The following is a 124,457-nucleotide window of genomic DNA, read 5'->3' on the forward strand; positions in this document are numbered from 1 at the left end:
CTACATTGTGTTAGCTAATGGTGTTGATGATCAGACAACCCTTGTGCAATTATGTTAGCACATGAATAAAAGTGTGAGTTTTCATGGAAAACATGAAATTGCCTGGGTGACCCCAAACTTTAGAACGGTAGCGTATGTGCTGCCCAAGTCAGTTGTATGGGAATATTTTGACTAAAGAAAGAATGATCTTGACCAGAAACAGGTACTTTGTCTTGCGATTACTGCCACCACACAAGGCAACATGACAAGTTAGTTTACCATTTGCACAAGTGCAAAGTCAAATCTGAATATTATCCAGTCAGCTTTGTACCATGTGAGAGAGAAGTCAGTGTTTTCATTTTTAAAATCACATTTCTCAGCTTTTAGCTTTACTTCCTTTCCTATGCAGATGTATTCCCTTACAAATTTACCCTGTCATTCTAAAAATAATTTACTGCTTCTATCTTCTATCTGCTTCTATCTTCATATCACCTGGTGAAAATCTGTAGTTTTTTCTCATAATACATATGACAGACAAACTATGCAGCATCTTTGTGAGTTTTTTCCATTTGTCCTATCTGGGTTAATCTGGTCTGTCTACATGGTGCCTCTCCTGTCTTATTTGCACTGAGGATCCTGAGTCAAACATTAACTCTGGGCTAAATCAAACACGCAGCCTACTTTCTCTGAAAGCTAGCAGCACGACCACACATCAGCTCTTCATTAGTTTATTAAACCGTTGCCAAACAATTCAAAGACAAAGTGGCTGAGTGGCATCTCCAGCGGATCTGGTTCGTGTCACTGAGGACTCTGTGTGAGCTTTACGGGAGAGAAAACAGGCATTTGGATGGACACAGAATGATTTTGGACCATCTATGAATTGAGCTCTTTTCTATGAAGTTACATGGAAGAAGAATGCAGGCTGAGAGACCACAGCTGAGCGACACCATGCAGCCAGGAGCGGGTTATGGCTTATAGCAGTAAGTTAACCACCTGGACATGTGCCCTGTTTTACAACTCTTATTTACTCAGTTGGAGAGCTGGTGTCACTGTGGTTTATACATACTTAGTGTGGTGTGTAAACATGGAATTTTTATGTCACCATGGACACTTATTGGCACTACTGCTTTGATTTATTGCGTCACTCCACTAGAGGTTCCATGCTCTTCCTTTTAACTTGTGACTCACTTCTTACATCCCATTCTCAAGAAAAGACAACATAATGATAACTGACCCTTTTCTCTAAATCTCCTTTCATTCATTTCCAACTTTCACTCTTTAAGAATGTATTTGTGGGTGGTCCAAGAGTAGCTCTAAATGAACAACTTGTCAGGGCAAAGCTTGTGGGTGTGATTTTGATGTGTGGGTGACATGGAAGTGGATATAGTCCATGCTGTTAACTTCATTGAAGAGGAGTTGAACAGACAACAATAAAAGACAGACGACGACTTAGAAAAACAAAGCCAGACAGGTTCAATTCTACCTGCTGCCCCACAAAGGAGCTGAATGGCAATTCGTCAGTCATTTCCACTGTGTGCTCCTGCAGGACTTCTGCTGCTGCTGATAGGAGTGATTTCCACGCACCTACCTGAAGTCCACGCGAGACCCATTGACTTTTGGTGCAAAAATGATTCAAGGAAAAAGATGATGGAAATGATTGCAGACTGGGTGAGTAAATAATTCAAGCATTATATCATATTCTAATTGTCTTTACTGTGCAGTAGCCCTTTATGCAGCCAATCTATCCTCCTGTATTGTGGCAAAAAATATCTTTAGCCTTTGATTTAAATCCTAAAAATACAAATTTTCCATGAAAATAATCCCTTCCTGGGTTGAAATGTCTTAGATGTGAATCTGCAATGTCGCTTTGTCTGAACTGTTCACAGCCTCTTTTTAAATGTCTTTCGTAACGTGAAGCCATGCATTTATGACCACTGACAGATGAGTCATTTTCTATCTTCATATTGCAAGCGCTCTTAAATAAATGTTCATTTCTTTATGAAGCAAAAATACCGTTTAAAAATCTGTATTGCGTCGGCTTCAGTCTCTTTGTTGATTTAAAAATGAGTCAAATGTGTACGTGTGTAACAAAACTTTCATGTTCAGGCTGACGGCGTCACCTCCGACACACTGCCCTCTCCTGTGCAGATACCATGTGTTGGGTTACGCATGGCAGAATGGACAAATAAAACTGTAAGTACTATCTGCTGTCATCTGAGGGACATTCACACACTTCCTGTTTGTCTGTTGATAATCAATTTGACAGTAGGCTGCAAAAACTGGCAAGTTTTTTTTGTCATTTCTATTCCTTTTTTAATTTGTTTATCAATGACAACAACGGACTACAAAGACAAGTGTTGCCTTTTGATTTTCATGAATTTATGTTACGGTGTAGTGAGACGTTCACTGGCATTTTACATAGAAGAACCTGAATTTCTCATCATCTGACTCATCAAACTTCATTCAGCGCAATCAGTGCAGTTTTGCAGAATAAGTTAAAGTCATGCTTTTCTCCCATGTAAGAGAATTTTAATCTTGTTAATTCTAACTGATGGAACATACGGCTTAAATATGACATGATGAATGAGATTCGTTGGCCATATAACACTTCCAGGGAAGTTACATAAGGTTTACTCTCCTCACTTGCCAAAATGTGCTGCTGTTCTGGTCTGACAACTGAAATGATGCCATGAACGAATTAATAAATGAAGCTCTTGTTCTCAAGGTAACAATCTTACTCACAACAGTGGTTGCCATTACTTCTGCTGATACTATTCAAAGGCTTTCTTGGACCGATATCCAGAGAGATGGTTCGCATGAGCAGCATCATGAACAACCGTTCAGACTAGGTATCTACAGCTAATATTTTGGATCATAAAAACTGAATTACAGATATTTCTAACTGTCGCATTAACTTGTCTCAATGACTTGAAAATAATTCTGACCAGTAACAGTGTCTTTCCAACTAGTCAGAATGGTCGTCATTGTAATTGAAGATAGTCAAGCTCAGAATGTAAATGTTTGTCTGATAATTGATGATAACACAACATGAAAAGTCAAAAATCTATCAAATATATATCTAGACATTTCACTCAGAAAAACAAACTTGTGTCATGGTAGCTTTAGGGTTGAGATCAAAGGATCAGCAAATTCAGTTGGATTCATCTTTTGGGGAACATGAATGTCTGTACAAAGTTTCTTCTTTGGTAATTATTAGTCATATTTGTAGCCACAGTAGTTGTACTGATAGTGTCATGGTGTTGTTACTCAATCTGTCTCTTGTCTAGTGGTATGTAAGTATGAACCAACAGATATATGATCTAAAACATCATGAGCCCTGCAGGTGGGTCAGCATGGCTGGCCGAGTGAATAGTGCTACATGAAAAGTCAGGGGGTCATCACATTATTTATGACTCATCTGAAGGGGACCCATTCACTAATTGTGGCTTTTGAGGTAAAGTTAGAGGACCCCCAAAAATCGGTATCTTTTGGCGAACACGAATGTCTGTACAAAGTTTCTTCTGTGGTAATTATTAGTCATATTTGTATCTACAGTAGTTGTACTGGTAGTGTCTACTCAATCTGTCTTTTGTCTAGTGGTTTATAAGAATGAACCAGCAGATATGATATGATCTAAAACATCATGAGCCCTACATGTGGGCTAGTGTGGTTGGACTCTACATGGGGCCTAGTGAATAGTGCTATGTGAAAAGTCAGGGGGTCATCACAGTTATTACTAAACACCACCACTGCTAATTATTTAATGAATTGTACACTAGAACAAGAAATTAAGCACGTTTCCCGTATTTCAGTCAGTAGGGTGCTCAAGACCAGCAGCCTTGTGTAAACAGAAACCCACCAGAGTTTCATATTTAGCTTTTATGCAAGCTTCCCTGGCTGAATACAAATATCATCAAACAGCCAAAACTCATGTTAACATTGGCGTCACACCTTGTGCTTCAATGAAATGTAAACAGATGGAAGGAAGGAACGTAAAAAGTATTTCAACACGCTCAATTTGCCAGTATGGGTTTTCTCTTGTTGATGTTGCCGTTACATGGCTTATGAACATGAGCTATTATATTTAGACAATGCTGCGCAAAGTCATCTGGAGCAGGGAGCATTTGTTTTACAGGGGAATAAGAAGTGGCAGGTTGAATGGAATTCTGGAGAATCTAAACTGATTAGAGTTTCAGTCAAAGTTCATGAGAGTGGAACCTAAGCTGGCAGATGGTGCTGTGGAAGCTGCTGTCAACCATGGCAACACGGTCAATTTGAGAATCAGAATGTTCCTTTCCCCCTTTATCCAAATTTGATACTACAACATCGTGACTCAGGCAGCAAAGGTTTTTTGGATTTGCTGCAACTTGTAGCTTGAAATATATGGTTTAGGTAGTGAGTTGTGTTGGGGTGACTTTAAGGATGGCATTTTTGTCCAAAACTAAAGACATTTCCATGAAGCTCAAGCTGTATTAGTGTGTTTTGTGCCAATTAGCAGGAGTATGCTAACCTGCAAGTCTGGCACAGTGAACATGATACACATAACACCTGCTAAACATGTTAGCATTTAGCCTCATAAAGCCATGAATGGCTTTAGACTCTTAGTCTTATTAACTGCCACATCAAATATAATTTATTTGAGTAAGATCAAAATTACCAAAATTACTCATTGTACTCCTTTAACCAGCCAGTTTCATTTTATTGCAACCTTGTGAAGGATTGTGTGTATATATATATTTTTTTGTTTAGCTCCAGCAGAAGCGTGCAGAGGTGTTGGGAGCCCTACAAGTGTTTGAAGGCGGAGTGCAGAGTGTGAAGAGTCAAGTCACACTGCCATGTCAAACCTCATTGTTGGAGAAACTGGGGAATAGCACAAGAAATTATCTGGCTATTATCAACATGCTTCCTATACAGGTAACATTTAATGAACACTGTGCAATTTCATAAATTTATAGTTTGGTTTAAGGCAAAGGTTTAAGGCATTCAAAGGGTAGTCAGGTTTCCCACCAAAAAAAAGCCAGGACTAGTTTTACTGTAAGGTAACCATAAGTATTAGATGCTGTCCTAATTTTCATAATTCTGCCTCTGCAAATCCCCAAAATGTAGTTGAAATAAAGCAATCAAGACATGACTGAACTGTAGACTTTCAGCTGAATTCAAGGGGTTGAATAAAAAAATATTCCATTGAGTATTTGGGAATCGCATGGTTTTTTTTTTTCCCACATAATCCCTCCATTCTCATAGACTGAAACTCTAGGAGTGGCAAAATCAACAATGTTTTGACAGAATGAATGCAGGTCCAGGCCCGCAACACAAAAGATCCAAAGACCAAAATGGATGAGATTGCAGAATTCTTACCTTGATAAGGAAAAACCCCCGGCAACATCTAGATAAGTCAAAAACAGTCTTGAGGAGGTGAGCGTATGATCAAAGTCTGCAATCAAGAAATGACTTCATGAAATACAGGGGCTTTACCTCAAGATGCAAACTCCTGGTAGTAAACAAACCAGGGAAGCCAGATTGGACTTTGTCAGGAAGCATCTTTAAGAAAAACACAGCTGCAAAATTAAACAAAGATGAACTTGTACCATAATATGGGGAAGAGAAGATTCTGAAGAAGGAAAAGAAAGGCTCATGGTGGAGGCAATGTTATAGGAAGAGCATGTATGACTGCCAATGGAGCTGTATCACTGGTGTTTATTGATATGATGATATGAGTTGAATAGAACTGAATACAGCTACATGTTCTGCTCAGATTCAGTTAAATGCTGCAAAATTGATACTTTAGTGCTTCACAGAACAGATGGATAGTGGCCATAAGATAACACAAAAGTAACCTTAGAGCTTCTTAAAGCAAAGAAATAGAATGGCTGAGTCAGCTAACAGATTTCAACCTAATTGTGCAAACCTTTCACAACAAAACCGAGGGCAGAAAGACCTATAAGAAAGCAAAAATATGATATCCAACAGTGGCAAACTGTTACTGTTGAAAAAACTCATATTAAATCTGGACTAAAGTTTGCTGGAAGGCATATGAGGGACAACACACAAATACACCAGTGTCACTGTGAAGCACGGTGGTGGCAGCATTATGATGTGGGGATGCTTCTCAGCAGTAGCCACTGGAAGACTTATAGAGGTAGAAGGTAAAATAAATGCAGCAAAGTATAGCGAAATCCTGGAGGACAACCTGATGCAGTCTGAAGAGAAGTGTGACTTGGAGAAGATTTCGGAATGACACGCTTGTCAAACATTGCTTTCCGATTTGTATTTATTAATTGTGTACTTTATTCTGCTTTCTTACAGAGTGATGACTTGACACCTTCTCATTCTGCAGTAAAGAACTGTCCCCAAACCAGTCTGAAAAAAGTGTTGGGACAGTACAGAAAGCTACTCACTGGGAAAGTGGAGCACCTTTTTGTGGACCTCCAAGACATGTGCTCAGTAGAACACGGGACAATCAATAATCAAGGATCTTAAGACTAATTTAAGAAATGAAAAGGATCTTGTTTGGGCTGCTAAGGTACCAGAGCCAAGATACAGAACTCTATGGACTGAGTGAGTCTGTCATGTTTACAAAGACATAAGAAGAAAGATGGTGGTGGACATAGCTGTGGTTTTGCCATTTAAACATAGATGAAAGCATCAAGGGAGAAGGGATTGAAGGCCAAAGGAGGAAGCAATACTTTCGACTTGAAACCTTGCAAGGAGTAATCATCTGTACAGAACTTTCAGTGTGGAATCGCGTATTAGAAGGTCTCACTGGCAGAAGCATTGGTGCAAAGGTACTAGAGCATTTTTGCTTCATGCCATAGCATGCTAGTGTGACCCGAGGTACGTAAGAATAAACTGGTGAAAAGTATTTTAAAAACCCATAGAAGAACCACCAGCTTAAAATAAGACACACAGGTAAGTATTGTAAAAACAAGGCAGAGACAAGGCTTAAAAATGTGTAATAAAATTTATTTAAAATATTAAAATGGAGCAGCAATCAAAATATAATGTTAAAATTAATTTATTAGCTAAATAAGATTTATTCCAGGTAATTATAAAAATGGCCAAATACAGAATAAAATACAATTACAACCTGGTAGACCCTGGGCGTAAACAGAACCTAAAAAAAGGATATTAACATTAACGAAAAACCAACAAGGATGGTTGAGAAGGAATCGCCCCACTGCAAACAAAACAGAAAGTGCTACCAACACACACACGCCAAACAACAAAGACCCCAAGTGAATAAACAAAAATACGGGCTACTTCCCTCCCAAGCCACCCCGGGGAACTAAACTCACTAAACCAAAAGCTAAACACCCGGGGACATCAATAAAATAAAACACAGTGCAGAGAAATTAGAGTTAGAACAAACCAAATTAAAGTAACCGAGTTGAATTAATCAAAAGCCAATTGAAATTCTAAAACCCTAAAACACTTTAACGCACTCTAAAACAGTAGCAGGCTAAAATCTGTGGGTTAAAAGAGACAGATGTCAAAACCGATTGTAAATAGTACTAAAAAAACAAACAATTAAAACTTCCATCTCACCGTGTAGATTAAAACCACAGATCCAGGGGATAAAAGCTGCCACCGGAGTATCTCTGCACTAAAACCGTTAAAACGCCAGTTAAAACCAGACTTAAAAAAGCATAAAATGAGGGAGAACTAAAAACACCTACCTGCCTCCAGCCAGCCCGAGTTGAGACCGACTGAAGGCAGCGGGAGCTATTTAAAGGCCACTTCCGGAAACAAGAGGGAAGTAATGCTACCCTATGTCTTGAGTGAGTGGGGACCCCTACTGGCCGCTACACTAGCATTTGCTAATAGCACTAAATACAAAACACACTGAGACTGTCATCACTTACAGCTGTATTCGGCTCTCAAAGAAGGTTTTGGACAATTGGAAATATGGGAATCATGAAGGTGAGAGATGAAGCTGAGAGATCACCAAAGTCAAACATCACACATCGCCAATGTTGTGTTGAGAAACTGGACTGAACTAATGTAGAGGATGGAACAGATCAACAGACCAGCATTACCAAACTGCTTGCATGACTAAATCAAGGACACAACTTGAACCACCAAACCTGAGATTTTTGGTCGTCAAGTGAAGGATTTTCTATTCACAGTGGTGTGCTTTCATCTGCAGACTCAGTATTTGTCTTTGCAAAGATATACTGAGCAAACAGCTGCCAGTGCCAGGAAAATTTCACAAAAGGCTTTCAGGGTCTTTTAAGTGAAACTAGCTGACTGGAGTGCTGTTTCTTTATTTTGGCTTAATGTCAGACCTCCACATATTAATTATTTCCTTGTAACTGTGGGATGACCACATACCCAACAGCAAAACCAGCAGAGGAAGCCTGTGCATGTTGTTTCCTGAACTTCTTCTTGCAATGTGAACTCTAAGCCGTGACTGTAGCACCCTCTGTGGGTGCTGGATGAGAGGTGCTCTCAGAGGTCAGTGTGTTTTTACACCCCGGTCTGCAGTAAAGACCTGTGAAGATTTTAATAATCAGTCTTTATGAAAGAGAGGGAAAAAAGAAGGAATAATGAAATAGATGCAGTTTAAGCTAAAGTGAGTGACTTTTCCCTCCCCTTTCACTGCGATGTGGTGAAAATCTGTTTTGAACTACAAAGATCTGCAACACAGGGGAACTTTTGCATACCACATTAAAATCACTCATACGTAAGATTTTCACATTTTAATTTATATCATTGCAATGTGGAAAATCCAAAGATGTAAATATGTGCATAGACAGAACTTGTGTGTGTACTTTACTTTTATAAAATTTATAAATACTGTATGTATGCATTTTGTTATATATGTATTAGGTGTAATATAAGTAAAAATGGTGCAGCATTATATATAGTTTTTGAAATAATGATTGGACCACTGTGACCCATGTTCTCTGACTCCTCTTGTAGTTCTTGGTGGAGTCGCATTGTATTTAATCAGTAATGAGCAGCTGTTTTGCTGATTCCCATGTGGCATTTGTTCTCATCACCTCAGCTCTCTGGAATAATAATTCAGTTTGAATTATCTGTTGACTTTGCATGTACAGACTGCAGTCAAAATACTGGTAACTCAAACATATTACTATGATAAAATTCAAATAGAATGATCAATGTTGAAGGCCTGTTTGAGACTTTGTAAAGAATGGGTGGTCTAATAATTATTTTCATTTCCACTTGTTTATATACACACCTTCTCATTCAATGGTTTTTATTTCATTATTTTATACATTGTAGATTCACTCTGAAGACATCAAAACTATAAAAAAAATGCATATGGAATTATGTTGTAAACAAAAAAGTGTTAATCTTCAGTATTGATCTACTATGTCAACCATTGCAGTGTCTAGGAAAGACTTTCACAATGCTATTCAGACTGTTTTGTGTATTAATGTGTTATTTATTTACTACAGAAGACTTTGGACTGTTTGAAGTAGGACTGTTGTACTACTCTGCATTATGTGGATCACTTTTCTCATTGATGAATGAGTCACAACTAAGAATACACAAATGAAAGACTAGAGGGAGCGTTCTTCGTTTCATCTTATAAATCCCTTTCAAACTGCACCATGTTCTCATAGCACATATTGGTCCGTGGAAAACAGCACTGGACAGACTTTATGTTTGGTTTTGCAGATATTTTGATAAATCAGTCAGTCAGAACCATTTGGGAATCACTGTACTTCAGGTAGAATGTTTTGCACTGATTTTGTAGCAATTCAAAGACTGCATATTGTTATCAATGTACAGACAGTATATAAATATATCATTTAAAAAATGTAAATAAAGAATGTGTTTGTACATCTTTTAAGAGCTGAAGTGTGTATGACTTAGGTTCAGCTGAGGATTTAGCTGAAGCTCTTGTATAGCCTGTAGTGATGAAACCTACTTTGAAGAACTCTGGAAACAAACTGCTGAGCAATGTAAGACTGACGGAGAGCGTGAAGTCAAATAAAAGAAACTAAAGGCTGGATAGACAGTGTGATGCCAGAACAAGGAACAAGCACACTTTTGACAGAAGTAACTTATGTGCACTCACAGACATGAACAAAAACCAACTAATTGACTTGAACAAGCTAAGAAAGTCAATTGGAGCCATTTCAAGGTAGCTACAGATCCCAAAAACCATCTGTGCGATGTGAAATAGAATATATAGAATATGAAAACTTTATTGATCCCAAAGCTGAAATTCTGAAACCATTCATTATGAGTATAAAGTGAATGGTATAGTTGTGTCAATGTCACAATCAGGAAGAAAGTGTACTACCTGCTGCTGAGAGGCGATTGGTCAGGATAGTCAAGAGTCAACCATAAATCACCAAAAAGCAGCTCTGCAATGAGTTAGATGCTGCTAGAACACAGGTGTTTTACATAATATGTGCTGAGAGGCTGCCATGCTAGAAGGAAGCTCTTTTTCCAGAAATGGGACCTAATGGCTCGACTGAGGTTTGCTGCTGATCACATGGAGAAAAAAAAGGCCTTCTGGAGGAAAGTTCTGTGGTCAGATGAAACAAAAAATGAGCTGTTTAGTCAAAATGACCAGAAATATATTTGGAGAAGAGAAGGTGAGGCCTTTGACCACAAGAACACCTCAAATACTGCCAAGCATGGTGGTGGCAGTATTATGCTCTCGTGCTGTTTTCCTGCCAGTGGAACTGGATGATGAAAAAGGAGGACTATCTCTACATTATTCAAGAAAACCCACAGTCACCAGTCACAAGGTTGGATCTTGGGCACAGTTGAGTGTTCCAACAAGACAGTGACCACAAACACACATCAGAAGGGGTAAAGAAATTCCTAAATCAAACTAGAATTAAGGGTGTAGACTGATCTTCACAAAGTTAAGACTTAGACTGAGAACCTGTGGACTGTAATGAAGAAAGAAGCCTGTGCCAATAAATGTAGTTTAACTGTACCAAATCTGTCAAGAGGAGTGCTCAAAGATACAACCAGAACCTTGAAGATGTCTACCAAAAGCTATCCATCCACTCTCTATCCATTATCATGCACATTACCTATACACCGCTTAATCCTTATTGGGGTTGCCGGGGGGCTGGAGTCTATCCCAGCTGACTTTGGGTGAAGGCAGGGGACACTCTGGACAGATCACCAGTCTATCACAGGGCTACATATAAAGACAAACAGTCACACTCACATTCACACCTATGCACAATTTAGAATCATCAATTAACCTCAGCATGTTTTTGGACTGTGGGAGGAAGCTGGAGATCCTGGAGTACCCCAGAAAATCCCAGGCCTAGGTAAGGACAAGAAACCAGGGATCTTCTAGCTATGAGGTGACAGTGCTAACCACCAAGCCCCAAAGATGTCTAGTGGGTCAATACACAATTGAGGGACTTTTGAAGTCCATGGGATATATCTTGCATACATTTTTATTAAAAGTAAAAAAAAAAAAATTAATGCTTTCATATTCATTATGATCATGTCTTTATAAATTCTACAATTATTTATTATGGAAACAATCATTTATTAATTAAAAATGACTGGATATCAATAAAACATCAACAAAATTACAGTCTGAATTTAAGATCAACCACCTTCTAATTAGCTAAACAATAATAAAATGAGCTTGTTCAAAAATAGTTTTGATTGTGTTCTTTTTATTAAGTTGAGATAATCATGACAGATGTTTCTTTTTTGGCATAAAATCAAATTTTACATGGAAAATAACAGATTGTATCTGTGTCTGAGAAATCACAGAGAAATCATTAACTGAGTTACCCATGACAAAAACACCTCTCAAAGAAGTGTGTTAATTCCAGATAACATGACCTGCTCCACATGATGTCATTTCCTCCTGAAGAAAAGACTGGCCAGACTCCAAGACTTTCTGAGTTATTTAATATAAAGTAGTGTGTGAGTCAAGTGTGGATTTATGGCATGTCAACAAGTTTACTACAATATCTTCATAAATAACTTTCAGTTTCAATTTTACTCAATTGTATATATAATATTTAGAAGAATCTTTCACTAAAAATGCCACGTGGTGTTTGGTTATAGGTGGCCATGTTGACTTTAGGCCTGAAAACAGCAAAAATGTCAACTATGATACCTGTCAACTATGTTACAAAAGTCCTGCAATTATATATTGACCCTAGTAGAGGTAAAAATGGTCAAGGGACGTTTAACCAAATATTAGCATTGATATATGTATATTTTTGACCCAGCAGATTTGCCATATTTCCAGAAAACCTAGTATAGTATTTGTATAGCATTTCGTGTTTTTGTTGTTCCAATTTGTTCAAGATGATAGTTGTTCAAAAGCAAATCAAACCTTTCCGTTAAGGTAAAATGCGTAAGTTCCATACAGGATGTTATGGTGCCTACCTTGATGCAGCTCATGACAGCAGGTGGCCTGAAGAATACGGCGTTCTGATTGGTTCAGCCAGTTTAGTCATATGACCGACATAAGCAACAGGCTGGAAACACAGGAGAACCTAGACCCTAGTAAGACCGTCAAGTTATACATGGTCAGATAGGACCAAACCGGATATTGAACGCATTTTCTCCAAAATAGACGTTTGCGTTTTTGTCATGTTTCAGCTTTCTGGTCAATTCTGACTGACTAGACTCCAAGCAGAGAGTCTTAGACATTTTTGGTAGATATTTTTTATCTGTATTTTATACTGATGCCCCCCTCTAACTTATACTAGTACAAGAACGTGTGAAATATGAGAATTTTTTTTAGACATGTAAGAATCTATACAAAATTTATGTTTTTGCACACATAGAGCAACCACATGTGGGGCAGTGGTGGTGTAACAGTTAAATCTCTGGACTACTGATCAAGAGGTCAGTGGTTCAAACCCCAGTGTGGCCACTGTTGGGCCCTTGAGCAAGGTCCTTAACCCTTCCTGCTCCGGGGGCGCTGTACTGCGGCTGACCCTGCGCTCTGACCCCCCCAATTGGGCGGATATGCCAAAATCTGAATTTCCCCTTGTGGGATTAATAAGGGATACAAAAAATTTGTATTTTCCACATTCAGGGAAATCTGATGGGGAAGAATCCATACAATATTAACAGTTTATTTCTTGCTAATTTATTATCTACTGATGTCCCTACCATTTGCTGCTACAACACTGCAAAACTCCCTGCTGGTATATCAGTAAAGAATTATCTTATCTTGCCTACAACCTACTGTCTGATTTTGTCTTGTTTTTAGTATTTCATGCAATTTTATTTTTTTTTACTATTTGATTTGACTTGACAAGTCTCCTCTTTTGCTTTTTGCACATCTTTTTTGCTGCCTGTTTGACAACACATACAGCACTATGGTTTACTTAAACTGTTGTGAACATGCTATACAAATAAACTTGATTCCATTTGATTTCAACAATCTATGAGACGCTTTTATTCTGAAAGCTGTGAACAGCAGCTCTCCGTGTGATTGACGTACATTTACGTGTGTACGTCACATGACGTTCAGTTCAGCAGTTGTATTAAGCGGTGATCCAGAGCAGGGATGTGGGTAGCTTGTTTAGCTTTTAACTCATATTTTAATGTTAAATGAAGGAACCACTCGTGTTAACATGTAGGTTGTCCATGCTGGTTGTATTTGAAGTTAATTTTTAATCATACTGAAACCACTTGTTGGCTGTTTTGCTATGTAGCGAGCTGAAGTTGAGTTTTAGCGGTCGGGAATCAGGACGTCTCACTGCTTCTCTTTCTAACTTCGGAAACCGCCGTAAACATTAATTGACGTGTTCGGAAATATTCGGAGAAACTCGCTGTGAGTTTATTTTGTTCACTTTATGAAGTTGTGAAGCTCGTCTGGCGGCTGGTTTCACTATGACAGAGCGGACTCCTCTCCTCCACTACCGCCTCTCCACCAGCGTCAATGAGTCCGAGCTGCGGCCCCCTCCGGCCGGGCAGGCCCCGGAGCAGCACCCGGGCAGCCCCAGGCAGAGGTCCAACCAGCAGCGGCAACCCAAGAAACTGTCCATCTTCTTCGGTGTGGTGATCCCCACCCTGCTGTCAATGTTCAGCGTTGTGGTGTTTCTCCGGATAGGTGAGTGTTCATGATGACATGACCGCTTAAATCACAGCAGACCGTTTTGTCGTTTATTTCTAACAGATGTGCACCAAAGTCTATTCAAAATTCACAGGTTTTAATGCTGCTTTTCCTGCCAGGAAAAGTTGAGGTTGTGTGACCTGACTGACCTATTTGAGAGTCACGTTTCCTTGTTGAAATTAGAATCACCCACCGAATAGTGCTTGCTTCTGTATACATCTCAAGTTGTCTGTGTTCTTTAAATGGTAACTAAAGCACTAGTCAGCAACTAACATGAGTATATTTTATTTAAACTATGGAAGTTGTCCTGTGATGAAGCCCTTAAAAGTGTCAGCTTACCTACAGTGATACACAGAGACCAACTAATAAGTATTTCAAGGGGGATACTGATTATTAGTAACTAAGGAGATGATACCTGATATTTGGAACTGATGCACACTACCAGTCAAAAGTTTGGACACACCATCTCATTCAATGCTTTTTATTTATTTGTATTATTTTCTACACTATAGATTAATACTGAAGATTAACACTTTTTTGTTTAATACACTCTTCCATATGTATTATTTTATAGTTGTGATGTATTCAGTGTTGATATACAATGTAGAAAATAATGAAATAAAAACCATCGAATGAGAAGGTGTGTCCAAACTTCTGACTGGTAGTGTACATTTGCACTAAAAATTTAAATCATGGTGTCAAAATTTAGAAAAACACATTAAACTTGGTGGAAATGCCTATGTTTAAATGAAACTTGTCAAAATGTGTCCTTCAGTGTTGGTAGGCTTTTTGTTGTCACATGTAACCGGTCAGATGTTGGCGTGGGCAGGACGAAAGCTAACAATTCTTTTCTTTATGATGACTTTGATTAATTTTTCTTGATCATTCAATTAGTTGTCTGGTATGTAAAAAGTTAGAAAATGGTGAAAAGTGTCAATTAATGTTATTGATAACTTGGGATGACATCCTCAAATATCTTGTATTGTCCACAACTGAGAACTGTTGAGTTTACTGTCGCAGAGGAGGAGAGAAACCAGAGAATATTCACATTAACTGAAATCAGAGAATGTAGGCTTTTTTTCTGAAGAAAAAAAAGCCTCTGATAAATTGATTATCAAAACTGTTAATTCAGTTGTTGACAAATAAATGATGTGGCAGGACATTGATTGAGACCGCAGAATTTTAAATGCAAATAGAGGCAGGCAGCTGCATCAGAGCAAAAGTTTTGCATATTTTTATATAACTATTTTATCAGGAATTTCTTTAAAAAATAAGAGAGAGGGACAAATGATCAGAAAAATGCTGAATATTAGATCTGATAATTGGCCAGTTTGATCATTGACTCCTCGTTATTCATTTTCCCATGAGTGCAGAACTGTTTATAAATTAGCTTTTCATCGAAATGATGAAGAATCACACAGGAACTTTGAAGTTTTGCGACAGTCACATAAAATTACCTGCAAGCTGTACGTACATTTCCTTTACTTGAGTGAGAATATCACCAGCAGACACATCTCTATTAGATTTATCACTGACTTGTTACACTGAACCCTCAGGAGCTTTTCCCTGCTCATTTACATGTTTTACCTTTGTCTTGTAAAGTCGTTCACATCTTAATTAAAGTTTGCTTATAACAAAAATGTAGTCTTTGAAGACTGCTGCTGCTCTTTCTTGAGGATTAGGTAGAATGGGTCCCATGATGACATTGTGAAATGAGCTTCAGGCTTTTATTTTTTATAGTGCTCGAAATAGAGCAGATAAATGAGTGAAGATGTAGCTCAGTGCTCTCTATGTGTTGGACCTGTCGAGTTCTTACTGTTGTGAGGACACTAGGACAATTTAGAGGAAGGATTCCGGTCTGTCATTGTGATGGATGTCAATAGGATAGAAGTTCTGTTTTCTTAGTTATCAAATTAAGTCATAGCATGAAATGCAGTATGTGCTTTTTCTGCTGTCAAAGCATGAAAAGAGCCGCAGACTGTTGTGAAACACTACAAACAGCTCTTCACATCTGACTGATTTCATCCCCTATTGTCTCTTTTCCAGTTATTTGAGTGTTTTTCTTGCCCCGTTTTATGTTGAAGTTGTTTTCTAAGTCTTTTTCACCCCTCCACCCCACCCTAGTCTCGTGAGATGTCAGCTGCTGTGAACACACATAGAACACACACACATGCACTTGCTCACATGAGCACACATAGTGGCTGTCTGTAGGGCTTCAGCCTGCTGCTCTCACACTGTAGCATGTTGGTCTGCACAGGAACTAACAGAGGTTTCACAGTGGATGTGAAACTACTGTAAATGTGTCCGCCTCGATAACTGCCATGAATACAGACGAGGGAATCTATCTTTTATTAGGTAACATTTCTTAAAAGTCTGACTTGTTAGCATGGCCTTATACATCCCAGTGAATCACACTGTACTTTCATGGTGTTTCAAATCAAACACGTTTCATCTCAGAATTTGCTTAAAAATACCACCAAGGCTAAAACAAAGTAAACCTGAAATGTATACAGTATATAAACTGTGCTCGCTGCCCACTTCCTTACCTGCTGCTGTTGTAAAATGAGCCTTTGCTTTATTGCTTTGTGATCATGTGACATCCACAGCAGAACTGATGGCAGACAGACAGGTCATGTAAACATCTAGTCACAGTCATTGATCCTACATAAATACATACAGTGGAAGGTCACAGTAGTAGAAAGTGGTGATGACATGGAAAATGTGTATCTAACATGTTTTCAAGTGATACTGATATGTTGTCTCACACATGATTAGATAGACATAACTTTGCTTAAGAAGAGCTGAGATTTGACCTCCTTTTAATTCTGTGAATTCGAAGGACAAAAGTATGTTTACTCTTCAACAACACCAATAAGACCAAAGTTTTATTGAACTGCTTTATACTGTCTTAAATCAGTTTTCCTTCTTTTTTGACTCTTTGATAAAAAATATAAATCAGGATGCATTTACTTTCAAGAACACATATAACGAAACACCTATTTCACCGTTACAGTTGGTGAATAAACTAGAACCAGTCATCTCCTCCATCGTGTGATTTCACTTTCACAGATGTTCAGCTGTTGAGGTGAGTCATTCTGAGCACTTTTGCTGTGGTTTCAATGTCTGCAAGGATCTTCCAAGATGTGTTAACCATAAACTATAAGCTGACATGTATTCATGTTTGTAATGCAAACTTACCTGACTTAATGAGGGGAACAGTGTGTTTTTTTTGTGCTTTTCGTGCCACTTTGAATGCTTACATCCTCTCAGTTGTGTGAGTGGGTTCTTCCTAGGAAAGTTTAACTTCCTTTTTATACCACAATGGTGCCGCTTCTCAGGCTAAGGTTCTGCTTTTAACCAGCTGTACAATGAAAATGATTAGTTAGTGACGTATGTTCAGCTTAAAATCAGAGCTTTCAATCTCTCTTTTAACCTGCTGGATCACCATGATAACTGATGCTACACAGCTATCTGGTCTGGGTGCCGTTCTATCTAGAGTTTATGCTTGGTCCTGATTTGCTGCCAAGTCCATTTCACTTTACAGGTATTGCAGCTAGTAGAACACAGATTGGAAAGTGTTAAGTCTGGTGTTTTCCATACGCAGATTATTCAATCCATAACATGAGTTTCACTTTGATGTGGCCAAAAACTAAGGTTATTTCCACATATCCTTCAGTATCATGTTTAAATGTATGAAGTTTAAAGTTTAAGAGCTCTGCTGAGCGGTTGTCACATCAGAAACAAGACAAGCACTCAGAAAGCGCAGTACTCCACCAAGGCTGCTCAGTTGTATCATTTCCGACGGATAAAATCTTGAAAAAATTCGTGTCAGAAATCACGGCACTATAGAATGTGTCCATTTAATATAGATGCACCCACAAACAAAATGACACTGCGCTGAGCACAGGCATGTGTTTTGCATGTGTATGTTATGTACGGATACCGAATCATGTGACCTAAATATGTAGCGGGCAAATCAGTTGTTCCTTGTATCATTCCGGATGGATAAGTTCCAATAAGTCCGCAGCGTTGGATTTGTAGTAGGATCGCAATCATGTGATCGTCAGCAGGCAGCTGACGTAGTGTTCACTTGTTGTCATAGTTACAGTGACACCATGCCATCATCTCACAATGATACAGAAATTTTTAACAAATCTGTGGATCCAGACTATAAGCCACATCACTGCCAACATGTAATTAGGTGATCCTTGTGTCATTTCTGACCTTCCCTGAAAATTTCATCCAAATCTGTCAGTCTGTTTTTGAGTAATGTTGCTAACAGACAGACAAACGGACAAGCGTACGCTGGCCATCACATAACTCTGCCGCGGTCCTTGAAGGAGTAACAAGCAGCTTCATTGACAGTGGATAGTATAATATATATATTAACTTATGAGTGACAGTGTTTTACCAGCATTTCTCTCTTGCATCACCTCCTGCAACAGTACTTTACAAAAGCATGAAAATAAATTTTGTAGATTTTATCTCGCCAGTTAACACAAAGAAAGCCTGGCTATGTGAGACTTCTCTCATAGTGCAGACCTTGGAAAGCCAGCTTCTTATCTGACTGTGTTTGTGTTTTTCCTGACTAGGATTTGTGGTGGGACAGTCTGGACTGTGCCAAGCCATTGCCATGTTCGTGGTAGCCTACTTCATCATCTGCATGACCGTGCTATCAGTGTGTGCCATCTCCACCAACGGAGCCCTGGATGCTGGGGGAGCCTATTGTATCCTCTTCACACACGCTGTCATATGATGTCTGCATGTAACAGTCAGTGTAGTGTCAGTGACATTGGCAGTGGTCAAGGTATCAACTGAGCACACACAGTAGTAGAATTCCTTGCTGCGCTAGACAAAGGCCATCTGTATGTTTGTCTCAGTCAAGCTTTTTGTGTGACACTGATTGAGCTTGATTTGATCATTAGCTGCTCTACAAGACATTGTTCAAAGGTAACTCACTTGTTAAAATCCTGTTTATTTTGAGTATTAGTTTTGCTGGTGAGTGCAAAGATAGAATGAGTCACAACAGCCACATTTTTGGGAAATGCAAAAAGTTGAAATAAACTAGAATCATCCTTTACTTATTTGGGATACTTTTCTATGTCTTCTATGAATTCTGAGTAATGTCAGGCCATTTCCTGCTTCAGTTTAGATGGAAACAGACATTGACAATACAGCACGTGTAGACACTGGTACATTCAGTAGATATGTCTCCTTGGAATTTAGTTATTACTGTAGTTATCTGCAGATGATTACATAACAGTAATGCAATAATTTCATTTGCAATAATTTATTATGGGCCCAGAAACAATGTTGGATAAATTTAATCATTGTGTTTATGTCTATACCCTGCTGCAGTGCTTAGGAGGACTTTAGTTTGACTGTGTTCCAACCTTCAAAACCTTGATCATAAATTTTATCCAGTTCTGACTACGTGCAATCAGAAAGTTGACGTTTTTGGGAATATGTTAATTTTTTTCTTTTTGAAGCAGTATTTTCATCAAAGGTAGAGTCAGTAATTCTGAAGAAAGAGTGTTGATTTTTAGCTCGTTATCATTTTCCAGATTTACTCTCCCTCTCAACACCCCCACCCCCACTCCCTGTCTTGTGCATGAGCACAAGCTGAAAATTGCATGGGACATGCTGGAATAGAGTTCTGTGGCTCGTCTCAGCCTCTTTGTTTCCCATTTCCAGAGCCAGAGCTGTGTACAAACACAGGATTTATATTCAGTGCACACACAGAAAAGACAGCTAGTGGACTGCAAGGAGATATTCACTGAGTTTGACAACAATTGTATTGGATCAGAATCACTGAATTTACCTTTAAATACAAAGCCCAAGCCAGGCAGTTAACTTACCATGGGAATCAGGAAAGAGCCAGTCTAACTTTTGCTAAAGGTAAAGAAAACCCCACCTAACAGCACTTCTAAAGCTAAAAAGTTTGCAAGGTAAATCTTGTTTGATTAGTTTGGACAAAAGCAGGTTGCATGCTAGTATGTTTTAACATTCCACACACAGGGGGTCCTCGGTTTACAGTGTTCCCAACCTACAGCGTTTCATCGTGACATTGGAACTGGTTACGTGTAACTAGTTGACGAGTGGAGCGGACGAATACATCGTCATGTGGTGAGCGGAGCAGACGAATACGTCAACGACGGCTTTGTTTCCATTCTCCGGTTGTACTCCACCTTGGATTGCGCTACATTCGCTAACTTTTTGCCCTTCATTATGGCTCCCAAGCGTCAGACTCTTCTGATGGCAGTGCTTCGAAGAAAAGAAAAGCCATCTCCATGGAAGGGAAATTAGATATAATAAAACGCTCAAGTTGTAAAAACAGTGCAACATATTCTGTTATCTTCTTGTAAAATGACTCATACATGCATGAAAGTCATTGGTATTCGTGACTTTTCCAAAGAACTGATCGATATCGTGATGCACGTAACGGCTTTGTTCATATTTTCGGCCGAGTTCCAACTTGGAGCGAAAATCGACTTACCTCGATCCATAGGAATGGAACTCCAACGTAAATCGAGGACCTCCTGTACTAAACTGATGCAAATGTGCTCAGTGAGGTTAAATGTTAGGCTCGAGCCAGTAGACAGTTAGCTTACCATAAAAACTGGAAGCAGAGGTAAAAGCTAGCAGAGTTCAGTGCAAAAATAATAAAACCTGTCCACCTGCACTCTAAAAGCTCGCTAATAAATCGTTGGCCATCTTGCTAACTGATTAACGCGTTTCAAGTTATTATGTGCCTACTAGTGTTTGTGTTTTACATACACAAGTAGTAGTTGATCCATGATCTGCACAGATCCCCACCTACATTTTGACATACACGACAACTGTGGATAAATTGCAAAGTTTCAACGTCATCGTGAAATACAGTTTCAGTATCACTTTACAGAAACCAAAAGGGCACTGCACTAAACTCACTAACCTGTTTCCCAACTTTTAAAGCAGTGATCAAAGTTTAACAGGTATCATGCTGCACCTTTCAACTAAGTTTCGTGAAATTCTGTCTGGTTGTTTTTGTGTAATCTTGAATACACACAAAGAATGCCCCATTTATGTGTGCTCACATGAACAGGTCATGTTTCAAGCAACTGACAGTGACATTCAGTGTTTGTCTCCGACTTTAATGTTCTTCATTTTCCGCTGAAAATGATCCAATTCATGACTCAAAATTTGCGATACCTTCCATTCCATGAGTTTTGTTATCCATTGCAAACCTAAACGCAACCTTGGTGATCATATACAGGGGAAATTCCCAAAGTGTGGATGTGTTTATCTTCTTTGCTGACTTCATTTCTAATTTTAACCAGAAACAAAGGCTTTGTAACCAATTAAAAATGCCCTCACATTACTGGTGAAGGTTTTAACTGATTGGTTTCTGTTAGAATAGAACACACACACACACACACACACACACACACACACACACACACACACACACACACACACACACACACACACGTACACACACGTATACACAGTGTGTCCAACAAAGCAAGTGTACTTTGCCTTAACTTTTCTCAGACATGATCAGCCGAGCGTTGGGCCCAGAGTTTGGCGGCAGCATCGGCATCATGTTCTTCCTGGCTAATGTGTGTGGCAGTGCTCTCTATGTGCTTGGTCTGGTAGAAGCTATTGTGGACACATTTGGAGTTCCTGAAGGTAAGTTTTACAGCTTGTGAAATGCCAACACATCAGCACAATTTACATTTTTAACTGAATAGGAGTCAAAGTTATGAGCTGTTATGAGATTTGGACTTCTAAATTTAACAGCAGAAATTAGTTGAAAACAGATTTTATTGTAAAAATTTAATATTGTACCCATGTTTACAGAACAGTATAAGTCTCACATGTTCCTAGAACATGTCTGAAGTTTCAACTCCTAGTTTTAGCCCTGTTCCAAACAGGCTGTGTCAGTGTGTCTGTGCAGTTGAACTCCTGCTGTAGCCTTCTGGAAGGGGTGCTGTGCCAGTCGTGACATGTTGTAAAAGTGAAACAGAAACAAAAGTTCAGCTGTATAAGTTTGAAGAAGAATGGACATGACAACAGTGACATATGTGCACACTACCATTCAAAAGTTTGGACACACTGCCTCATTTAATTCTTTTTATTCATTTGTATTCTTTTCTACGTTGTAGAAGAATACTGAAGATTAACACTTTTTTGTTTACAACATAATTCCAGATGTATTCTTGTAAATTTTTTTGATTTTTTCAGTATTCATCTACAATGTATAAGATAATCAAACAAAAACCTTTGAATGAGAAGGTGTGTCCAAACTTTTGACTGGTAATATATACGCAAGCTAAGATACAGCATGTTGGTCCTGTACTACGTCATGCACCACCTGTGTGCACTATACAATATCCAGCTGAGTTTAGGTTGCACCGAAGCCCAAAAGACAGCTTGAAATGACAGTAAGCAAACTCATGTTTTCATACCTTTTAATTACACCTTAAAGTTTCTAAAAACCATACAACCAAAGCGAAAGGCATTTTCACAAAATAGGACCTTTAAAGAATATTTGTTAAAATTTGTTAATGTTTTGACGATGTAGAACATCCTAAGAAAAGACTTCCTAAGAAAAGACTTGGATGAGAAGTTTAGTGCTGTTAACTTATCTGTGCAGTAAATATAAAGCTACAGGCAGTTATTGGTTAGAATAGCTTAGTTTAGCACAAAACCAGCACATAAAAATAACAATAAGCTGAGTCTTTCATTATTAATCAAAGAAAGTATCATTTCTTACCTAGTGAGATTTAGTTGTCTGAATGGTGGATTTTTTTTTTTTACTCTTTTGACAGAGCCAGACTAGTTCTTTCCTTGTTTTCAGGCTTAAGCTAAGCTAATTGACTGATTGGTTACACTTCATATGTACTGTACAGTAATGAATGAAGTGTTGATCTTCTCAGCTAACTATGAAACAAAAAAGTATATTCTAGTACACGTCAAAGTGTTCCTCTAGCTGTGCAGATCATTGGTTTTACAGGCAGGATATAGCTCAATACATTTTCCTAATTCTTTCGTGTCAGCTGTACTTTTTGGTCTCAGTTAAATAGAAACCAGAGAGGTGCTGATTTTTTTAGAGAACAGCAAAACCAAATTAGGAGGGTTTATGTCCTCGAAACACTAACATAGTTGTGGGAAGTGATGGAAATTTATGGAAAAGGCTAATTTTCCTACAGGACCCTGGTGAGAACATTCATTTGGATAACAAATTCCCGTGCTACTTGGTAACTGACTGTACTACAATACTGAGGAGTTCTATCTTGATGTGTGAACATAAAGCAGGAAATTTTATAACCGATAAGTCAGTGAGGAACTAAAGCTTGAAAATGAAGAATTTTCTTTTGCAGGTCGTGTTTTTAGGTGCATTTTTGTTTTTAAGTTATTCCTTTGACCTTTTTTGTTGGCTTTGTTAGTCAGGTCAGTCGAGAGGCAGACAGAAAAGTAGGAAGAAGACTGGGGGAAGGACCTGCAGCAAAGGGCAGTGAGCTGGAATTGAACCCAGGCCACTGCGTCGGGAACTATAGCCCCTGTTTATGGGTCACCACTTCAACCAGTTTAGCTAACTGGGTGCTTTAAGTACACTGTTCATATAGTTATTACTGTAATATTTTCCTCTATATGTTCTGGCAGACATTCAAAATATTGTTAAGACTCCTCTTACATTTGGTTTTCTTCCTAGATGGGACTGTGGCCACTTCTCCCTACCAAATCCTGCCGTCGGGCTACTGGTGGTCGCTGCTTTATGCCACCGGTGTCGCCCTGCTGTGCCTGCTGGTGTGCCTGGTAGGAGCGCACATCTACGCCAAGGCCACCTTCCTCATCTTCCTGGTGGTCATGTTTGTCCTGGGCACCATCTTCATCAGCTTCTTCGCCGTACGCCCTCGAACCATCCTACTGCCGAGCTCTGCTGCGTTCAACCCGTCAGCCAATGGGACCGGCCCTTCATTTCCCACCACAGCCAATTTTACTGGCTTCAAGTTGGACACGCTGCGCGGGAACCTGTGGGGTAAGGTGGAGGGACACTGGGCCAACAATTACACATGAGAGCGCACCCATACCTAGCAAGTTTGAAGTGTTTGTCATCTTTTCTATGTTTTCTTCTCGTGTTTATTGTGCCAGTAGACAACAGCATACTTCAATCCTTATCAAAATAAGCATGCTTATGACCAACGCACAATAAACTATTGTTAATAATTAGCTAATAATATATTAAAACAATGCTATTTAACAGAATAGTAAACAAAGGAAGTACTGAAGTTTGTTTGTAGTACTGGGTTGCATCAGTTGTCAACATTATTTGTTGTAGTTAATATTTAAGGACAACTTGCCCTTTTGCAGCATTTAAGCAGAGTTGTAGATGAACTGGTGTGCTCAGGTGCAGTAAGTGAGGAGGGGTGGATGGAGAGAGAGGGAATATGTAGATCCACACTTTCTAGAAGAAACAATAGTGTAGATTTACATCTAAACCATTTTAAGGTATAAATGAAATATTTTCATGGAAAAAAATCTAAGTATGTAACTTTGATGCACAGTGATGAGTTTTTTTGTGGTTAAATCTATCACATTCAAGGAACTTTTGGGTAAAAACTCAAAGGAATGGAACATGTTTAAGAAGGCAAAATTTTGTCATTTAATTTTGTTTATCAGGATTTACTTATATTTTGTGTCAGCTATGGGCCACAATAATAATACATCACTACAATAAGTCAAACGTTTAAGAATGCCCCAATTTTTGGTCTGGAAAACCCAAAGCCACAACAGAATCAGAAGACCAGTTTCTGAGAGTGAACAGCTTGGTGATAGGAGGCTCACAGGACAACAGCTTCAAACACAGCTTAATAATGGTCGTAGTAAGAAGTCTCAGTTTCAACTGTGAGGAGAAGACTTCAGGTTGCAGGTTTGACAGGTGGAGTTGCAGCTAGAAAGTCATTGCTAAGACGTCAGGATGAGGAAAAGAAGCTTGCCTGGGCCATGAAACACCACCAATGGACTACTGAAGACTGGAAGAAGGTATTATGGACTGACAGAGTGAGAGGAACCCTGAACCTAAACAGCTACCACAGCATTCTGCAGCACCATGCAGTATCCTCTGGTATGTTCCTAGTTGGTCAGAGGTTCATCCTACAGCAAGATAATGACCCAAAACATAAGTCCAAGCTCTGCCAGAAATACCTTTGGATAAAAGAACCAGATGGTGAGCTTGAAAACATGGAGTGGCAGCACAGTCTCCAGATTTAAACCCCATGGAGCTGCTTTGGGATGAACTGGACAGAAGAGTGAAAGCAAAGAACCTACAAGAACCACACATTTATGTGAACTTCTGCAACAGAGTTGGGAAGAACTTTCTGAAGAATATTTGATTTCCATTGTGGAAAGAATGCCACGAGTGTGTTCAGCTGTTATATCTGCCAAAGGTGGTACTTTGATGAGTCAAAAGTTTAGAATACATTTTGGCTTCTAAGTTGATTTTTTTTTTTAACTTCATTTGTTCATTTGTTCTATGCTTTCATTTCAGAGTACAATGAGACATTAGCATTCATAATTTCCAATAAAAAAAAAATGGAAAAATTAGGGTGTTCCGAAACTTTTGTAGTGTAGGTAAATACTTGAGGCTGAGAGATGACCTGTAAAGAATATACAGTGTAGCTTTGCTGACTTGTTTAGACTACTTTTAAATCATTGAGGGGGCAAAGGTGAACAGCAGTAGATGTGTACAGAACTGGAAAATATAGAACACTTGAACAATTCACTGAGTTAGATTACTTAACCATAATCATAGCTATAATAGTAGCTTACTTTAACTGAATCACTGTGCAGTACAAGGCTTTGACTAGATTTAGCCTACAAAGCATTTCAACACTCAGCGGCTCTTAACAAGCATTAACTTGGTTAATTCCACAGATTTATTGTATTGCTACAATGCTAAAAATATTGACACATGATTGTCTTTACTTTAATGTACAAATCAGAAATACTTACTTTCCTTGTGCTGTGGTTGTTCTCTCTGCTAACTCCACTGTTACTATCACTTCTTGCAGTATTTGCGACTTGCCTGGCATATACAACTTCTCATTGCCTTCGCAACAGAAAAACAGTGCGTCATCTTCTTCCCCACTAACACACAACTTCCAGCAGGCTAATAACGTATCAAATAATCATTCCAGTAAAAGAAGAAAAAAGCCTGTAAAATAGTTGTATATATGAATCATATTTATCATCACACTCATCACCACCACTTATTCAGTCTGCCTGAGCTTCATGCATTCTTTAAGTAAGATGGACATTATACATATCCATCCCAGCAATCTCTCCTCAGTCATTATTTGTCCAAGAAAAGGGCATAAATAGGACACAAATAGTTTTTTTGATGCCTAAAGCAAGTCTATAATGTTCAGTAAAATAATCATATTTCATTGTGTAATTATTGTAAGCAACTTTTTCAATCCAAAATCTCATTAAGAGTAAATGAAATGCAACATGCTAAGAATTAAGCTTCAAATATGCTGGTAGGCAGATTTTATTACCTTTGGACTGAGTCAGGCTCACTGTTGTGTTGAGCTAAGCTAACCAGCTGCTGATGGTAGCTTCATTTTTACTGCTCAAACACTGGAGTGTAGCACAGAATCTTGGTTATTGCATTTCATTCTATCTGCTATGATCCAGGCTGCTTTTCTGCTGATGTTGACACCAGCCAGTTTTTGTATGATCCCTTACTGGTTTCCCAACCACAAATCCTCCTAAAATATCACTCCTAAGAAAGTAATCAAAATCTCTGCAAGTGCTTTTTCCCCTTGCCACCGGTGTGCACCCATTTTCTGCCAGCACATAATCTTTTCACTGCGCTGCTCGCAGAGAGTGGAAGTTTTGATTGATCTTTAATTAGGTATTGTACATGTTCTCTGGATCTTAATGTCCACAAAAACCAAATGAGCACTCCACTTTGTTTGCAGGGATTTATATCCAAGCACATGATTACTGAGCTAATTGCTGTAACTCCGGCATGTGCACGTGAAAATGATTACACACACACACACACACACACACACACACACACACACACACACACACACACACACACACACACACACACACACACACACACACACACACACACACACACAAGCTTTGAATAATCCTGATGTGACTAAATACGAACACAAGCACACACACATACATGTATAGCAAAAATCTACTGTTATGACTTAAATTAATTTTCCAGTCCAGAGAAAAGGGTAACCATGTGTTCACAATTAAATTCTGGTTTGTTGGAGCAAAGCACCCAAGTTTCAGTCTATAAAACTGTTGTATAAAGTACTTTGTAAATATAACTTGGATGGATGGATGGATGGACGGATGGATGGATGGATGGATAGATACTTGATTAATCCAGAGGGAAATTCAAGGGTTCAGCAGCTTACATACAACAAAAACACAAAACAGGCAGGTTTGTAACCAGATTAACAATAACATTGAAGGTTAGTCTATACTCTGAAAAAAATTGCTGTACAATACTATATAAAAAAACCCTTCTAATTTTAAACTCTATAGAAATACTATCCATCCATCCATCCATTATCTATACACCGCTTAATCCTCACTAGGGTCACCGGGGGGCGGGGGGGCTGGAGCCTATCCCAGCTGACTCAGGTGAAGGCAGGGGACACCCTAGACAGGTCACCAGTCTGTCGCAGGGCTACATACAAAGACAAACAATCACTCTCACATTCACACCTACGGGCAATTTAGAATGATCAATTAACCTCAGCATATTTTTGGACTGTGGGAGGAAGCCGGAGTACCCGGAGAAAACCCACGCATGCACAGGGAGAACATGCAAACTCCATGCAGAAAGTATAGAAATACTAAATGTAATTAAAATTCAATTTACAGTATTCACAGATTTCAAGACACAGTGGTTTAAAGTGATTTAAAGTGACTCTGACAGGTAGTAAGACAACAGTTGTATTAAACAATTCATTTCAATTTTATTTATATAGCGCCAGTTACAGTTCAAATTGTCCAGAGACGCTTTACAGAGCCCATATGCCTAAACACATTTACATTACTTTATAGAGGCTTTGTTTGTGTTGTAACCCCTCAAGGTAAAAGTGAAGTGTTTTACAAATGAAAGGTTTATTTTCTTAAATATTGGTGTATTGTCACAAATGAAGAAGAGAAACAGTGGCTCTCTTGCAGCTCAAAGCTGTGAAATATATATTTTTTTACAAATACATGACATGACTGAGTTAAGATGATCTGTACAAAACAGAAATGATATGAAGAAAATTGTTTTTCTCAAGTACTCTAATACAATAAATGTTTGCCAACAAACCCGGTGGAGCTTTCTCTTTGAAGACTGATAATGTTAATAAAGCTCAACTGCAGTGTTTGATCTGTTCTTCTGTCTTCCTGCAGCTGACTACACTGTAGATTACACTACAGGAACTATGATGACCTTTGCCACTGTGTTTGCTGTGATGTTCAATGGCTGCACCGGCATCATGGCAGGTTCTAACATGTCAGGTAGGTGACAGGAGGTTGTGTGAAACCTGATAATCTGTGGAGGAACCAGGGTTGCGAGAGTTAATAGAAATGTATTCTGATAAGGTCACTGATTATGCCTTAATAAATTTACCGAATCCAAATAACACAATATTACAGTAATATAACGTGTATACTTTCCATTACTTTTGGATTACTTCAATACCAAATATTCAATTAAAGACAAGTGAAAGGAAATACCAATAAAATTACTTTTACTTAAGTGAGTAGTACTTATATGTTTACACTAGCATGGCAGGGATAATAACTTTCAGCTACCAGTTGGAGTTAGATTCCGAGTGTCGGGGTGTACCTGTGTGGATTTATGTTTAGGAGGTTATATAGTATACTTATTTAAATTAATTTCTGATAGAAATTTAGTAGTAATTTGGGCGAACTGACCTTTTTAATAGACTAACATAAGATATGCTACATTAAGTTTTGTGTCCCAAAGCAACAATCATCAGTGTAAATCAGCTGACTACAGATGAAATCTTTTTATTAGCTAATTATTTCTTAGATGTTGAAAATTCATTTGTAATCATAATTCATCAAAACACTCAACTTGACATAAATAATGATTTTAGTAACCAGATCACATTTTTACAGTGAAATAAAATGTCTGGATGGAGCCAACCTGAGGATGGCTGTATGTAGCATCTGATTTACCTGTAACTTATAAACTGTGGCTCTGTGTTAGAGCTCATCTGTTTGAGGTGGAGAAAAGTATACAGTATCATTTACTATTAGATCCTGACCAATCCTGTCTCCATGATTGCTGTTGTTTAATGCTGCAGGTATTTAATATTTAAACTCACAGTAAAGACTCATACAAACAGCTGGAAGTAAAGGAAACGTCAGCTCTGTTTTAAAAAGTTTCATTACATTCATTATTAGTGTGTCCCGTTGACCTGTTACAGTTTCTGTCTTCATCGCAGTAAATATGTATTTTATAGACATTTAAATCTTTAATAGATGTAAAATTATAGAGCAAAGGAAAACAATCAAACTTCACAATATGAGAGTTTTGTGTTCACACTTATCAACTACAGGTACACAGACTGTCTTTTGCACTCTCTGTAGCATTTTTTGGGGGACACAGAAACTGAAAGGTGAGATTCATAGCAAAAGTATGAGAGTTGGCAAACCTGGCGTTGTCGTATATCATTCTTCAGGTTATTTATAAATGTGTTGCTTCCTGCTAATAATCCCCATTTTTATGAGATGTATCTGTAATCTCATTACACCTTTTTATTCAGTAACATCAAGCTTTTTTTGTATTATAATTGCATAACTATTTCATGTATTCCATTACTCGCTGAGCTTGGTAGGAACTTGCAGTTACTCCTGTCTCATCCTCCAGGTGACCTGAAGAATCCCAGTTATGCCATCCCCCGTGGCACCATCACAGCCGTCATCTTCACCTTCATCATCTACAACCTCCTCATGGCGCTGGTGGCCTGCTCCTGTGACCGGTCAGTCATAAACTAATATTTTTACTCTCTTGTTTCTTGGTCTTAGAAAACTTTTACACATTGTAATGCCTCTACAAACAACTAAAGAGCAATGAGATGGTGTATAATTGAGCATTAATGCAGACATATCCAAACAAGTTAATGAAACCTTGCAGTACTAATACACTCCTGTTGTAATGGATGCTAGCAGGTTTTTGTTTTCAGCAGATGATATCCAATACTTAGAGGCTATCAGATAATCCAGACAGGGTTCATTTTCTGCTTCAGCAGGCAGAATTGCAGCATCAGAGGGGGCCGATTTCAAAACCATTTATTCCAATGGAATGTTATCTGACACCAGGTGTCAGCTAATCAAACTGAACAACTGCAGCATGTGTGAATGAAAGTGGACAAAATAATGGAAACACAGCACTTTGCACTTTGTGTGCAAGAATAGCCAGTGGTCTCAGTTTTGAACCTGTATCACTGGCAACATTTGGGAGTTTCCATATCTGTGATTCATTGTTCAGTATGTTTGCCTGTGTTGTTACTGTGTAATGTAGCTTCATCATCTTAAAGTAGCAGCAGTAGCAAATGCATCCAAATATGCATGAACTGAACCTAAAATGACTTAAGGATGGCTGGGTCAGGCTGCTCATTATTTTTATTTTAATGTTGAATATTGGTGAAGTATTTACCTGTTAACATGCAGCTAACAATCTCTCAGGGACACATGGGAAACTTTGGAGTTTGTGTCCTTACTTTGCTCTTAAGGTTAGAGCCGTTAAGTCTTTGAGTCCTTGATGTAGCAGATGGTATTTACTTTTTTCTATTTATTTGTCCTGCCTCTCCCTGTCTCCAACTGTCTCTTTCTATCTGTCTTTCGCTGGGTGCCAGAGTTCAGTATTGATGCAGCTCTAAAGCGAATGTTGCCAAGGTGCTAAACTGACATGACAGGGCTATAAAAGAGCATCTGAGATCAATACTGCCATCATTTACCCTGCCACACCGTCCTCGCTGTGTCTGCCTACCACACACACTCAGTGATAAAAAGTTTCTTAACACACTTTCTCGACTAATACGGTATTAGATATTTTTTTCTTGTAGAATCACACTTGTGCTTTGTGCTGGTGTATGTTTACACATGTTTTCTAGTTAACTGCTAGTACTTCTAGTTAACTCATGTACTTACTGTATCATAGGTAGGCATACTTTGGATATGCAGTTCTTTGGTCCTCAATGAAGGCTGACTGTAGTGGGTCAGCACTGAGCCCCCATGACGTACCAAAGAGGCCATACGGGGTCTCTCACATGACCTGAGTGTGTTTGTGGTGGGAGGGTGCTGTACATCCAAAAGATTTTAACCGTTTTGTGGAAACAGTGGTCTCATGCAGCCAGACCCATCCCCACATCACTGTGTCTGTTCTGGGTGATGGTTTGGTTACACTCATGTTCATTTTGCTATAGGGGACGAACGCTTTTGCTGTTTTGTATTGTTTAACCCAATCATAATCATCCTGGCGATCCTAAACAGTAAAACACAGATCGTGGAAATAGCAGGTTTATAGCCACATCTGGACAGTCAGACTTTGGGCATAGTAGTTACTCAGGCACCTTCAGGGACACATGAGCACACAAAGCAGTCAATAGTTGGAAGACGAAGCTAAATTGATGGAGAAACATTTCAAATAAAAAACATGAAAGAAAAGATATATGTTGGAAATAACTAGATAAAAGTTTACAAAATTGATGGATAAACAGTTGAAATAGCATTAAGTAAAGGACAAATGGTTGCAGTAGATTAGTTGTAGCTAAAAATAATTTGTGATAAATGGGGGAATAGCTTAAAGTAATGGTTAAACAGCTGAACTACTACCAGAACTAATGGACTAAAACTTTCAAAATTGACAGTTGTGAAGTTTAACATCAATTTATCACAATGTAGCTGAGTAATGGTGAAATAGTCTTGTCCTTTTAATTTGCATTTGTGTGTGTACGTGTGTGCTTTTAAGAGTGTGCGTGTGTGCGTGTGTGCGTGTGTTTGTGTGTGTGTGTGTGTGTGTGTGTGTGTGTGTGTGTGCGTGCGTGCGTGTGTGCGTGCGTGCGTGTAATGTTTTGTTTCACTGTGTCATCTATTTCATAGTCCAGCTTTTTTTGTGACATTTTAATGTTGTGATGTTTTCATTTGTCACCTCCCAAGGGACTGCAGATGAAAATTAGCTTACAGGTAACTCTGGTGCAATACATCAAATGGCAACAGTTATGTTATGTTAAATAAACTAATAATAATAATAGTAATAATAATCAGATAAAACCTGAACAAAAAATTTAAGGATACAGTTGTAGCTAAATGTAGTGGAATAATGGTCACTAACTAAAGTGACAGATTTACAGATTATAAACAGTGATCAGTAACTAAAAGTTACAGATAAATAGTTGAAATCGTTACCAAAAGTAATGGATAAGTATTTGTAATAAATGTACCAGAGATATAGTTGGTATACATATATATAGCTCAAACTAGTATTGTTCAAACTGTTAGCTATAAAAAATAAAATACATACACTACTGATCAAAAATTTGGGGTCACCCAGACAATTTCATGTTTTCCATTAAAACTCACACTTTTATCCATGTGCTAACATAACTGCACAAGGGTTTTCTAATCATCAATTAGCCTTTCAACACCATTAACTAACACAATGTAGCATTAGAACACAGGAGTGATGGTTGCTGGAAATGTTCCTCTGTACCCCTATGTAGATATTCCAGTAAAAATCAGCTGTTTCCAGCTAAAATAGTCATTTACCACATTAACAATGTCTAGACTGGATTTATCATTCTTTTAATGTTATCTTCATTGAAAAAATGTTTTTCTTTCAAAAATAAGGACATTTCTAAGTGACCACAAACTTTTGAATGGTAGTGTAGTTGATATAATACCATAATAGTTGAAATTTCTACACTTTGCTAGTCCAAGTAGTCACACCTAACCTTTTTGAAAAAAGACTGTTCAATTTTACGGTTTAAAATATTAACAGTGGTAAATAACATCCAGTTTAAAATAATTCAAATGAACACAGCAGGAGTGCAGATGAGGGTGCTGATAAAAGGGAGCTGGAATTCATCTGACAGGACTTTGGGGGTTCTTCAAACAAGAAATCCTGCTAAGTACTAGGATACAGAACAGTGTAATGTTAATGCAAATGCATCTTCACAATTGATTTGGTCCAGTCAAACAACACAGCATAAGTGTTTACAGTCCAGTGAGATGATGTACCAGGTTTCCTCTCTAGCTGTGTTGGTACTTACTGTCATTTTATGCAATGCTTCTAGAAACTCAGGACATATGATTCATGGCTTCCTGTTATAAGAAAAATATGATTGTCAAAGCAGGATGGTAACAGGAACAAGGAGACGGGGTAGAAAGTGAAACATTAAGTTCCTCAGAGCTGTGAAGGCTGATTGATTATGAAATACACAAGACTTAGACAAACCTGTGGTGTAAAATCCTGTTATATTGGCTTCATGCCCAGGACATCACTCCCTGCCTTATCTCAGTTTGCTCAAGGTTGTTCAGTTTATTAACGCTGACTAAAAACGGACTGATAGCGAGTGTTATCTAGCTGGAGAAAAAGTATAATTTCTCAGAAGCACTAAGAAAATTGTATTTCTTTATTGTGCATTTATATCTCTTTGTCCTCATGTAGGCCAGATGTCTGACTTTGAGATTTTTTACATTTACATTTTTTTTACATGATGAAAATATTCAAGTTTAACTTCAAACCAGTTACTTCAACTTTGTAGATTGGCTCATATTTTATTATTTAACAGTTTGAATTGCACTTTGTGGAAGTTTTTGTTCTGTATTGTAACGAATGGAATTTACTGTTTACACTTCCCAGAGTTTACACAATAGTTTGATAAAGCAATGTTTGAAAAAAATTCACCAGACGGACATTTGACACCAGACTCTTAAGAATGCCCCCGCTGACTGTCACTATCAGGGGATGATAAGTGGTCCCACTGGTGAACGCTCTAATTTAATATCCAGCTTTCTTTTTAAAATGTTGTGAATAGGAGCTTCTATGCGTCACCTGCTTGTAAGTACTGCGCTGCATTGTATTTCATCTCCTGCTTGCAGAAAAACATTTACATTCACTGCTATTTCTGCTACATTGAGCCGACTCACTCCTAGAAAAATATTACCAACAATACCTGAAGTGCATCATAAAACTTTATTGAATTTCCGCAACAAAACTGCAGAAAGACCAATATTCATCACCGCACAGGAATTCATATAACATCTATTTTTCAAGTGCAAATGGTTGTAGATATGAGGAAAAAAACGGTCATCCATTATGAATGTAAGATCGCATACCCACTCAGTGTGCATTTTGTGAGACTATTTGTGAAATGTCGTCATATAAATACAATCATGTGCTCATTTTCTAATAGCAACAAGGGGATGTCAGTATGAAGAGAAACCCTGAGGCATAGAATCATCTCTCATCAATTTATCTCACACAACCAGCCTCCAAATGGAACACGCTCTGACATGCAAACATGTGTCAGACAGACAGGCAGAATTGTTTTCTCCTTAAATTATGCAGACAAGCAGGCTAAACAAATTATTGTGGATTAAAGTATGACTGTTTCTATTAAAGTCGTCCATCATGTTATGGAGCCACCACACCACATGTCATGGAAGCTCTCGCACCTGAAGCCAGACTCCAGGGTCGACTGCAGCCATAGCAGCATCTCATCAGTATCAAATGTTTCTGTTATAGAGGATTGGTAGACGTTTCAGGATTTTATTGTAACACTCTATTCTTAAGTTCACATCAAGCATTCAACTCGGCAGCAATCATATGAAATCATAGAGTGTCATACACATGAATACAATCTTAAAAAGAATTGACTTGATGCTAACAAGCAGGTTTAATTGACTGTTTTAACACTTAGAGGCTGAGGGACAGTTTGAGACCAAATCCAATCCCCTTGTTCTCAGTTGAATTGCTCCTGAAGTATTTACTGCGGCAAGGTGGACACATTAAACTCCAGAAAAGTATTCAAAGAGTGCAGTACTCCACCAAGGCTGTTCATTCCCCCACAGTGTTTCCTCTAGGATCTTTTTCAGCAGCGGCGGCAGGCTCTCTGGGGAGCCTCACTCGTGAGCTTGTTTTTCCAGAGCTGTGTTAACTATAATAACACAACAAAGAGCACAACTGCAGCTTAGTCTATATGATGGTTTACATATTTGTACATACCAAAGTGATAACAAGGAATGAGATCAAACTTCTGTAGAGCGACATCTTCACTAAATTCTTCACCCCTTTCTCCACTCCTGCTTCTCTGTTGAATGAGTCACAAAGTCACTTCCATTTTAAAATGTACTACATATCAAAATACGTAGCAGAAGAGTCATTCGTTTTGACCTTCCAGCAAATTTCTGCATCGTCTCCAGCATAGTACTTATATTACAACCCACGAAAAAATAGACACAAAATCACGGAATTGCTTTTCATTGTAATGATTCAGTAGTTGTGGTCCTAAGAAGAGTGCAGGCCACAGGTTCACAATAGTACGGTGTGCACCTGAAATCAGGGGAGCCCAAGGCAAAGTTAGTATTATCATATCAAATGATGGAAGATCTGGATAGACTAGACTGTTCTGAGATAATCAAAACAAGAAAATACGTGTGTGACCAGCCTTTATAATGACCAAGGCAAGAGATTAAAAGTCAAAGTAGTGAAATTATCCTGAATAAGTTCAATTCTCATTGGGTGCTTACATTCACTTCCACTTCCATTTTTTCCCTAATCTTTTAGTGTCATGGTCTTCATCGACACATAGAGTTGGCTCATTTTTCATTAGAGTTTTGTATTAATTTTATTTGATAAATAAGCACAACATACATAATTACATATTAGAAATGCATATTTTTCATTTTCATCAGCAATGATTAATATTAGGATTATTTATATGTCTGTTATGACATATAAACAGATCATATTTGGAGGTTTACAGCAGTAGTTCAGTGATTAAGTAATGGTGAAAAGGCTATTTGAAAGACTGATATTTATTATGGCACAAAAATCTAGTGGGAAAATAACTCGCATCTTAAAACGGTATGAACTCTGTCAAAGGTGGGTTCCACCCTGTTACATACTGCTTAGTGATACTGAATGGAGTAGCTACCATGTTTCAGGATGAAAGTTAGTGTTAATGCTAGCAGGGTTGCAGGTTTGATTCTCTGCTAAAGATCTATGTTTTTTAAAACAACTTCCCACTGACAGTTAAATGCAAAAGGAAAAGCCAGTGCCTGCTATTGCATGACTTGTCCAAAGTGTGGCAGTCACGCTCTCTCTACAAGCAGCTGAGCTCCTTCCAAAGAGAAGACTTAAGAGTGACAAGCTAACCTTTACCTGAGACTCTTCTAAATTGCTACCCTCTGCAAATTGTAGTCCTGCATCATGGCTTTAAAAGGCAAAACAGTTAAGATTGTGAGCATTTAAAAGTGAATGTCAGAGAGGTGGGAGAACGCCCATTGGAGATGATTGCACTGCACGGTGAGGGGAGCTCTTTATCACTGCCTACCTGACTCAGTGTGTGTGTCAGTCTCACAGCATCAGAGCTATCTCCCCTCGCTCAGGTGGGAGCGCTGGTCGGTGTAGGCTCATTATGGCAGGGCATGAGGCCATTCAACCCAGAGCAAACACCTTCAGCCAGATCAACTACTGTATGAGCAACTTTAATGACCAGTACTGTTATGTTATTTCCAGGTGTCACTGATGGAATTCTTGGAAAATCATGGCAGACTGATGAGTCACTTCCAGGCAGGGAAAGTAGAGGGTTTGATTTTTAGAAAAACATGTTTTGATGATAGTTTATTTTGACTTTTATTATGCTTTTAAGTATTCTAATTAAGCAATGCCACTTCATTTATGGAAGGTTTCGTTATTTTACGCCCACTCTGTAATGGAATGGGAACCCTGAGACTGAAAGATGGACTTTGCAGATATACTGACAGTACCGAGTTTGTTTTTTTTTCTCCTTTCTTTTTACCGCGGTATGAGCACATTTTCTGCTTCACAGCTATTAGCACCGCAAAGAAAATGAAGCTCATTTGGATGTAAAAGCCGTACAACTGTTTCCAGGTCACTGTTAATAGAGCGGCCACATATTTTGTCTGTTTTGAGATTATCGCTGATGATATGCCAGTATGGTAAGAGGGCCAGTGATGATGGCAATGAAGGCTGAGGGGATGTGAGATAGAGGGGAATCTATTAACCTCATGTGACCAGCCAGCCAGCCATGACAGATTGCCCTGTCGCTACTTTATCAAGCTCTTTTGGTAGTGCGTGTGTGTGTGTGTGGATTAGAAACTGCATGACAACTCACTCTGTTGTTTCACAGTTTTTTTTAAAGTTCTTTTAGAACTGGTTTCATGCCGAAGTATTAACTGGTTTCACTGATTTAGTGGGAGTTTCTGTCTTTGCTTGATTGATTTCTTTGTGTTTGTGTGAGTGCACACGCTATTCACACACGTTTTTCACAGAACTGTGCATCAGTGACCTGTGGGCTAATCCGCCCCACGCTATAGAGGCTTTTGTATTAATAACTGACTTGATAATTATATTAATTTGAATCTGCTGGGCCTTCTTTTGTGGTGCTATCTCTGACATGCAGCTTTGTACACACACACTGGGTCTAATTCCTCTCACTTTTACAGAAAACTCACATCTTTCGTCACACTGCTTACCACTGTTTTTTCTCCCTGTTCTCTAAAAAACATGCAGTTTTTCAGCCATGTCCCTTGTTTTCACCCACGCACTGCCTATTTCTATTCTTCTATTTTCCTATTCAGCTCCGGTTACCTTTCAGTCACATCATTTTGTTCACTTTTTTGCTCATTCGACATCATCTTCTTTGTTGCTTTTGTCCCTGCTGCTCTGCAGGATCTACTCCTAGAACTCAGAAGCTTTTTCAAGAATTCAGGACTTTTGCCTCCTTTTCCATCCAAAAACGATTCCTTGCTACGTTTCCCATCTCCACTTAAAATCCCTAACACCAGTAACTAACCAAGTGCTGCTTTATTTTCCTCCACAGAAGCACATGCAATTTCAAATTTGAGCTTAAAGCCACCGTGTGTAGTATTTCAAAGGTTTTTCCTTAGATGCCCCTCAGTGGAAGTATCAAAACTCGCAGACAGCATGATTTAATTAGTTAAGGGACTGAGCAGGTTAGACACAGGTTTTAGATTAAGGTGCATTATTATTGTCCAGAAGATAAGAAAAGGTATGCAAAGATAGATATTAACTAAAGTTGTTCCCTGAAAGAGGTGAAGAAAACAGAACTGAAGAACTCAAAGAAACGGAGTAGTTATTCCCTGGTTCCCCTCTGGATTTTACTTGCTTTCTATATTTAATGTGAGTCAAGGGGAGAGTTTTCTTTTATCCTTGTTTATTTTGATTTATATGTGTAAACATATTTTTTCGGGTGTTTTTCATTGCTGGCTTTTAATTTAAAATTACTACCTGTGTACATGGGTAATAAACTAAAGTGGTGAAATTCAAATCAAACTTTACAACACAGCACTAATTGTGAATTTCCAATGTTTATTTTGCACCTTAATGCTGGCTCACCAAACTACAAAAATTATTAAATGTTTTATCCTACACAGAGAAAATAATGTATTAAAAACATGCTAGTGAGCTCAAAAATGCAACACTAATCTGCGCCGGCTGTTTATTATGTGCACAGTAACTATAACTGAACATAACCTTTAAGGAAGCTTATGTGCGCTTGAGTGAACATGATTTTATCATGCTTTGTCTGTAGTTCTGGGTGGAGCCATCACTGATACACATCAGCCAAAGTACCACATACGGAAGTCTTCGGTTTACAACGTCCTCGACATTCGGCGTTTCGTTGTTACGTCGGAACTGGTTACGGGCAGATACTCGGTTTACGACGAACGCTGTTTTGTCGTTATGTCCACTGGTTACATGGAACTAGTTGGCAAGCCAAGTGGATGAATACGTTGTCACGCAGCGAGCAGTGCGGACGAATACGTCGACATGCGATGCTACAAGACGGCTTCGTTTACATTCACCGGTTGTACCCTACCTTGGATTGTGCTACATTTGCTAACTCATAGCTTGTAAAATGACTCATTCATGCATGAAAGTCATTGGTATTCATGACTTTTCTGAAGAACTAATTATCGTGATGCACGTAACGGCTTTGTTTACATTTTCACCATGACGTGATACACGTAACGGCTTTGTTTACATTTTCACCATAACGTGATACACGTAACGGCTTTGTTTACATTTTCGCCAGAGTTCTGACTTACAGCCATAATCGACTTAGGTCGAGCCGTAGGAATGGAACTCTGATGTAAGTCGAGGACCCCCTGTATAAATGCCACATCTCAATAGGTTTGTAAAAAATTTGAATTATTTGAACTGGTTTTTAGGAGACTGATGTTTTCTTTTGTTTTATTCAAAGAGAACTTTTGACATTTATCCTTCTTAAGCTAATAAATGCAACATGTAAGGCCAGCATTATACTTAACCCATTCACACACGTCCAAGTGCTGCCCACAGGGCAAAAGTAAGCATGCTTGGCACAGTGTGCATTTGCAGAATATGTAGAGATGTAATTATGACGTCCTGTGCTCATATACAGTGGAGGCAGTACTATTATGACCTTAACGACGCATCTGTGGGCATGTCTGCACTGGAGTACAATCAAAGCTTAACCAACCAGATAGTGCTTCACACAGGAAAAAAAAAACAAAACAGAAATGATACCGATAAGGGCAAAAATGTTGAATATCGGATCTGATAATCGTCCGACCCTCATATGAAACTACTCTACAGCCAGCAGCTGGTTTGCTTTGCTTATCACAAACACCAGAAACATGGAAATGGGTCTGTCCAGGAAAATCAGCCAACTGCTGAGCTTCAGCTTACTGATTAACATGTTGTATCTCTTTTGTTGGATCCATACAAAAAGTGTTAAAAACCAAGCTGCTAGAACTATTTTGTGAGAGGGCCAGTGACCGCTTGGACTGTGATACCAAGGCTCCAGGACTCCCGGTCACAGTCTTTATGTGAAGATAAGCTTGTTGTCTGCTGGCTCTAACTTTGTATTATCATAAGCTAATTTTCTAGTATGTCAAATTACTCCTTCAATCCAACCTTGTACAGGAGAAAATCATTAGACCACTATAACTTCTGTCACCTTCTTATGGTTTTGTTGCAAAGAAAACAAAAACAAGTTCATGTTTGTTTTCGAAGTCTATTAACTTTTTTAGTTCTTTTAGTTATTGTTCTTTTTGTCCCCTCTCCATCTTCCCAGCATTTTCCTTGTGCTCCAGCTTCCTCCCCTCTTTGTCCAGCCTGTAGTCATTGGAAGGCAACAAGTCCAGCATCCCTTCTCCCCTTGTCCTCACTTACCACCTCCCCATCCCTTCCTCCTGGCACTATCACCCCACAGCAGCATTCTTGGCTTCCATTTCTCCTCTCACCCTGTCTATCATTCATCCGTCCATCCACACGGCTGTACTCCCTCCTTTTGTTATTCACCTCCTATCTCTCCACTGCAGAGATTCCAGTCTCTTTCGCCCCCTCTCTCTTCTTTTTCTCAGTGCTGTCCCTGTGTGTTTTTGAGGAGGTGTGGGGGGGTAACAATAGCAGTGGTACAGGCCAAGTCTTCACCAAAATGTTGTCTCTGAATAAAAAGCTGCACCAGTGGAAGGAGAGACACATGAGTGAGGAGCTTCAGACAGGGGAGTGAGTGAAGGGGAGGATTTGGAGGACAGACGTTTGGTTGCTGGGCTTTTCATTTAAAACTGGTTGGCAGACACGGCGTTGTTCATGATAGATACGACACAGCCTATTATTGTTGATGAATGCCTCACCTGTTGTCTGTGGGTTGCACTAGATTTGATTTCTAACTCAGCATTTTGATCAGATTACACACACAAAGCCACGAGAGAGGGAGTTGGGATGTCACTTCTCTAGCATGGTGAGGTAAAGGCTGTTTCATTTGCCTTTCTGAAAAGGAAAAAAACTAATTTTGAGTTTTTGCTACTCATGTTTTACAGTAAATGAGTTCCTAATATTGGAGTTGTGTCCCTTCTGGTTCTCCATTATCTTTAATGTTCAATCACATTCTCTCCTGATGTCCTCTCTCCAACGTTTTAACTGAAATCTCTGTCAAACAAACAAAAAAATTTAAAAATAACTCGAAAAAGAATAGCCTTGGATCATTTAGGTCAATAGGCTTCATCCTGTGGAGATCATTATGCAGTTTTATCTGAATACCATTAAACTCAATGTAAAGTAGTAAAAACAAATGTTCTTACTTTGTCATAATACAGAAAAGTGTGTTGTTCACCACTCAACCAAATTGTAGTGAAAAAACCCAAGTATACACTACCGTTCAAAAGTTTAGGGTCACTTAGAAATGTCTGTATTTTTGAAAGAAAAGCAGTTTCCTTTTCAGTGAAGATAACATTAAATGAATCAGAAATCCAGTCTAGACATTGCTAGTGTGGTAAATGACTATTCTAGCTGGAAACAGCTGATTTTCAATGGAATATCTCCATAGGGGTACAGAGGAACATTTCCAGCAACCATCACTCCTGTGTTCTAATGCTACATTGTGTTAGCTAATGGTGTTGAAAGGCTGATTGATGATTAAAAAACCCTTTTGCAATTATGTTAGCACATGAATAAAAGTGTGAGTTTTCATAGAAAACATGAAATTGTCGGGGAGACCCCAACCTTTTGACCGGTAGTGTATAAGATTAAGTTTCAAAGTTTTGAAAAAAATAATTAGTATTTTGTACTCTGAAACTGAAGAGTGTGTTTGCTGACGGTACTGATTTCCAGCTGTCAAACAGCACTCAATGATCTATACTGACCGGGCAAACACACTAGAGTTTGTTTGAACCGAACTAAACAGGTTAGATATGAATCCACAGACATGCAGTATAGATACAGACTATTTTCAACATTTGGTGGGCTAAGTTACCCAGTATAATAAACTAAAACTGATGACAATCTTGCTTTTCCTGTATTCTGTCTGAATAGACATGGACTGACCCCCTGTGTGGTGTGAGCCACACTACAAACTGTTCAGTGATTATGCTGCAAGGCTGGAGCTTAAATAATGTGCATCATTACAAAAATATAAGTGATTTACTGTCAGTGGAGACTTTTACTGTCCCATGGTAAAGGCTGTTTCAGGAAAAAAACTGCAGTCGGTATAGCAATCCCATATCAGTCAGCCCATTGTTACAAGTATCTATTGCAAATGATGGAGTAATACAAACAAGTGGCTGGAAATTGAAGTTGGTGCAAAGAATGACTGAACAGAGAAGCCAAAAATTGGAAATGGAGAGCAGCCGTAAAACGAAATGAGAGTATCGGGGAAAAAAATTTGATAAACATTTTACAAAATGAAAGCGGACGACCAGCCTTGAAAAAGCTGAGAGTACATGTGCAGTGTTGGGAGGGAAGGAAAGGCTGGGGACTGGGGGAGGGATGATGGAGAAAAAAGAATTTTCAAGAGAGTTTATGTGTGTGTGTCTGTTTGTGTGTGTGTTTGTGCAGAGGCCTTGTTAGTTATTGATCCCATTTAATAATCCTTAACCACAGTCTACTCCCCTGAGAGCACTTAACTCTCCCGATCCCTCCCTCCCTCCCTCCCTCCGTCTGCCTGACTCTTCCAACCCCTCGCTGCCTCCCTTTTTACTTTCTGTTGCCTCCTTTTCCATAGCTGCTACTTTATGTGTCTGTGTGTCTCCTCTTCACCCCTCGTGTGCTGTGGCTATGTTCTTAAAGTACCTGCAAGGTCAAGGTGAAGTAAGGCTAAAGACCAACACTAAATCCCAGCAGTAAAGAGTGTAGTTCTGCGCTGGTGCATTTGTTGCTATGGAGTCGATTCGGTCGTCTCTAAGAGGCTTGAGCTCATTCAAAGCACACCGGGTTGGATACAGACTCTATAAAAGGTAACTTGGGTCTTTTGTGAATTGAGATCCTCATGTTCGGGCTGTTTCTGCTCAGACTTTAAGAAGTGTCCTCTGAGGGTTTTGGGGCTGGATTTGCTTGCAGAAAGAGTTCTTCTTTGTTTTTCCCCACTGGCTTGGTGGGAAATTGCACAATAGAATTGTCACCCTGTTATGTCTTTCCGCTGACGTGTTATACTTTTATATCATACACTTAAAATTCAGCAATGGTTAGGGTGACACTGGTTCTTGTACAAAACAGACACGTTCAGTACTTTTTCATTCAATATCTGCTGCCGATGCTCAGTCTGAGAAAAATTAACCTTGATATCATATTGATGTTATCTTAGTTATCTCATCTTGGCCTTCAGATTTGATATCTGTTATAGAAAGCCAGGGACAGAAACAAGATTTACGGAGTGCAGGAAACAGGGACATTAAATGAAAGATGCATTATCCAGTTTTTTGGAGCATGACCCATGCTGAGGACTAAATATTAGGATCTGTGTCACTGCTGCTAATCTGTCACTTGTGCATTCCCCAGCTTTGTGGAGGGCAACACTTACTGTCACCCCTTAACATTTATTTTACGTGTTGACATATTTGAGGGTATTTTTTTTACCCATATGCATAAAGATCGCATGAAATGCAGCTTATCCTTCCTGAAAAAGTGGATTACGAGTGATGACCTCATCCTGCACCAGTGGATGTAAGAAATGGACAGTATCATAAAATCGTTTTTAAGCTGCTGCTACAGTACTCTTCTTGGTGCTTTTTACTGATTTATGTTTTGAGTATAAACAAAAAAAACACATTTAATATTGCTATAATTTGTCTTTCATAACATTTCCTCTCTTTAATTTTCCACTTTTGAATGAAAACACCTGAATGCCAGATGTGATATTATTGAATAAACAAGAAAAGCACTCAGAGAGTGCAATACTCCACCAAGGCTTCTCAGCCAATGGCTGAAACCTTGAAAAAATTTGTGACAGAAATCATAGCATCATAGAATGTGTCCATTTAATACAGATATACCCACAAACAAAATGACATTGTGCTTAGCACAGGTGTGTGTTACGCTACGTTTCCACTAGATCTGTTTTTCCTGCATGTAAACACGCCACATCTGAAAATTGCCTGTTTGGTGGGTGGTCACTAGCGGCCCACTATGGGGTCACGTGTCAGCGCTTTCAGCTGAGAACCCGGCAAATGCGTTGGACCAACATAGCAGCTTGGCCACAAACTTTCTCTCTTTTTTTTTTTTTTCAAAAACACTTCAGCGAAAAGTATTTCTGAAAGCATCTGAGGGGAGAAATAATGTGTGTAGTAGCTGAAATTGTCCTTGTTTAAGTTCAATTACGGCTAGTTTAGACATTTGACGAAAGTTTTGCGACACATTGGACCTCTGCATGCCGCATAGAATTTACATAAAGTAGCAGTCAAGTCTACTTTATGCAAATGAGCTCCTGCCTGCTACGGTGAGACGCACCGGATCGCAGCTCGAAACACTCCGCAACCGGACCAGCATGCAACGCGGTGTGTTCCACATAGACAATGAATGGGATGCGGGAAATTGCAGGATCTAGTGGACACATACTTTTATGCATGTGGAAGTTATGTACGGATACTGAATCATGTAACCTAAATATGTCGCAGGCGGAATGTGATGGGACTCAGAAACACCTCCACAATTTATTCAATTGTTCCTTGTATCATTTCCAATGCATAAGTCCCAATAAGTCTGCAGTGGTCGATTTGTAGTAGGATTGCAATCAAGTGATCGTCAGAAGGTCGCTGATGTAGTGTTCACTTGTAGTCATGGTTACAGTGATGCCGTGCCGCTGTCTCTCAATGATACAGAAATCTTTAACAAATCCGTGGATTCAGACTATAAACCGCATCACTGCCAAAATCTAATCAGGTGGTCCTTGTGTAATTTCTTTCTCCCTGAAAATTTCATCCAAATCTGTTGATCCGTTTTTGAGTAATGTTGCTAACAGTCAGACAGACAAACAGACAAATGTACACCGATCGTCACATAACTCTGCTGTTCCTTGGTGGAGTAATAATAATAATTATTAATTAATGCTTGAAACTGACGCTGTAAATTTCAGACTGCCAGTTCAGATGATGCTTTGACCTTTTTCAGATTGAATTTAGGAGCACACCTATAGCTAAACAGTCATCTGGCTAATTAAGTCATGCTTGTGTAATTTAGTTGACTATGTGAGGGCTTCAGGCTTCTGGCATACATTGCAAACTTGGGTCGGTGACAGATGAACTACAAGCTACGCAGTCCAAAGCTGTGCATTTCTCCGCCTGCGTGTGAAGAACTTTCATTTCTTTGATAATTTAACCTCAATTTAATAGTGGGCTTTGGTACCCATACCTATGGTAATAGCTTATTCAGTTGAATTCAGTTTTATTGTTATAGCACCAAATCATAATACAATCCATCTCAGAGCATTTTAGGTTGAGTCTTTAGAAAATTTTACTGGGCAGAGAACCTCAACAACTTCTTTTTTGGCCACAGTTGGCGACAGTGAGGAAGAAAAACAGCTTTTCAACAGGAAGAAACCTCAGACAGGACCAGACTCAGCGTGGGCGTCTGTTTGCTTCGACCGGTTTGGGTGAGAACAGAGCAGAGAGAGCGAGGATGCACATTTACAAACAACAAACAATAAACACTCAGCAGGTTGGCCGGGTTGCACATCAGAACCATATAGCTTTAAGGTTAGAGATATCTGCAGGAAGGTTCAGGGCGGGAGGACAGAACATGAAATGTTGTAGAGAGAAGTTACAAAGAAAATGACACACACTAGTGACATCTAAATACTCAGAGCGTGAAGGAAAGAAGAGTTTAGTGCATCATGGGAAGTCCCCTGATATCATAGGTCTATGGCAGCATAGCTTAAGTATGTTTCTGGGTCACCTGTACCACTACACTATAAGCTTTATCAAGAAGGAAAGTTTGAAGTCTAATATTGAAAACAGAGAGGGTGTCTGCCTCCTGAACCCAAACTCAGAGCTGATTCCACAGGAGAGGAGCCTCCTATTCTACTTTAGAAATTCTAGGAAGCACAAGAAAGCCTGCAGTCTGAGAGTGAAGTGCTCTGCTGGGATAGTATGCTACTATGAGTTATGATGGAGTTTGGTGATTGAGGGCTTTGCATTTAAGGAGCAAGATTTTAAATTCTGTTTTAGATTTGACAGGGATCCAATGGTGAGATGCTAATGTAGCAGAAATATGATCACTCCTGCTGATTCCTGTCTGTACTGCAGCATTTATTTTACACCATCTACTGTCAGGCAGAAAAAATAATAATACCATTACATGTGATCTTTTAAAGCTGCAGTCATTTATTTTTCTGGCCATTAGGGAGCAGAACAACATAAAAAAAACAGCTAGCCTTGGATATTGTCTTCTTTCAATGTAGTGAATGTGTTAGCAAACTGTTATGTATTTACATATTCAGCAGATACAGAGCAACGCTAGCATTCATTTGGTGCTGTGTTTTTGTCCACCTGGCAAATGAAAATCCGATATTCATTTCCCTTTTATCTTTTGTCTAACTTTCTTTACAAGCTAGTGGCTAACTTTGGCGACATGTTTGGTGCTGTTCAAATTGTGCATACAGCTGCGAGCTCCTACTGTGAACATGGATGTGGAAAAAAATTTGCAGGTTGGAAAATCAAAACAATGAATGAAATGAAGTAGGGCTGCAACAATGAATCGCTAAAATCTATAAAAATCGATTATTAAAAGCGTTGGCAACGAATTTCATTATCGATTCGTTGTGTCGCGCGATTCATGCGTCACTCGCTATGTCACGGAGCCGTCTACTCCATGGTCTACTTCACCTGCAGAGCTTTGTCAATGCTGCCTGACTGAAATAAAGTTTTGTTTTTAATCAATGCTGGCTGACCAAAATAAAGTTTTGTTTAAAAAAAACAAGAACTCCACCTGCAGAGCGAGTTGAACAGAGCGAGGTGAATGCAGAGCAGAGGTGGTATTTTCAAAGGAAAAGTAAATTCAGCAAATGAAACATGACCGATGGAGAAAACTGTTTGACCGAAGTCCTCAAAAGTGTGGGAGCATTTCAGGCTTCACAAAACAAAAAACATACGTAACATGCAAGCTTTGCAAAAGTAATATGAGATGGCACAGGAGCACCACGATGATGATAGAGCACCTGAAACGGAAACACGTTGGAGTCGCTGATGAAGATGAAGGAGCTCAACAGCAGGTAAGTCACTACATTATCCTACGTTTGTTCTGTTTTACAGTGAGGAAACGTAACGTTAGTCTGTCTGGTAGCTCTCCTGATGCTAGTGTTTGTTTGTTAGCTGATTAATGACAGTCATAGGACGTGTGAGTGTGTGTGTGTGTGTGTGTGTGTGTGTGTGTGTGTGTGTGTGTGTGTGTATATATATATATATATATATATACAGTTGTGGTCAAAAGTTTACATACACTTGTAAAGAACATAATGTCTTGGCTCTCTTGAGTTTCCAGTTATTTCCAGTTATATAAAAAAAAAAAATTTCTACAACTCTGATTTTTCTCTGATAGAGTGATTGGAACAGATACTTCTTTGTCACAAAAAACATTCATGAAGTTTGGTTCTTTTATGACTTTATTATGGGTTAACAGAAAAAGTGACCAAATCTGCTGGGTCAAAAATATACATACAGCAACATGAATTAGCAATATTGGTGACTTAGAACACAAAATATATGCGTGCGTGCGTGGGCTTTGTGTTTTGCTCTTTGGACTACTTACATGCCTTAATCTAATACTGCAAATAAAACAAGATAACTACTGAGTTGTTGTAAATTGTGCTATAATACATACTCAAACTATACTATCTTTCTCATTTCATCAACAGCAAACAATGACAGGCTTCATGATGAGCAAGACATCATGTCCACCACAGCAAGCAGCTGTCCTGACTGAGAGCATCCTCAACATGATGGTCACTGATACGAGGCCTCTGTCAATGGTTGAAGACGAATACTTCGCTACAATGATCTTTTTTGCTCTTGTCAGTCAATTAAAAATGTGTTGTTTTTTAATCCGATTCATCGATTGATCGAAAAAAAAATTGACCGATCAATCGATTATTAAAATAATCGTTATAATAGTTGCAGCCCGAAAATGAAGCAGTGCAGGGGCGCAGAACTGCATTGTTAAAAAAAAAAAAAAAAAAAAAAAAAAAAATTAAAGATTCCCTCTGGTTACTTTGTTAACATTTTTATATGGTGTTTTTATAAGCTGGAAGACGTATCAGTGAAATAAGCAGTCAGTGCTGTGGCCGAGCATTTCACCCTGAAAGTGCAGTGAGCTAATGATATGGCATTGATTCAGGCTTCCAGGGTTTTGTATGCAAACAACCTAAAAAAAAACTAATCCTGTCAACCTTCTTGCAGGATTCACTGATATCAGGAATCACTCCAATACTACAACTTGTTATTGTGTGGTGTAGATTAGCTCTGCAGTGTTTGAGCAGAGTCATAGATGAGCTGGTGTGCTTGAGCTGCACCAAGTAGTGGAGAGAGAGGTGGGGACTTGAAAGGACTGTTTTCTTAGAAATTTTAACACCTGGAAGTGAACTTTTATTGATTCAATGACTGAAGAGGGATTTTAATACAGAACGTGCTTTGAAATGTGACATAATGAGAATCAACAACAGAAAAAATAAATTGGAGTTTTTGCAGCATTGTGTTGATCGCCATGAGCGATTCCCTTCATGTTATAGTCGGGCTGACCTAGGGCTCCCAAGCATCTACCATTGCTGTTATAAGCAATCTTTCCATCCATCCATTATCTATACACCACTTACTCCTCATTAGAGTCGTGGGGGGCTGGAGTCTATCCCAGCTGACTTAGGGTGGAGGCAGGAGACACCCTGGACAGGTCACCAGTCTATCACAGGACTACATATAGAGACAATCCCACTCACATTCACACCTACAGACAATTTAGAATCACCAATTAACCTCAGCATGTTGTTGGACTGTGGGAGGAAACCGGGGAACCTGGAGAAAACCCACGCGTGTACAGGGAGAACATGCAAACTCCATGCAGAAACACTGTGCAGCCATAATCAGTATTTGAATGCTGCAATTTTTATTTATTTTTTTTAGTTATTCTTCTATTTGTATTACTATAAAATACTTATTGTGCATTAACGTTAAATGTTACTAGACAAAGACATTTAATGTTAGTGACAGTTTTGTGTCACAGCTGTCATCTGTCGGTACTAGCACTGCCACTGGGACAGGACAGGATTACAAGTCACTACTACTATAGCAAGATGCCAAAAAAGTGCTGCAAACACTGACGATCCCACAAATGTCAGAAAAGTGACAGATGTGCCAAAGGAAACTGATATATCACAAATCCACAAGTTTGGCAAATCGCCTGAAAATCTATGACAGATTAGCCGTCAGCAGCTGTATTCTTTTTACTGTGATGGCTGATGTTGGTGCAACCTGCATGCTGACAAAGTATAATCTTAACTTACCGACTGTGGCTAATTGTCATGTTATTGTTGGAGCAACAACTGAAAACTGATGTTATAACCACTGGCCCCTCACAGAAAACACTGCACTCTGTAATGGTGATGCCCATTGTAAAGTTATTTATTACTCAAGACAGGAGCTCCATCAATATCATGGAAGGGCAAGGTTTCAAACAATTGATGAAAACGCTGTTTTTTGTAATTTATTTGATGGTCATATTCACATTTTGTAGCAGTTTTCTTTCAACTTACAAGGAAAACTTTTGATGTCTCAGGTTTGTTTTTGTCTCTCCGTCTTCGAAACCGTAAAAAAGCTATTCGGGAAAGCCCTGCATTATACACAGTCAGTGAATTCACTGTTATTATAGAAAATATTGATTGATGCAGCTATAATGCCATTTTAGTGGATTTCTCCAGACACAGAGAGTGCAGGTCTTGAGAAAACACCAAATAGATCCAAATTTCGGAGGAGATATTTGTGCTTGAAGATAACATAAGAGCACAAATACTGACTGTCATCTACATTTATCTAAAACATCAGTACGGTATCCACCCATTCCTATTGTCAAACTAGGAGAGGTCACCAAGAAAAATGCAGTAAAAATAAATGCCTGTCATTGTAATGTTGATAGAGAGATTCATAAGAGAGTGTAACCTTTGCATCCTACTGAGAGTATTGACTTGCTGGACTGTTGTGTCTATATTCCAGAGACATAAGTGGTCACATAATGGTGCAATGAGTATAACAGCAATGTTAGCCATAAGCCAAAGCCCATCTCGGTAACTAGCTCTGATCTCAACTGAGCATTTATTGGACATTCTTTAGGATCATTAAACTAGATGATCCTGAATGTTAGTCCTGATGAGGAGTGACCTCCCCCTCCTAGAGCAGCATGTAAGCACCGTTTGTGATGGCAGTGTTTGCGCTGGTGTAATAATGCAGCTAAACACACTCCGACCCACTCCTGCCGTTCATTTTTCATCCTATTTGAAAAATCGCAGCTAATTAATCCATAATGTTCGACCAAAGCACCGGCGAATTATCAGAAGCACAAACACATGAAATGATGGATTAAAAGATGAATATGCATGAATACACAAATGAGGGCATGAATAAAAATGGTTAACAAATGAGCTGAAGGATGGAGCGGGCCGGGAGGAGCTAGAACAATCGGCCAAACAATCTCTGTGGGTTCCTTTTAGTCACAGAGCTTTGTTTCCGCCTCTTCTCTAAACGAGCTCCTTTAATCTGTCACTCGCTCCCTTGCGCTTTTGTTCTCCTCTTTATTTCGATGGCAGAGCTCATTTCAGCTGGATGATCTGATCAATAATTACTATCCAGGCCACACACATGCAGTCAGCCACACATGCGCCTTTAGTGATGAAGACACAGTTCCAAAAGAAACACAAAATTATAAAACACAGGATACATATTGTTGTTCATTCTATTATGACCCAACACATGGACATCCTCTCTCACACACACACACACACACACACACACACACACACACACACACACACACACATCATTTGTCATCGCTGTCATCCAGTTGGTAGCGGCTTTGTTTTTGAGAGGCAGTTTGGAAATGTCAAGCTTTTCGAGATTTATTTTGCTCCTGCTGCACGTCAGAGAAATTAATAATCAACCCATAAGTTTTGACCCACATCATCACTCACCTGTTTCTCACACACACACACACACACACACATATATACACACAGACTTCATTTCCACATAATACTTAGCACTTTTCAAATATTTTTTGAGGAAAAATGCACTGAGACGCCCCTTCCAGCGTATTTTTGTGTAGCCGACCGTTGAACAGTTCTTTTTTTGTGTTACGAATATGTCACAGGGTCTGATTAAAGCGATGGTTCATAAAGTTTTCGCTGCAATGCTTATGCCACACACACATATACATGCCAAATAAACAAAGTAGTTGGCATTTCCTAATTTCGAGGGTGGTGTTAACTTCTCTGCAGAACCTTTTGTTTAGTTGATTTGTGGTAATGCAGCAACCTTGGCGTGTGCGTGTATGCGCACCCACTGCCTCTCGGGCTCCGTGTGAAATAATAGTGTTCTCAGATCTTTGGATGGAGTGAACAATACTTAATAGGGCCATGATAATAAGTATTAAAATCAGTGGACCTGAAAGAAAACGTGATGAGACTCTTAATCAGTAGAGAGAGAGAGAGATCGGACACTGGTACAAGTCACAAATAAAATGAAGAGGACTGAGACAGAAATGCAAGAAAAATCTCTTGAATGGGTTTTAAAAGCATCACGATGGAGGAGATGGAGGTGATGAGAGAGAGGAATAGAAGGACTGGATGTGTGTATGTGTGTGTGTCTGTGTCTGTGTGTGTGTGTGTGTGTGTGTGTGTGTACTGAGATACAAAGAGAGATTGAGATGGATCAGGAGAGAGAGAGAGAAATACTTTGCAGTCTAATTCTCATCTCTCTAGCTGTGTTGTATTGAAAAGAGGTGGGGAGGGTAGGCCATAATCATGTTCACCCTGCTGTGTTTTTTGTATTCTGATCTCTCTTTCTCCATGTATGGTGCACCGTCTTCTACACACACACACACACACACACACACACACACACACACACACACCTACACACTCACACACACTCACTCGCTATACTCCAGGATCTCATCATTAGGCACCCTGGCAGAGTAATCGCCACTTTCCCTTCAATCTGGGTCTTTTTCGTCGGACATCTGCACGTTTTGCCCCCCAGAACAGATGAGTTCGAAATCAGACACAACCCTTTGGACCACTTGATTTTGAACCCCTGATATGAAAGTAATGAACTGATAAAGTCTCCTTTGTGTCATATCGGTGCATGTGAGGTTTTTCAGTGCAAGGCTGTAGTAGTACTTTAAATCTTCCTCTTTTTTTTAAGCTGTTTTTTTGTTATTCTCTGTTCACAGGAAAATTGTGCAGATATCACTAGTTGTTACAGCTGCCAACATAATTGATGTATTCAGTAATAATATATGTTCCTGTAGAATGTTTTGAACATAATATACATACAGTATGTTAGAGTTGATTGGATGAAATTTTCAGGGAAAGTCAGAAATGACACAAGGACCAAGTGATTAGATTTTGGCAGTGATGCGGCTTATAGTCTGGATCCACGGATTTGTTAAAGATTTCTGTATCATTGCCAGATAGCGGCACGGCATCACTGTAACTATGACAACAAGTGAACACTACGTCAGCTGCCTGCTGACGATCAAATGATTGTGATCCTACTACAAATCCACCGCTGTGGGCTTATCAGGACTTATCGGTCAGAAATGATACAAGGAATAATTGATTAAATTGTGTGGGTGTTTCAGAGTCCCATCAATTCCCACTGCCCACTGCATATTTAGGTCATGTGATTTGGTATCCGTACACATGCATAACATATGCCTGTGCTCATTTTGGTACATCTATATTAAATTCTATGTTGCCGTGATTTCTGATCATCAATAACTAATTAAAAAAAAATGCTACATTTCTACAAAAATATGCTACATTTCTGACAATGCCATATGGGGGAATGAATAGCTTTGGTTTAGTACATCACTCTCTGAGTGCTTTTCTTGTTAACTTTGGGACAATGTATTTCACAAACTAGGTAGGAACTTATAATACAGACACTACTTGAGTCTGCACCACTTTCTGCTCAGCTGTGATATGTACTCTGCTGCATGTGCTGCAGACAGTGCTGAGAGTATTTATTACAATGGAGTCAGAGCAGCAACGACATATGCACCAGTACTAATATAGACGAGTGTGTCAGTCAGTATTAGAAATACATAAGCTAAACAAAGCGTTTTGGGATAAAGATGTCTTTGCAAGAAGTTTTTTTTTTTTTTTTTAAAGAATTTAAAACATTTATAAGTGTACTTTTAATTGCAATTTAAACTGACAAAACTTGACAAAATCACAAAACTTAACTTCATACCAAAAACATATTTACAATAAACCAGATTTGAGAAAATCAGTCAAACATGCATAAAAAGCTGGGAGTAAAACATTTATTGCAGCAGTTCACAACTCCAGTATTTCTTCTTGCATATCTGCTGACTGACTCAACTGTACAGCGTCTGTAATAGCCCAATATTGGTCAATAATACTGGCAGTGGGTTGTCATGGTTTATGTCATTTTATGTTGCAATATCGATATACAATATCCGAAAAATTCAGCGACTGCATTACATCAATGCAAAACCATATTAATATCCACTGTTGACTTAAAGCAGTCCTACTTGGAGGTCTGCATTATTCTCAATGGTTTTGAAACAGATGGCTATAATTGTATAATAATGGTGTGATAAAATCTGTGATGCCTTTACAATTCGCTGAGTCTTGCAGATTTATCACCTAACCCTGCACCTGTTAATCTATTGGTTTAACAGCTGTAGGTTATCATCAGTTTGTTTGGGCATCTTTGTTGCCTAGTTGGTTACACCATTTACTGTGCTATAATGCCACTATCTTTATCACGCCTTACTTTACTTATCTTTTACCCTTCTTTTCATCTTTGTCTCTAATATCGCTACCTCTGGAAGTTCCCAGAAATTTTTCAATTCAATTATATTTATATAGCGCCAATTACAGGTCAGATTGTCTCAAGATGCTTACAGAACCCATTTGGCTTAACCCCCAGAGCAAGCCCTAAGGCGACAGTTTGTTTTGGTTCCACAAACTAATGACTCTGTGCTGTCTAAGGAATTAAAGTTTCCTTCAGCTTTTTATCTGTTTTGTCTCCCATCTGTAGACCCACATAAAAGTCAACTGACTGAACAACAAATGACAACTATTTTACAGTGTCACTTAGCATACCAGTTTTAACAAACTCTTAAAGTAGACCTAGTTACCACTGGATGTCTTCCTCTGCATAAATGCCCAAAAAGATGTATACTTACCATATACATGAACTTGCAGGTCATTTTAGGGTGGCCCAAACCTTTGCATGTGTTTCAACCATAAGAACCATCCATGTAGAGAGAAAAAAAGTACTGCTCTAGTGTAGGTACTTCTGAGCGACCCTGGGAAGCTGCTGTGCACGTCTCTATGCTGATTGGTTAAGCTCAGAACAAAGGAATGGTTTTACAGTTGCAGCTCTTAAAAATGGCAGAAAAATGCTGCAAAATCACTAGAATACTCAAATAATCTGCATATTCAGCGCTGCAAACTCCACCGCAAGAATTTAATTACTTTTGGAAACTACTACTCCCCCAAGCCGGAACTTCATTTACACCCTCTTGTAAAAACAGTTTTAACTGTGGAAACATGACCTCTCTGCTTTGTAACTTATTCAAGCATATTAAAATGTCGCTGTTACATTTTGGGAGTCCTAGGTATGGTTGTTAAACTAATCTGTCGATTTTATTCTCCAAACCCATGCAGTGTCCTGCTTCAGAGGGACTACAGTTTCTTGAGAGACATCAACATCTGGAACCCCTTCGTCACCATCGGGGTTTATTCCTCAACGCTCTCCGCTGCCATGAGCAACCTCATTGGAGCTTCACGTATCCTCTACGCTCTGGCCAGGGATGACTTGTTTGGTAGGTAGCACTAGTGTTTTTTGTAGAGGAATAATCTCCTCTGAAACTGCATTGAAACCAGAGTGTAAGATTTATGAGGCTGCAGATTGCCACCTTTGGAAAACTCCTCCCCCACCCTTCCTTTTCCAAGGTTAACAGATGTGAAAGTAGAAGCTGAAGTGTTTGATGACGTTTCTGATCTTCAAAATTCTTAATTTCACCAGCAGCAGGTTTCTAGTCATTAAGCACACGTGTGCGGTATATCTGAAGACGCAGTGTCATTTATTGCTTCTTGAGAGTTTTAGCACAAACACTCTCAATTGAAGTCATTCCCATATCAAGCGAACGCAGCATTTGTGTGATTTCCATCGCTTCTCCGTGTGAATCCATGCTGCCTGCTGTTTTGTCATTATTAATGACTGTGAGCAACTTCCTTATCCCATCCTCTCCTCCTTTGTTAAGTCTATTGCAAATTGATTTGGCCCGTTTCTGTCTGTGTGTATCGCTGTGCTTGTGTGTGTGTCAGGAGAGATAAATGGCTGTATTAGTCCGAGTTCCTCTGTGGAGTGATCATACAGAGCAGAGGCAGATGACTCGAATGCAAGTTTGTGTTCTCAGTGGCAGCCAAAGGGTTAGCTTAAATTAGATTAATCTGTTTAATTAAGAGTCAGTGACTGTGGAAGCAGAAATGTGTAATGTTATTGTTGGAGAGGGGTGTGTGTGCAGCGGTTAGCATGACCACACTGTATATGAATAAGTGTGTGTTCTTGTTGTTGTCATTCTTGCATACTCCTCACTGCTTAACCTTGCCACTGTCCTATGCAAACTGAGTGATAGATGTGTCAGTTTCCCAACACACACACTCCAAAAGGTTTTTTTTTTCCATCTCCATTTCTTTCTCCTCTATAACTGGCTAATCTCTAAGTCCTTCACCTCTGTCCTGCCTTTCTCCATTCTCTCCATCACTCAGTCGACTCCTCTCAGCCGCATTGATTTAACTTTAAAGTCTCGCTGATTTAATTCCAATCCTTTATCAGCTGTGAAATTTACTCTTAAACTAAGAGTCCCCACCACCACCCTTCACTCGCCTCGTCGCCACCTCTGCTCTCCCTCACATTCTGAGCTGCGTTATGTCTCCATGATTGGCTCTGTCTTTCAGTCTTGCAACCTTTGCTGTTCTCAGCCACGACAGGGTTCAATACAAATGTCATCCTGATGAGATGAAATGTCATATATGAAGGTATGAGATGTATGTTAGTGCACTGACTTCCAATAGACCATGTAGCCTGGAAGGCATTCAATATAGTGATGTGTCAGCTTAGTTTATCTCCCCCGCTGTTTCACCCTCCCACTCGCTTTCTCTCTCTCTGGCTGCTTTTTAAACATGACACGTAGTTAATTATAAAAGTTTTGTTTAAATGTCACTAAAATTATGATTTGCCATCCCTAGTCCAACTCTGGTCTAAACTGTACCATTATATCTTAATATTCATATTTGCTGCCACTGAAAACAACTTGAAATCTAAAACAAACAGGAACACAATCCATAAAGTTTTAAAGTGCGACTGGCCTCTTCTTCCAGGAGGTAGTTCTTCTGTATTTGTAAACACTTTTTTCCCCCCCATTTACTTGTATACAAAAAAACAACAAACTAGTGCACAAAAAGATGACAAATTAGACAGACAGAGATACCACAAAATACACAGACAGTAACACAAATCAGTAAGATGCTATGATTTTTTTAAAAAGTTTTTTTTTTCCAATTTATTTTGAAGCAGGTACCTTTTTGTTATTCTAGCCAGCTAGTGGAATCAGCTACAGTGCTCCATCGTACTGGATAAACAACAAAAACGCAGTTTGTGTTCAGTAGAATTTGGTTTATCTGTCAGTAGCTGCAATAACACAGCAAGCAGCACACCTCAAATACAATCAACCAGTCAAATAAGTGGCGTTATCAGCCACTGTCCTGCCCCTAAAATGTCAACAGTCAAGTGACAGTCATTAGCCTAATGCTCATAGGACCACAGGGCAGAAACATTCCCTCCAAAGGTGGTTTTCCACTTACATTTGCTGTTCCTGTGCTCGTGTCATATGGATGCACCTTGTGTGCACAGGTATTGAAGTTACTTATATATTACTTGCTTGGATCCAAAATAAAACAAGCTATAGTAAACCACCTCTAAAAGTTCAACTTCTTAGCCAAATCCTTTAGCCAGTTGAAAATAGTCTCAGCAATTTTCAATACCTGTAAGAAATCAGTAAAGGAACGCATATGTCTTTCAACATATGCAACACTGAAAAACATATTAGAAAGGAGAAAACAAAGTTGGTGTTGTGTGCATTTATTTTTCTGTAAATCCAAATGTGAGCTTAAATTGATTAGGAGCCACAATTGAGCTCACAAAGAGCAGTGCTCAGTACCCACATTACAATAAAAATATGGATTAAAGGCTATAAAGTAGATGTGAAATACTGTAGCAAATGTCATTATGTAAAAAAATGCCTTTGTCTCACTTGGAGAAAGAATGTTTCTTTCAGTTTAACTAAGAAATTCATTTTTCTCTGCATGTGAGCTCTGAAACTACAGACCAGCGTGAGATCACTTGGTTTATGTCCACTGGCAGCAAACTTTGCATGCTGAGATCTCCTTTTCATTTGATAAGTGAATACATTAATATTTTATAGAGGCTGGTGGAAAACCGAGTGTTAGAAGTCACCAGGAATAGCAGTGAGGGGAAGGTGTCAATAGAAGAGCTCAAGTTAAACTCTAGTGTAAACTATTGACAATAGTGTCTCTCTGAGTGACACAGAATACACATTGCCATTTAATTTACTCTATAACCATACTATCTAGTTCTGAGAGCACGTTTATTTGAGAATGTTCTCTGTTAAAGCAAGTATTTAGTCATTCATTGCATTATTTCTTTGATTAATATGTTGTATCCTAACCTGTTTCACTGCGGTGGGTTTCAAAGCTTGTTTTTATGTTGAAGCTACTGTTGGAGGATGTTGTTTTCCTGGAAAAAAATCCCTCAAGTTTGAAAAATCTGTTGTTTTCACCACCGTCTCTTTTCATCCCTGCAGGTAAGGTGTTATCTCCGGCTAAGAAGACATCTCACAGTGGTAACCCCTGGGTCTCAGTGCTCATCTCATGGTTTCTTGTGCAGGTTAGTGGAAATAAACAAAAGCAGAGTTGGACTTTTAACGTCTGATGACAATACCGGTAGTAATCAGTGAATTACAGCAGTATAAATAGGTGCCAGTACCATACTTTTTAAAAATTAAAATGTGGTCTGCTGAGAAAAGGACCACAGCGATTATAAATCTTCTGAGATTTTCTCCTCAAATCTCAACAATTTGTCCAAATTTCAAGCCTTTTTTTCTGATTCAGGACAATATGTACAAGTTGACGCTTTTTAATGTAAAAAGTTGTTTTTGTGCAAACAATGAGTCTAAAATACAGAGCTTCAGTGATCACATACACACAACAGTCTAGTCTTAGACTCTGTTTTAAATATTTCATTGTAATCAATAAATCAGGGATAAATTCCTGCTGAGCTCCAAGAGAAATACAACTCAGTACGAAAAAAAAGTAGAGAAGCTTCAAGCAAGCTACTATTATTTGTGGATAATAAAATGCAAGGTTGGTAAGGTGCTGGGACAAAATCAGCCCAAACTCCTGTTGTTTGAATTGTGACGTGTTATCAAAGAAACTTTCCTCAGGCAAGAACATCACAGTGTCCTTTGTTCCTTGAAACCAAACTTGCTCATTCAGAGAAGACTCTACTTCAACCTGCCCAGTTTGATGTTGGTCTCCTGTGACTTCTTAATCTGCATCCATGCACACCCATCATACTGTTCCTTTTCTTGCATTTGTGTTGAACAAAAATTGCTTGAAGTCGGTCATTTTTCAGTAATGTGTTTCAACACTGTTCCAGGATCACCACAGTCTCTTGGGTTTAATAACGTTAAATGAGTTTTACAGAAATGTATGAATCGCTTACTGTAGCAATTACAGCCTCAGTGTTTGCAAGGATATTGAGCTTTCAAAATGAAAGTTGCTTTTTTTCATTTAATACATCTTAAAAGTAGGGCTGGGACTTTAATGCGTTAATTTTGATTAATTAATTACAGAAATAACGTGTTAAAAAAATAACGCATTTTATCGCACCTTTCTCAGTTCCCTTATTTCTGGCACACTGGTAACAGTGATGCACACTCCAGCCCAGTAGGTGGCGGTAATGAACCTAAAATCTGTTTGCCAGCCATGAAGAAGATGCACAAGACGCGCTGAGTGACGTCAGCGCACAAGAAAGTTTGGTGAACAGTGAAGGAAGACGAGACTGTATTGAGCTTGTTGGGCAGAAAGTTTCCTTTTAAAAATCTTCCTGATGGCAGCTTGGATAAAAGCCTGGTTGTGTGCAAATTGTGCAACAATGAGTTTTGTGATCACTGCAGCACTTTAAGCAAATAGACCACTTTTCAAAACAATGCTTGAGTTTACAAAAAGTTTGTAACTTTACTTTGAGTTTGCAGTAATCTGTGAATATAGTAGACAGATGAAAAATGCAGACAAATATAAATGAGGCTCTGCCTCCTCAATGGAGCATTAACTTCAACCACAGAAATGTTTGACTTTTAATAACTTAAATAAAAAAACTTTTAGTTTATGAAAAAAAAATTTGTTTATAAATAAAATTTAATATTCCTAAAAAGAGCCATCACAATTACACCATTTATCAGACCTAGAAACTATGAAAACAGAATTAATCTATAGATTTTCAACTTTTTGGAGGTCCTTGAACTACTTATGCTTATGTTATGTGTCATACAGTGGAAAAAATAACTAAATCCAGACTTTAAATCATCAAAATCACTTTTTTCTACATGTGCCATTTTAAAATTGTATTAACTTTATGAATTTTAAATTATAAACACGAGTATGTCTATTCATTGATTTGACTGTCAACCAAATTCATTTGAATTACAAAACTTTAAATGAAAAAACTTTATTTACTGTGTCAAAAATTGCTGTTTGACAAAAATGTGATCAATCGCGATTATTTAATTACAAAGCCTGTAATTAATTTGATTAATTTAAATATATAATATATAATCATTGTATATCAGAGCAGGCCTTTGCCTGATCTGAATAGTCAGTGTTTGAAGTTCTTGACTTTGAAACTCAAAATGGTTGTGACATTGATTTACTGCAGTGGAATGTAGTGAAGATAATCACTGGCAAATCTATTTTGACATCTCTGTGGGGAATAACTGCAACAATTTTCAGGCTGTAACAAAGGTCTGTAATGTTAGTTAAAGCAATTTTCTCACTCATGCATGGTTGTTAAAATAAACGGAAAATATAAAATAGCTGAATAACAGTGTCAGTTGCGTGGTGTAACATTATGGTACCAAAACAGCAGCAGTGTAGAAATCACTCTGTATGAGTAAGTGATATACGAACATAACACGCTTCACTTTCTGATAATCTTAACAGCCTGTATAACATTTGTTAGGGACAAAAAGTAAGCAGGTTTCTCTTGAAGTGCTTATGCAGCATCTGTACTGGCATGATCGGCCACTTTAAGTTTGTATTGCTTACAGAGCTCCTTGTCATTGGTCTCTATCTGAAATACTGTCACATTTAAAATGATCATGAGTGAGGTTTTTTAGCTGCAGCTTGTTCTCCAGGGGAATGTACGCTTTGATTGAACACAAGCATTTTTGAGACGCACTGTTGTTGTCGTTGATAACATTACGTCGCTAAATCGCCTCAGATCTACTGTAGACACAGACTGCTGTTTAATCTTTATTTTTTTATGATTCTCAATAACCGCTCATCCACACGATTTCCTCTGGGCCCCAGTGATAGACCTGCCCAGTTTGAAGCCGATTGGCTGTGGCTGTCGAGATACGGGAAAATCATACACATCCAGACCTTCCTTGATATATTAGAGAGGTTCACAAGCCTTTAGCATAGTGACAGGAGTATGTGCCAGGCAAAATTAACCCTCATCAGTACACGTGGTAAAACCTACTTCATCTGTACACTTGGGGTCCAGCTGGACCCCAGTAGTATTTCATTTGTTTCATATTTCTGTACCTGCCCATCTCCTCTCAATGTATATTTTCCTAAAATGTGTGTCATCTGTAGATACAAATGTGAAAGAAATAATGAAATTACTATTGATGATTAAAAACGTGTATTGCTTACAATGTTAGTGTAAGAACTCCTGAATGGAAATGAAACACAATGCAACTGAAGCAGTCATCACAAGAGCAACATAACACAAACATACATACATAAAAGATGCACAGTCCTTCTGGTCTGGCTGGGGTCCCCATGTACCCTAAAAGATTTTTTTATATATACACCACAAACCTGGTTGGACTCAAATAAGCTTTGGTTTATGTGATGGCAACTATGTGGGTGACAACTACCTAAAGGGACTGAAAAGTCCAACTTACAAATAAAAAAATATGACAAGCTATATACCCCTGGGGTCCACATGGACCCCAGGTGTGCTGATGAGAGTTAAGCCTAAAAGGATGCATTGTGATCTAATATGTGCTATATTTGACTAAAAAACAATTGACAACTTATCTGTGATTGATCCATCTGGACCAATCAGTAGGAAAAGTGATTATAAGTTAAAAAATGCAGTACAGGCTGAGGCCAGAAATGGTATTAGAGCAGCAGAATGGAACAAACTGTTCCCCTCTGTTTTTTACTGTGACCAAAGACAGCAAAAAATCTACCAGTGGTGTTTTTTCTCCTCTATTGTGTCTTCTAAGTGGGGGAAAGAAGTCAATTTAGACTGAGGAGAAAATATTGGCAGAAGAGAGGAGGGTAAGGATAGAGAGACAAAGAGGAGGTGGAGGATCTTAGGAGCAAATAGGCCTGACTAAACCATCATTATCAGAGGTGAGTGTTAAAGGCTGAATGGCTTGTCATTATTTGCGTCCTTTCTTTCTCTCACTCTCTGTCCTTTTCCCATGCTCCTCTCTTCATCTGATGCCACTCTCCAGGAGCGGAGGAGGAGCAATTAGATGGAAATCATTAGCTGCGTCTCCGCCACCATCAGATATCATTGACTCTCATCCTCTTTCTCTCTGCTTCTTCCTTCGCCATTTGAATGATTCACTGATGACGAAAGTGCGATTGTAATCTTGCCTTGAACACTCGCACACTGTGGGATTGAAAAGGAAGAAGCGAGGGGGGGGGTCGGGTCGGCTGTCTTTTATTGGATTTCAAAGTAAAGGAAAAATATCCGGAGAACATGGGGAGGGGAAAAGCAGGAACAGTTAGAACACTGAAGAGGATGGGTTTGGATAGGTGAAGTGAAAGTAAGTTGCGTAGATAAATGCGATTGACGTTGAAATTTTACATATGTGCGTTACTTTTCTTCGGTCTCTCCCAGGCTTCACAATCAGGCATTTGCAAGGCTTGTTGTGAAAAATACCTGCAGTATTCTTGAATCCCTGAAAACTTTTTCAAGAAATCTATAACAATGCTTTCTAATTTCACAAATTACAATGTAAATGCTGTTGTTGATCTGCATGTTTGTTCACACCTGACTTAGCAGCTTGTGAGCGGTTTAATTTTGACAATGCCATCTCTGTGATTGCATGTAGAGTTGTTGTCCACATTGATAAGTTTGCTAAAGAGATAGAGCCAAGTTAAACCATTATATTTTATCAAACTACAGAGTAGGGATCGACTGATTATCAGCCTGGCTGATTATTGAGGCAGATTTTTTCCGTATTTTTATTGGCTGATCATCGCTAACAAATTAAATGCATTACTTTGGTTCTGATGCGACCTCCTCTGCGGTCACCCTGTTGTCTCAAGCAGTGTCCCATCCACAGCGCTGTCTGATTGGCTGATACATGTCACAAGTAACAGCCAATCACTATTGTTTACATACACAGTAGACAAAATGCATGGGAGTGCATTTGCTGAGCATAAAAGTCAACTTGCGGTGCTGTGTTTGGAAGGTAAGGTACTAGACAATGCTGAAGGAGTAATAAACACCGCAGTCTTTCACAAGCATTCTCAATGTTACACAGAAACATCCCAACAATTCAACTTGTAGATGTTAACAAGTGGTGCAGCTGGAATGTACTCTGCTGATAAGGCTAGGCTACGGCTATTGCTAAGAAGTTTGATTTGCCTTTTAGCTTGCAGCTAGCGATAGCTGGATCACTTTAACATCTCGCTAGACTCAGACTAACTTTAGCAACCTGCTCTAAGTGACAGACACATCTCTCTAGCAGAGACACAGCCTGCATAAACTGAACAAGAAGCACAGCTGTCTCCACAAATCAGGACATTAGCTGCTTTTACAGTGGCTAAGGTTATGCTAACGGCTAGCTGCTATGTTTGGAGTCAGTCGGAGATGACCCTGAAATGCTGTAACAGGAAAACAATAACTAAAAATAAGATATGAATCTTAGCAGACAAGAAAAATGATAGAATAGAAAAAAATTACCAACAAAGAGAACAGCAGACGGAACTGCACGAGATAAACTGCTGTTGATCTCAATCAGTTGGCATTGTAGCGTCATGTGAAGCTTAAATGTCATCACTCGTATTTCTATTGTACATATTCAGTTACAAAAATCTTTATTAATGAAGAAGCCTCACTATACATTACTGCTTCCCTGCTATCACAAGCTGTTAATATATAATATTTAATGTATATATGTATAAATTCAGTAATAGTATACCTTTTTCATGCACAAATCTAGCTAATAATGTCAGATTCCCTGTTATCACAAGCTGTTAGTAAATAACTTTTAATGCATATTGGTTCCAAATATCGTTCAACATCCTGTCTCGATTACCAGTAATCAATATCGACATCGGCCCTAAAAAACATATCGGTCGATCCTTAACTCCAAAGGTGAAAAACATTTGTTGCACAATGAATCACACTTGTTTGAAAAAAAATGCTTTTCTTTCAAAAATAAGGACATTTATAAGTTATCCCAAATTTTTTAAGGGTAGTGTATCTCAGGGCTTGATTAGCAAAATGACATTATCTGTTACTTTGCTCACTGGATGCTCTGTGAATTCTTTGCACAAGTTACCATGTTGGCTATGTAAGCGAATTAATTTTGTATTTAATTTGAACAACTTGATTTTGACTGTGAAGGGCAGCAGTTCTCTCTCTGATGTCTGAGGTCCTAACCCTAAGTGTTAGCCTATAAATCCCACAAAGGAAACACATTTGGGCCAGTTTTATTCTTCCAGTCACCACCTAAAGCTTGTGACCATTTGTCAGGGTTGCAGTGTAGTCTGACTAGTAAATCTAGCATTCTACTGCCCACTTCAGCATCCAAGGTACTATTAGCACAGCATAAATCCACTTGTTGATCACATGTTCCATCTTACCTTCACTCCTGAACGGCACCTTTAGATGCTGAAACTCCTTCAATAGTGGCAGTGACTCACACTCTACCAGAATGGAGCCATTTTCTTGCAGAGCATCATGACCTTCGATTACAAAGTACTGACTCTCATCCCTACTGCTCTACATTCTACTAAAAACCATCTGTGCTCTTAAGATCATAGTCTGAAGAATTCAGCAGAACCCTGTGTAGCGATTTGCTAAGTTTAACCTTTAAGTGTCACAGTAAAGGAGGTTATTACAGTAAATTTTTGGATTCCTCTTTTGTATTTCCCTTACCTCAAAGGTTACAAAAAAGTTTGTCTTTCCAAAAAATCACAAAAAGTAGTTGCAGACAGTATCCGGTCGTGTATTGCATACAAGCAAACTACTTGCGAGCATTGGCTGTGACAATAGTGACAAATGGTGGAATATCACTGCTGTGTGTTTCGTGAACTTACCAGATGTTGCCATTTTCCAAATCTATATAAACCTCAGCAGCTTTACAGCTTTACAGTGCTGCATGGCATGCTGGGAATAAACAATCTTACATTATTGGATCAGTACAGGGAAAACAAATGTTACTGAAGGATGTACAACTTACAGCAGCGGTCTCCAACATTTTCTGCACCACAGACCAGATTCAAGCAAGACAATTTTCTATGGACTGGTCATCGCGCACATAACAAACAAGGAAAGCACTCAGAGAGCACAGTACTCCGCCAAGGCTGCTTAGTCGTGTCATTTCCGACGGATGAAATCGTTAATAAAAAATGACCTTGCACTGAGCACAGGCATGTGTTATGCATGTGTACATTATGTACGGATACTGAATTGCGTGACCTAAATATGCAGCGGGCAGAAATTGATGGGACTCAGAAACACCCCCACAATTTAATCAGTTGTTCCTTGTAACATTTCCGACCGATAAGTCCCAATAAGTCTGCAGCAGTGAATTTGTAGTAGGATCACAATCATGTGATCTTCAGCATGCAACTGACGTAGTGTTTACCTGTTGTCAGGGTTACACTGACGCCGTGCCACTATCTCTCAATGATACAGAAAACTTTAACAAATTTGTGGATCCAGACTTTATGCCGCATCACTGCCAAAATCTAATCACTTGGTCCTTGTGTCATTTCTGACCTTTCCTGAAAATTTCACTCAAATCCGTTATTCCATTTTTGAATAATGTTGCGCACAGACAGACAGACAGGCAAACGTACGCCGATAGTCACATATCTCCGCCACGGTCTTTGGCGGAGTAATAATGATTTTTTTTTTTTTCGAAAAAGAGTCCTACAGAAATAAAATTACTTGTTATTGCTAAATATTGACTTACTTTTTCTTCTGTGTCAGCATCAAGTCTCTCCCTCTTTTAAAAGAAGCTCCAGAGACGTTTGTTTTTAATCAATTTTGGCTGATTGACGGCTTCCTTGAACATCAAGTGTGGGAAACAAGCAAAGATGGAAGCGACGGGACGATGATCTAGTCAATTTTTAAAATAAAACACCCTGCAGACTTCACAAGAAATAAAATATACAATGTATCAAAATAAATTTTTATATCAGAATTTTAATTTTTACTGCAAAAGGATTTTATGGTAATATAGAAGTTTGAGAAAACTAATTATGTCGTCAGCCCAAATAATCTTTAACTTTGTTTATTGAGTGTTTTTTCTTTTTTGGAAAATGAAATACACTCAACATGTGAATGTATCAACCACATAATTACTGGCACTTATCAGTTGTTAGTGTTATTAGTATTATCAACATATCGATTAAATTTTTTTTAATGTCACTTTTATCATCCATACTGGTAAACTGCAACACCTCTAGTTTAGAGCATTCCTGGGGTTAAATATCTCCTTTGCTAGGGTTTATTGCACATCTTGATTGACAATAGGTTCTTTAACTAGTCATAGCTTGTACAGATGACTTTTTGTTTTTCATTTCTGTTGCTGTGTATCCCAAAATAGCTAATTAAAGAAAACTAACTCTCACATGAATGTTGACACAAAATAAGTCAGTCTGGCAGTTTGGTGTCGAAATTTTTATGAAAACTTCTTACCAATATTTATTTAGAAAACTTGTGTTTACTTTGTCTTATCACCTCATTAGCCATGCTGGGCCTGAACCTAAACACACACTTCTGCACTTAGCGCCCGATTGTTAGCTGGAGACATTTCTGGGAAAATACAGCCTCTGTGGTCCCAAGCATGACTGAGCTGCTTCCTCTCAATTCTCCTTATTTAATAAAAGCTTTGCTGTGTGCTCAGTTTTCACAGAAAAATGTATGGCAATTCATGCACACCGGTCTCCAGTAGAAACAGTCTTTTAGATCAGCCCACAAAAACGTCCCCAGCAGAGATTTAGTGTGCCTGCATTCACCCAGTTGGTGCACCATCACAGCAGTTGTCCATGCAGGCTTGTGTCTGCGTTAATGGCTAATTAATGCTGTGGTCGAGCCGGCTCCCAGGGGAACGCTGGAGAGACACCCACTGACTTTGACTGCTAGAGGTCAGAGATGCTCTCCTGCTCACTTTCTCTTTTTCATTCGTCTTTCTCTCTCTCTCTCTTTTCTCCTTTCCGTCTCATCTTTTCCCCTCTTCTCCTCTCACCCTCTGCCCTTCTCCATCCTTACTACTCCCTCAGTTCGTCTCATGTGATTTTCTCTCTCCTTCTGACCGCCTGTCAATAATGTGGCATCATTAATCTCAATTCCCTATCATTACCTTCTCTCCTCACTCTCCTCTTTGAGTTTACTTCTGCCTCATGGTCACAAAGTTAGTGATCACAGTGTTGCTACTCTCTCTTTTCTGTAAATACCAAGGATGTGCCCTTGAGCCCAAGAAACCAGTATGCTCCAAATCCAGTGGAGTTTCTAAGCAGCCAGTCGTAAAACGCGTGATAATTGGACAGTTCTGTGTTTTTACAGTCCAGTAGCTACCTTCTTGTTCTGTGTTTTTGCAGCTCACACACAGATGAAAAACATACACTTGATTGTGATTATGAAACATACACAAAAAAAAGTTTCATTCAGCATAGAAGAAATTTTGATGGTTTGCCTTAAAGATTTTCCGCCTGTTTTTCCACCAAATTGAAAATGTGCTCCATAGGAATGAAAGGTAGCAATAAGAAAGCTATCTATTTTTGCAACTTGGAAGTGTTCACACCATCTTTCCACATTTCTCTTAACCAGATGTTATTGACAATGAATGTAATTTAAACCTTAAATGAATAGTCGAGCTACAATATCTGTGATAATCACTGCAGGTGTTGTGTGTTGCTAAGATAGAGTGCATATACTGTTACAGCATTAAAGTAGAATGTAGTTACTTTGAATGATGGACTTCAGCTGATGTGGGGTCTTCATGTTTGTTCACTCTTAAGGTTGTGTGATATCACATTGTTTCAGCTTAAATACATCAGAGATTTCAGGAAAAAGATCAGGTGGAAGGTATTGGTCAGACATGGTGGCAACCAGTATTTTCTAATAGTAAAATTTACAACATATTTTGTTGTGTCACATGTTTCTTCATGGTTTTGATATCTTCAGTGGTGTTGTACTCTCATGTTATTGATTACCTTGCATAATAATTGGGAGTATCAGCAACAGTTACAAATCCTTGAAGCCCTTCTCTGGTCACTGTTTTTACCCTTAAATTTTCTGTTGTGGAAACAGGCTAATTCACATTCCTCTAACATTCACTTAATGAGATTGTCAAATGTTGTGTTTGTGGCACTTCTCTCCTGACGAACCTTAAATGTCAGTTGCAAAAGCAATTGATCTAGCTTCAAGACACATACTTCTACTTGAATATTTGCAACTTGCTAAGTAAAATGTATTCATCATTTATTGTGATTAGTAAATTGTCGTTATTGTACAAAGATAAAATTCAGGTGAAGCAGTGGAATTTCTTGCTGCTCTCATTTTTCCTCCTTGGTAACTGACGGTGACTTACACAGGGTCATGTTCACACGTTCTGATGTCAGAGAACATGGCAGGGAGCAGTACTTATAATGAGGTCATCATTTCCCTCTCCTATTAGAAGGCAGCGACTCCACCGCTGTCAGAGAAGGTGAATCTCATATATCCGTGTGCTGTCATTATTATTACATGTGCGACTCTTCCTGTAAAGCTGAGAATCTGAAATGTAACTCCATTTGGCTGTGTTGTCACGTAGCTGCTATACCCAATGTAGCTGGCCGCATGCAGCTGAACAGCAACGTAGATACCATCTTAATTCAAACTGAACATTAGCCTCAATCATTAGCTTCCAAAGTGGAGCCAGGAGACCACCTGTGGTCCTCCCACGGTCCCCAGGAAAATGTAGAACAATTTAATTTTAACAGTGTCTTAATCTCTAGGTGGTGGTCGAATCTCTCCTTAACGTGTCCTTTAACCACTGTGCAGCCAGGTAATCATATCTAACAGAGGTTGCCAGGGACACAAATGGACTCAATTATCTGGGGATCTCTGACTTGAGAAATGTGTGGAACTGCTGGCCCTGTTAACAGCTAACTTAAAGCTCCTATGTTCGAATTCGGCTTTACAGTTAGTACACAAAAATGGTTTGGTATCTGATAACTGGATCGATGCTGGATCTGACTAAAAGCTCAGGTTTGTCAAACTAGGAGGTTAACCAATCTTTCATCACGTTTTTACCTCTTCTTGCAATTATTTTTAAGGAGCAAAAAGATATCAAACATTCAGGTAGCAGGAGTCTTATTTTTAACTAGCCATGACTGTAGCTTTTGCCGGTGCAGGAACATGACAGTGAGGTAAACACTTGGTGAAGTTGCTTAGAAACTTGATACATCATCATCATATTTTCAGCCAAAGCCCACATGAACATGCTAATCACATGCCTGACTTCATACTTTAGTCTTATGAAAACCTGTTTCCAATGCACTGTTCTGTCCAGCTTTGGAATGATGTGTTGCTGTGAATTTTAATCCCCTTCTTTGTGTTTTTCCTCTGTCTACCTCTTCCTTTGTTTTGCTCTTGCTTTCTTTCTAGCTGGTGCTATTTTCAGGAAAGCTCAACACCATCGCCAGTATTGTGACCATTTTCTTCCTGCTGGTGTATGCTGCCGTGGACTTGGCTTGCCTCGCCCTTGAATGGGCCTCTGCGCCTAATTTCAGGTACACATGTCACTTACTTATGACACACACACACATACATGCACACATTTCTCCTGTCATAACAAAGGCCTGTGTTGTCACTGTGATTTTCTGTGGCTTTTCCTCACTGAACACACTCCCCTCCTTTTGCCTTTTCTACCTCTGCTATTGTTTATGTAGTGGATGTTTGCCAGCTGGATGCTACTATAGCGACGGTATACTAATTAAAAGACATAAAACTGGCCACTGCTTATAGCCCCATATTGGAGGGGGATGGACAATAAAACTGTGAGTGTGTTTGTTTTTGTGAGGGTACAGTCTGAACTGGATGTTGAAGTAACAGTGTGTGGAGATGCTTAGAGATTTAAATTTACAATGTTTGTGTGTGTGCGTCTGTGTTGTTTGTATTCCTTGGACACTTGCAATGATCCTGATTTATATAAGCTCCCTGAAGCCATTTCTGCAGCACAGTATCATAACCTGCTTACCGGGTGTACATGTACACAGCTCGATGACATCATGACACAGCCAGAGTTTAGCATTTGATTCACTCTGCAACTTTTTATGACTCACTCCCTATTTTTTGTGTGAGGTGTTGATGGTGTCACACAGGAAATATCTTCCAAAATCCAATAACCAGTTTTTTTCTAAAGGTGTACCTTCTCCACTAGCTTTGAAATACATTTTGGACGTGATAACTGCAGCTGTTTTTATTTGTTATGGAGGAGAGAAACTGTTTAAACACCGTATATCGCTTTATTGTTGTGACAGATTGCCTCCAGCGCTGCATTTTCTGTTATATATTCCTCTGCAGTGATGGAAGTTGGAAATGTAAGACATGTGAGAACACTTGCAGCTTCCCACATCAAGGACACATGAGTCAAGTGTAGCTGAAATCAGGGTACAGCAGCAAACAGTGTCAACATACTATACATCTAGTAAACAAAGGGTTTGAAAAGTAATTCTCTGTTTGATGAGAGCTTCCTGTAATATTGATTCCCGGCCCAGTGGGATTTCTTCAGCTGTTCTGTGAACATTTGGTTGAATGATATGAGTAGATTAAATTGGTTGCTGTGTATTGGAGCTGTGCACCACAACCGTAGTCTTGTCTTACTCCACGAGAGCAATTTATAGATTGAACGCCTCGCTTAAGGGCATTTACAGGGCAGGAGAGAACTGACTCACCTGTAGGATTATGCTCTTTGACAACAACTGCATCCTTTTTTTTCATGTTGAATGGGAGCATTTATGCCTCACAGAGCTATGAAGTGAGACACAGAGATGATTTTGGTTCCAATCGTCCTGTCTCTTTTTAAGGAAAGGTCACCAGAAGTCATTCTGTATTCTGTAACACCTCAGTTCTATCTTAATCGAACTTCAGTGCTTATAAAACTGAAGTGCACCTACATGGTGGGAGTGTTTTCAGTATGAACTCCGTATAGAACCGTATACACTATACAAATCACCTAAATGTCATGTGATTAAAAATCGTATCACCTCTTGTCAATTGCATTATTTCAAAGTTGACAGTGTTTCGTCTTATGAACAATCATAATACTTTAGAAAGACTGAATTGAAAATACATGCCCCAAAGTAGAATGTCACTGCAATGAAAATGAATACCTCTAAACCCTGACCACAACCTGTGATCATTGAAACTAAATCGAGGACGCCTGTGATTTCCAATTAGCCCACTTGAATGAAGTTATACACACAAACAGTCATAAAATAACATGATATTGAATGGTATAGTATGGTATAGAACAAACCACAGTCCCACTAATTAAAGCTGCATAGCTGCCCTTCTAAAATGATGCCATGTACAGGGTGCTTCTTGCACAATCTAACTTTAAAAACAGACAGTCGGGTGTGTCAGACCTAGAATCTTTAGTATAAACCTAACCAGGACTACCACAGTAAATGCACAGTCCCAACAGTGTAGCACATAGTTAGGAGTGTGATGCCATGAGGCTCCATGAGTGCAGAACATGTTGAAGAGGTGACAATTATTGATGGAACCACGAATTCCTGTGGATTTACCAAAATACTGACTGATGAGAAGAATCCCATTCAGCAGAAGCTTTAACCATCCAAAGAACACTGCCAAAATCAGAGTTTTGAAAGGAGAAAAAAACCCAAAACTGCGACTGACTTTAATCCAACAATACACGTTTGGGGTATTTTAAAGAGAAAGGAAGAGCAACAAAACCTCAATCTTCAGCATAGAGCAGCTGAAAAAAATACTCTGAAGAAAGGCAGAACATCTCTTCAAAAATTAGTGCAATTCTGATGTCTTTAATGTTGAGGAGAATTGAGTCTGTTTAGAATAAAAATGAATAAATGATGCACTGAATGAGTAAAAGATGTAAATCTGTGATGGAAGGTGGACTGACATTTGTTGCATTGACTTATTACTGCTGGGGCTGTATTTTTAATATAGTAAAACTATAACTCCTAGTTTTTAATTATACATACAGCAAATATCCTACTGTTCAACTTAGAAGTAAAACAATGGCTGTGATGTAGTAACGGTTTTGAATTGTTTGACTAGTAAATGATATTGCTCAGTGGTTCTGTTGTATACTCTTACATATTGTATACTTCTAATGTACGTTTACCCCGGTCATCAAGCAATTTTGCCATATAAATAGACTTTTTAATACTTTAAAATGGAAAAATATCCACAGGTGAATGCTTTGAAGGAACTGCTGTTCCAGCACATAAAGAGAGCTGGAATAAAAACTGACACTAAAGTTTAAGACAACATGCTTTGATTATTTTTTCCTGCAGGTGTCAGGTGATTGACAAGAGTGAAACATCTATCATTATAAGAAAACGCTCAACCCAGACACAAAAATAAATAACTGTGCCGTCTGTGTGTAGAACGAAGGGAGAGAATCAACCTCAGTGTTACAATCAGATGCATAAATGATTCGAATATATTAAAATCTAGTGTCATGTTTTCTGATTTCAGTTGTTATCCTGTATTTTAGGTTATAGTTGGTAAATTCGCTAAATGTTTATTTAATGTGAGAATGCATTCATCTTATGGACTTGATGTCGTTAATGGTTCTCACTTGGGTGTACAAGTAGAATAAAGAGCTCAGCGTTTCCTGTTAATTCTATGTACTTGTCTCTGATTTCCATTAGTAAGCCTTGTTCCAAGTCTGAAGTACTGTTTTTCAGAGCTCAGTTTAGTAGGACAGCTGCTGGGTCCTTGATTAGTGGCACTATGGCTCAATCTTCCCCTCCTGATTATTGCTGTAACTGTGATTTGACAAATGTTTAGTTGCTCGCTAATCGTCCTGTATCCTTTTCCATCTTTGGAAAGTCCCACAATAACATTTTTCAGTTCCTTTGGCACTTCTTTTCTATGTTGCAGCCATGATGCAGGTATGCTGATGTACACAGCCCATAGGTTAAAAAGTAAGAAAGTTCTGGTGTTTATGGGTCAATTTATAACTGTGTCCACACTAATTGTTTATCACAGTTGGGCTTTCTACGAATATTACAGTTACTGAGAGGTGATACAATTCTGAATCACCTGACATTTAAGTGATATTTAAAGGAGGTGTACACACTATTGTTGTATAAGTGATATTTAAAGGAGGTGTACACACTATTGTTGTATACTGTACTGTCAGTTTAGTACGTGGCATATCCGGACACATACCTGAATCAGTATGGGTCAAATGTAGGCTTGGAGTACAGAAAATGACCCTAACATTGCAACTAAATGTCAAAGGCCAATGACCCTATTCTTCACACTACATGCCAAATGGCTGCATATGATAGTCACTGCCATGGCATGCAGAAATAAGCTTAAGTCAGCACTGTACATCCAGTCATACAGCTGCTGTTATTGTGTCTTTTTATTCACATAGAAGGTAGACTTCTGACAAGAAGAGTTTTTCTGATTAACATTACCTTATAAAGTAACAAATACAAAGGAATGGATGTATTCTAAACATGCATACCAGGCACAGGCCCAGAAACCCCAAAGGGCCAGTAGACCCCTGGCCCAGAGAGTAAAATTTGATATTTCTTGTTGGAAAGTCACTCAAATAACTACAAAGACACATAAAATAGCCACAAACAGATTGAAAACAGCTTCAAAGATGCAAAGATGCACAAAGTCAATACAAAAAATGACTACAGCCACGAGAGAAAGCAATACAGTTACAAAGAAACTCACAGTGAGTATAAAGAGATGGAAAAATGACAATCTGAGAGTTGTGGTTCAGCTGTAAGATGATTAGGAATGTAATTTTACATGTCCTTCAGCCTGGGATTCTTTCTCCTTTGTAAGAGGAGTATGGGACCTTTTATTCCCCAACTGCGTACATTGTAACAGCGGCTGACAAAAATACATAGTTCTTGAGTGATGTTTTTAAGTGTACGAAAGTGGTATATATTACCTTCTGTCATTTCCAAGTTGCAGTGCCGAACTGCCACAAGAGTGCACTGTCGACATCAGTATACTGCATATATTTACGTGAAAGGCTGGTTGCTGAAGAGTGTAAGAGAATAAATAACTTTCTGTGTGAAACAGTACCCAGTGTTTCCTCTGGTGCCTTCCATGGCCTTCCATGTACACTGCTGTGTGCTATCTGCTCATGCCTCGTTATCACTGTGTGACCGCTGGCAAAAGCTACAGGACACAAAGTTAGCCGCAAAACTTTTTCTACATCCTCTCCCCGTTGACCAAGGGACCAGGGGCCCCCAGAGCTGATAAGGCGACTTGTCTGGCCGGTCGCCTGCTTTGAGCCTCCTCCCCTGAGTTGTTAATTCTGTTAGTTCACTGCTGCTGTGTCACCGGGCACATTTTAACGCTGCGTGTTTATGTGTTTATTGGTTTAATTTTTCTTCCTTTTTTTTTCCACTTGTGTTCTGTGCTTCTTTCTCTCCGCTTTCAGTCTGGCTCTCTCCCACATCTCATTCCAGGCGAAAAGAATTAAAAGCCATTTAGCGCCGTCTCTCCCCCTGAGAACTGCTCTGTAATTAGCATAACTAATTTAGCAGAAATATTTCCCTTTCCCTTAAATTTGCTGTTGTGTAGGGGAGGGAAGGGGCTGAAATTATGATGTAGCGGAAAAGATGCCTGCTTGTTAAGTGTGTCTGTGTATATTTGTGTCTGTTTGTGTATGTGTTGGCACAATGATATACAACAAGAGAGTGAAGGTATGCAATTTTGAAGACTGGGTGTTTATCCGACATCGCAGTCTTTTTTTCTGATCATTGATGTGCGAGTGCATGTACCTCTTGGACTATCTGTGTGTGCTCGCTTGCTTGTATTTCGCCTCATATTTATGTGTCTGCAGCTCTATCTTTGTGTGTGTACTTTATGCGAAGAGGCTTGTGTTGGCAGCAGCTTTATCAGCGGTGACTCCAGCTGCATGGAGTGTTCCTCAGGGGGTGCTGTGTGTCCTGCTGCTGATGCTGCACGAGCCCCAGCCGCTTGGACTAGCAGCTTTAACACGCATGAGCACACGCGTACGTAAAACATGTACACACAGGGTCACTGGCCAGGATTCAGGACACAACTGAGCACTCCACACTGATGCCAAAGGATGTTTGTGGAAAACGTGGAGCTCACAGATGCGATGACCTTCAGTCAGACTAAAACTGGCTTCTCAACAGAAACACACACATTTTTCAACTTTTTTTTTTTTTGTTACTTTTACCAGCTTTGTGCCATCTGATGTCCAAATTACTGCAGTATTCTCTTCAGCCACTTTGATTGCCTTTGTTATAATGTGTGAATTGACCAGCTGAACCATTAGCTCCAAAAACAAAAGCTTTGTCCTCTGCTGGGCCCTTTGTCCAAATATGAGTCAGAGGGATTTGACAGTGCTGTGTTATTAAATGAGATTGGGGGGGTGTAAAAATCCAGATGGATCATCAACTATGCCTGGATAGATGAGAGAAAACAGGTTGTGAGAGAACCATTATCTGTTAATGGAGAGTACGACTTGATGGTGGTTGAGGATAAAGGTTCCTGAATCAGTTCTGGAGCTGGAAGTAGTACCTTTTCTAGAATGTTGTTGGTGTAATATTGTGCATTGACAGTGGTACCTTGAGGCACAATTTGCAGCTCTGACAGACCTGAAGCAGACATAGCCCTCAAAACCATACTATGGGCACTGAATTTCACTTGCTCAGAAGACAGTTCTTTTGCATGATCACATGTATAGATACGGCCATTTTGGCTGTTAGGGGTCGGAAATAAGTAGAGAGGGCATTCATCGGGAGAAATGCAGTTCTCCCAGTCTTTTGGAGTCAGTTATGTACTTCTTCATGAAAGGCAGTCTCCTCTGCTTTTGCAGTTTGGTGATTCGCAGGGTTTGTTGCCTCTTCGTAAGCTTTCAGCCCAAAGGTTTCTGTTAAATAACGACGCACTGTGCTCTTAGAAACGTCTTCACCAACATTTTTCAGCCTCTGACTGAGTCGCCAGCATGACTGGTGTCTTTTACCCCTGGCCTTTCTCATCAGATCCTTGGCTCTTGCACTTAGGCCAGATGGATGTCCTGAGTGAGGCAAGTCTTTGAAGAATCTTCCTTTGTTGTACATTTGCCTGTTATGATCCTGCTCCAGCCCCTGCCCTTCTTTCCTCTTTTTCCCCATTTTCCTCCTTTCTCCCTCATGTCTCTCTCTCTCCCTGTCTCTCACCCTCCTGCTCTCCCTGTTTCACCTGCCTGCATTCTGCCATCAGCTGATTACTGCAATGAGTGTCATCTGCAGTAATTAGTTCATTCACCAGTTCTCTACCTCACCTCCAGTATTTAAGCTCCATGCTTCCATTCACTCCCTGCTGGATCATAGATTCACATTCCCTTCTTAGATTCTATTGCCCTCCGAGATTCGGTAACCCACATACCTTCATGGACTCTGTTTTTGGACTCTGTTTTTGGACTGTTTTTGGTCTGTTTTTGGTTTTTCCTTCCACTGGATTTCCCTCACTTGGACTCAGTTCTTCTTTTGGATTCTCGCTAGCCCTGCTTCAGTCTCCAGCTTGTTTTTCCTGTTGTGTCTCAGTCTGCCCCCTGGATTCCCTAAGCCTGTCTTCCCCCCCTGTTGTCCGTTCCTCCATCTTGTGAGTACCCCTCTTAGCTTAGTTTTGTTAATTCACTTTAGTTTTGTAGACTTCCATTTTTTGTAATCTTTGTGTTGGTTTTAGTACTGTGACTTATTTAGCATAGATTTGGTTTAGTTTCCCCCCTGTTCGGTTACCCATTTTCTGTACTGGTTTAGTTCCTGTTTTGTTAAAATAAAAACCTCTTTCCCTTGAACCTCCTGTCGGCCACTATCTGTGTCTGCGCCTGGGTTCTCTGACTCCTTCCCCGTAACATTGCCACCACTTCTGCACCCAGCAGAAACTTCTGCCAAGGGCTTGATCTACCCGCTGACGAGTTTTTCCTGCATTTCAAAGAGCAATGGCCTGTGCACCAATCTCAGACTGAAAGAGGAGCTTGTCCACCCTTACTCTTGGCCATGGTAACAATGCTTCCAAAATTTGGTTGTGAGTATAATGCATTTTGGTCAAGAAAGAAATTTTTATACTGGGACCTGACAGTTTGACCAGACAAACAACTAGTACCTGAATGACCAGGTGTAACCCAATTTGGTGACAAATAATCAAACACGTTGTCCAGTGGTCAGAACGAACTTTTGGAACACAGTGTAGGTGATGTCATGAAGAGTTCATCCATCTCCATTTACAGTCTATGGCATTTTACAGACAGTGAGTGTGTAACGTTAGACATTCTAGAGTTATATTGGTATGAGTGGAATGTAAGCATGTGCATCGTTTTGGAGCTTACCCCATACTAAGGGCTTCAAGTCTTGAAAATATCAGCTTCTGCAGGAATGATTTTGACTTTTCTTTTTCTTTATGGAAACACAATTACCAGGAAGTAGACTTGCAGGGTGTTTGTTTGAGAAAGTTTAGTTTTTGCTTTGTCCTTCATTGTGCAGTCTGTCCTGACGAGTTAAAGAGGGATTGGTCAGGTCACACTCTGAACCTGTACTTGTCACACTGAATGAAACTCAGCAACAGTAAACATCTACAACTAAATCTAAGGTATATGTTTTTATTGCAAAGTGGCTCTCTGAACTAGACTTATGAAAAAGAAACAGGACTTGAGAGTTCATTGAAAATATGTGGAAAGCTGGAGTAGAGCGTGAAAAGTCAGTGATGTAAAATCACTGACAAAAGCAGGTAATAGTGAAATCATCCCACCTCCCCGAGAGCAATAAATCCAGGCCAACTGAGGCTTTAGTGTACTGAAAAATATATTGTGTTTGATGTTTGTTGTCTGATATGTTGGGTTAAAACTCTCATCGAGTTATAAGATTTTATATAAAAGTTTGATTCTGTATTGTATACAAGATAACTCCTTGTACATTTCTTTCACTTCCACATATTGGTTCAAATGCACTTGAAAATCAATAAATGAACACATCCCAATTTAAAATGCCATGACACTCTGCCTCCAATTCTGAATACTTTTAGCTGAGTAGCAAGTGGTGAGTCAGTCCGCTGCTGGTTCAAGCTATTATGGTCATTGTAGTACAAAACAAGGTTTACACAAGCACTGTTTATTACGCTTTCAGTAGTTACTTACAATATCCAGCACAGTTTGAAGATTCGATGACTGACATTTGTTCATACATGTACGGAAACCTTCTAATACTTCACTAATGTAATATTTTTTCTTAAATCAAGTCAACCTAAATTTTGTAGTCTAAGATCACAACTGTGTTTCTGAGAACTTTATACTCCGTATGAAATCCTCATTTAAACTACATAATATGAGCGTGATGACAGCTGAAGACTTAAGGCTCATGGCACTAAAAGTGACCGTGTTATACTGTGTAGTATATCACAGTGGGTGATAACCACAGCCAGGTGGAACACCTCACCGTCCTGACAAAAGATAAGCCTGTCAGAATATTTTTTCACAGTCTCTCGTATTTTCTAAGAGCATGTTTTAAGATATAGCCCAATAAGAGCAGAGAGTGCACTTCGTTGCACACAATGAAGTGAAATATAGACTAGAGAGTGGATGACCCATACTCATGGTCATTTTATCCCCAATAGTTTTTCTTTGGTCTTTCAGGCTTTTACAAACACAAGACAGTCAATATCATACACACTTTACCAGATCCTATTGTTTATTTACATTATTGTTTGCTATATTTGGTCCTCCGTCACCACCACACGTTTATATCATGAAGCTATGATTGGTCAAAGACATAATTGCTGTCTGTCACATCTGAAGACCAAGGCATACTCAGAATTTCTGAGTATAATTTCCTAATCGGACACAGTGACAGTCTTAAGACAAATGTCCTGTATAGTTTGGACTGAAACTGGCTTTAGGGTGTCAATTCAGGTGAGAAAAAACTTATAATTAAAGACAGGTAGTAAATTCAGACACGCTAACTCCAATGTACAGACAGCAGAGACATATTTACACCAAATGAAACACAGAAGGCTTTAGGGGAGTTACTTATAAAGGCATGATGCATAAAAGGTTATCATGGCAAGATTTCCTCGTTACACTGTTTGGAGGGTTTACATTGTAGGATGATTTCAGGTTTACCCCATCATTCACTTGTGTTCTAGTAGCTCATGCATCAAACTCTGTTGAGGTGAATTGGGTGTCATTTACCAGGTTGATCCAATACTGAGAGATCTCGGGTTTCTTAAGGTCAGTCCAGTCTCCACTAGTGTTGCAAGTGTTTGGGTGTTGCCTGACGTAACGTCTCATACACTCACTGACCTCTCACTTATAGGATCTGGCATCGTCTGGCATTCTCCCTTTGGCTGTGTGTGTGTGTGTGTGTGTGTGTGTGTGTGTGTGTGTGTGTGTGTGTGTGTGTGTGTGTGTGTGTGTGTGTGTGTGTGTGTGTGTCTGTGTGTGTGTCTGTGTGTGTGTGTGTCTGTGTGTGTGTCTGTGTGTGTGTGTGTCTGTGTGTGTGTGTGTGGGTGTGTGTGTGTGTGTGTGTGTGTAAGGAAGGGCAAAGTTTTTCTTCCTGCTTCCCCTCAATTATGACGTGTCTTTTGGCTGAAGGCCGGGCCTCCTCTCTCCATCTTCATCGCTCTCCGTTTCTTTTTCTTAATGTCTCTAAGGACTTGATTGGCGGCAATTTTTTTTCATGGTGCTTTTGCTGTGTCAGCTAAGTGACATCAGTTGCTGGAGAACAAGAGAGACGGGAAAAGGGGTGAGAGCGAGGTGACTGCATGGAGGGACCGCTGCTGCTGGTGATAGAGGGGCCGCAGAGACAAAAGAGATGGGTGGGGGAAGGCGGATCAGGTGCGCAAGCTTTTATCGTAATTACACCCGCTCTCCGATGAGATGGAGAGGATAAGATTAGAGAATTGTGTGCTACACTGATGCTAAGTGATCAAGTCAAGAGGAAATAAAGGCGAAGTTTGTAGGCAGCAGGCCTGTACAGTGGGGCAAGCTGGGATAGGCCTGAAACAACACGATGATATTGTCATCCACTTTTTAGCTATTCCAAGAATGTTGTTATTACTTCCTTTCAACAGGGAGGCTTTTACTCCACAGTCCTAAGAGTGTCATTCTGTAAACCCTGCAATGAAACCTGCCTGTGCCTTAAGGAGCTGCTAATCATCCCGCTCATTCATTCGACTCATTCATTAGTTCAGTGGCAAGTTTCAGTTTCCCATGTGATCTCACTGCTTCTTTAGAGGCTGCTGACAGGGGTACATTTTTGTAACTTATCTAGAATGTTTAGGCATATAAAGTAGTCAGATAAAACTCCTGAAAATGGCAGAGTCAACAGTCTGAATTTTAAAAAGCCAGAAATTCCCGTGTATCTGTAAACTCTACAGAGTAGAGAAGCTCATTTTAAGCAGCTGAACAAGTACGATGCTAGATGCCAAAGGATGCCAAAGGGACAAGTGGTAATAAAGCTCAGGAGTATGCTTTTTTTAAATTATTTTGCTGAGAAAGGACACCTTCAGTGTGATGATGATTCCTGCTTCCATCCTTTTATTGGTGAAAAGTAAAAATAATAAATGTTTCAACTTGAAAATGGAGCAGGAAAATCCGCAGTGATCTACAGCAGCAAGGTGAAGGCAGAGAGGATTACAATCTCAGACTCAAACTGGAACTGCTTACGTAATTTTTTATGTTTCAGTTTTTACCTAATATAACACCACACAGTAGGAACATTTCTTGTATATCACCCAATGAGACATCCAAGTTCTGCTAATAATTTAAGATACAATGATAGCATTGTAGATACAAGCAGCTTTGTGTTATCTGTCTTCCAATAAGCAACAGGAAGTTTCTAGATAGAAATGCTAAAGATGTTCTTGAGGTGCTGATATTGCAGAGTTTGTCCAAAAGAAAAAACTGAAAAGTTTATTCTTCAGCTTCAAAACTCACAGCATTGCTAGGCTCTCTGAAGACACAGCCTGCCTTTAAGACAAATAAGAGCATCATCATACTAACAGCTGTTATTGTTTACTATGTGCACCATCTTACTTTACACTGCTAGCATTCACTAATTTACATTAAATTCAAAATACAGCTGTGCCTAATGGTAATGTCATTAGTTTTGCAGGTATTGGCACCTATTGACACATTAAAGCTGTGTTCATGATGGACCTGGATGTAAAGTTAAATTCATGAATGGTATTGTAGTTCCTGTTGAGAGAAACATAAATATCTGAACCAAATTTCATGACAATGCTCTCAGTAATTGCCTATCCAATTATTTACCCGTTGGTAACTTTACCAACAGGTTGACCACTGAAGTCATCAGACTTTTCCCCTCTGAGAACGTTGAATATTTATACAAAATTTCAAGACAATCCATGGAATAGTTGTTGAGATATTTCATTCTGCACCAAAATGGAAGACTGAAAGTCACAGTGCTAACCCCACCAGCGGGTTAATTAATGCCAGCCAAAATACTCATGTAGGAATAATTCATGAACCACCACTATGTTGGACAAATGGGCTGCATTTATGGTCTCAGTTACACAGAATGATACTCTCATTACAAACCCAGTACAAAATATTAGCTTTCAGCTGCTTTGAGCTTTCACAATATTTGCTTTCAAATTTCTAACTTGGACCTGTGCACAAACTAGACCAGCAGGAACACTAATGACTGCTTCATGGTCGTTTCTTCCTCTGTGTCTCATTTAATTTAGCTACCTGGTGGTCCCACCCCCTCCCATCCTCTCTGTACGTTAGTACTTTCCTGCCATGTAGTGCTCAGCAGTTGTTACTTTTTGCCTCTTCTAAAGAGTCTGAATCTTTGAGTGGAACTGTAGAGGAAGCTGGCAAGTCATTTGAGCTGCACTGTGTAATTACAGCTGGGATTATTTTAATGACTGTTTATCCGCAGAGCATCAGTTATTGCAGGGAAATTGGGGTCAATTACATGATCCACCAAAAATGCGAGCATTTGCACTCCCTGCATAGCTCCAAACTCTGTGACCCATCAACCCATTCCCACTTAAAAATGGCACACACACATACACGTATATATGTGTACTGAATAGAGCTAATGTACTCATTCATATAAGCATTCCAGCCCATGCACACAAACACTAAGAGGTCTAAAGAAGAGAGCAGTGCCAGCTTATTATCTGTGTGTGCTGTTTGTTTTAATTGATCTTGTCCCAGCATTACCTCCACCTTGTTTTGATGCTGCTGTCAAGTCCCGCATTAAGAAATGACTCTGCAGGTGTGTGTGTGGAGAATTTGAGTTTTTAATTATGGATTGTCTAATACAGAGATTGAGACATCACTTGTGGTTAAAGTCTGGCCTTTTAAAATATGTCACCTTGATTACATTGCTGAAATGTATATTGAAAGATGTAATGAAGGTCAGCTTCATTACCTACAAGGAGCTCACATTCAAGATATAAGACACAAGACAATGACTGTTTTTATGGGTTTAATGAGTGTGGTTTTGAGGCTGCCATGTGCAGCCATGTGTTGTTTGGTGGCTTCTCCTTGCAGCATTGGGTGAAAACCCCGGTGAGGCCTACAAGGCAGAAAACAACAGTTTGAGTACAAGGATTAAGTGATTGGACTTAATTTATAACTGAATGTCTGTTGAAGTGGGTGTGGGGCATTGTTTTAATAATGCATAAATTGAAAAGTGTGACGGGACTCACCTCTCTTTCGTCACTGCATGTGTTCCAGCCAAAAGAATCCCCATGGGCTGGAACATCTTTTTAAAGGTTCCGGGAGGAACCAAGTGTAGGTAAGGAGAGGGTTAGGAGAAATCTCTTCAGGTGATAAAATAAATACATTGCTTGATGAGGATGTTGGTAGTCATTTTTTGGAAATGGATATCTAGTTTTAATATTTGTTATTATAGTTAAAATTAAAGACATTGTATTGTTGTGAAATTCTTGTGTTTGATTATTTTGGATAACCCTTATGTTGGTAGGCCTGAGGGGCTGATTAGGGGGATGCCTATAAAAGACTGGCAGTTGAGTGAGAGTGAGGAGAGAGGACAGGAGCGCCACAACACACCAGTTAACAACCTTTGCTGCTTGTATACTTTTAATGTTAATGTTGGTGAGTAAACGCCAGGTTGACCTGCATCTTATCTCGCCTCAAGCCTCCTGTTTTATCCAACAGTAAAACAGTCATCCTAACAAAAGAAAAGCCCACAAGTCTGTCTACATGAATGAGATCAACTGACAGATATTTGCATCCAAAGGTCCTGAAGCATCACTCACAAACACTAGAAATTGTTGCAGTGGGAGGTGACAAAGAAAGTTTTAAAACATTGTGATGTCATCAGCCAACCCTAAAAGTTGACATCAACTAGAGCCTCTGCTCAGCCCTGACTGAACAACACTGTAAAAGTTACCTCAAAAATTACCATTGACTTTAAAATGGTGTCTTGGAGGAACAACTCAATGTTGTCAGGACATATAATGTGTTTTGTAACCTACATACTCTTATGATGTTCTAAGTCTGAGCTAAAAATCGCTAAATTTCCAAAATTTGTGGTGAACATATATAAATGTGGTCACTGCATTTCAACTTCCAGTATCCAGCCTGTTGTGAGTGTCTTATTTGTAATTTTAATTCTCTTTCCTTGTTGAACTGACATCAGGTTGTTTCTGTATACACACAAACTGCATTTGTGCTAAATATATTCAGTGTTGTTGATGTACACCATATAAAAAGATGGAGTAGCCACTCTGATATAATTTGTTTTGGGATCACTGCTTCGAAGCCTGAGTTTTGTCATTTTGACTGTTACCATCTTAGTGTCCTTACTGAGGTCTTCTAGCTGGACAAGTTTCAGTATGTGGAGGCCACTCCTCTTGAGTTCTTGAAGGTGATTATCTGAAGATACCTGAGACCTACAGAACTTGATGTGGTTCTTCATCATGTTTAGCGTTAGCAAGTACAGAGAGAGGGTTGCGAGAATGGTTGTAGTTAACATTAATAACCCCATGGTGCACAATGGAGACTGTATATGAAAGATAGACATAGTGACTGTGACATCCCCCAGTAATTTATTTTAAAGCATTTTGAAGCCTCAAGTTAGTGATTTGGCTTCTACCATCTTGCTCTTTTGAAACTCGACATAATAAGCGAGAGATGGATCTGATTTATAACTTGAGGATTTCATTCATAACTGTACAGAAACAACTTTTCAGTCAGAAGGTAGCCCCGACTGAATGTGTGGTTTATCGTCTGTTCTGTTCTATTGTATTTTATTCTGAGTTTAAAAAAAATGAACTTCATGGTGTGTTGAGCAAGTCTTGAAACCAGCAACTAAGACCGTGTACTCATTAGGAAAATGTTTACTGAGACAATACATTATTGACTCATAACATCACCTAAATAATAATAGGTTTTCTGAACAGCAGTTTTGAAACTCAATGTGGTGACTCTGGATTTCACCATCTTGGCAGTTCCTGACTCCTCAAAACTCCTAGCTATTACAACAATTAGCAAAGAGGTGAAACATGAGTGGAACTGAGGCGGGCTATGCAAACATCTTTGGGCCATATACTGTTCTATGATGGCACCCACTTGTCACTCAAAGTGACTTTGCTTTTGATTTTGCATAAGTTTAAGCTTTAATGTAATTGAAATAGGTAGCTTATATAAAACTTAAACTTCCCATATACAGTAGTTGTCACAAAAGGGGAAACTGGCTATAAAGACCAAAGTCATTTTTGAACCAGGCTGTAAATGTGTTTATTTCTGTTGTAAACTTGGACATTTTAACATGATGGTCTATAAGGTTCAATTTGCTTTCAGAGTCACCCCTAAGTGGACATTCAAAAAACTGCAGTTTTAGGCACTTCTACTTTGGCTTCATTTATCAGCCACTGAGGTTGTAGCTTGGTAAATGACAGCATCTTTTTATATTCCACAATCCCAGTTAAATGAATTAAATCCTTAAGCTGAAGTGAGATGGTCACAAACTTCTTCACAAAGATATTACATGACTGATTTAAGTTTTTAGTACTTTTGCATTGGTTTCATTCTTCACCCCTTGAGGTTGACATATAATAAATGAAGGGAGAAGTAGGGTCATTTTATTACTTGCCAACCCTTACAAAGAATGCAGGTTTAAGGTACTTCTGCATTGGCTTCACTTTTTAGACACAGAGGCTACGGCCATCTCGTATATACAACTGATCGCTGTTGGTGAAGTCTATTTTTGGGTCAGGTTATGGCGCAGACTTGTACAGATGCACTTGAGGAGTTGACATTTTAAGTGAAGAGCAAAAATAGGACAATCTGACTACATTTATTTTTGCTGCCTCCTGAGCCCACTGAAGTCTGTGGAGTGGTAGTTTCCTGAATCTGACCAGTCAGAAAAGAATGGGCTCATCAGGAGGCCCACCTTAAAGAGGCAGGAGCTAAAGCAACCCATTTCAAACTGAAGGTAAACCGAGCAGTCAGCGAAAGGGAACAGCACAAAATATAAAAGTGCTTTTTTGAACGGTAAACTATGCAAATGTATGCTTGCAGAGCCCCAGAGTAAAAAGAAAAGACTTGTTTAGCTTATATGTTCCGTTAAATACGTTAAATTTGATTATTTCCTTAAAAGCAAAAGTATTAGGTTTATTAATTGTTCCCAAAGCTATTTAATTTTTATAGGAATAGAAAAGTGTCTGGAAAGGGGATTTAAGCTCTCATGTGACACTGAAATTCTACAGTGAGGCCTAGAAAATTGAAATCTCTGATGGGTGCAGCAGCGATGTAAAACATTCCCTTAGTGTTCGGAAGTTTCTAGAGATGGCTTTCACTCTGATAAAATTGCTATTTAATCTGTATTTTCTTAATTTTTTTTATAGTGTCAGATAATAGTTAGAATGAATTGTCTCTTAACTTCTATTCACATTCAAACAGCATACTAATCATCAGATCTCATTATATATTAATATAAATATACAGATCATTTAGAAAACATTTTTCTGGATAATTCTAAATTGTTATTGTTTAATAATATAATCTTGTTATAGTTTAGATATTGATGAAAGCATAATAAATTATATATAATATATTGACACAATTGTATAGAATCTGCTACCATCTGTTTAAGACTGAAAAAGAAAACTGAAAGATAATTTTATGTCTGATGAAATAATCTTTCATTGCTTTCTAAAAATGGACTCGATAGCATGAAAATAAGGTCAGTAATCAGTAATACTGAAATGAAAATGTAATTCTTTGCTCTTTCTAGAAGTTAATAATTCAGTATGAGATTCACATTTCATTGGCTTTTTCAACCCAAGTAGATGGACAGCCATGTTAGGAGAATCTGAATTTCATATCAGCTGCCTTTTCACTGAATTCCTCAGTGGTTTGATAAATTCTTGTCAGTGTAAAGAACTGACAGTTTGTGAAGTCTCTCCTCGGAGGTGCGAGATGGGAGCTAGTAGCTAACAAAAGGCTTTTCTTACTATATTCTCTGAAGTAGTCATCTGAAGGACTTTAATCAATGAACCCTCACTCTTAAAACCCACCTATGTATAAATCTTGTTACTTTATTACATGGAAATCTCCACTTTATAGTCAAAAGTGCAGAGCTATATGAGAGAGTCACTCACTTTGTTTGTGTTAGCGTCACAGAACCATATCAAGTTTATAAAATGCCAATTTTAACATGTGGGTGGTGTAATCTATCTGAAGCACGTAAATAGATTCAGATTTAGAGGAAAAAACACATTCGGTGATTTTCCTTTGGAAGAAAGAGGGAAACATCAGAAAAAAGCAAAAAGCCATAGGATTTAAAGAAAGGCTTTCTTTAAACTGCCTGTCATTTTTTCTGTCATGTCATCTTTGTTTAAAAGCAAATAAAAACAGCAAAAAAAACAGTAGTCATCTGCAAATTTATTATATTAACTTCTAACAAATTGACACTACCATTCAGAAGTTTGGGATCACCTAGAAATGTCCTTTTTTTCAAAGAAAAGCATTTTTTTTTTAATGAAGATAACATTAAATGAATGATAAATCCAGTCTAGACATTGTTAATGTGGTAAATGACTATTCTCGCTGGAAACAGCTGATTTTTAATGGAATATCTACATAGGGGTACAGAGGAACATTTCCAGCAACCATCACTCCTGTGTTCTAATGCTGCATTGTGTTAGCTAATGGTGTTGAAAGGCTGATTGATGGGCTGATAGAAAACCCTTGTGCAGTTATGTTAACACATGAATAAAGCTGTGAGTTTTCATGGGAAACATGAAATTATCTGGGTGAGCCCAAACTTTTGAACGGTAGTGTACATGCAAATGAGTGGAAAAGTATATTATCAAGTATATTTTTATTGAAACAGCCCACCAAATAGGCTTTGTTTTGATTTGTGCCCTGGGTGTCGCCTGTAGAACAGATCTCCAGTAGAATTAAACCTCAGCCTCTGCAGATGTATGACCTCTCACTATCAGAGATTGGCTTTTCTGATGACTGATGAGTGATTCATTTCTTCCTGCTGTTTCATTTACCTCTCCTGTTTTCCTCCCAGGCCCACCTTTCGGTACTTCACCTGGCATACCTGCGTGCTGGGTATCATTGGCTGCGCCGTCATGATGTTCCTTATCAACGCCATCTACGCCTCGGCCAGCATCGCCTTCATGCTGCTGCTGCTTCTGCTGATTCACTACCTCAGTCCCACCTCCAGCTGGGGCTACATCAGCCAGGCTCTCATTTTCCACCAGGTCCGACAAACACACGCACACGGACGCATTCAGACACACACTCTCAATATTGCCTTGTCATTACTATAGCAACTAAAATCTCATCCCCTCAGCTTTACAAGAGCCTCTACCTCTGCCAAGCAATCGTTCCATCAGGTTTATAGAGACAAGCAGACACACACACAAACACAGACAAACTGCTCTCCACTGCCGCTCCCTCCGCCAATCGCTTTGCATTTAGTAGACAAACACACATTTTCCCGCTCTCTCCTTTCTCACACATACACATGCTGCCTTGTCATTCCTACAGCAGCTATCTATCATTTTTATATCACGCTTACCAGACACGAAGATACACGCACACACACACACACACACACACACATCTGCATCTATTCCCCCAGCAAAGCTCTCTACATTTATGACACAAACACACACGGCACTTTACATCATCCAGTTCTCCATGTCCTCTGTCTGGCGAGCCTGTTGCTCTCAAGGAGAGGGGCCACTGCTGCCAGCAGGGCCCGCTGCTGAGGGGAACTGTTGCCAAGGCTGCAGGCAGGGGTTATGGACGGGGAGGGTGAGGGTGGCTGGGTGTGCCAGTAGCTTGTCAGGAGGCAGAACAGTCTTACAACCACTTAACTTATTGCGCTGTTCCTCCTCTACCTCCCCTCCCTCCCATTTTCTTCCACTGTTTTTCATCGCTTCCCCTAACTGCTGTGTCCCTCACCACAAGACGACACACACAACAGTGAGACAGCCTCCACCTCCATTTAATCTGATTTGCCCCCCCCCCCCCAGTAGATCTGCCTGCCAGAATAAGGTGGTAAAGATGGTTACTGAGGATTAATTTTAAATTTGTACCTGTGCCTAATTCGTCACAATCATAGCACTGCTGGCAGTGTGTGAATGTGACTTAGTTTTTTGTGATTTCCCCAGTGTTAAACAAAGTTTTTCCAGCGTCTGTCTACTGCCGATTTGCTAAGAAGTTGTTGTGTGGACTGTAGTTACACCGGTCAGGATAAAGTGCTAAATGTCAAAAAAGACTAAATCACCCCCCTCAGATTGCGCTACAGTGCCAGAAAACACACTCTACCGTTCAAAAGTTTGGGGTCACCCAGATAATTTCATGTTTTCCATGAAAACTCACACTATTATCCATGTGCTAACATAATTGCACAATGATTTTCTGATCATTAATTAGCCTTTCAACACCATTAGCTAACACAATGTAGCATTAGAACACAGGAGTGATGGTTGCTGGAAATGTTCCTCTGTACCCCTATGTAGATATTCCATTAAAAATCAGCTGTTTCCAGCTAGAATAGTCATTTACCACATTAACAATGTCTAGACTGGATTTCTGATTCATTTAATGTTATCTTCACTGAAAAAAAAATGCTTTTCTTTCAAAACTAAGAATATTTCTAAGTGACCCAAACTTTTGAGGGATACTATATAAACACTAACTTTAGTGGAGGTGACTGTGATGGTCTGACTGCTGACTAATGTTTTTTTTGAAGCATCAGAAAAAAAATTCCTTTAGAGAAAGTCCTGCCACTTGGTAGCCATTTTGCTAATGCTTCCCATGAGTTAGTTCAGTCTAACAAGACCATGCTCCTATCTAAATGAATAGAGAGAGTCAGAACTGCAATTTCAATGGTCATGGGACATAAGGCCTTTATGTATGGAATCAGCATTCAAATATGAATTAAAAAAATGCTTATATAGTTTAGTATCTTTGCCCCAAAATAGGGTTTAAATAATGTCTTTTCCTCACACTTTTACTTTACATCTGCGTAGTTCAAAAACATCATCAGTGCAGCATCACAATTTGACTGGAAGTTTCTCGGTTTGACCGATATAAAGCAGACGGTTGGCTTTTTGAGGAGAGGGGCTAGCTATGTGTCATACAGCTGCTGTCTGTAGCATTTCAGAATTCTTTCACAGATTGCTATTCAGATTTCATTTTTCCATAATTTGTTTTCATCGGATTATGTGTTTTTACATGGACATCTTTATGGAGTTTTTCTTGTATCCAGTTCATTTAAAGCTACAGAGGGATTTTTGCAAATTGATAAATGTCTGCTACTTTCAAGTTGACATGGCATATTAAATGTATCAGTACCAGGTTAATCTCAGTTGTTTACCAAAGTTTTGAATCTGTTTTTGTGGGGACACTCCCTTGCTAGTGAACCAATAGCAATGCATTCTACGTAAACCAGCAGCAGCAACCCCAACTGAAGAAGGGAGCAATGTACTGTAGCTAGTGCTGGGTACAGTAACTCTGCTTTTGGTGCCAAAAACCTGGGAAGCATCCAAGAAAAGTTTCTGATGCTCCAGATAAAAGTAAAAACTCTGCATTTAGAGACAATAAGGATTTAAGGTCTAAAAAGAAATGATTAATAGCAAGCATGCAGTATTATTCTTACTGTCTCATTTGTTACACATCATGAGTAAAAACCAATCAACACTGAAGGATAAATGGTGAAGTTTCTTAATTAAACAGAGGTAAAACATAAATACACAGAGGCTTTTTAATGAAGTGTTGTGTTGGAGGTTTTATCTAAATTCAAAATTTTGACACCACCATTTATATTTTTACTGAAACTGTATTTTATTTCCAAATATAAGCTGTGCCATATTGGTACAATCTTAACTATACCCACCTCTAGTGACAGCACCTGACTAGTTAGTATTATGAATTTTCTACTGAACAGACAAACAAACCCAAGCACCCCTGGACAACAACCTCTGAATTAAAACGCAACTGTGTTGTTTATTTGCATAGAGCCAAGGACAGTTACAAATAACAGTTATTTACTGATGTTATTTTATGTTAGAATATTAAAGTAGTTTATTTGCATTCACTTATTGTGCTAAATAAACAATGTAACTGTTGGCAATGTGGCATTGTGTTTAATGTGTTTAGTAGATAATGACTTTATTATTTCCAAGAACTTTAAATAGATATCTTAAAACCTTTTTATACTCATTTTACAAATGAGTCTCCTTTCAAACTGTGCCTGAGTCTGTCCCCCTCCCCTCTTCAACACTTTCTAAAGCCCTGGCAGCCATCCCAGTCCAGTGAAAATGATTACGCTGATAGACCCGGCTGAAGACGCCGTGCATGTACATATCTCATACATAGACCTGTCTGCACCCTCCAGCAGCAGCCGCTATGGCTGTGTGCCAACTGGGTGACATTGAAGCAGGGACAAAAGACACAACAGCTAACAACAACAACAATGAAACGCAACTGGAGATAACAGGCAGCCGTCAGTAGTGTTTAGGAGTGAAAGTGAGTGAAGAAAAAGACAAACTGAGGCTAGAAATGCTGATGGTATCACGGAAGAGCGAGAAGGAGGCAGAATATATGCAGGGAGAGGGAATGAGTGATTGAGAAACTAAGTGATGGATGAGACTGAAGCAACAGTGAAATGATGATAGTCTGATCGATGAGAAGATGGGGAAGGGAGAGATAAAGAGAGATGATTAGATGAGTGGAGGCAGTTGGACTTTGCCTCTGGGACCTTGTTCTTTAGTTGTTTTTTTAACAGAAATTACTGGTTGGGAGTATGAAAACAGTTGGGATTATGACAGAAATAATGTTGGCTACATTTTTGTTATTGATTGATAGCTGCATTGACACATGCTCTCAGCAGCTTCAGGAGTCTGAGCTCGCCTTATGCATAGACTGGTGAAGAATGTCCAATCAGAGAATCACAGGAAAGATATTTAATTGGGGCATATCCGATTGTCTTCCCTGGGACAATGAGCTAAAATCTTTATTTCTTTTGAACAACTCATCATTTATTTTTCACAATAGGTTATTCTGTGATATTCAGGAGATGAGGAGTTATATGTTTCTTAGGTGTGGAGAAAAATGGTCTGTTGATATTTAGTATAAACTAAAATTATGAACTTATTGTCTTCTAAAGGACAGATACAGTGTAGAACCTTATGTGAAGTACAATTTAAGCAAAAGACAGAGATCCCTGTAAGCGCAGTTGTGCTCAGGAACATTACTGTTGGCTTTAGAGACTGGGAGGTTTAATGCTGCTCCAGAGAAGGACAGACTTTGTTTGCTGTGTAATTTAGGTGAAGTTGAGAATGAGGTTCATTTTATGTTTTACTGTCCTGTATATGAAGATATCAAGAAGGTACTTTTCAGTAAAATGTCCTCTGTTGATGCTGATTTCTTTTGGTTGGATGACCATGAAAAACCTAAGTTATGTTTGGGAGGGGAACCTTTTTCATGGCAGACTTTCTTTGCCAGGCCTGGGATAAAAGGCAACATATTTTGTTTAAGAACTGAGCAGCAGAAAAATGTCTGTTTTGGACGTTTTGCTGCAGTGCTGGTATATTGGTGTCTTGTAAACCCATGAGGGCTGGGCATGCTTGTGTGCATGGCACAAAAATAAAATAATCAATCAGTCAAATGTAGACAGTCATTTTTAGAGGGATTTTCAGGGTCTTTTCAGGCTAAATTCTACAGTAGAGCTGCAACAGAAGAAGAGTGTGTTCTTTTATTTTTTTCTACAATTTTGTATCATTGCCTCAAATGTATAGAATAAGTGATTTTGATAAAAAGATTAGATCAAAATAGATCTGATTATGTTTCCTGACAGGCTGTATGTTTAACATCGTATGTCCAATGACCACTGGAAAATGTATTTCTATTTTGTGGCTCTGATAAATGGAGTAATTTTCGATTTTTTAAAAAGAAAACTTTTCTTTCAGACCTGCCAGAAAGTTCAGGCTTGAGAGGGTTAATGTGGAGGCTTCAAAATTGAGCGAAACCCCACAGAATGATCCTTTAAAGTTACCCTTTTTCTCCCAGAGAGATGAACTTAACTGTGTAAGCTGCAGCTTCAACATGAAGACATGTCATCACTGAGTCAATGGTCATTAATTCCAATGAGGGTATAAAGTGAGTGTTAATCATTCCTAGTAGACTGTAGGTTTAGATCTAATGTTTGGTTCCACTTGGTTACACTTCCTTAATGATACCTTGATGCCACCTCCTCAGCGCACTTTCAGAATCCTAATGATGGCTGTGTTACAGCAGGCATTGTAATGTATGCTAATACACACAGGCATTTTAATGTATATTCATAAGCAATCACACACATGCACATTTTCCCCACTATCAGTCTGAATGGCACATGAACACACACATTGATAAGAGAAGTCCCTGTGGTTAACATACAGCAACACATGCATACATATAAAGTAGAGGTACACACACACAGGGTTATGTTGAGAGCCTTGAAGAAAATAGATTGACATTTTAGGAAGTAGACTAACACACTTTCTTGGTGTGAGTTAGATTGATATTAGCCTCATATCTGTATGATAAAGTTTTAAAGATGCAAAGTTCAGCCAAGACGAGACTCCAGTATGTTACATCACTTGGCTAATAGTCCTTCACATTGCCCTGGGTCATGAGGAGTTCATTCTTAATTTTGGAGGCAGCAGTTGAGAAAACATTCTGGAGCTTTCAGTCACAGCAGATGAAGTTTCTCCCATTGTCACTGAACTGTGAATTTTTCATTATACGACATCAGTGTTAACTAAAACGCTGAAGTTCTGTCTATGGAGTGCCCAGAAAGAAATTAAATCTTAACATATACATATAAATCTAAGCTGAGAGTATGTGGCATGATTGAAACCCTCTGGACAGCTACAAATTGAAACGTGATGAGATTTGATTTCTAACTACATATCTGCCAATTTTGACGTTCGGACAAAAACAAAATTCTGTCATCAGGCATTTTTGGTCTTTCTGTGGTATGTTTTGTATCATTCTTGCAAATCTACAAATATAAAATAGCTGACCTGCTGAGAATAGTGTGTATATTACATTTTGAAGATGAAGAAAAGCACTCAGAGAGTGCAGTACTCCACCAAAGCTGCTGAGTCGTATCATTTCCGACGGCTGAAATCTGGAAAAAATTCATGGCAGAAATCACGACACCATAGAATGTGGGCATTTAATATAGACGTACCCACAAACAAAATGACCTTGCGCTGAGCACAGGCGTGTGTTATGCATGTGTACGTTATGTACGAATACTGACCTAAATATGTAGCAGGTGGCAGGAATTGATGGGACTCAGAAACAGCCCCACAATTTAATCAATTGTTCATTGTATGATTTCCAACAGATAAGTCCTGATACGTACAGCGGTGGATTTATAGTAGGATCACAATCATGTGATCATCAGCAGGCAGCTGATGTAGTGTTCACTTGTTGTCATAGTTACAGTGACGTCGTGCCGCTATCTGGCAATGATACGGAAATTTTTAACAAATCCGTGGATCCAGACTATAAGCTGCATCACTGCCAAAATCTAATCACTTGGTCCGTGTGTCATTTCTGATCTTCCCTGAAAATTTCATCAAAATCCGTTATTCTGGGGCGTCCGTATAGCTCAACGCGTTGAGCGGGCGACCCATGTACAGGGGCTGGTCCCCGACGCAGCTGGCCCGGGTTCGATTCCCGCTCGCGGCCCTTTGCTGCATGTCTTCCCCTGACTCGTCTCCCATTTCCTGTCTCTCTCTCACTGCACCTATCCAATAAAGCCGATAAAAGGCCAAAAAAATAACTTTAAAAAAAAAAAAAAAAAAAAAAAAATCCGTTATTCTGTTTTTGAGTAATGTTGCTAACAGACAGACAAACCAACGCTGATCATCACATAACTCCAGCGTTCCTTGGCAGAGTAATAATCTAAAGACTGACTATACTGTCTGCATTTGAAAAAAGATGTCTATCTTACAACAAAAACTGGTGAATATTTGTTTCTAAAGTAGTTTATTTTACAATTATTGTAAAGATTTGAAACTCATTATTGGGTTTATTAAAAATTATTGTTTGTACATCATGTAAAATGATGAATTTTTAAGTCACTTTTTCTTTCTGCGCAAAACAGACATTAAACATTGAACATGTTCAAGACCACATATGCAGAGCTTTTACCTGCTTTATTAAAATCCTGCAATAATTTTCAAGAAAGAGTAATGTCAATTTGTTCTGCACTAAGAGTCGCTTATTCAGAACACTGAATGAAACAAAAACAAAAAACACATCCTTGCATGGGCGTGTAAGCTAACTCACCTCCAGACATGGACTTCAGGGACTTGTGTAATTAAAGTGGACTTATGTTTGGACCTAGAGTGTCAGATAACTGCAGACGTACCTCTGTTTTAGGGAAACTCCACCCTACATGGTTAATGCTGGTCTGGACTACAGACTGTGTAAACAAGAGGGATGCAGTCTGTGGGTTTGAAAAGTGAAGCCAATGTAGTTGTGCCTTAAAACCCTGAACTCCAAGCAGTTTTTGGGCTTTTTTCCTCACTGTGGCTTCATTTTTCACTGCAATATAAAGTCCTGCACCTCTAGGAAAATAACAAAGCTATCTACTATAAGTAGAGAGAGCTCAGAAATGTCTTTTGTGCAGTATGTCAATCATAAATAAGACAAGAATCATTCAAAATGACAAAGTAAAAATGGAAAAATGTTTGGAATCTTTCTCATAAGGTGTAACACTGGCAAAGGCATCTGAAACAGTTTTCTGCTTTAATGGCATTCAGATCTGGCTTTGATCTGGTCATACAGAGATCAGTGTCTACTGATTTAAGTAGTCAGATCAATCATTGCTTAGTCTAGGGGCAACTATTGCAAGACACTGCAGAGTAGTTGTTTTTGGGTAAAGTCATTCTTTCTGTAGTTGAAATATTTCCATACAAATTACTAGAGCTGCACAATTACAAAAATAACAAAGATCAATATTGACATACTAATAATACTTATTTATCACAATTTATCATTGATTTGAGACAATATATTCTTTATTGCACTTTGACTTTGAAATGAACAGACAACTTTTTTTTTCCATTTTTACAGTGTTGGACAGCATTCCTGCTAATGTACAAATCTGCATAACATACATGAGACCTAAAATAATATTCACCTGAAATCAGAGCAATACCAATATATGAACAAATATGGACCAAAAACACATAACTTGGTGAACATTTGCTTATCAGTTTATACTACGATTTACCACTATTCCCTTCATACCTGACATGCACGCTAGCTAGACATCTAGACAGAGAAGTTTCTAATCTCCACTCAGTTACTGCAGTGCAGCAGCTCAGACATGTGTGCAACCAAAAATGACAGATTTTTCTTATTCTTAATTTTTAATGTGTTGCTTTGACTTACTTCACATCATACTTCCTGCAATGTCAGTATTTTACCATAACAATGCGAATGCCGAAAGGACAATTCAAAATGCAGCTCAAGTCTATTGTATGGACCCACATGTTAATTAAGTAGGAGGACAGGGGTAACAAGAAAAGCACTCAGAGAGTGCAGTACTCCGCCAAGGCTGCTCATTCGTTGTATAATTTCTGACGGATGAAATCTTGAACAAAAAACGACCTTGTGGTGAGAACATGTGATGTGCATCTGCACGTTATGTACGGATACCGAATTGTGTGACCTAAATATGTAGCAAGTGGCGGGAATTAATGGGACTCGGAAACACCCCCACACTTTAATTAATTGTTCCTTGTATCATTTCCAATGGATAAGTCCTGATAAGTCTGCAGCGTTCAATTTGTAGTAGGATCACAATCATGTGATCATCTGCAGGCAGCTGATGTAGTGTTCACTTGTTGTCATAGTTACAGTGACGCCATGCTGCTGTCTGGCAGTGATACAGAAATGTTGAACAAATCCATGGATCCAGACTATAAGCCGCATTACTGCCAATATATCTTCATCCAAATCCGTTAGTCCGTTTTTGAGTAACGTTACAGACAGACAGACAAACCCAACGCTAATCATTACATAACTCCGCCGTTCCTTGGCGGAGTAAAAATATTAAATAGTTAAAAGTTCATAACTGAAACTCAAAGATTAAACTTATCTTTATTCTTGTTTGTTGTGAAGGTAGAAATACAAAGAACAGATTAAGATTCAAGTCATCAGTTGAATCCATTACCCAAACGTACAGTACACCAACTGTCACATAACTCCGCCGTGTTCCTTGGCGGAGTAAAAATAAACACTCTTCCTGATGACAACCTTTCTTACAAGTCCCTCTTCCCTCCTACAGGTGCGCAAGTATTTGCTGATGCTGGACGTGAGGAAAGACCACGTCAAGTTCTGGAGGCCTCAGGTCCTGCTGATGGTTTCCAACCCTCGCAGCAGCATCGGTCTCATCACCTTCATCAACGACATCAAGAAGAGCGGCCTCTACGTGCTGGGACACGTCCAGCTAGGAGACCTCAGTAAGGACACCGCATGTCTGCTGTGCCTCCAGACACTGAGCCACATTTTACTTTCTATTTTCATGAATCACTTCCTTCTCCAGTGACTTTTGCATCAGAGCGTGAGGAGTATTTGAAACTTTACTTCTGCATCATTTCTCATCCAAACCAGCTCAGTGTGAGAGGGAGGCTATTAATTATGAGCAAAATAAATCAGAGATGGTGATGGGATATAGTTTTTGGATAATTTAACATGATTATCATGTTTAGAGGCAGCAGTGACTAATCTGAAAGCTTGTTTTTTTTTTTTTTAAACCGCAAAACTTTTACGTTATTGCTAAAACTTTAATAGCGATTTGTTGTACTAGTCTTTAATGGGAAAAAATATTGCCACTACCACTTTACTTAAGTGTTTTCATTTGGGACTGGTTCAGAATAGCTATACAATCATTCCCAAATACATCAAGTATGTGAATGACAAAAATGCCTCCCTGCTGGCAATGGATTCTGGAGTTTCACAGTGAGTGGTGCATCATTTAATGGACCTTTTTAGAATGCTGGACCTTTCTCTGTGACATCGGCTCATCTGCTGCTGTTTTATTTCGAGGGAAGTAATCGCAGGATGCTCTGGAGGCAGCTCTCTTCTTCTGTGCAGCGGCACAACACTAGCGGATTTTCAAAGAGCAGGGTCATTGATTGTCTTTGTCTTTTGGGGGTTTTGTTGGAAGGTTTGTGGGACACAGGGACTGGCCCCGAATTGAGTTTTCACAATCCAAATCTGCAGAATTTTTAACAGTGAGAAAATGATATGTTCATTAGCTGCCGAAGAGCCCTTCTCTCATTCAACAAGCCACTTGGTCTTGAGAAATATGAAGTTATTCATTCACATAATTACACTGAAGTGGAGTTTGTTGGTGAGGACTCTCAACTTCTTCTCTTTATTTATTCTCGCCTTTGTCTTGTAGCTGTTTGCCTTAAAGCTGAACAGAATACTTATCTATCAAATGAAACAACTACATTCAAAGCTGAAGAGGTCCAAACACAACTGAAGCTACCACAGGAATTGTCTATGAAGCCTTTAGATGTGGCCTCTGGATCACTCTCTACATACATACTGATGTTTTTCTGGGATGATTGATCATCTGTCTGCCTGTTTGCGCTTCCCTGTATCATTCGCTCTGTCTCACATTCTGTCTAGGCTGTCATTTGTGCTTGCATCTTTCTTTTTCTTTCTTGCCCCCCACATCTCAGCATCTTGTCTCATTTCTCTCTCACACTCTGCCTCTAATTCAGCTCTGTCAAACTGACTTCTCTACTCTCTGCTTTTACTTGTACAGCTCTAGTTCTTGGCCTTCTCTTTCCCTCCCATTCTTTGCATCTCAGCTCACTTCTATTGAACTGTCAGCTCTATTTCTTACCTTGTATCACAGTGTTTTGTTCCTCCCTCCCAGACACTTTACCATCAGACCCTCTGCAGTCCCAGTATGACTCCTGGTTGTCCCTGGTGGATCAGCTAAACATCAAAGCCTTTGTCAACCTGACGCTGGCGGATTCTGTTCGCCATGGTGTCCAGCACCTCCTCTTCATCTCAGGACTAGGTCAGTATTACTATAACCAGCACACAATCTGTTGGTTGTTAGAAGCCTTGAAAGGCCAATATTAAAGACCCCTTCAGTGGTAATCAAGTTTTTTAAATTGTTAACATATCATGAGTGACATAATCAGTTAGTGCCATGGCTGAGCATTTCCAAATTGAAATCAATGAAAAAACACAGATAGAGACTTCCAGGGTTTCATATGTAAAAAAGTAGGGATGTTGTGATTATTTGTTATTGGATTGTTTTCAAGAAAATTTGAAATGGATGGATGGATGGATGGATGGATGGATGGATGGAAAAAATATATTTACAGACAAGAAAAGCATTCAGAGTGCAGTACTCCACCAAGGCTGTTCATTCCTCCATATGGCATTGTCAGAAATTCAGCATTTTTTTTTTTTTTTTTAAGAAATGTAGAATTTGTTTATTAGTAAATGATGATCAGAAATCATGGCAACACAGAATGTGTCTATTTAATATAGATGGACCTACAAACATAATGACCTTAAGCTGAACACAGGCGTGTGTCATGTATGTGTACGTTATGTACGGATACTGAATCGCGTGACCTAAATATGTAGCGGGCAGTGGGAATTGATGGGACTCAGAAACACCTCCACAATTTAATCAATTGTTCACTGTATGATTTCCGACAGATAAGTCCACAGCTGTGGATTTGTAGTAGGATCACAATCATGTGATCGTCAGCAGGCAGCTGACGTAGTGTTCACTTGTTGTCATAGTTACAGTGATGCTGTGCCGCTGTTTCGCAATGATACATAAATCTTTAACAAATCCGTGGACCAGACTATAAGCTGCATCACTGCCAAAATCTAATCACTTGGTCCTTGTTTCATTTCTGACCTTCCCTGAAAGTTTCATCCAAATCTGTTTCTCCATTTTTGAGTAATGTTGTGCACAGACGGAATAACAGACGGACAGACAAATGTACGCCGATCGTCACATAATTCCACCACGTTCCTTGGCAGAGTAATAAGACAGTGGACGAAGGACATGCATGTCAGAGAATGTTGGCAGATTAGCTGTAGTACCTGGTTGTACCACCAGGTGGCCTCTTACAGTTTAATGATATAGAAGACTGCAGCTCATTTATGTTTAATTCTGTGGCAACCTGAGGAGGGTCAACAGTTCCAATGTTGCCAAGCAGAGAGCATTGTGGGAATTTACAGTATCTGACAACAGGCTACCATGACAAAAACTGCTGTGGCGGTTAATGACTTCCTGATAGCACTCACATTCTTAGGAGGGTTTAGAATTGAACAGGACAGTCTCGTAGCTCAGCGGCTAATGTTACTAAGCTGCTTCTATAGTGAATATTATGTGTTTGTCATTTAAAAATATTTCTACCTTCTTCATTTGTATAATGATTAATCGATTATTATTTGTCCAAAATTGTTTACATCAATCCAACTGGACTTTAAGAAAGTTCCTTGAAACTTTCTTAAAGTCCAGCTGGATTGATTTAAACTATTTTGGATAACCATGACTTGGATGAATGATAAACTACACAGACACCGATTATTATTTGATGATCTGGTTGCTATCACAAGAACAGCATTTTCTTGCTTCATATTTGTAATGGAGCTCCTAACTGCCATTTCAACTTCTCAGTAATTTTGTTTTCATACACAGTGTTTACTGTTTACAAAACTTTCAGTCCTTTCAGCCATTTTAACTTCTGTATGTAATTTAGTTTTAACTCCTTCATAAATAGTTTTCAGTGCTTCACCGTCAAGTACAACATTCTGTCAGTGTATGTTCAAACTTTAGCTAATACTGCCATACAAATGCATTTCAAATGTTCCACGCTGTTATTTCATCTGCTAATCTGTTGTTGTAGAAAATGTTTCCAGTCTTGTTTATCTGTTAAATGTTCATATTTGTCTTGGATTAGGTCATTTTTTTTAACAACTTTATTCTTTAACTGTCAGTTTTAACGGAAAACTAATATCTGTGCATGTGCTGTTCTGCACAAACATCCCCTCCAAAGTTGAACAAGATTGGACTTTTAGTGATTTTCTAGTCTTTTCTTTGCTGTTTACCGTCTTCCTTCCTCCTGCCACTCATGTCTAACTTTGACCACTCTTCTTGTCTCCAGCTCTTTCTCTTATCTCTCTTTGGCTTTCCTCCCAGTTCTCACTCCAGCACTTGTCTTCTTCACATTTCTCTCTCTTCATCAGGTAGAATGACTGAACGTTTACATCTTCCTTTTGCTTTACAACTCAAGAAATCAGTAGTGATGATAAAGAAATAATTTGCGCTAGAACTGACCCCTTCTCATTATTTTCATCCTCTCTGCCTAGGTGGGATGCGTCCTAACACCCTTGTACTGGGTTTCTATGACGACTGTCTTCCAAAGGACAAGCTGATTGATCCGTCCCTGTCTACCAGTCAGTCTACAGATCCCCCCGGGCCCTTCCAGCTCGAGCAACCTCCTCTCTTCCACTTCGCCTCCCTGCGGGGCTCCAGTGACAGACAGGATTTCGGTGAACTTGGGGACGGGAAGGTCCTTGGGCCTCAAGAGTATGTGGCCATCATTGCTGACGCCATGAAGATGCTAAAGAACGTGGTTCTAGCTCGATACTTCAACAACTTTGACCGAGCCCAGGCCCTCTCGCCGCCCTCCTCCTCTCCAGGAAAGGGAGCTGTGTACGTGGACGTCTGGCCGGTCAACCTCCTGCGCCCGGACAGCTGTAGCTACGTCGACACCTGCTCTCTGTTCCTGCTGCAGCTGGCATGTATCCTCAACATGGTCAGAGCCTGGCGCAAAGCTAAGCTGCGTCTCTTCCTGTGTGTGGAGGGAGGACGCAGTGTGAGGGGCTCAGAGGAGAAGCTGGGTCAGCTGCTGAAAGAGCTGAGAATCAAAGCTCAGATCTACACCGTTCCCTGGGACCAGCAGGTGGCGTTACACTGGCAGCGCCAAAACGACTGGGGCAAGAAACAGCGATCGCAGTCCCCAGATACTGCTACAGACGAGAAGAAGCTGAGAGCTGACGAGGAGGAGGAGGAGAACGAAGACGATTATGTCAACAGTTTCCCGAGCAACGCCACGCGTCTGTCAGACGACTACCTGTCGGCCGTCAATAAGCTGATCCTGGATCAGGCCCGACCTCCTCCTGCTGTGCGTTTCCTGTACTTGCCGCGACCCCCAGCTGACACCCGCCGCTACACTGCCTATTTACGCCAGCTGGAGCTGCTGACTCAGGATCTGGGCCCCACGCTGCTCATCCACGGAGTCACGCCCGTCATCACCACTGACCTCTGAGCGCTGGCTTTCTTTGCAGTGAGAAGTGCCTTAGATCCTGAGAGCTGTGAGGTTTTTAGTGACGTCTCTACTCAACAACAGAACGGGTAAACCCTTTAAATTTGACCCAGAGGTCACTGGACACCATCTGCACTCCCTCACAAACCTACACCCACGTAGAACCACATCTCCAGAGGTGCAGCTTGTTTTAGAATATTTCAAATGCAGACCACGTATTGTGCAGCACATTTCAGCTTGAATCCTGACTGTCCATATATTTCACTCTGTCTGTATTTTATCTGAGTTCTATACCTGCCTTTCTGGTATTCCCATCAATAACGTGAAGACATGATTTTTTAGAAAACCTTTTGGCAGTTTCAACACAACACAATCACACTATGATTGAATGTACCAAAATACATTTGGCAGTTGTAGAAACAATGAATGAATGTTGAACCTGTGGAGCCAGCCAGTCAAAACCAGCATCAAACAGCACACGGTGTTGTTTTGTACCACTGTTACACAAACGTATCCCTGAGCTGACAGGTTCAAAGGTGAAAATCACCAAACAACTAGGTGTTTATTTCTACCTGCATAAACAAACATTCCCTGTTACTTCCATGTGTTTCCTTTGCTGACCTGCTGCTCTTCCATTTTAGCAGCAAAACAAAGGAAACGACTCAACAGTTATAGCAACGGTGCTACTTATGTTTGGTATTATTCCAAAAATCATTTTATGTGGGATCTCAGGATGACATTCCTCTTTTATCCAAATGCACTTTTATCCTTGTTTGGCCAAACTGCGTGTTGTGCAGCTTTCCAAAACACCTTTACCATGTTTACAGCACCAGTAACTACTGTGATTATCTGTGATATTTCATTGATCTGTTTTCATGTCTCTGAGGTACTAATCTACTTTCAGTTTTCACTCGGTACTGATCAGATACTTGACCAGACTCGTACTGAAGTGCCTAAATGAGTTTAAAGAGCTGCTCAGCTCTGCAGCGTTGGCCTTTACCCGAAGTCCTTGTAACATTTAAAGTGAATCTATGTAACTTTTGCTGAACTGTGTGGACACAAATGGGATTTATGGGGCATTTGTGATTTCTAAAGTGTAGCAAGGTGCGTAGTCTCACTTTAAGCTGTGTTATCGCTGTGTTCCCCAACATACTGAGGCAAATAGTATTTCCATTCCTTGATGATGCACTCCATTTCCTCTGGGACAATAGTCTAAGGGGTAGTGATCCTTAAATTTTGAGTCTCTGAAATCAGTGCTAGTAAAATAGATTCATTCAGTTGAGTAGTTTTACCCAGACAATCTTCCTCACACTGACTCTGACACATGTGGGGTCCAGACCGTGTTTGACGAGAGGCTGTGTTGGATTTGAACCTGTCTCCATGGTTTTTCACTGTGTTTGGAATGAGATACATGTTTGCTTGTGGACCAATTAGATCCGCTCGGTTTCAGTAGATAGGTTTTTATTTGGACACTACACTCTTCAACAAACCATTGACACTACATTTCTTCAAGTCTTTGTCATGGATTAATGTTCTCCAACTTTTGGAAGAACAAAAAAATTCTGCATAACACATTTCAGTGAAGAAATGAAACATTCAGTGTTTGAATTGCTTTTGAAATCTGATATATACATATAAACTTTACAAGATGTAAACTGGAATGCCAGAAGAAAATAAAATGTTTTTATTATTTGTCTTTTTTTCTTTTTTTCCTTGGCCAGGAGATTGTTTACAGAAGCCAGATCAAATTTAACAACTGCTCAGAGTGTCTGGACTTTGTTTCATTTCAGCTGAAGACCAGTTTGTGCGTCTCTGAGCAGAGAGCTGAGGGCTTTTTGTGCGTGCACACTCGTGTTTGTTTGAGGTAAACTTTGGAAATAGGGCCTGAGATAGCTCAGCAGCTCAGACAGAGAGATACTAGAGGGTGCCAGGCAGCCAAATTACCTTGTCCTACAGTCACCCTCACTGCCAACCAGGCAGAAATGGATTCCATCTCCGTTCTGAGGTGAACAACAGATTGGAGAAATAAGCCCAAATAACCATCGATATCTGTTCAGGAGGAGGGAGGCTGACATTTATCACTGAGGGAGAGACCCCGGCTCTGAGAGGATTTGATCTATGTGTGTTTATGTGTGGAGGTGTGTGCGAACGGAGAAATAGGTTCACGGCTTAAGTTTTCTGATAAGTGTGTGTGTGTAGAAACAACCACTGTGGACAAAAATCAGTCTCAGAAATAGATTAAAGCAATTAACAGTTGAAATAAATATAAAACAAATTTTGAACAGCCAGTTTAAATGGATGCTGTTATTGTGTTGGACAGAGGCAGTCAATAAGCATGTATGTGTCAAGAAAAGAACACATCATCTACATGTTGGATGTGACAAAAGCAGGTGACTCTGAAAGCTCAATGCTCTGCAGCTTAAGAAAATGCTAATTGAGAAAACAGGCCAATGATGAAAACATGTTCACTAATGTGACAAGACTTTCCCAGCATTTAATGAAGAAACACCGAATACAAAAATGGAAAGCAATAATATTCAGAAACACACAGAACAGTACAGACAATTCATTGCAAAACCAGAAAACACAAACACACCTCAAAAATAGAAAACCAGATTCAGAAACATACTATAAAAATCTAAAACTACCAAATACAGAAATGCACTGCAAAAAGGGAGAATACAAAACATTAACAACCAAATACAGAAACTGTCGACTAAAATTGAAACCAATCAAATGCAAACTGCAACAATAAACATGAAACAACGAAATACAGACACGCACTGCAATAAATTAAAACAAATGCAGACAAGCACATCAAAAAGCGCTTAACAACTAAATGCATCTCAAAATCTGAAAACATCCATCCATTATCTGTACACCACTAATCCTCATTAGAGTCATGAGGGCTGGAGTCTATCCCAGCTGACTTAGGGTGAAGGCAGGGGACACCCTGGACAGGTCACTAGTCCATCACAGGGCTACATATAGAGACAAACAATCACATTCACACCTACAGACAAGTTAGAGTTACCAATTAATTACATGTTTTTGACTGTGGGAGGAAACCCACACATGCGCGCAGCAGCCGGAGCTGTCATTGGCAGGGCAGCTCAAATGAAATTTCATTGTATATGAAAGTGTGTAATGACTAGTAAAGCATTGATTGATTGATGTACAGGGAGAACATGCTAACTCCATGCAGAAAGATCTTGGGAAGGCCGGGACACGACCTGGGGATCTTCTAGCTGCAAGGTGAAAGTGCTAACCAGCAAACCACTGTGCAGCCAAGAAAAGTACTCAGAGAGCGCAGTACTCTGTCAAGGCTGTTCATTCACCGACGTTGCGAGGAGCCCAAGCGTGTGTTATGCATGTGTACGTTGTGTACAGATACCAAATCACGTGACCTAAATATGTAGCGGGAATTGATGGGACTCGGAAACACTCCCACAATTTAATTAATTGTTCCTTGTATCATTTCCGATGAGTCCTCAGCGGTTGATTTGTAGTAGGATCACAATCGTGATCGTCAGCAGGCAGCTGACATAGTGTTCACTTGTTGTCATAGTTACAGTGACGCTGTGCTGCTATCTCACAATGATACAGAAATCTTTAACAAATCACTGGATCCAGACTATAAGCCACATCACTGCCAAAATCTAATCACTTGGTCCTTGTGTCATTTCTGACCATCCCTGAAAATTTCATCCAAATCTGTTATACTGTTTTTGAGAAATGTTGCTAACAGACAGATTCACAGACAAATATACACCGATCGTCACAAAACTCCAGCGCATTCCTTGGCGACATAAAAAACACCTCTAACATCCCACTTGTTTGACCTGAAAAGACATCCAGGTTTTCCACCAGCACCTAAACCCAGCATAGATTTGTGGGTCAGTGACTGTGAGGTGTCACACACAAGTAACACAATCCACACAAATCACCTGATTAATGTTCACATTAAACAGTCTGTAAATAAATGAAGTCACACACATTTAAGATCTTTAAATGCACTGGAAATGTTTCAAAAGACGAGTATTAAAGTTAATATATTGCATGTCTACAGTCCTGGCATTCATTCAAGTGTTTATTTGTATTTATTTCTACAGGTGTTCAACTGGGAAATACATCTAAAAATACCATACGTGTTGTTTTTTATTCATGGTTCATGAAACACACATTTGACACTAATTGCTCTCCATACGCTTCAGGCTCCTGAATCCAATTTAGCTTTCAAACTGTTGAGGCTGTTCAAACAAAAAAAGAATTCTGTTGGCTACAAAAACAGGCGCTGGTGACATGAAGGAGGAGGGTCGGTGCAGCGGAGGAGAAGAAGCGCTCAGCCACAGGGCTTTTCCTAAATATATGTGTGAGAGGTGGCGAGCGTCAGGCTGAGTCTAAAACTCTGCTCTGTCATGTCTGCAGCTCTGATCAGAGGAAACCTGTCACTACGTTGTCACTTCTCCAGTGCGTCAGAGCTCTAACCACCAGGGACGCCATCGGCACACACACACTTCATCGCTACTAATTTCTACAGCACTTTAAATTTCATCTCCCTCTCTGCATCTTCAGATCCACTTAATTGTACATGACACGCAGATTGCCGGAGTCATCAGATGGATCGGAGGGCGAGATGAAGGGAGGAGAGGAGCGGCAAAGGGTTTTAAGTAGGATTTGGTCACGCTGACACCCAGATTCAATTACTAGTTAAGGTTTTCGGAGGCCAAACAGACCCCTGACTTCTCCTGTGAATCATGTTTGCATTCAAATGTGCAGAAAGTGTCATATGGGCAAATTTTGGAGTTGAAACTGCTCAAACTCTCACATTAACACAGCAGTCATCGTCTGAATGTGCACCCATATGAAGTGTTCTCCAGTCTGTAATAGAACATCTGTTGTTCATTTTTAGTGGCGAAGCGCTGACGACTTCACTGCCAGTAAATGCTTAGTGCTAAGTACTAGTTATGTGTGTAGAATGCATGTGTTTGAGCTCTTTAATGGTAACAGTCATACAGGTAAGTGCGCTGCTGAATGTCATGTGTCACATGGCTGTAGCAGGCACTAACATTTACCCTCAAGTCAACCCATTACAGTTAGTGCACATTTTATTGTGTACTGCTCAATCATACTCTGTAAATACAATGTAATTGCTGTGTTTTTGGGGGGGGATTTGCAGGCAAATCTTGGTCAGCTGACATTTATTACAGATAAATACAGCTTTTAAGTGACCTGAAACTGAAAGAATGATTGAACTTAATTACGGCTACATTTCTTTTGCTGCTAGATTTTTGAAAAGACAAACACTGGATGGTGAGAAATCTAAAAGGCAGAGAATAATGAAAATCACAAGCAGCTGACACATTCCCTCCCTAATACAGAAAGGTGATTATTTATATTTAGTGATGTTCGCATCTTGTAGTAGATTGTCCGGATATAGTGATCCAAACTTAGCTGGAAATGGAGCACACTCTTCTAAATGCAGATGTAACTTCAGACACTCCTGTCTTGCTGTGTTGTGCCGAAGCAGGAAATTTGATAAGCTGTTTAAAGTCAAACATCTCTCCAGGATGTACGTGCACCTGTTTGAATAAGGGAATTGATTTAGAGGCTGAAAGAAAGCAAACCTGCTCTGTTTATCTGCCCTTTGGAAGGTTTAAACAAGAAAAGGCAGAATTGTAAATCCTAATTTTTCGATTGCTTCATGCTTGTGGCGTGCTCTCTGGTTCTACACAGTGGTTCACATCCTGTCCTGTAGAGGGACCAATCAGAGTCACATGACATGGACTCAACTGATGACTTTGATCTTAATCTGTTCTCGGTGTTTCTACTTTCACAAACAACCAGCAGCAAAGACCACAGTTTATTCTTTGAGTTTCAGTTATTTAGTATTTTTTTTGTAACTGGTATTTAAAAGTAATAAATACTACATTTACAAAGCATCAAGTACTTGCGCTCCATACTGATTTACTCTAATTGTTAGTCTGTTTACAACTGTGAAATGGCTGGGAAGGAGTGTGTAATTATTTGTTTGGGGGTCAAATCCATCCATCCATTATCTATACACCACTTAATCCTCATTAAGGTCATGGGGGGCTGGAGTCTATCCCAGCTGACTTAGAGTGAAGGCAGGGGACACCTGGACAGGTCACCAGTCTATCACAGGAGTAAATATAGAGACAAACAATTACACTCACGGACAATTTAGAGTCACCAATTAACCTCATTTGGACTGTGGCAGGAAGCTGGAGTACCTGGAGGAAACCCATGCATGCACATGGAGAACATGTAAACGCCATGCAGAAAGATTCCAGGAAGGCCGAGATGCGAACCAAAAATCTTCTCACTGCGAGGTGATGGTTCTAACCACCAAGACACTGTGCAGCCCTGGAGGTCAAATCCTTGTTCTAAAGTTAAGTCTAGTTGGTTGTAGCGTAACTACGCTTTATGAAACTTTGTACTCGTTTACAGTCCGTTTGCCTCACCAAATATAATTATAAAACTGATTGAATGAATAAATGATCAAATCTACTTGTATTGATCAGCCTCATAATCAAAAGTCGTGAACTCTGAATCAGTTAACTTGTGTCATTGTACTCTGAAATGAAAGCAAAGAACAAATAAGTTAAAAAAATAAAATCAATTTAGAAACCAAAATATATTCTAAACTGTTGACTCATCAAAGTGCCACCTTTGGCAGATATGACAGCTGAACACACTCGTGGCATTCTTTCCACAATGAAAGTCAAATATTCTTCAGAAAGTTCTTCCCAACTCTGTTGCAGAAGTTCCCATAAATGTGTGGTTCTTGTGGGTTGCTTTGCTTCCACTCTTCTGTCCAGTTCATCCCAAATCAGCTCCATGGGTTTAAGTGTGGAGACTGTGCTGCCACTCCATGTTTTCAAGCTCAACATCTGGTTCTTTTTTCAGATCTGTAATCATCAGAGATGTCTAACAATTAGATTAGTACAAAAGTTTTCTTTGTATCTATAAGCTTTGACTCTTGTTTATATTTTGGCACATTTTTAAATGCTACTATGCCAAAGATGTCCTGTCTCTAGTTCCTGAACCAACTCATCCAGCAGATCATCACAGCTTCACATCCTGCAGCAGCCTCCCCCTCCCTCCTGCAAAGGCTACACGAGTATCATTTTCCTTCTGCTAAACAGGTGAATTTACAAATTATAATTGGATTCCTCACTCCAAAGTAGTCCTAAATTAATCACTGCTTTACCAACTGCTTTCAGTGATGATCAATGTTAATTAGTTTGTTTTTCCTGCATTTACTCATTCAGTGTATATTGTTTGTTACGTCAATGTTGTCTTGTTTGTTGTAGTATTAGTTAATGTTCTGTGTATAATTATCATCAGTTGTGCCGTATATTTCTTTGTTTTGGGGAAATGGAAGTCAATGAAATCAGTGAAAACAGGAAGAGGTTCTGGTTTCTGAGAGTCAACAGCAAGAAAGCCACTGCTAAGGCCTCAGAATCAGAAAAAGAGGCCTGCCTGGGCCATGAAACACCACCAATGGACTACTGAAGACTGGAAGAAGCTATTATGGACTGATGAATCAGAATTTGAAATCTGTGCTTCATCAGCAGGATTTTTGTACACCGTCCAGTAGGAGAAAGGATGGTTCCTTAGAGTGTGACATCAACTGTCAAACATGGAGGAGGAAGTGTGATGGTCTGGGGCTGTTTTGCTGGATCCAGGGTCAGTGGAAACTTCTAATATAAGAATACAAGCATGTGCATTTAACAATAACAAGCAAAAGATTTTAGAATTACATATACTAAGCTTAGGGGATGTTTATGTGTCCTCCACAAACATCACTGTTCGGAGTTCTTCCGTACTGGTCCCGATGACCTGGCATTGTAGGTTGATGTTGGGATCATCACTGGTGATGTTGGATTTTCTTAATTTTAGGGTTTGAAACTGTTCAGCTCATTCTTGTATAGAAAGTTCTGGATGTTAAGAAGAGAGAAGGTCAGGAAGTCACAGTGAAGAATGAAATCTCTTCTCCAGATGTGTGGTTGTCTTCACCGTTGACACTTTGTGACCACTATCAGGTTCTTGGGGAGTTAGGAGAGGTCCTGTTGTCCCTAAGAGAGCCGCGAGTGCTAATTTTGATATAAACATTTTGTTTGGATGAAAGTTTTGGCCTCGCTGTCTTCCCACCAAATTTACCACTGTAAGAAAGACAGGGTTTCTGATTCTGCACGTTGCTTTGGAGAATTTGGCCATAAACTGTTGTTCTGCTCCTCAGTACACTACGACTGTTTAAAGTCAAACATCTCTCCAGGATGTGTGTGTACTTGTTTGAACAAGAGGATTGATTCAGAGGCTGATAGAAAGCATATGTGCTCCAACGTGCTCTGTGGAATACTACTGTTATCATGATACAAAATGTAGTTTTCAGATTATTTCAGGCGAGAAAGTAGTTGTGTAAACGTCACATATGTGGTCAATTTATCCAGATAAAGCCTGATTAAAAATTTACTCCAGCGGTTTCGGAGATGTGAGGGTCCAGGTTAGACAGCTATGAGCAGCTGGTCAGCCTTACTGTAGCCGCCGAGAACAGCCTGATGTCAGCAAGACTTTTAGAAATCTGCCGCTGGCTCTGATGGTTCTATAGCGGTTAAACAGGAAGTTAAGTAGTTTTACGTTCATCTAATGGTCACACTTTGGCCTCATGGTTTATTTTTTTATTGCTCAGAGAAAAATGGGCTTGAAAGAAGTTAAAGTTAATATTCATAACATAATATTGTTAATGTTTTACTCGATCGCTGACTGTGTACTTCTGAATTATTGACTGCCTTCATTACCTGTAGTACAACTTTGTTCTATTCTTCTGACTGTTACTGTGCATTAAAAATAACATTTAAGCACCATTTTATTCCAGGGACATCTGAAGAAACCCAGATCCTCACTGACTGATGGGAGACTCCACAGACAGAACATCAGCAGCTCCATCTTCAGCATCTGGACCAGCAGGATGCTGTTCATGGAAACTGAAGGATAGAAAATGCTGAAATGTATTTAAGCATTTTGAAATTAAATATTATTCAATTGTGTTCAAAAAATGAATTGAATTGTTGAAGCCAGAAGTAAATGTTCCTCTAACATCAGAACTGTTTGATCAGTCGCTGCTGATGTTTGAAAAGGTTTCTGTTTTATTACCTGACAGGCAGAAGAAGAGCTCACCTGTAGGAGCTCACCTGTATTCAGGTTCTGAGTACAGCAGTTGACATGAAATATTCTCTCATTAATCAGTGATGATGTTCAGCATACAGAAGTCCTGGTGATCACATTGAAGTGTAGTGATGTTTGTGTATCTGTCAGACTATAAACCTCTGGATGTTGGAGGACAAACAGCAGTTCTGGAATGTAGAATGTAGACTCATGTATTTTATTAATGTTAATAATAAAACTGTAAACCATCCATCCCTGTTTATGAGGTGTCCTCTTGAAAGTTTAATATTTTTTCAGCAATCAGTTTCTGAAAAGTTTTTGTGGATCCACTGATAGAACTGAGAATGAGACGGTTCAGTTCATCACAAACTACAGCTGTCACTTCGTAACCAGCTCCACCACCACCAGCAGCAGCAGCACCGCTAGCTCTGATCCACCACCGATCAATCGTCACAAGGAACTGGTCTCGCCCCGTGCCCACGGTGAAGTGGGCCGGGGAAGCGACGCCGAGAACGACGCGTACCGCAGCAAAGGAGGCGACGTCGTGCTGACTGTTGGCGCTTCGCTGAAGCAGGGCCAGCGGAGCGACCTGACCGCTGCGGTACAGCTGCTGCAGGACACCGAGGCCGACCTGCACAGGCTGGCCACCAACATGGGTGTGGAGGTGTTTGTCCGCCACGGCCGGGGATTCTGCAAGTGGGTGGACTACGGCCGGGTGGCGAGGGAGCGTGATTTTAAAACGCACATGCAGGTGTACGTGGGTGCCCCGGGCTGCCGGTGGGCCCACGCAGCAGCCACGGCGGCCGGCACCTATTTTTACAAGGCCCGGGGCGAATGGTGGGACGGCTCTCAACGGCTTTCAGTAAATCGGGTTCTACAACATGAAAAAAGATGTATAACGATCTTACAAACCTGAATATATATGTACACAGTAACTGTTTTAATATTAAAACGTGAACATGCAAGGCTGTGTTATATCTGTTCCATTTTGTTTTTCACGGTGAAAATAACCGGAGCAGATGAACCCATAGACTGTCTATGGATTAGCCGAGGCGGTGACGTCATCAAGTACGCTGGTGTTCTAAATGCACTTTAGCCTGGATGCGTTCTTGACTTGCGAGAACGACTCGCAAGTCGGTTCTCGCCAAGTACGCGAGTACGGACTTGCGTACTTAGAATTGAGAAACGGCCTCTGTGCCCGGTCCTATGGTCCGGTCTCTGGTTGCCTGGTTACAAACGCTGCTGCTCCCACGCGTTTAAAAATGTCTACACCTGAAACTCCACCACATCCAAAGAAGCAAAAACGTTTGCAAATGTACAGACATGAGTGGGAAGACTCCAACCCATGGCAATGGGTACAGGGCAAACTGTGTTTCCTGTTGCTCATGGTGGATTTGCTGAAGTAAGGCAGCATCAGGAGACAAACATGTAAGAAACATGAGAACAGAGAGAACCCAACCAGCAGGTCACAGTTTTTTATCCCCCAATCATCTCCTGAAGTCCATATGGTGAGAGACATCAGTGTCTGGTTGTTAATTTACCAGAGGATGCTTATAATCATGCTGATGTGGCCGTAGACTCTACAGTGTTTTAATGACTCAATAAATGCCTAAGTTGTTTATTTAAGGAAAAAATAAAGAGCTTTATAGTTTTTAACCCTTTAAGACCCACCATTGTGCAAGTCCACCAGGACATATTTTTACATTTTTACATGCTGTAGTGCCATTTTTTGGAGTATTTTTATTTGCTTTACATCAAAACAACCCTGATATCCCAAATTTTAATAATATGTATTGACTTATGTCTTAACTACTACAAAAAATTGCTTAAAAGTGCAATAATCCTTAAAAAAATGAAAATCGTTTTTGTTTTTTCACATATATTTCAAAATACAGAAATTGCATAGCTGTATCCCTCAAATTTGTAAATGTAAAAAAGTTGCACAATATCCTTTGGAACCACAGGAAATTTATTTGGAGTCTGTACATAATTTGCTTTTTGAGGTATAGTCAATTTTGTAACCTGTAAAAAAAAACGAAAATAAACAAAACTGCAAAATTTGCAAAGAGACAACATCAACATCAAAACAAATTATTTCCAATAGTGCAATCAAATTTCTAAGTGTGCCATATACTTATGAACACACATATGTTATGTACAAAACCATGGTCAGACCATAAAAAGTGCATTTGAAAATAAAAGAAAATCGTTTTTACTGAGTTGAATCAGAAACAGTATTTTGATGGTCTCCTGGTCCAAGTACTTGGACAGGTCTGATGGAGAAGGGCTGTCCACATATTCTGACAGAGGTGGCTGGACACCTGGCCTCCTTTTCGGCAGGAAATGTGGCAGAGAAGGTAAGCTGTCAGGTTCCTTCTCAGTTTTCCAGCCAGCTGTAGGGAGCGCCTCTGGCCCGGAGCGCTCGCTGGTGGAGCGGCTGCTGCAGCGTCTCCTGGCTGGAGGACGGTCTGTCCCTCTACCTCTCGCTGGGTACCAGGACAGCAGGAGACCTCCATTCTCTCCTCTTCCTCCTCCTTCCCAACACTGTAAATGCTGCACACAGAAAAAGTTACGTGGTACGTTAGCTGTGCGCAGCACATGACTTGTAAAAATGATGCGTATTTTGCGCGGAATGCTTTCGGCGGCGTTACATGTATATTATACTTTCTTTACTTTTCTCCAACTCAAAACAAACAACTTCTCATGAATACAGACTTACATGTCACTGGAATGATCAATTCCTTCGATAAGATCGGCTTCATCCGCGCTGGTGGTAGAATCCGGGCCAGACCAGTGGCTGGACTCTTCATCCGACGCTGTAGTTTGCTGGAGAGCTTCACCAGATGTAAAATAGTTTGGCACGACCAGGTTTTCGCGGCTCCTCAACTAATGTGTGGAAGTGTGTCAAAAGTGTGTGTGGTTGGTCCGTGTACGGATCTGGTAATTGGATTTTCCGTTCTGAAACGGGTATTGAAAAACAAAAAACGAGTGGTTATTTGATTTTCGTTTTAAAATACAAAAATTAAAATTGAAATACAAGGCGTTTTTCCTTTTCATGATCAAAAAGGGATATACGATTTTTTAAAAAATGCTTTGATTTTCGTTTTATATTTAGAATAACAAGAAAGTAAAATCAGTAAGAGACAGAAACGAAGAAAGGTCCGTTTTTTCATTTTCTGAGACCGGAAGTGGTCATCAGCAAGTGTGGAGCCAAACGACAACAACATTCTCAGAGGGCGGAGCCAGAGAGCAGCGATTGGTCAGACCAAAGATAGAAGACAGCGCGCTAGCGTATCTAGTGTATGTATAGCTATGGTCGGCACGTCTGGTAGCATCTCTGGCTGCTGTTGATCTTGTTTTTGGAGTAAAACAGGTAAGAAGATAAATACTTCTAACCTGTAGCGTTGTTTTGTTGTACGTTAAGTCAGCGACTTGTGAAGAGTTGTGTTTTGTCGTGTTTGAGCAGTTGGTCCGGACGCGTTAGCTAGCTAAGCGGCTAAGTTAGCTAGCGGGCTAATTAACACAGGTGGCTAACTTACCGCTGAACACCTGTGTTAGTTGCTGCAGCAGCTGTCCGTCATTATTAGAATGACCTTCTCAGCCCGTATTTCTCTGCTGTGTATTTTAGCTTTTAAAAAAGTTATTTTACTTTAATGTTAACTGAAACCCGTTGAGCTGCACTGAAGTTTAACATTCAGCTGGTTTGAATTAAACCACGCTTAACATTGCGCAACATTACCTCTCTGAATCTCCATAATTTCATTCAATTCCTTCTCTCTTCCACTGCTCAAGTTCAATCCAGTATATAAAGTGACATTAATAGTGAATAAACTAACAACCAGCCATTGTATTTATTTATTACTGCATGTATTTGTAGTAAAACATGAGTTGAAACATCCTACTTTTGGATCTAGAACTGCACAAGCCGTTCATTTTCAGTCACCTGATGAGTTAAACTCCCCTTTTTATGTGAGGTTGAAGCAGAAAGTCTGAGTTAACAAAGAAAGCTGTTTATAATTTGCGATACCTGTTATCTCTGACTGAGGCTTTATTTTTTGTTGAGCTGATTTACACGTAGAAACTTTGTTCAGGAAAATTTCTCAGTAGCTCAGAGGACAGGCTGCTTTTTACACAACCTTGTAAGAGAATGTCTGTCACTGCTTTCAGCAGAATTTAGAAACACAACACTTCCTAAACAGATATTTTGAGGCTGTGAGGTTCAACGTTTGAGAGTATATCAATGTGTTTGTTTGTGGTCTTTCTGTTTCTAGGTGGAAGCTGAATTAGTGAGGATGACTCCTGCTCCTGTCATCTCTAAGCTCCTCACACATCTTTACCTGCACATGAGGAAAATCACTCCTGTAGAATGCAGGTATGTTTGTCATTATTATAAAAAGATGTTGCCTGGTGACCTGTCAGAAACCCATCATACAGAGTCAGCCAAAATAATGTTTACACACATCAGGAAAAGAAAAACTTGCATAAATATTTCAATACCAAATTTATTCAGACATCACGAGATTAATAAAAGTTATCTTTGGCCTCTACAATTACAAGAGGTGCTCAAAGTGGTGGCCACTGGCTTCCAGACATTTCTGTTGTGTTGTAGATGTCACTTGTTGATGCTCCATTCATGAGGGTAGCGCCATCTGTTGGGAAAACATCGTACAACAGGACACAGAGTTATCGTGATTTGATCAAACTTAGAAAGAGGTTTCTGTATGTATAGAAGTACTTATACAAATGAAATATTTATAAAAGTTTTTATTTTCCTGATGTGTCTACATTATTTTGGCTGAGTCTGACTCTGAACTTAATGAGAACAAAACTGTCATTTAATTGTTGCTTTGAAAGCTTCTTTAGTGAAAACCAGCTGGTGTTCTGCTTTGAAACAAACTGCTGTTGAGGTCTGTGTTTTTAGGTTTAACCCCACAGTTTCTGAATGAACTGATAGTTTGTTTTTTCCTGATCAATGTGGAAGTTATAATTGATGGTAACATTTACTGATCATATAATCAGCATGACAATCTAACAGTATAACATTCTGACCACCTGACTAATACTGTGTTGGTCCCTTTATGCTGCTAAAACTCCTCTGACCCAGTGGTTCATCAGAACCTCTGAGGATGTCCTGTGGATTCTGTGGATCCTGTGGGTTGCAGGGTGGGTCCTACCTAGACCAGGCTGATCCTGGACCATCCCACAGATGCTCAATCAGATCTGGATGTGGGGAGTGTGGAACCCAGGTGAACAGCTTAGCTCTGTCGTGTTCCTCAGACCACTCCTGAGCAGTTTTAATTTGTCCTGCTGAGGGTGGCAGCTGGCATCAAGGACTGCTGTTGCCATGGAGACTAGGGGGTTGTTTGTCCTGCAGTGTTTAGGTGGTGGTACATGTCAAACATCCACATGAACGTCAAGGTTTCCCAGCAGAACGTTACATTAGAACAAGATGATGGATGTTGTTCTCTTCAGCTGTCAGTGGTCAGAATGTTGTGGCTGATTGGTGGATCTGTCTGCCTTTACTCTGACATCCAGAGTTATACAAAAGTGTAGTATGTGTGCAGTGCAGAAGAGATTTACTTTATTGTACGCAGTTTTTTTTTTTTTTTTTTAAGGGAGAGCATTTTTTTTATCCACCTGAAGAAGACCTAATCTTTCCCTTCAAAGGATAGTTAATAATTACTACGGCTTCCATAGTGGTCCCATCAGAGAAAATCATATCCATATACAGATTTTTATTAATTCCAGGGCTGGTTCAGTAAAGATTATAATAATAACTACATCAGATAATTCTTGGTCGCAGTTGGAATTTTGCAGCCTGAGAGATGGTTGAGAAGGTTTGCAGTTCTTGTTTTAGCAAATATGTTATAATAGAAGATCTTTATTGTCATTGTACATGAAATTATCTGCAAACCAGCAAAGTGTATCAGTCTGAGGTATCTAAAAATAAAAGTAAAGAAAAATGCTTCTAAAGCCAATAATAAACAGAATATTTTGAGGGAATATTCTAAAAAGGAAAGAAAAGCTCCATTCTCACTCCTCTCAGGATAAACTGTCATTAAAATTGACTTTAAATTTAGCTTCAACACGAGATAAAAACATTTACTTTCATTACTGATGTTGTCAAGTTTTAATAAAGTTCATGCTACTTTTATAAAATGATGAAAGTGAATAAATTGTATTTCTGTGATCTGTGTTTGATTTCTGTCTTTTCTCCTGTCATCCAGATGTTCAGAGGGAGATGATGCCACATCTGGTCCAGCCGATGGAAGGTCTTGAAGTTCTCTGACTGGCCTCGACTGAAGATGGTCGTCTCACTGGATTTAAGGTTCAGATGCTCAGTAACAAACTCCACCAATGTGCCAACAGGGAAGCTTTAGGTTTATTAAATGTTGCTATGAAGGTTTCGCTGTTTTTCTTTGTGAATGCAATGTGCTCCAACTGAAACTTGAATTAGAACTTAGAAGTAAATCCTTCCATCTGAAAGGATTTAGTTGCATTAATAACCTCATAACATTCTAATTTTTATTCCAGTCTTGGTTGGAAAATAGAATCTCTGTATTGATTCAGGTAAAAACTGAACTTCACAGCATGTTGGAGCAAAACAACCAGATGAAAACTGTGATGGTGTTGGATTGTCAGACCGTAATGTTGCAGCTCAAAGCAGCTTTTCTAGCTCAGTTCATTCTGACATTCAGCTATGAATCAACACAGCAGATGGTGATCCATGCTGTGGAAGTCTCACATCTCCTGATTTAATGGAGCTGCTTTGCACTTTTTACACTGTTTATTCACCAACACTTTATTTAATAAAAGTCCCATCTAGTTTTTATGAGGAATGTGATGTTTTAATTTCTCTGTGAATAACTGCAGTCTAATGCAACAGCTGGAGTTGTAACATCTGTCCTGATATTGATCATGAAGTATTGATCAGAATACTTATGGTCAGCAGTCATCCCTGAAGTTTTACATTAAAATCTTTACTTGTGTTGTGAACTTTGGTAAGAAGCAGAAACGTTAGCGTTGCCATGGATACATGAGTGTTAAATTCTGTCCATGTTTCCATTTTGGGAAATGCAGTCCAGTTCCAGAATGTGGAGGAATTTAGTCTCACAATCACAGACAACAAATATTATCTGAAAGTCGAGGTTATTGTTGTTTATCAGCACAATACAAAAAGATTAATGTTAGAAATATTCCAGTTAAGACTCTAGAATATCATGATTTATGTAAATTTACCTCAATAATATGAATGTTCAGGTTAAGATTGTACAGTGATATTTATTATGTAAGTTTAGCTGATTAAAGTTTATGACTCTGCACTAAAATATTATTTAAATTGACATCATTATTATAATATTTAGGGTCAGACCCTACAGTATTGAGATTAAGAAATCAAATATTCTATAAAATGTAAATACACTGAACTCATTTGGATATATTTAAGTGAGACTCTACAATATTATTTGACACAAATCTATCTAAATCAAAATTTTAATAATTTTCACGCCAAACATTTACTGGACTGATTTAAATATTAAAATCACTCCTTTCTAATCCTCTGCTGTACGTTCAAACCTGAGGCCTTAAATAGAAACACACAAGTATCTGTTTGAAGGAACTTCTGCAGAGTCCTGGTTCCAGAACATGATGATAGAATTATAGACAAACTTTAACAAAAGCTGCCTGAGAGTTTACAGGTTTTTATGTTGGATTTCTTCAGTAATTTAATGAGAGTTATCAGCAATAATCAAGTGTTCATTTGATGAACTTCATTTCCTAAAACATCCAGAATTGGAGCTCATATCTTTGGCAGCTGTAAAGTTTCTGCTCCTTCAAAGTTCACAACACAATGAATGAATTCCTAAAACACTCTCAATGCTGGAGAGCGTTTGATGCTGAAGCAGTGACCAGTTTTTCTGTTTCTTCTCTGGAGATGCACAATGAGGGACGTCTGCAGAGACTGAGAAAGAGTCTCACCACATCCTGACATGAGGAAAAAGACTTTATTGAAGACTACAATGAGAAAAACTATCAGACAGCAGACGGCTGCATTCAAGGTGAGCTCTGAACATTTGATCTGGAACAGGAATTCAATAACGGCAGCATGAGCTTCATTTCAGTCTGTAGCTGCTGAATTCATGGATGAATCATCTGGCACTAGAGAGGAAGACCATCAAACATCCACGTCAGCTGATGGAGGTCCAAGAGTCTCACCCAACAAACAACCTACAGAGTGAAGACCTCAAATCTGATTGGACGGCCTCCTATTCAGCCACGTGTGAACAAATGCCTCTAAGCTGATTTGTTTTCTAAAATAAATCTAGTTTGAGTCCTAATCTATGCCTGTGTGTTTGCTTCTTTACACCGCTGTTAACAGTTTAGGCTGTTAGATTGTTCCAGATAAGACAAGATTCTTCAGAGCTGTTCTACCACGAGCCTGACAGGAAGAACTCCAACAGCTACTGAATGTTCCTGTGGTCCCCTCAAGGTTACAGGAGGAGTCCTACGAGGACGAGCTGGTCCACCTGATGGCGGCCAGTCGCTGCGGTTCAAAGCCAACACCGACTACGTGGACTTCTACTGGACCACACGGAGGCCTTCAAACCGGACCAACAAGTTCAGCGACTCCCCGACTCGTGGGTCTGAGGACGCCGCCGAGCCTCGGTCCAGCCGGCCTCCTGTCTGTGGGTGTTTGAGTGCTGAGAGGTTTGTGGATGCATGTGAACGTGTCTGTGTTGAAACAGCAGCTTTTGACTCAGTAACGCTGGTAAAAACCAAGAGCTCCTTTATTTGTGACTTCCACTAAAAAAACTGATGAAAATAAGTTTGCCAGGGTTCTGACTGATAACAGATTATTAAATAATGAAAATAATCGTTTAAATATTCCTTTAAACAATCCTTTTAGGTCTACATTTCCTTTACACTGACTTCTTGGTATATGTACAAGTATTTTGGGTGGAATATACCATTAAGCCCTGATGTTCAAGGGTTCTTCTGGGAATATACCATTAAACCAACCTTTTAGGTAAATGTTCCAGGATGTTGGGTAGAATATACCATCAGATCAACCTTTTAGGTCTACATTGGAAGATTTTAGAGTAGAATATTACTCCAAACCATCCTTTAGGTCTACATTTAAGGTGGAATACTCCTTTACACCAAGATTTTTTGGTCTACATTGAAGGATTTTAGGTGGAATATTCCTTTGAACGAACTTTTTAAGTTTATGTTCAAGGATGTTGGGTGGAATATACCATCAGACCAACCTCCAAGGTCTACAGTAGTGAATTTTAGGTGGAATATACCATTAAACTCACCTTTTAGGTCTACATTGGAGGATTTTAGGTGGAATTTTCTTCCAAACCGTCTTTTAGTCTACATTTAAGGATGTTTAGGATGGTATATTCTTCCAAACCAACTTCTCAGGTCTACATTTCAGGTGGAATATTCCTCCATACTGACTTTTTTGGTCTACATTGAAGGATTTTTTCTAAACCACCTTTTCGGGTCTATATTTGAGGTTTTAGGTGGAATATTCCTTTTAACCAGCCCCTCAGGTCTCTTTGAGGATTTTGGATGGAATACTTGGTTAAACCAACATTTTAGGTGCATGTCCAAGGATTTTTGGTGGAATGTTCCTTTAAGGTGGATGTTTGAGGACCTTGTATGTGGAATACTTCCTGAAACCAACCTTTTAGGTCAACATTCAAAGATTTAAGGTGGAATATTCCTTTAAACCAACCTAAATTTCATGTTTTGATGATTATCAAGTAAGAAACCTCAATCCAGACTCCTCATAATGATGTTTGAGATTTATGCTGCTGTTATTTGTTTAGTCCAGACTAAATGACAGAAATCCACAACTGTAATTTTATTTCAGGACTCGGTTATTAAATGTCAAAACAATCCATGTGACTCTAAAAACTCAACAGCTTTACAAACTCTAAGATTAAACTCTCCACAAGGATCCAAAATAAGTTGGACTTCTACATGAGAGCTTTAATTATTCTTCATCTACTTCCTAAAAAGTTTCGTCAATAAAAAAGACAAAAACTAATATTTTCAGCTGAACTAAAGACAGACTTTGTGATTTTTCTGCTCACGTGTGTTGTTGTAAACTTCCTCTTTCAAATAAATAGCCTCCTAACCCCCTGGAAACCAGCGTTTGTCCTGTTTTTGTGTTGCTCCTCGGCGACCCTAGACAGCCGGGTCGTAATGTTTTTTGAGCAACACACCATACTATGACGTTTTTACAATGATGGTTCTACTATGGAACCAGTTTGACATGTTCAGGTGTTCTTTGTGTGAAAACTCAGAGATTTCAGGTATCAGAAGGTGGTTTTCAACTTTCTTTGTTAACTTTCTGCCTCAACTTTAAACTAAATTTCCTTCACTAACCCAGCCCTCTGGACTTCCAGTAAGCTGTGTTCCTATTGGCTGTCCAGGTGGCTGCTTGGTGTTATCAGGAACACCTGAGCAGCTCAGTGTCTTCCTGCTTTATTTGGCTGCAGTCAAACATTTCCTCTGCTTCTCTTCACCACTGAACCGGGTTTGGCTCTGTTGCTTTAGTTTGTTCTTTAGGCGTTGGCTTGCAGCTTCCAGCAGTAAAATCGTCTTTAATGTGTTTCTTGGTGTGTTTTAGGGCTTTGTACTGGATAGTTGTCTTGGTAAATGTGGTTCTTTAGCCACAGTTAGCACATGGTGCTAATGTGTGCAGTGATTAGTGGATTTGGTGCAGCTGAGTTGTGTCTTTATCTTGGCTGTAGTGAGTCTTTAGAGGTTTTTGGTCAGACACATTCTGTATTCTTGTTTGAGAACCAACGTTGGTTGTCCAGAAGGTAAGAGTTCCTGTCCTGATTCTCTGTTCTCAGAGGTTCTCTGGTAGGCTGCAGGAGACTTTAGCGTTTGGGTTGTGCTAGTTTGGTTTTTGTACGGTTTCATTTGGACGACTATCTTGAGGCCCCTCCATGTGGTTTAGTGAGGTTTTCTGGAACAGTTCTACAAAGCAACCTGCAGCAGAAGAGACTTTGAGAGTTTTTAGGAAGTTCTGGAGACCAGACTTTAGAGCAGCAGAAACATTTGTCAGCAGTTTGAGCAGGAGAAGGTGAGCTTCAGAGTAGAAATGAGACGGAAACCTTCTTGACCCGTGTGGTGAGGTCCTGTACCAAGAGTTTGAGCAGGTTGTGAAGAGTCTGTAGTTCTTTGGTCTGAAAGCACAAGAAGAGTCGACTCATTAAAGGAGAAAACAGGAGATATTGTTGGTTCTTCTGTCGCTCTGCAGTTTCCTTAGACTGAATATCAAGTTTATATTTTAAATGATTTCCCATGTGAGCCCAAGAAGACTTCAATAAACTCCCTCCATCCCCTGGACACATTTTATTACCATGTTAAATCTTTTTTTCTTTTTAAGTGTTTTTGAGTTTTAATCATAGTTTTAGCATAGTTTTTTTCTCTTTGCTTGTTTAGTTTTGTCATCTGTGTAAAAGGTGCTAAACAAATAAAGTTGAATTGATAAACTGAATAATTGACTAACTCATGATTGTGACAACAGAAGTATTTTCGTTGTGATTTAAGGGTTTATTTCATTTTTAAGGTTGGGGTTAAAATCTTGACAGAAAAAGAAGACTAAAGAAATAAACTACAGAACAAAAAGCAATTAAATCAAAGGAAAAAAATTAATACAATAAAACTTTTAAAAGTTTTATTATTAAAAAGTATTTTTTGAATGTTTAATTATCAAAAATATTTTATCTGTAACTTTTAATATTTGTTTTAAAAATTTTGTTTAATTTCATAATTACATGTATCTTGTTTAATTATCTAATTCAATATTTTGTCTGTTTAATATAATTTAATTGTATTTAATGTTTATCTATATTAAACAGACAAAATATTGAATTAGATAATTAAACAAGATACAATACATGTACTTATGAAATTAAACAAAATTTTTAAATACAAATTAAAAATTACAGGTAAAATATTTTCGATAAACATTTAAAAAATACAATTAAACAAGAAGAATATTAAACATTTAAAAAAATACAAAATGTTAGATTATTAAACCTTTAAAAAGACAAAACATTTCATTAAAAAATTAAATGTTTAATTAGAAAATTACATCTTAAAGACAATAAAACTTCAAATAGGAATTAAACAGAAAATACAATGAAGCATTTAAAAAGAAAATTAAACATTAAAAGGTGGTAAAACATTTAAAAAGAAAAACCTTAAAGATTTAATCAAAAAATTAAATATTGGGAAAGAAAAAAAAATTCAAACAAGCCGATAAAACATTTGAAAAAACAATTAAACATTAAAAAGACAAAACATTTCGAAATCAAATCAGACATTAGAAAAGAATAAAAGGTGAGAAAAGAGCAAAACTAAACGTTTAAGAAGAATCAAACTAAAGACAAAACATTTGAAAAGACACCAGTTAGACTTTAGAAGATCAAATTAAACAGAAGAGACAATAAAACGATCAAAAAGAGCAAAAACAGATAACTTAAAGCGTTTTCTAGTCTGAAACGAAAACATCAAGTTGTTTCTTCAAACATTTCCTCTTTCTATGTTCTTGGTTTGATTGTGGATAGATTTACTAAGAACTCATTTAAGAAAACTGCTTTCCAGATAAAGTCTACTAGTAGTTGAAGGCATTTATCAAACTAATGTTACCTTCTGATCTCCACAAACTTTACTGTTCAGTGAAGAGAATCAAAGTTTGTTGAGGATTTCTAAAAAACCTACAGGTGAAGGTCTGAGAAGAACTCAGATGGATGGTCTAAATGTGAAATCAAGACTCATGGTCACAAGTTTTAAGGCTTCTGTTAACCAGAAAGTTCAAACTAACAGAGAACTACTCAAGAACTTCTAAGATTTCAGTCCTCAGACTGTCGAAAGGTTCAAACTAACAGAGAACTACTCAGGGACTTAGAAGATATCAGTCCTTGGACTGTCTGAAAGTTAAATCTAACAGAGAACTACTGTGGGACTTAGAAAATTTCAGCCCTCAGACTGTGTGAAAGCTCAGGTCCTGAGGACTCGGGAGGTCTGGAGGCTTGGAAAGTCTTGGAACTGAGGGTTCAACCCTCCAGCACAAAGGCCGAAGTCCAACCTCCTGAGAAAAACGGTCGAGTCGAGACTCGAGTTAAAAAAAAACTCGAAAACGACAAAAAATAGATGATAAATGCGCAAAAAAAAGAAGAATTAGTATCTGAGCGAATAGCTCAGGGGAAAAGAAGACAGACTACCAAGC

At 39.2% G+C, this 124,457-nt stretch overlaps 1 protein-coding gene across 1 annotated transcript; it reads left to right on the top strand.

Moving 5' to 3' along the window:
• The first annotated feature begins 13,435 nt into the window (after window positions 1-13,435).
• On the top strand, window positions 13,436-103,694 carry zgc:153039 (uncharacterized protein LOC767698 homolog). The gene is made up of 13 exons (XM_023268796.3): window positions 13,436-14,017; window positions 18,613-18,747; window positions 21,554-21,691; window positions 23,718-24,044; window positions 28,454-28,561; window positions 29,943-30,054; window positions 55,003-55,160; window positions 58,224-58,306; window positions 69,557-69,681; window positions 87,670-87,862; window positions 96,970-97,144; window positions 98,575-98,721; window positions 101,046-103,694. The coding sequence occupies exons 1-13, from the start codon at window positions 13,798-13,800 to the stop codon at window positions 102,005-102,007; spliced, it is 2,883 nt and encodes a 960-aa protein (XP_023124564.2). The 5' UTR covers window positions 13,436-13,797; the 3' UTR covers window positions 102,008-103,694.
• The last annotated feature ends 20,763 nt before the right edge of the window (window positions 103,695-124,457 follow it).

The sequence above is a fragment of the Amphiprion ocellaris genome, chromosome 7 (genome assembly GCF_022539595.1).
Source record: "Amphiprion ocellaris isolate individual 3 ecotype Okinawa chromosome 7, ASM2253959v1, whole genome shotgun sequence".
NCBI lineage: Eukaryota > Metazoa > Chordata > Actinopteri > Pomacentridae > Amphiprion > Amphiprion ocellaris.

Coding starts and splice junctions, on each gene's coding strand:
- zgc:153039 (XM_023268796.3), top strand. CDS start 13,798: ATGACAGAGCGGACTCCTCTCCTCCACTACCGCCTCTCCACCAGCGTC. Junction 58,307..69,556: donor TCTCATGGTTTCTTGTGCAG/GTTAGTGGAAAT, acceptor CTTTCTTTCTAG/CTGGTGCTATTTTCAGGAAA. Junction 97,145..98,574: donor CGTCCAGCTAGGAGACCTCA/GTAAGGACACCG, acceptor CCTCCCTCCCAG/ACACTTTACCATCAGACCCT.